General features: G+C 54.5%; 40 protein-coding genes across 40 annotated transcripts; 19 read left to right on the top strand and 21 right to left on the bottom strand.

The window, feature by feature from the left end:
• Nucleotides 1–3,420: 3,420 nt before the first annotated feature.
• On the top strand, nt 3,421–4,869 carry BROUX77_005455 (uncharacterized protein; the record flags this gene model as incomplete). Its single annotated transcript, XM_073750330.1, has 1 exon — nt 3,421–4,869. The coding sequence occupies one exon, from the start codon at nt 3,421–3,423 to the stop codon at nt 4,867–4,869; it is 1,449 nt and encodes a 482-aa protein (XP_073604341.1).
• Nucleotides 4,870–9,559: 4,690 nt separating this feature from the next.
• BROUX77_005456 (uncharacterized protein) lies at nt 9,560–10,009 on the bottom strand (the record flags this gene model as incomplete). The annotated part of the gene is made up of 1 exon (XM_073750331.1): nt 9,560–10,009. The coding sequence occupies one exon, from the start codon at nt 10,007–10,009 to the stop codon at nt 9,560–9,562; it is 450 nt and encodes a 149-aa protein (XP_073604342.1).
• Nucleotides 10,010–12,456: 2,447 nt separating this feature from the next.
• Nucleotides 12,457–12,987, top strand: BROUX77_005457 (uncharacterized protein; the record flags this gene model as incomplete). Its single annotated transcript, XM_073750333.1, has 1 exon — nt 12,457–12,987. One exon carries the CDS (start codon nt 12,457–12,459, stop codon nt 12,985–12,987), a length of 531 nt encoding a protein of 176 aa, XP_073604343.1.
• A 227-nt stretch (nt 12,988–13,214) lies between these two features.
• BROUX77_005458 (uncharacterized protein) lies at nt 13,215–16,682 on the top strand (the record flags this gene model as incomplete). Its single annotated transcript, XM_073750334.1, has 1 exon — nt 13,215–16,682. One exon carries the CDS (start codon nt 13,215–13,217, stop codon nt 16,680–16,682), a length of 3,468 nt encoding a protein of 1,155 aa, XP_073604344.1.
• A 1,987-nt stretch (nt 16,683–18,669) lies between these two features.
• BROUX77_005459 (uncharacterized protein) lies at nt 18,670–20,327 on the top strand (the record flags this gene model as incomplete). Its single annotated transcript, XM_073750335.1, has 2 exons — nt 18,670–19,283; nt 19,409–20,327. The coding sequence occupies 2 exons, from the start codon at nt 18,670–18,672 to the stop codon at nt 20,325–20,327; spliced, it is 1,533 nt and encodes a 510-aa protein (XP_073604345.1).
• Nucleotides 20,328–20,738: 411 nt separating this feature from the next.
• BROUX77_005460 (uncharacterized protein) lies at nt 20,739–24,194 on the top strand (the record flags this gene model as incomplete). Its single annotated transcript, XM_073750336.1, has 1 exon — nt 20,739–24,194. The coding sequence occupies one exon, from the start codon at nt 20,739–20,741 to the stop codon at nt 24,192–24,194; it is 3,456 nt and encodes a 1,151-aa protein (XP_073604346.1).
• A 5,718-nt stretch (nt 24,195–29,912) lies between these two features.
• Nucleotides 29,913–33,872, bottom strand: BROUX77_005461 (uncharacterized protein; the record flags this gene model as incomplete). The annotated part of the gene is made up of 2 exons (XM_073750337.1): nt 29,913–33,683; nt 33,753–33,872. 2 exons carry the CDS (start codon nt 33,870–33,872, stop codon nt 29,913–29,915), a joined length of 3,891 nt encoding a protein of 1,296 aa, XP_073604347.1.
• A 1,082-nt stretch (nt 33,873–34,954) lies between these two features.
• Nucleotides 34,955–36,169, bottom strand: BROUX77_005462 (uncharacterized protein; the record flags this gene model as incomplete). The annotated part of the gene is made up of 1 exon (XM_073750338.1): nt 34,955–36,169. One exon carries the CDS (start codon nt 36,167–36,169, stop codon nt 34,955–34,957), a length of 1,215 nt encoding a protein of 404 aa, XP_073604348.1.
• A 1,175-nt stretch (nt 36,170–37,344) lies between these two features.
• Nucleotides 37,345–39,359, top strand: BROUX77_005463 (uncharacterized protein; the record flags this gene model as incomplete). Its single annotated transcript, XM_073750339.1, has 2 exons — nt 37,345–37,563; nt 37,638–39,359. The coding sequence occupies 2 exons, from the start codon at nt 37,345–37,347 to the stop codon at nt 39,357–39,359; spliced, it is 1,941 nt and encodes a 646-aa protein (XP_073604349.1).
• A 143-nt stretch (nt 39,360–39,502) lies between these two features.
• BROUX77_005464 (uncharacterized protein) lies at nt 39,503–40,513 on the bottom strand (the record flags this gene model as incomplete). The annotated part of the gene is made up of 6 exons (XM_073750340.1): nt 39,503–39,529; nt 39,598–39,839; nt 39,934–40,007; nt 40,072–40,113; nt 40,207–40,264; nt 40,348–40,513. 6 exons carry the CDS (start codon nt 40,511–40,513, stop codon nt 39,503–39,505), a joined length of 609 nt encoding a protein of 202 aa, XP_073604350.1.
• Nucleotides 40,514–40,960: 447 nt separating this feature from the next.
• Nucleotides 40,961–41,325, bottom strand: BROUX77_005465 (uncharacterized protein; the record flags this gene model as incomplete). Its single annotated transcript, XM_073750341.1, has 2 exons — nt 40,961–41,142; nt 41,205–41,325. The coding sequence occupies 2 exons, from the start codon at nt 41,323–41,325 to the stop codon at nt 40,961–40,963; spliced, it is 303 nt and encodes a 100-aa protein (XP_073604351.1).
• Nucleotides 41,326–42,966: 1,641 nt separating this feature from the next.
• On the top strand, nt 42,967–43,553 carry BROUX77_005466 (uncharacterized protein; the record flags this gene model as incomplete). Its single annotated transcript, XM_073750342.1, has 2 exons — nt 42,967–43,048; nt 43,117–43,553. 2 exons carry the CDS (start codon nt 42,967–42,969, stop codon nt 43,551–43,553), a joined length of 519 nt encoding a protein of 172 aa, XP_073604352.1.
• A 1,392-nt stretch (nt 43,554–44,945) lies between these two features.
• On the top strand, nt 44,946–46,214 carry BROUX77_005467 (uncharacterized protein; the record flags this gene model as incomplete). Its single annotated transcript, XM_073750344.1, has 1 exon — nt 44,946–46,214. The coding sequence occupies one exon, from the start codon at nt 44,946–44,948 to the stop codon at nt 46,212–46,214; it is 1,269 nt and encodes a 422-aa protein (XP_073604353.1).
• Nucleotides 46,215–46,410: 196 nt separating this feature from the next.
• On the bottom strand, nt 46,411–47,706 carry BROUX77_005468 (uncharacterized protein; the record flags this gene model as incomplete). The annotated part of the gene is made up of 3 exons (XM_073750345.1): nt 46,411–46,617; nt 46,720–46,960; nt 47,042–47,706. The coding sequence occupies 3 exons, from the start codon at nt 47,704–47,706 to the stop codon at nt 46,411–46,413; spliced, it is 1,113 nt and encodes a 370-aa protein (XP_073604354.1).
• Nucleotides 47,707–49,344: 1,638 nt separating this feature from the next.
• On the top strand, nt 49,345–50,708 carry BROUX77_005469 (uncharacterized protein; the record flags this gene model as incomplete). Its single annotated transcript, XM_073750346.1, has 2 exons — nt 49,345–49,436; nt 49,634–50,708. 2 exons carry the CDS (start codon nt 49,345–49,347, stop codon nt 50,706–50,708), a joined length of 1,167 nt encoding a protein of 388 aa, XP_073604355.1.
• A 1,702-nt stretch (nt 50,709–52,410) lies between these two features.
• BROUX77_005470 (uncharacterized protein) lies at nt 52,411–54,552 on the top strand (the record flags this gene model as incomplete). The annotated part of the gene is made up of 4 exons (XM_073750347.1): nt 52,411–52,898; nt 52,983–53,068; nt 53,133–53,446; nt 53,638–54,552. 4 exons carry the CDS (start codon nt 52,411–52,413, stop codon nt 54,550–54,552), a joined length of 1,803 nt encoding a protein of 600 aa, XP_073604356.1.
• A 990-nt stretch (nt 54,553–55,542) lies between these two features.
• On the top strand, nt 55,543–56,865 carry BROUX77_005471 (uncharacterized protein; the record flags this gene model as incomplete). The annotated part of the gene is made up of 1 exon (XM_073750348.1): nt 55,543–56,865. The coding sequence occupies one exon, from the start codon at nt 55,543–55,545 to the stop codon at nt 56,863–56,865; it is 1,323 nt and encodes a 440-aa protein (XP_073604357.1).
• A 533-nt stretch (nt 56,866–57,398) lies between these two features.
• On the bottom strand, nt 57,399–60,918 carry BROUX77_005472 (uncharacterized protein; the record flags this gene model as incomplete). Its single annotated transcript, XM_073750349.1, has 3 exons — nt 57,399–57,578; nt 57,649–58,122; nt 58,186–60,918. The coding sequence occupies 3 exons, from the start codon at nt 60,916–60,918 to the stop codon at nt 57,399–57,401; spliced, it is 3,387 nt and encodes a 1,128-aa protein (XP_073604358.1).
• Nucleotides 60,919–63,347: 2,429 nt separating this feature from the next.
• On the top strand, nt 63,348–66,914 carry BROUX77_005473 (uncharacterized protein; the record flags this gene model as incomplete). The annotated part of the gene is made up of 2 exons (XM_073750350.1): nt 63,348–63,499; nt 63,605–66,914. 2 exons carry the CDS (start codon nt 63,348–63,350, stop codon nt 66,912–66,914), a joined length of 3,462 nt encoding a protein of 1,153 aa, XP_073604359.1.
• Nucleotides 66,915–67,223: 309 nt separating this feature from the next.
• On the bottom strand, nt 67,224–69,140 carry BROUX77_005474 (uncharacterized protein; the record flags this gene model as incomplete). The annotated part of the gene is made up of 1 exon (XM_073750351.1): nt 67,224–69,140. The coding sequence occupies one exon, from the start codon at nt 69,138–69,140 to the stop codon at nt 67,224–67,226; it is 1,917 nt and encodes a 638-aa protein (XP_073604360.1).
• A 1,029-nt stretch (nt 69,141–70,169) lies between these two features.
• BROUX77_005475 (uncharacterized protein) lies at nt 70,170–71,114 on the bottom strand (the record flags this gene model as incomplete). Its single annotated transcript, XM_073750352.1, has 1 exon — nt 70,170–71,114. One exon carries the CDS (start codon nt 71,112–71,114, stop codon nt 70,170–70,172), a length of 945 nt encoding a protein of 314 aa, XP_073604361.1.
• A 1,103-nt stretch (nt 71,115–72,217) lies between these two features.
• BROUX77_005476 (uncharacterized protein) lies at nt 72,218–74,384 on the bottom strand (the record flags this gene model as incomplete). The annotated part of the gene is made up of 3 exons (XM_073750353.1): nt 72,218–73,354; nt 73,538–74,283; nt 74,378–74,384. The coding sequence occupies 3 exons, from the start codon at nt 74,382–74,384 to the stop codon at nt 72,218–72,220; spliced, it is 1,890 nt and encodes a 629-aa protein (XP_073604362.1).
• Nucleotides 74,385–75,978: 1,594 nt separating this feature from the next.
• On the top strand, nt 75,979–77,667 carry BROUX77_005477 (uncharacterized protein; the record flags this gene model as incomplete). Its single annotated transcript, XM_073750355.1, has 2 exons — nt 75,979–76,191; nt 76,291–77,667. 2 exons carry the CDS (start codon nt 75,979–75,981, stop codon nt 77,665–77,667), a joined length of 1,590 nt encoding a protein of 529 aa, XP_073604363.1.
• A 259-nt stretch (nt 77,668–77,926) lies between these two features.
• Nucleotides 77,927–80,602, bottom strand: BROUX77_005478 (uncharacterized protein; the record flags this gene model as incomplete). The annotated part of the gene is made up of 2 exons (XM_073750356.1): nt 77,927–80,499; nt 80,563–80,602. The coding sequence occupies 2 exons, from the start codon at nt 80,600–80,602 to the stop codon at nt 77,927–77,929; spliced, it is 2,613 nt and encodes an 870-aa protein (XP_073604364.1).
• Nucleotides 80,603–81,619: 1,017 nt separating this feature from the next.
• BROUX77_005479 (uncharacterized protein) lies at nt 81,620–83,079 on the bottom strand (the record flags this gene model as incomplete). Its single annotated transcript, XM_073750357.1, has 3 exons — nt 81,620–82,104; nt 82,534–82,787; nt 82,895–83,079. 3 exons carry the CDS (start codon nt 83,077–83,079, stop codon nt 81,620–81,622), a joined length of 924 nt encoding a protein of 307 aa, XP_073604365.1.
• A 4,350-nt stretch (nt 83,080–87,429) lies between these two features.
• On the bottom strand, nt 87,430–90,918 carry BROUX77_005480 (uncharacterized protein; the record flags this gene model as incomplete). Its single annotated transcript, XM_073750358.1, has 1 exon — nt 87,430–90,918. One exon carries the CDS (start codon nt 90,916–90,918, stop codon nt 87,430–87,432), a length of 3,489 nt encoding a protein of 1,162 aa, XP_073604366.1.
• Nucleotides 90,919–93,139: 2,221 nt separating this feature from the next.
• BROUX77_005481 (uncharacterized protein) lies at nt 93,140–94,036 on the bottom strand (the record flags this gene model as incomplete). The annotated part of the gene is made up of 3 exons (XM_073750359.1): nt 93,140–93,476; nt 93,545–93,868; nt 94,032–94,036. 3 exons carry the CDS (start codon nt 94,034–94,036, stop codon nt 93,140–93,142), a joined length of 666 nt encoding a protein of 221 aa, XP_073604367.1.
• A 1,859-nt stretch (nt 94,037–95,895) lies between these two features.
• On the top strand, nt 95,896–96,971 carry BROUX77_005482 (uncharacterized protein; the record flags this gene model as incomplete). The annotated part of the gene is made up of 4 exons (XM_073750360.1): nt 95,896–95,985; nt 96,053–96,226; nt 96,294–96,576; nt 96,628–96,971. The coding sequence occupies 4 exons, from the start codon at nt 95,896–95,898 to the stop codon at nt 96,969–96,971; spliced, it is 891 nt and encodes a 296-aa protein (XP_073604368.1).
• Nucleotides 96,972–97,791: 820 nt separating this feature from the next.
• Nucleotides 97,792–98,472, bottom strand: BROUX77_005483 (uncharacterized protein; the record flags this gene model as incomplete). Its single annotated transcript, XM_073750361.1, has 2 exons — nt 97,792–98,379; nt 98,449–98,472. 2 exons carry the CDS (start codon nt 98,470–98,472, stop codon nt 97,792–97,794), a joined length of 612 nt encoding a protein of 203 aa, XP_073604369.1.
• A 1,473-nt stretch (nt 98,473–99,945) lies between these two features.
• BROUX77_005484 (uncharacterized protein) lies at nt 99,946–101,349 on the bottom strand (the record flags this gene model as incomplete). The annotated part of the gene is made up of 1 exon (XM_073750362.1): nt 99,946–101,349. One exon carries the CDS (start codon nt 101,347–101,349, stop codon nt 99,946–99,948), a length of 1,404 nt encoding a protein of 467 aa, XP_073604370.1.
• A 1,584-nt stretch (nt 101,350–102,933) lies between these two features.
• Nucleotides 102,934–104,574, bottom strand: BROUX77_005485 (uncharacterized protein; the record flags this gene model as incomplete). The annotated part of the gene is made up of 3 exons (XM_073750363.1): nt 102,934–104,182; nt 104,256–104,347; nt 104,422–104,574. 3 exons carry the CDS (start codon nt 104,572–104,574, stop codon nt 102,934–102,936), a joined length of 1,494 nt encoding a protein of 497 aa, XP_073604371.1.
• Nucleotides 104,575–106,588: 2,014 nt separating this feature from the next.
• On the bottom strand, nt 106,589–108,269 carry BROUX77_005486 (uncharacterized protein; the record flags this gene model as incomplete). The annotated part of the gene is made up of 3 exons (XM_073750364.1): nt 106,589–107,820; nt 107,885–108,051; nt 108,232–108,269. The coding sequence occupies 3 exons, from the start codon at nt 108,267–108,269 to the stop codon at nt 106,589–106,591; spliced, it is 1,437 nt and encodes a 478-aa protein (XP_073604372.1).
• A 776-nt stretch (nt 108,270–109,045) lies between these two features.
• On the top strand, nt 109,046–109,531 carry BROUX77_005487 (uncharacterized protein; the record flags this gene model as incomplete). The annotated part of the gene is made up of 1 exon (XM_073750366.1): nt 109,046–109,531. The coding sequence occupies one exon, from the start codon at nt 109,046–109,048 to the stop codon at nt 109,529–109,531; it is 486 nt and encodes a 161-aa protein (XP_073604373.1).
• Nucleotides 109,532–110,189: 658 nt separating this feature from the next.
• On the bottom strand, nt 110,190–112,016 carry BROUX77_005488 (uncharacterized protein; the record flags this gene model as incomplete). Its single annotated transcript, XM_073750367.1, has 2 exons — nt 110,190–111,847; nt 111,926–112,016. The coding sequence occupies 2 exons, from the start codon at nt 112,014–112,016 to the stop codon at nt 110,190–110,192; spliced, it is 1,749 nt and encodes a 582-aa protein (XP_073604374.1).
• Nucleotides 112,017–113,873: 1,857 nt separating this feature from the next.
• BROUX77_005489 (uncharacterized protein) lies at nt 113,874–115,035 on the top strand (the record flags this gene model as incomplete). Its single annotated transcript, XM_073750368.1, has 2 exons — nt 113,874–113,910; nt 113,984–115,035. The coding sequence occupies 2 exons, from the start codon at nt 113,874–113,876 to the stop codon at nt 115,033–115,035; spliced, it is 1,089 nt and encodes a 362-aa protein (XP_073604375.1).
• Nucleotides 115,036–115,610: 575 nt separating this feature from the next.
• BROUX77_005490 (uncharacterized protein) lies at nt 115,611–118,246 on the bottom strand (the record flags this gene model as incomplete). The annotated part of the gene is made up of 4 exons (XM_073750369.1): nt 115,611–115,668; nt 115,746–117,769; nt 117,837–117,948; nt 118,035–118,246. The coding sequence occupies 4 exons, from the start codon at nt 118,244–118,246 to the stop codon at nt 115,611–115,613; spliced, it is 2,406 nt and encodes an 801-aa protein (XP_073604376.1).
• A 479-nt stretch (nt 118,247–118,725) lies between these two features.
• BROUX77_005491 (uncharacterized protein) lies at nt 118,726–120,297 on the top strand (the record flags this gene model as incomplete). Its single annotated transcript, XM_073750370.1, has 1 exon — nt 118,726–120,297. One exon carries the CDS (start codon nt 118,726–118,728, stop codon nt 120,295–120,297), a length of 1,572 nt encoding a protein of 523 aa, XP_073604377.1.
• Nucleotides 120,298–120,752: 455 nt separating this feature from the next.
• On the bottom strand, nt 120,753–121,957 carry BROUX77_005492 (uncharacterized protein; the record flags this gene model as incomplete). Its single annotated transcript, XM_073750371.1, has 2 exons — nt 120,753–121,280; nt 121,364–121,957. The coding sequence occupies 2 exons, from the start codon at nt 121,955–121,957 to the stop codon at nt 120,753–120,755; spliced, it is 1,122 nt and encodes a 373-aa protein (XP_073604378.1).
• A 3,957-nt stretch (nt 121,958–125,914) lies between these two features.
• On the top strand, nt 125,915–127,469 carry BROUX77_005493 (uncharacterized protein; the record flags this gene model as incomplete). The annotated part of the gene is made up of 2 exons (XM_073750372.1): nt 125,915–126,583; nt 126,663–127,469. 2 exons carry the CDS (start codon nt 125,915–125,917, stop codon nt 127,467–127,469), a joined length of 1,476 nt encoding a protein of 491 aa, XP_073604379.1.
• A 3,487-nt stretch (nt 127,470–130,956) lies between these two features.
• Nucleotides 130,957–132,126, top strand: BROUX77_005494 (uncharacterized protein; the record flags this gene model as incomplete). The annotated part of the gene is made up of 1 exon (XM_073750373.1): nt 130,957–132,126. The coding sequence occupies one exon, from the start codon at nt 130,957–130,959 to the stop codon at nt 132,124–132,126; it is 1,170 nt and encodes a 389-aa protein (XP_073604380.1).
• Nucleotides 132,127–132,493: the final 367 nt, after the last annotated feature.

Here is a 132,493-nt window from a genome sequence, read left to right on the forward strand (position 1 = left end):
GTCAGAGCAAATGACACCGGGTACCTGATGGTCTTTTTGCTACGGCTGCTAAGCTTGGAGCTTTGCCTGGCGACAAAGGTGCCGGCCGCGGGCGGGAGTTGGGCCTGGGGGGATATTTGGTACCTGTAACTATATGTAGCTGTGCAGCTACATACATGTGAATGAATAGGAAAGCATGCATGTGTGTCTGTCCATATTTGTTCTAGAACACTGTGTTGTAGTAGAACGGCACAAGTCCAAGTACAAATACACGTATAACCAACACAGGCTTGAGAGAGAGAACACATTTCCAAACATCCACACCCACTTTCCGACGGCTATCTGCATTGAGAATACAGCCAAGCACACACCCTACTCACAGACAAGACAAGACGCCTGGAGACAAGAATGGACGTACGGAGAGACATTGGTGCCAAGGAGTGAGTGTTAGGCAGCTGGCCGACTTACTCAAGTATAGCGATGTCCAAGGGAATACATGCAGGACGTGTGGATAAAGCACCCGAAGCAAAAAAGCAACAATGGATAGTACTTGGCCGCTCATGCTCGTTATCAAGGGGGAACAGTTGAGGCAGCGGGAAAAGGAACAAAAAAACAAGCCCACCCACCAATCAGTCCATCTGAGAACACCGGCTCGACTTGACAGGATAGCAAAAATCGATTAAAGCAACGGCGTTTCAGCTTCCCTTGCCTTGCTTGCATCCCCTGCTCTTCTCTCTTCTCCAGATATGATTTCCTGTATTGCTGCGAACCCCATTTTCTGTGTTTTCGTTCCTCTTCTCCTAGACCGACTGATCTGGCTGCTGGCCTGTTCCAGAGGTTAGGAAAAATGGAAGCATAACCATGCACTTGAATGTATGCACTGTATACCGTTTGCCCCCCCCCCCCCCCCCCATCTCTTGGTATAGCGTGAGGCGTCGGGGCGGGCGGGCATCTCTTGTTTGCATATCCCTCGTCTTCCCCCCGTTCCCCTTTTTTCCCATCCAAAGCCATGTGTTGCTCTGTCCGGCTCCTGGTCGGTCTCCGCCTCGCCCCTTTGTTCTTTGTTCTCCTGTGTCTGTGTCTAAGCGCCGCACAGTCATGAGCAGGAAAGGAGAGGAGACCGCCGTTTGCGACAGAGATATACCCACCCATATCCAAAGCGAAATAGCACGCGTGAAGTGAGCAAGGTGTCGTATATGCAGCGAAACCACAGGCGTGGAAAGACCCCATCTGCAGGCCACCGCCTCTACCTGTGCTACTGGTAGTAGCTTTGCGCTCGCTCGTTATCTCCTGATTCAAACGCCATGCCATCGGCTGGGGCATTGATGTGGCGGCAGAATGTGGATGCAGGGGAGCACAAAAAGGCGGAGAAGTCAGACACAGGGCCAGACGCAACAAAGCCACCATGGACACAGCAGCATAGAAGCTGGGCTGCTGCCAGAATGCTGAGCCCAGGCCAGCCCAGCGAAGCCAGGACCAGGCCAAGCAGAAGCTGGTTTTGCAGAGCTGGCAGGGCTTCCTGGGGCTAAATGGCCAGCATTTCCGTTCCGTTGCCTTCCGTTGCGTTGCGTTGTGTTGCGTGGTTTGCCTCTTTGCCTTGTCTCGTACGACTCTTGTTTGTACTGCTGTAGTCAACTGATCAGTCAACTGGCCGACCCCGATCGCGTTCTGTTAGGCGGGGGATGTTTGCAAAGAGAGCTCCGTTGGCCCAAGGCGATGCCGTGCCCCTTTCTTTGGAGAACGAGACAGCCGCTCAGGTCCATGGGGCCCTCGATGGGCCATCAGGAATAGTCGCGTCGATGAATGGCGGTAGAGATGTGTATAAATAAGTGAATACTTTGATACGGCTTCTTATGCGCTGATTTTCAGCCTGAAGCATTCCATTATCTTTGCTCTGTAGTTACTTGTGCAACTGCCGCTGCGTCTTTTCGTTCCCGCCTGCTCCGCTTCTCAAGATGGCAAGTGCAAGTGCAATTGCAAGTAACTAGCTAAAAGCTTATAAGAGTCGTTTGCTTTTGTATCATCTCTTTCCTCCCGAAAGCAACAGAAAGGACTAACGAAAGAGCAGGAGGGGGGAACTTGCCTGCATATCTACTTTTGTTCTACTTTTACTCTACTTTTATATTACAGTCTCGCACTCTTCTCGGTGTTGCTCCCGTGGTTGTGGTGGGTGGTCCTGGGCCACGCCGTTCTCATACTTGTTTTCTACTCTGCTCTGTATATATAGCTGGAGCTCCCACTTGCAATCACACACAGGGAAGCCTCGCACGCGCCCCCTCCACGAAGCCGACAAGTCATAGCCAGGTTAGAGAGCCGAAGACAGAAGGCAGGGCCGGTACTCGGTTTGTTGGTGTTGGTTTCGCGTTTGCACTCTCCTGTTCTTGTTCTTGCTCCTGCCTGGACCTCTTGGCCCCCCCCTCTTGCCTTTTTTGGAAGGCGTAGTGGTGGTGCCTCTTTTTTGTTCTCCTTGCTGTCCACAAGGGTACGAGGTCAGAGATATGTGCAAGATGTATAAAGTTGGACCCATCTGTACGATGGCCTGCAACGACTGCAATTACCTACCAACACACATCAATAGGTTCATTTATGAATGGTGCTTTCCCCTGACGGGCTTTAAAATACAGACTTTTTCGTTCATGCTTCTTTTTTCCTTTGGACATAAAACCAGTCCGCCCTCGTTGCTTGGTGTCTTCCTGGTGAACTGAGAGGTGGATGTTCTCGCCGAGACTGGTCAATTCAGACTTTGATGTTATGCCTAAAAAGTTTTTTTTCTCATCTTTAAAAGAAAAGAATAAAAAGGCTTTGAGCTTGTAAACCTCCCCACGTTCACCCACAAAACCCCTTGTGTATACGCCCCCACCTTTTGATTGGCAGGCCGATGGTCGGGGTTTCCCCTTCTTTCTATCGCTTGTTCTCTCTAGTCACGCCTCCCCCTGCTAGCCCACACAGGCTAACCCACTGATAGGGCGGGGGAGGGCGTGTGTTTAAGCGACGACGTTAAACTGCATCATTTTATCGGTATCTGCCTTTTTCTTTTTTTTCTTTCCCTTCCTTTGGTGCTTGCATTGCGTTTTTCTACAAGCCGACTTCCTTCCTAGAGATTGTTCACCCAAACTTTTATCTGGGGCTCGCAGCTTCTTATAAAACCAGTTGCCCCGTCCTCCGCCGGGTCTCTTCATTTCTTGTCCTATCATCGCCCAACTTTTACGCACACTGCCGTATTTCTGCATTCAAAAACCTTCGACAACCTCAGCTTCGCCTCAGCAACTCTTCCACCATATACCAAATATACTCGCCTAATACGAAGCTCGGCTCTATCAACCACCTCTCGCCGCCCTCTGCTCGCCAGCGCTTCATCTCTCTCTTCGACTTGAAAGCGTGTCGTCATCGGTCTTGCCGGGCCCCAACCATATCCAGCTCTTCACACTACCAGCAGACCACATGAAACGCAACTCTTCGGCAGTAGATTTCTCCAATCTACTGCACCCCACCAACTCCGGCCCTTCCTCTTCCGCCTCTTCCACCAACAACTCTGGAGCTTCCACGCCTCTCTCTGACATGTCCTCCAACTCCCCCATCTCAGCTCTGCTGAAACCCAACGGTCCTCTGGCCGAGGTTGCCAATGCCGCCCACAACACCGACGTGAACTCTGCCCCTACTGCTGCCCCTGCCACTACCGAACTTCCCCGGCCCTACAAGTGCACCATGTGTGACAAGGCCTTCCACCGCCTGGAGCATCAGACCCGCCATATCCGCACACACACCGGCGAGAAGCCCCATGCCTGCACGCATCCCGGCTGCAGCAAGCGCTTCTCCCGCTCTGATGAGCTCACCCGCCACACCAGAATCCACAGCAACCCCAACTCCAGAAGGGGAACCAAGGCCGCTCAACAGCAGCAACAGCAGCAGCAGCAACAACAACAACAGCAGCAGCAGCAGCAACAGTCACAAATGGGAGTCGATGGCATGATGCCTCCCCCTGCGCCGCGGGCCATTAGATCAGCCCCAGGCTCGGCCATTGTGTCCCCCAATGTGTCCCCTCCCCACAACGTCTCCATCCTTGCCCAGTACTCCTCACCACTAAACCCCTACACCCGTGGTGGCATCACCTCTTCCGCTTCCCATCTTGATATTTCCATGCTGGCTCGGGCAGCCAACCAGGTCGAGCGGGATGCGCCCATCCAGACCAGCAGCTCAACAAGCAACCTCTACGGCATGCTGAATGGCAACAGCGCCACTCGCAACACCTTTTTCGCACACAATAGCAACCTATCCAGCCGGTCAAACTTTGGTCACAGCCATTTCGGCAGCAGCTCAGGGCTATCCAACATTGGCTTAGCCCCCTACCACATGTCTCGGTCACATTCACATGATGACCACAACGACGACCACTATGGGCGCCATGCTTACCGCCAACCCAAGCGCTCGCGCCCCAACTCCCCCAACAGCACTGCGCCCTCCTCACCCACCTTCTCACATGACTCGCTGTCGCCCACGCCTGACCACACGCCCATTGCGACCCCGGCGCAGTCGCCGCGCATGCGTTCGTATCAGATGATGGATCCGCAGGCCAACCAGCTGCCTGCCATCCGTAGCCTGTCGCTGAACCAGCCGACGCCGGCCCTGCCGCCGCTAGAGCCCGCACAGGACGCCATGGGATCAACAGCACCGGGCAACGCACACAACCATGGCGTGCAACTGCCGTCGCGCAAGTCGGGCGTCTCCTTGGCCGACATCATCAACCGCTCTGATGCGTCGCAGCGCAAGCTGCCCGTGCCGTCGACGCCGCACACGGGCTTAATTCCCGTGCGCGAGCTTCTGGCAGAGAACTCGTCGACCGCCTTTCCCCAAACGCCCCGGCCCAACAGCCAGTGGTCGTCTGAGGCCTAAGCAATGCCGTTGCCGCTTCCGCCGCCGCCGCGGCTGCTCCTTGTCAGGTACAACCTCCTAAACATGGCTGCATAGACACAGCCCACCCTTTGACCCCCTCCTCTCCTCTCATTGTTCATTTTTACTCTTTTTTTTTTTCATGCTTCGATTGCATGCGCCTCCTTTTTTTTTATTTTCTTCCCCTCCTATTTTATTCATGAATCAATTGTTTTTTCTGCCTTTGCTTGTCATGATGGAGATGATACGAAATCATTATTTACGGTTTTATTAGAGCGCGTTGGTCCTTTTCTTGAGGTTCTTTTCTTGGACACATTTCTTTTCTTTTTGGTCTTCTCGGGATATGTAGCCATCCACCCGTTGTTTGGTGCGAGTGTTTCTTGGGCTACAGCAAGCTACTTCTTTTTTGTTTCTGGCGGTTATCTTGTTTTTTTTTTCTTGGGTGGCGTCAAGGTTTTCCATTATTCACTTTCTACCCATTTTTAACACCTGTTTCGTCACGTCCTCTCCAGGCGTTGATTTCACCTCATTTATAAGCACTCTCTTGAAACTCCTCTCAAGTTTTGATGATACTGTACGACTTTGTTTTTCTTTTCATAATTCTTTTCCTTTACTTAGACTTTCCTTACATATTGGGGCCTTCATTAATCGTATGACTTCTTCATCCCCCCCTTTTGGCACACAACACAACACTTCCTTGTTATCATTCTTTTTTTTTCTCTTGGCATTTATCCTCTTTTCCTTTTCTGTGGACTATATCGCTTGCCTCCCCCTCTCGTTGTCTGTCATGATCCTCCCCCCTCCCCTCCCCTTCCCCCTTGCCCTCCCTAGCCCTAACGGGGCCGGAGAGAAACGAAAAAAAAAAGAGCACAAGGAGAGGGGAAGAAGAAGATGGGCTAGACTCCATGGGGGGCACATCTCGCCAGTTCTAGGCAAGGGGAACATGTTCGATGCGGCCCTTCTCCACGAGCATGAGAGGAACTGGGGAACAAGGAAAAAAAAAAAAGAAAATCCTCTCCCCTCCTCCCTCCCTCCCTCCAAAAAAAAACTCTGACCCCAGTTGGGTGTCGATGTGCCTGGATGGCCTCCCGCTGCGCTTCTGGCTTTTTTTTTGTTTTCCTGAGAGCCCTGTTTTCTCTTTTCCTAGAATATCTAACTAGCTTTGTATAAAACACAAGAGTCCCAAAAAGAATGTGCAAATTAACTTGTTTACAAGCACAATCTACGGCGTTCTCCAAAGCCTATACGGGAATATCATGAGTTGTTTTCTTTTGAGTGTCTTTGGGGGGTGCAGGCTGTACATGTGTGGAGAGGCTTTTCTTTTTTTCTTTTTCACTAGTTACGACAATATAGTATAAACTCGTCCTCCTTTTTGCTGGTTGCTTAACAAGGTTACCTTCGGGTGCCTAAAAGCATTGAAAGACACTGGAACTGGAGAACATGGTGCCATCTACTCGGCAAATGACGCTGTGGGAGGGGAGGGGTGGCCCCCGGAGAGATGCAATGAAACCACCAGCCGGGGAACAAGGGCAGCCCACACGGCACGGGGCTGGTTGGCTCGACAGCCGCAGGGTGAGAATGTGTGGTGTGTGGACACGTATAAGTATCTCCACGGGATGCCGGGGGCCCAAGCCAGAGTCAGTCGTGGTGTTGGGTTGGGCTCGCTGGGGCAGCGATAGTTGGATGTAGACACACGAGCTTCGTGGGCTCAGCTGCCCCTCACGATGACATCATTTGGAGGTTCCTGGCAGGTCATGTGGGAAGTAGAATTTTTCGTGTGGTGAAGCTGTGTGTGAGTGTGGGCTTGAGAGTTGGTTGAGTGCAGGGGAAGACGGGAGGGCTTGTGTGGATGTATGACCAACAGCAGTTTTGTTTTTCTTTCTTTTTTTTTTTTTTTTTACAAAGAGAGCAACCACGCGAACCAATACACAAGCCGTGAGAGACACAGCATAAACAAATAATAATAAAAAAAACAGACGCCAATCCGACGCTATTCAGGCGGGCCTGAGCAGCCTCTCGCTGAAGCTCTGCGCTAGGGCGAGCTGTGTGTTTCTTCAAAGAGACCCAATGTCAAGCCGCCCGAGAGGGCCGTGATGAGATTGGGGGAGGGAGAGGGGGAGGGGGGCGTCCATACAGAGTTGGAAAAGAAAGCGAGGGCACAGACTTTGAGTTTGAAAGCCGCGACCAGCAAGACATGCAGGCCAGATGCACCCCACCCTGCACAGCTATTTACGTGCCTAGTTGTTGTATTTGTACACGAGTACTACTTGCTCGAGGAACACGACGCAAGCAGCATGTGTTCATATGTGCGTGTTGAGAATCGGCGGGAGAGAGAGAGGGGGGGGTACAGCCAGAGATGATTATCACGGCGGGGACTTGGGGCTGGTTATCATCAAACAAGAACGGCCAGTTTATACAAGTAGACGCACCCCGCGGACAGATATGCAGTAGCTATGTAGCTAGATATAATGTGAGCAAGGGAGAAAAGTGAGACACTGCCGACCAGCGGATTCTGTAGACACAGATATACACACATAGCTACATGCAAGATACAAGACAGCGTCCGGGTAAAAGGAACAGGCAGGGCGCAGCCGGAACCCGCAGAAGAGAAGGGACCAAGGCTATCTCAAGTGCCGGGGCACCCACTGGCAACGAGAGAGCAGCCACCAGGTGTGTATTGTGTATCTGTGGAGGTACATATGGTTACAGAGATAAGGTGTTTTTGGCTTACAAGAACAACGGCGTGGGGGGGGGGGGGGGGGGAGCCCCGGATCGTTAAACAAACATGCTCTCATGCTTTTTCCTTGAACGGCTGTAACTATAGCCGCCTGCCAGCAACCCGCTTCTGTGGGGCTGCTTGATTGGCCGAGTGCCGAGTCCAGAACGCGGGTCTTGAAACCACGATTTGTGCGTGGGTGGTGAGAACAGGAGTGCAAGATCTGATTACGGCGGAGGTGGAGAAAAGAAAAACGGAAAAGGAGTCAGATACTTAGACCCCTCAGCTGTTTCTCGCCCTCTTTGCGTAGCTGCCTGCACATTTTGCCGCGTCTGGGGTTTTTTTTTTTTTTTTTTTGGGGGGGGGGGGGGGGGGGGTGCTTTCGCAGGCGCCGTCGGAGCTCTCGGTGTCAAAGACAAGAACAAGAACAAGAAAGAAAAAGAAGCCAAGGTTGTGTTTTCAAACTCCAAAAGCTTTGTGAGCTTGAGCTTGAGCTTGAGCTTGAGCTTGAGCTTCAACTTGAAAGCGTCCAAGCGCAGAGACAATAAATTCAACCCACGGAATCAAAGGAAGGATTCCATTGTGGGGAAGGAAAAGGGCATGCATGCCCCTCTTTTCTTCTCCGCCTCCTTCTCTGACAAACACAAACAAAACTGTTTGCACCGGGAAGAAAAGAATTTCTAGGGTTGCGCTGGTCACACAGAAAAGGGACGCAGGAGCCAGACAGGCAAGGGTCCAGACCCTAACGCAAGGGAAGACGGGCTCTGCTTCTTTTTTTGTGGTACAGAGGGATCGCGAAGAGGAGAGGTCGAACCACGATCGCACCATATGCCGTGATATAGAAGCTTATACAAGGATACGCCACTTTGAGATTACGCCGTGGGGGACACTTCGAAAGAAAAAGAAAACGGCTGTGTAGTGGGCGGCTGCACTGGTCTTAGTCGCTGCCCATCGAGTGCAAAGTACTGTCATGTTTGGCCGTTGCCACTTTCATAACGTCTGATGTGAGTGAAGCCAGCCAATCCTCTTCAGCCACTGTCACACTAACTGGTCTTGTCGTACTGCTATAGAACAGCCGACAAGTCCCTGTAAAGGCGTAGAACCTATGTCTTGACCAGTGGTGCTGAAGCACCAGCCTGCGTTGCAGGTGATGCCAAATGCTCACGCTGTCATTCCCACAGGCAATCAAAAAGAACATGCCGACGGGGCGGCTGTCTAAAATAAACAGCGAATCGCAAGAGTCAAATGACATTCTTGGCACGTTTAGCCTCCGAGTCCGTGGGCAACTCAATGCAGCAGCTGACTTACACGGAAATAACATGCACCGCACAGCGACTCTGCCGCGTCGGGCGGTCGACCGCGAATATTCAGCAGTAGCAGAGTCACTCAGATCCAAGAAATATTGCTTCATGGATTGGGCGAGCGAGTTTGGAACTGCCAAGCGAGCGGCTGGGCTTGCTTGGCCTGTCAGGCGCCAATCTGCCACTGTAGTCGGGCGGGGCTTGCACTTGTTTATATACGGGCTTGTCACATGCCACTATCACATACGACCATAGCTTGTAGAAAGCACGGGATCCCGTCCGCTCTCCCTTAGTTAACCTACAGAGCGCCGGACTAGTACTACGGTGGGTGACCACGTGGGAATCCCCGGTGTTGTATGTCTCTTTTGTTCTTTCTATTTCTTTTTTTTTCTTTATGGCTTGGTGCTTTGTGCTACCGTCATGTTTAGCACTAGAGACCACATGGGACTTGGAACTGGGACGTGTATTAAGAAGCATGCAACTAACTAGTCAATTCAACAACACATTCTACAAATCTTTGTAACTAATGCCTTATTACCCTAATCCATCAAGCAAAAAACAAAACAAAGCCAGAAGGGTTAGCATAGAGGGAGAGTACAAGCCGAAAATCAAACAAAAGAGGTACCCAATCAGCAACTTCATCTATAACTATCCTTTATATCGATTTGTCGCTAAATTAGACGTCGGTTGGCCGTGGAGTCTTGGTTCTGTAGTCGAATCGTGTGCGGCCAAGAGTGTTCCAGACAAACTTGTACTTGAGGCTCTGGGGGGTCTCGGTCTCCTCAGTTGCGCCGGAATCAGTGACGGAGCCTGATGCGCCCAGAGCTGCGGTACCGGTTTGGAGCGGGATGTCCACAGCGGTGGTGGTGCTGGACTCCGCGAGCTCCTCGGAGGTAGTGATCTTGACGACAGTGACTAGAGTAGTAGAAATAGTGGGAATAGTAGAGGCAGTAGCAGCAGTGAGAATAGCGAAAGCCGTAGGCGTAGTGTAGGCCGGGGTTTGCAAAGAGATAGTGGCAGGCTCATCGTCGGCTCCAAAGCAGCCGAATCCCTTGGCGCAAAAGTGGTGCCAGAAACCAGCAGAGGCGGTAGAAGCACCGGCAAGGAGGAAGATGGAGAACTTCATTGTGGCTTGAGTAAAGAAGAGAAGAAAAGAGGCGAGAAGAGAATGTGTTGCTGAAAGCTTGAGGCTGGGAATGATGGTGAAGAGGTGAGTGAAGAAGAGAGAAGAGAATCTCAAATCAGAAAGCCGAACCATCACGGTCTTTTTATGCAGCGAGATGGCCAGAGCGAGATATAGGTGGAACTATTCATCCACCTCGTGTATATCATCTACATCATCTCATTTCGCGAGGAGGCAACGAGTTCCCGAGTCAAGCTGGTGAGAAGATATCAAAAGTGCCACAGCATATGCCAAACACAAACGCAGCATCTCGCCGCGAGACTACGGAAACAAGATCAGAGATAGCAAGAGGCAAACAAACACTCTACTCACTACGCAATCTAGAAGCAAAAAAAAACGAAGAACAGAAAAGAAAATCACACACAAAACAAACGGCGACAAAGGGGCCAAACGCCGGGCCCAGGCCGTGGCGCGTGCTTGCTTTTCCTGACTTGGATTCCAACACAACGCAAACCGTCTCGGTACACCACAGCCTGGCGTAATTGGCGGCTGACTATCGCCGGAAATAGATTACGGAGCACGGCATAACATTGCCCCTTGACTCTGGTTCAGCCTTGACTGGGAGGTCAATGGTGAGGTTTTTTTTTTTTTTTTTTTTTTATCAAGTGTTGCGAGTGCACGACAGCCTTATTAATGTGTGTGTGTTTGCTTGACGCCATGTTTGGTGTAAACGCTGTGTAACTTTGTGCCTTTACGCGCAAATCACGCTGTGGATGGGGGCTGGTGGTCTAACCTCTGATATAATTACGGGAAATCTATAATATTGTTTTGTCTCTTGGAACTGCCCCCGTACTTGATACTGTGCCCAGCGACGGGTTTTAACTTTGCGAGCTCTACTCACTGTGATTGTCAACGAGAGAATAAAATGTAAGTGTATCACGTTTTCTAGTGCGCGCCATTTTTTCCAAAGCTGCCAGGTTGGTATGTAAAAAAAATAAAAAAAACGCCATGTTAATCTGTTGGTGATAATCGGCGCGTTCTCATCCTTAACATAGACTGTAGGATGTGCTATAGATCTAATGTACTGGTTGTCGACTGGAACTGGCAGTACATCTATCGATTCAGAGAATAGATACGAGTGAGCAGCCGAGAAGATGTGATCTGAGTGGTCAAGACATGGCATCTAGGATTCAATTCATAGTCATCAACCTAACCTTGACTTCAACACTCGTGCAAATTTCAGTGAAAAACCCTTAGATTGAAGGTGTCTATAAAACTCTAGTATATCCCCTTCAAATATGACCATCATCTATTGCCAAACTTGAATGCAATCTTCTGATCGAGACTAGTTCCGTCCCCCAAGAATAAATCCAAACCGCCTATTCAGTTTCGACTAAGCTTGGGTACGATGCCAAAGCCCCGTCGATGGATTTTGGTCGTCATATGCTGATTGATACTCGCGTGCTCGATGCTATGCCATTGTCCTGGTCGCTTGCCCCATTTCACTTGATCTCTCCGCCCTTTTGTTTTCCTGCCGGCATTGTCTTTTATCGACCATCAAACGGTCACGGGCAAGACTGACCCAGTCGCCAGACTGGTGGCAACTGGAGCAGTAGAAAATACAGCCCAGGGAACAAAAGGGCTCGAAGCAGTGTGTTTTCCATACTTTCGTCAATTCCACAGTTTGACATTGCAATAGTGGCACCAGCCCGAATTCGTCTTAGTTACACAATGAACCCGGCGCATTTGGAAGGCAAAGGGTAACATTGGGCCCCACTACATATGCAACCATATATAGTGAGCAAGGCCAAAGTACATAGCACGACTCGGCCTTCTTCTCGGCCTATGTCCAGTTGGTGAGCTGTTACCTACTCGAGCCTCTCTGTTCCATCTTCTTGACAACATTGGCCAATATTGTTGCGTCCTACGCCGCCCTCTAGAGATCTTGTCCCCATGACCTGCTTTACCTCTTTTGTAGACCTTTTTACGTCTAGACATGTGGATCGTCCTTCTCGACTCCGTGTCTCTTGCAGCTCGGCGGCGTGTCGTGCCCCAAGCCGATGTCTCAATGCCTAATAATCTATGGTACCAAAACTAGCTTCCACATACGACCATAGCTTGTAGAAAGCACGGGATCCCGTCCGCTCTCCCTTAGTTAACCTACAAAGCGCTGGACTAGTACTACGGTGGGTGACCACGTGGGAATCCCCAGTGTTGTATGTCTTTTTTTTTTTGATATCGTCAGTCTGCTTACTGTGGGGTTGAGTTTTTGCTCTCGCCTGATTTGATTTGATTTTATTCTTTTACGTCTACCTACTGTTATTTCGCAGCAATACGACGGCATATTCCGGACGGAAGCAGTCGGATGATGTCATCTTCCGAGCACCGAGACCGGCAACAACAAGAAGAAGAACAACAAGAACGGCAAGGCCAAGAGCAAGCCTCCCACGATGGACGCCCGAGTCTTCGTGCGCCTTCAGGAGTCTTCAAACCTCCGCGCCATCCACCCTCTCTCCCTGGCGGAACAGATTAACAGACTCCTGCCCGACAACTGCGGAGTCAGTGAGGTCAAGCATGTCCGCTCCGGGCTGGCCCTCACTCCTGTCTCGGGCAAGGACTCGATCGTCCAGGCCTCCAGCACGCTATCCCAGCTGTTCGGAGATGCCAAGATCGAATCGGCCGCCAATTGGGTCTCAGTGATTGTCGCTGACGTGCCCAAGAAAGTCAAGTCTCTCACGTCCAGTGAAGGAAAATACTCGGACGTTGAGGTCGAACTAACCGACGACCTCTATAAGACTCATGCCAGAGAGGCTTTCGGCGCCAACCCCACCATGGTAAACTGGAGAGAGGTTTCCGAAGGGTCAAACACGGGCACCCTGAAGCTTTGCTTCCTCGAGGAGCACATTGCCGCAAGGACGAAGACGATAGTCTTCATGGGCAACCGCCACAAAATACGGTTCCCGACCCCCAAACGGCTATGAAAGTCTCTCAGGGGACTGGGTGCCAGATCAAAATTGCACACCTTAACACCCATAGATCTAGCACCGTGCACGCAGCCTGCCTTCAACTAGCTGTAACGTAGAAGATCGACATCGTCTGCATTCAGGAGCCGTGGATCTCCTCTGATCTCCTCAGACAAAAGACGCAGAGACACCCTGCATACACCACTTTCGCCCCATTGCAGAAGTGGACCGCCCGCCCCCGAGTGATGACCTACGTCCGTACGGAAATTCTCGCGCACTCGACCGACTATTTCGGCGCCCACACCGACATCCTGTGCATTCAGGTTCGACTACGGGACCGACCTCTAGACATCGTCAATGTATACAACAGTGGCACAGGCAGCCATCAAACCAACGAAGCTGCCGAACTGCTAATCAATGCCACGCTGTCCCCGACATACTTGGTAGTCGGAGATTTCAACTTACACCACCCCAGATGGGATGCCAGGGTGCTCCAGTCGACCCGTAATGCCGAAATGCTTGCAGACTGGCTCTTGGACTCGAACTCGGTCCTCCTTACGGACCCCAACATCCCCACCCATGATGCAGGAGGAGTGCTGGATCTTTCCATCATCTCCCACAACATCCCACCAACGTTCCACGCCCAGGCAATACTCGACGAAGCCCTCACATGCGGCAGCGATCACTCCGCCGTGGTGGTCACAATCAGTCGATGCGAAGTCGCACGCAGACGGCCTACGAACAAAGTTAATATGAAATCCCTAGACCAGAAAGAATTCGAACGAGAGTGCAGCTCCCTTGCCGCGCACCTCCAGGCAACTTACCCAAATCTTTCTGCCCTACCTACTGAACAACAACATCTAGAGCTTGACAACCTGGCGGCCCAACTGCAACAGGGCATCTCCGACGTCTTGACAAAATCCACAACTAAGTCCTCTGACAAAGGCCGCGGCAACCCCTGGTGGAACTCCTCGTGCAAAGAGGCCGCGATACAACACCGCAAAGTGAGAAAGCGCTGGAAAAAACGAAGAGAAGATCCAGTCCGCCGTAACGCTTTAAAACGTGCAAAAAAACGCCTGAGGAAGGCGGTCCGTAACGCCAAAAGGAAGTTCTTTAAGTCTCTCATCGCCGAGCTTAAGGATGCCAAGGACCTCTTCCGAGCAGTTAAGTGGGCGCACAAACCGCTGCCACTAACAAGCCCACCGCTCAAGGCACCCGACGGGCGCGAAATCACAGCTCCGACTGACAAAATTCAGCTCCTCCGTGACACTCACGTGCCGGAGCAGGCTGTCAGCGATGACCACCCCCTGCCCTTTGTCCGCGCGACAGACCCCCTGGACAGCTTCACAGAGAAAGAGATTAGGGACGCGATGTGGAAACCAAAAAACACCGCCCCTGGGGTCGACAACATCCCGAATGCAGCGCTCAAACTCACGTGGCCGTTCCTCAAAGACATCTACGTGAAGTTCTTTCGCGGCTGCATCCGCTGGGGCCACCATCCCGCATCATTCAAGCACTCCGCGATGGTGGTCCTCCCGAAACCCGGAGACAGGGACATGTCTAGCCCGCGCTCCTATCGACTAATTTCTCTGCTACCCACACTAGGCAAAGCACTAGAGCGTCTCATCGCCAAAAGACTCTCATATGTTGCTGTGGAAAGAAGCATCATCCCTCCGCGCTACACAAGCGCACTGCCCAAAAGATCGGTTACCGACCTCATCCTCTCCCTGTATGACGAGCTTGAGGAAGCCAAGAACCAAGGCCGATCGACATCTATATTTACCTTCGACATCAAGGGAGCCTTTGACTCCGTCACACCCAACCGCATGGTGAACCGGCTTATCTCACAAGGATGGCCCGCTTCAATATGCCGCTGGACAGCCTCCTTTTTGTCAGGTCGCACCTCCACTATCTCCTTGGATGGGTTCCACGACCAACCAACCCCCCTCGGTGGAAGCCTGCCCCAAGGCTCACCAATCTCACCCATACTCTTTCTCCTCTTCATGGCCCCGCTATACGAAAGAGTCCCCACAGCATTAGGCTATGCAGACGATGGGTGTCTCGTAGCCAAATCCTTAACACTCAGAGAGAATGCTGCTCTCCTCAAGATGGACCTCGAGGTGGCTCAGTCCTGGTGCTCCGGAAACGGGCTCTCCTTAGATTGGGCTAAATCCGGGTATATTCACATTACCCACAAGCGAAACATGGGGAACCCCGAGGTCATCCTCCCCAATGGACAATCCCTCGCTCCAGTCGGCGTCAACGAACCCCTACGCTGGCTAGGCATCCTCCTCCACAGAAAGCAGTCTCCGCGCCCCCAGGTCGCTCTGGCCGTGAGGAAAGCCCAAAAGGCTATCAGTGGAATCAGGATGCTCTCCGGAGTCTACAAAGGGGCACCAACAGAGTCCCTGATACATGCAGTGCGTGCGTGTGTCATACCAATTCTAACGTTTGCTGCGGTCGCATGGTGGCCTTTACGGACGCGCAGGCGGCAGATTGTACATCTAGAGTCTCAACTGGGAAAGACATTACGGGCAGCCCTCCGGGCGGCCCTCCCGGTGTACTGCACGACCTCGACCGCCCTGCTCCATCACGCAGCCAAAATCCCCACGATGGAACTCATCCTAGACGACCTCCATCACCGAGAAGCCATCCGGCTAGCAACCCTTGACCCCAATCACATGCTAGTCCGGGACAAGAGAGACGCGCGAGTTTACGCACTCCGCAGGCTTCTACCAAAATCAATCCCACAGGCCAGCTACCTGTATGACAAAACAGCTATATCACCATACCCTGGATCTCTGCCCTTCGCCGACAAGGAGGAAGAGGTGCAGAGACACGCCGAACGGCGGAGCAGGTGTCCTGACGACATATGGGCGTACTCGGACGGTTCCATGCTGGCTTCTGGTTTCACCGGAGCAGGCTGGGTCGTAGGGTACCCGGAGGACACGCTCGCAGGGTCCATACCAACGGGTAAATGGAATGAAGTCGCAGATGCCGAAGCCATCGCAGCCCTTCATGCACTTGAGTGTGCTGAAGTGGAATACGCGGGTCAAAGCAAAACTCTACACCTCTGCCTGGACAACAGGAGTGTCGTCGACCGCATCCTCAACCCAACAACAAAGATCGGAACGTCCCAAAACCAGATCGATAGCGTCAAGTCAAAGCTTCGCAATTGGCACATCCACAGGCCCGGCTGTACCGCCTACGTACACTGGGTCCCTGGTCACATGGGGGTACAGGGAAACGAAGCGGCTGACGAACGCGCAAAAGGAGGCGCTGCCAGGGACCACACAGAGACAGAGTTTATGTCGCTTGCCCGGGCCCAGCGGTGGCGCAAAACATGGCTCCAGGAAGGCTCTGACAAGTGGTGGAACACCCAGAAGAAGCCCTCCCACCTGACGCACCAGTTAGATGCGCCCAAACTCTGGAAGCACGAGTATAAAAGCTTCGGACGACAGACGGTTGGTCGTGTGCTGAGTGCGAGATCCGCTCATGGGGACTTCGCCCAGTACCACCGCCGCTTTGCTCACGAAGACGCCGAACTACTCTGCCCAGACTGCAACGAGGAGAAGTCTGCCTTTCACGCATGGACCTGCGCCCATGTCGCTAGACCTTTCCAAGAAAGATTCATTCAGAAGCTGATCGTCTCCGAGAAGGGCTTCCGCGCTCTCGCAAAGAAGTTGATGCCCAGCGCCACGCAGGCTGAATAAATCCACACCACCTTCTCACATATTTCCTTTGTCTGCGGCTAACCCACAACGAAGGGGAAAAGTTCGTCTTTGGGCGAGGGGGCGGCATCTTGAACTCAAAGGTACCCCCCCGAGGGTTGTAGGAGGGAAGGGTTTTTGCTCTCGCCTGATTTGATTTGATTTTGATTTTATTCTTTTACGTCTACCTACTGTTATTTCGCAGCAATACGACGGCATATTCCGGACGGAAGCAGTCGGATAATGTCATCTTCCAAACTACACCCGGGCGGTCAGCAATTGCAGGTGCGCGTAGACTTTAAGCATCTCCTGTGACTTTTTAGGGTCCGGCGTAGAAGCCAGGAGGACTTTCCGTCCAGCGCGGCCCGAGGGCACACCTACCTTTCCAGGGTTTGGTTACCTGGTATTTTTGGTTTGCAACAAACCGCGTGAAGTCTAGTCTAAAAGGCCACCGGCTCTCGGCACGGGGGTTTGTCCCCGGCGGATTACGCGTGGTTTTGTCCTTTTGCGGGCATGGCCGTTGCTGCAACTTTTGTCATTTTCCTCCTCTTGTAGCCGGCGCAAGGGAACAGGACTCCGCAAACTCTCCTCCTCTTGGAATCCTCCTCGACATCACCTTGTCCTCCAGATACCACCTCCCCGTTGAACAAAGGAAAACTTCCACAAAAACGCACCCCAAAAAGTGGACTCACGACAACAAAGCCCTGTGTGGAGCTACCATCCCCACCAACATTCGTTCGCCGGGAAAAACCGGCGTGTTCAGGGGGGCCTAAAAAGCCAAACCGAGATCAAGCGAGCCTCCAAAAGGGCTGGCGATCGAGTGTCCGAAAGAAAGAAAAAGTTGGACGTAATCGCGGCGTGTGTTATGGATGGAGCACAGCGTCGAGATCCCCGCGCCGCGGGTCGGACATCCGGAACCTTCAAAAGAGGCTGCCCATCGAGTGTGAGTATGGCTCCCCGAGTTGAGTGATGGGAGCTCGAGAGACCGGCGATCGAGAAGTGTTGCGAGAGGGGCGGTCGTCGGCAAGATCATCCCTCGAGAGGGGAAAAAGGCGGGCTCAGGGCCTCACGACTCGATTCATCGAGAATGACCGAAATCAGACAGGACGGAAAAGAAAGGACAGCAGCATTGGGAATATGTGCTGGTCGCTCTTCTAACCCACAACGAAGGGGAAAGTTCGTCTTTGGGCGAGGGGGCGGCATCTTGAACTCAAAGGTACCCCCCGAGGGTTGTAGGAGGGAAGGTTGTTTTGCTCTCGCCCAATTTCCCGTTTTCCTCATAGACAGTTTCTTGACAACTATCTTCCACATACGACCATAGCCTGCGGAAAATACGGGGTCCCGTCTGCTCCCCCTTAGTCAAGCCACAGAGCGCCGAACCAGTAGTATGGTGGGTGACCACATGCGAATCCTCGGTGTTGTATGTCTTTCCTTTTTCCTCTATAGGATTTCATGGTTACACAAAGATTATCATCACGAATCTTGTCGCTACCCATGGGTGACTTTTTGCTCGCAAGGAGGTTAGTTGTCGCACTTTTTGCGTTCACCTTCGACATTTTGACCAAGCTAACAGCTACCATTCCGGGGCAGCTTAGCCTCTGGGGCCCAATCTTTTTTCGCGCAACCGCGCCGCCAATCCCCCTTTTTTTTTTCTTATTTTGCACAAATCTTTTTATCACTACATTGGCGGTGAGGCCAGGACTCTGGGTCTTGTTTGGGGCCACGCGAACGAAGGACAGCCTCTGCGCTGGGCAGGTGGGAGACCTCCTGTCATTATACTTTGGATTGTGGGGTTTCTGTATGCATGGTTTTAGATTTTGGTTTTTGCTTCTGTTATGTATTTTTCCTGGTACTAGAAATAGTCCCCTGTCGTATGTCGAGAATCCCTCGCGAGTAGACAGGTTAATAAAGACTTTCATCAACAACAGCTACCATTATTGCAAACTACTTTACTTTATTTTCGCCCCCGACAGGTCCTGTCATCCCTAAGATGACCGCGTCCGCGCCTCCGTCATTGACGTACGCGCAGGCCACCTCGCCCGCCAGCGACCCCTCCCCCGTGCCCACCACTGTCCCCTCCTCCGCGTCGTTCTCGCCGAACCTCACCGGCCAGGCCCCTCAGGGGCTCCCCTTTTCCGTCGCGCGCGTCGCGACAGGCGCAAAACGCGTCAGGAGCGAAGACGCGCCCCTCCCCCAAGAGGCTCACTACGCTCCCATCTCGCTCCCGGTCGGTCGCTTCCAGGCCCTGGCCGACAAGATCCGCACCAAGCAGGATGCGGAAGCGGCCGCGAGAGATCGCTTGGCCAGCATCTTCTTGACAATGGCCGACAACTGCCTGGCCTCCATGGCCCCCCACGCGGAGGCCTTCGCGTCTACCCGCCAGATCGTTAACGACCTAGCCTCAATCCTAGAGAACGGCCTGGTGGCCGTGATGACAGGTTCACCCCACGCGCCCCCCACGGGCGCTGCCACAAACACCTCTCTCCCCCCGGCCGCACAGCCCGTGCCACCCGCCCCTAACACGGCCCCGGCCCCGGCCCCGGCTCCATCAAAGGCCCAGCCTGCACACCACCCCTCTGCTGCCGCTCCTGCAGCGCCCACCGAGTCACCGGACAAGGAATCCTGGAGCACAGTCGCCCGCAAGGGCAAAAAAGCATCCAAGACCACCCAACCCGCCGTCCCCTCGACCGGGGCCCCGGGGCCCCAAAGGCCAAACAGGGCAATCCCAGGTCAGCCCCCAAGGCCGCCCCCACCGACAACCGCCTTTTCGTGGTTGTGCCAACCGACTCCCCCCTCCGGAAGCTTTCGCCGGCCTACATCGTAACGAAGGCCAACGCGGGCATCCCCCGCGGTGAGGGCGCAGGCACCGCCACTGCCACCAAAACGGGCTTTGCCCTGACAGCCGTCCGTGACGTCGGCAAATTCCTCAGCCACGCTGAGCGCATCCGCGCCAACCTCACTGCGGAGAAGGTCCACAAGAGGGACGCTTGGTCCAAGTACATCGTACACAGACTGCCCACCTCGATCACGGTCGAGGACCCCAAGACCCCTGGCGCCGTGATGCTCCACCGGGTCACCCTAGATGATGTCCGTCAGGATATCGAACAGGCCTTTGGTGTCGTCTCCGCAAGCGCCACGCTGTCAAAGTACGTTGGCAAGGCGGGCGTGCCCACCTTCCGCGCCCACATCGCCTTCCACGAAGGCCTTGTGTCCCCGTCCGCGGTTCCCCGCCGCGTAGCGACACTTGGAGAGCTGCACATGGTCTCCGCAGACAACACCCTGGAGCGCTTCCCGTTCTGCACACGCTGCCGGGTCCGCCACTTTGACCGCAAATGCCCGGCCGATACCGAGACGCAGTCGTCTACCCCGGCAGCCGCCGCCCAGGGAGACAAGGCCCCGTCCCCAGTGCCCTCCCAGGCGCCTTCCACGGCCGTCACCTCCGCCCCCCCGGCCCGGCCGTCGTCACAGACGAAGAGCCCTTCAAGCTCCCAGGCTTCCCCCTCCCCTGCCTCCTCGGCGCCCAGCCAGCCATCGACCGCCCCATCACAGGCCGCCCAGCTGCAACCCTCCCCCCTGCCCACCTCCAGCGAGTCCCCTGAAACACGGGATTCAATGCAGGTAGACGACAATGACGAGGAACTTCTGTAAATGTTAGGACACCCTAACGACACAGTATTGCAAATGATTTCTGCGAATGTGCAAAGGTCCTGGACCCGTGCACAGTCGTTGCTACATAAGGCGCATGAAGACCAGGTGGATGTGGTCTGCCTCCAAGAGGCCCCGTCAAGCGCAGACCCGGGGAACAGAACGTTCCCTAGGCACCCCTCCTATCAGGTAATAGTCCCGGAGGGTAACTGGCGCTCGAAACCCCGAGTAGCCACATACATTTCGACAAAAAGACACGGGCTTCGCTTCCAAAAGGCCTACATGAGAGAGGAACACCAGGATGTCATCATTGTGGAGGTCCTAATCGGGGGGCGCACATACAGCATCGTAAACCTTTACAATGCCGGGACAGGTTCGGCTAGGACAGGGGAGGCGCTACGTCTCCTGACCAGCATGCAGCCAGGGCCGCGGTCGGTGGTAGTGGGCGACTTCAATCTCCACCACAGCGCCTGGGACCCCCGGAGCGACACCGACGACAACGACGCAGAGCTTCTGCTAGCCTGGATGGAAGAGCGAGCCCTCCTCCTTGGCAACGCGGAGGGTGAGCAAACCCACGAGTCCGGAAGCGTCATCGACCTCGCATTGCTGTCTTCGGCACTTTTTGTCACGGGCGCGAGCGTCGACCTCCGAGAGGAACTCACCTGCGGCAGCGACCATTTCCCGCTCCTGGTGACCCTTCCTCTGCACGGCCACGCGCCGGCCCTGGCTCCACTTGGCAGGTTTCTTATGGATAAGCTAGACAAGGAGAGGTTCGATGCCGCGTGCAAGGCCGGCGCGACCCGCCTAGACTCCCTTGTCGCGGAGTACCGCAGGGCAGGAAGCCAAGTCCCACAGGACAGGCACATAGACGAGTTTGCGCGACTCCTGCAAAACGTCATTCTGGACGCGCTAATTGCCTCGACCCCAAGGTCCGAAGGAAAAGCCAAAAGCTTTCCCTGGTGGAACGACGAATGTCGGGAAGCCAGCGCCGACCAGAGGGCAGCTCGGGCCCGCGTGAAGCACGCCGGCTCGCCCACGGAGGAACAGGAGGCTAGGGCCGTCCGCCGCGAAGCCAAAAAACGCCTGAGGTCTGCTCTCAGGAGTGCAGCCCGGGCCTTCTACGACGACCTCCTCGCCAACGTCGCGCGGTCCCGAGACATCTTCCGGATGGTCAATTGGAGGACGAAAGCGCCGAACCGGCACTCCCCTGCCCTGGCCCCGTCCGAAGGCGCGGAAGCCACAGTGCAGGACACCACGGAGAAGATCGCCCTCCTTCGCAGGGTGCACATGCCCTCCGACCGCCCAGGCGACGTCGACCCGCCACACATCGCTCTAGATGAGCAAAGACGGACCCGCATCACCGGCGGGGAGTTGGAGGCTGCGCTCCGAAGCCCGCGCAACACCGCACCGGGCCCAGACGGCCTGACCAACAACGTCTTGAAACTCGCGTGGCCTGTTTTACAGAGGCAGATCATGCATCTGTTCAACGCGAGCCTTTCCTGGGGCCACCACGCCGCCTCTTTCAAAGAAGCCAAGGTGATCGCCCTCGCCAAACCGAATAAGAAGGTCCGTTCTTCGCCGCGGGCCTACCGACTGATCTCCCTCCTCCCGACTCTGGCCAAGTGCCTAGAGAGGATCATCGCCCGCCGGCTCTCTCACTGGGCGCTGGAAGCTGGTCACATTGAGGAGAACTACGCTGGCGCGGTCCCCGGACGCAGCGCGGAAGACATGTGCCTGCGTCTGGCACACTCTCTAGAGTTCTACGCCGACGGCAAGTCAGAATCCTCAGTGCTCACCTTTGACATAAAGGGGGCGTTCGATGCGGTTCAGCCCAACCGGATGGTGAAGAGATTGGTGGAGCTTGGTTGTCCCGCCGAGACTTGCCGCTGGGTGGCATCCTTCTTGTCCGGGCGCACGGCGTCGCTATCTCTCAACGGCGTGGCCGACCCTCTCCAGCCTACAGGCGGCAGCCTGCCCCAGGGCTCGCCCATATCCCCCATCCTGTTCATGCTGTATATGGCTCCGCTGTTCAGGATGAATCTCCCCAGCTCTCTCCGCGGATACGCCGACGATGGCTGCTTGGTCCACTCTAGCTTGTCCTTGGAGGAGAATTGCACCGCCCTTTCTCGCTCGTTGGAACTGGTGAACAGTTGGTGCACAGAGAACGGCATGGCGCTAGACCTCGCCAAGTCTGACCTCCTGCACGTGACGCGCAAGCGCCACGGCCTAAACCCGAGCGCGCGTCTCCCGGACGGTTCCACACTCCAACCGGTGGACCCTCGCGGGACTCTGCGCTGGCTGGGCGTGTTGTGGTCCCGCAACCTGTCGTTCCTGCCGCACATCCGCGACGTAGCCCAGAGGACGGCGCCCGTGATCCGAGGCATCCAGATCCTGTCCGGTTGTTGGAAGGGCGCGCCGATTAGGGGGGCTCTCACGGCCGTCCGCGCCTGCGTGGTCACGAAACTGACATACGCGGCGGCCACGTGGTGGCGCCCTGGCCCCTCGCCAACCAAGCCTTCCCGGGGCCTTCTCGGGGCTGCCCACATCCTGGACCGCACGGTCAGGAGGGGACTACGTGCAGCGCAGCCCTTATATTGCACGACGCCATGTGCGATCTTCAACCTGGCATCGGGGTTCCCCCCCATGAGCTGCGTCCTCGACCACCTCCTGGCCTCGGCCGGCATCAGGGCATCTCTAGCCCCGGCAAACCACCCCTTAGGGTTCGGAGACACCGATGGTGGCAAGCTGGGTACGCTCAAGAGGCTACTCCCGCACAGGATCGCCACGGGCCTCCCTGCTAGGTGCAAGGGAGTGCTCCCGACAACCCGCCCCCCGCTGCAAGGCGACAAGGAGGCCGCAGCCGCGGCCCACCAGCTACTAGTCCGCTCCTCGGACCCCTCAGATCTCTGGATCTATACGGATGGATCCAAGTTGAGAGATGACAAGGTCGGCGCCGGCTGGGTGGTCATCCAGGACGGCAGGACCCTGTCCACGGGCAACTGCCCTGCCCCGTTCCACGCCGAAGTCCATGACGCCAAGGTGCTGGCCATCGCCAAGGCCCTGGCAGAGGTCGACTCATGGGAGAAGCCACAGTGCCGCAAGGTCTGGGTCTGCTCCGACAATCTCGCCGCAGTGAACCGGCTCACGTCTCGCTACGCCAAGCCGGGCACCTCCGAGCAGTATCTGAGGCGCGCCCAGATGATCTGCGCAAGCTGGATCAGACCGCACCCAGAGCGGCCGCGACCAAGGCCCTGGCCCGACGGCCCACCCGAGGTAGAGGCTATTTGGGTCCCGGGCCACTCCGACATCGCGGGCAATGAGCTCGCAGATGAGCAAGCAAAGCTAGGGGCCAGGACAAACACCTGGCTGGACGGCATGTCGCTCTCCTGGGCCCGCCACTATTTCCGCTCCCGTCTCGACTCTGCTTTCCGCGCCTGGTGGGCAGAGGAGGGGCGCGCCATCAGACCCCATCTGCACCGCCCAGTTGAACCCCCCAAGAAGGCTTGGTCAAGTCTCCTTGACGAGACCGATCGCAAGCTCGCCCGCGCAGTGCTGACTGCTCTGTCCGGCCATGGCGACTTTGCGGCCTACCATCGCCGCTTCGAACATGTGGACGCCGTGCTCTCCTGCCCCCAGAACCCACAGCGGGTGTCCCGCAGCTTCTTCCAGAAGTTGATAGGCACCAAGCGCGGGGCCACCTGGCTGGCCGCCAAGGCAGCTAAAGCACCCACTGTGCTGCTCGCCCACCGCCGTGCGAGGACTGAGGCGCACCCACAGGCCGCCGACCCTCCCGCTCGCTCCCCGTCGAGCCTATCACCGCCCGCCCCTCCACCTCCCAGTGCGGGGGCTCCCCCGGGCCTCTCGGCTTAGCGCGCGCGCTGCCACTCTCGTCTGTTTGCTCGTTCTCCCTTTCTCTCTCTACTTCCTGTCTTTCCTTTGTTACTTTTCTTTTGTCATGTTCTATCTTTCTTTTGGGTTTGGTCTTCTACAGGGTAAAGGCCGAGGCTTGGGGTCTTGATTGGGGCCTTACAAGCGAAGGACAGCCATTGCGCTGGGCGGCTGGGGGACCCTTTGTCATTATACTTCGTGCTGTGGGGATTTTCTGTATGCATGATTTTGGGTTTTTGGTTCTTTAGCTTCTGTATGTATTTCTTGGTACTAGTTTTAGTCCCCTGTCGTATGTCGAGAATACCTCGCGAGTAGACAGGTAAAATAAAGACAATCAAATCAAATCAAGCACTTTTTGCGTTGTGCTACAGCGCTGGGCCAGGATTCCGGGTATGTTTGGGGCCACACAAGTGAAGGCCAGCCTCTGTGCTGGGCGGGTGGACACACTTTAGTCATTACACTTTGTTCGTGGGGTTTCTGTATGCATGGTTTGGATTTTGGTTTTGGGTTCTGTATGTACTCTTTCTGGTACTACATGTAGTCCCCTGTAGTATGCTGAGAATACCTCGCGAGTAGACAGGTAAATAAAGAATGAATCAATCAATCAAGCTAGTTGTCGCAGGTATGTTCGACTGTCGTATGTCGATAGGTGTGTTAGAACCCAGAATTTACAATCTGATTCTTGACCCTGCGTTTCATGGTCTTCGAGTTCATTCTACAGAGACTGGAAACCCCAAGGCCTTGCAGGGTCCCTACAAATTTGACAATTTTGCGACTGGTTATCCATTTTGGTTGAATGGCTTGGCCGGTACGGGAAAATCTACCATCTCTCGGACCATTTGCCACGACTTTGTAAAGCGTGGCCAGCTTGGTGCAAGCCTCTTCTTCAAAAGAGGCGAGGGTGATCGTGGAAATCTTACAAGATTCGTCACGACGCTTGCCACTCAGCTTACCCAGGAGTACCCGGACTTCGCCCAAAGCATCTAGACTGCCATCGATTATGATAACAGTATTGTGAGAGAGGGGCTAAGAGATCAGTTCGAAAAGCTCATTAAAGAACCACTAGCCAGTATTTTGCCTAGGTCCTCTAAAGGATCCCTCCTAGTGTTGGTAGTTGATACTCTTGACGAGTGTGACAATGACGAAGATATAAAGCTCATCATTGATCTGTTCTCCTCCTGTTAAAAGATTGCGAACCCAAACATGAAGCTTAAGTGTTTCATCACTAGTCGACCTGACCTACCCGTCCGCCTTGGCTTCAACTCTCTAATAGGAGAATTTCAGAATTTGGTCCTACATGAGATATCGCCTAGCGTTATTGAGCGTGAGCTTCAGAAAATTAAGATAGAGTACAACGGTTTAGCGGACTCCAAAAGCAAACTATCTTCTGACTGGCCTGGAAAAGACAGCATCCAGACTCTTGTGAGAATGGCCAACCCACTTTTCATTTTTGCAGCTACAACTTGCCGGTTCCTTGGTGATTAGAGATGTGGCGATGCAGGGATACGACTTGATGAAATATTACGCCTGAATAAGAGTCAAGTGTTACGTCTAGATGCGACCTACTTGCCCGCCTTAAATAGATTACTGGAGTTCTGCCTGATAGAGGACAGAAGGCGGTCACAGAAAGATTTCGGCAGATCGTTGGTCCTATTATTTTAGCTGCGAGCCCCCTTACAGCTAGTGCACTAGGACGGCTTCTCGACATGCCGAACAAGGTAATTAAAAGCCAGCTTGATTAATTGTACTCACTACTCAGTATTCTATCCTCGGATCAACAGCCAGTGAGGCTGTTTTATCTCTCGTTCCGCGACTTTCTAGTCGATACAGACAAGCGTGAGAAAAGCCCGTTTTGAGTAGATGAAAAAGAAATCCACAGGAACTTGGCCAAAAACTGTCTGCGTGTCATGAACAAACACTTAGTTCAGGACATATGTCAATTTGTAATACCAGGCAAAAGTGATCTGATATCAAGAGCCGAATCATTCAAACTTGTCTTCTTCCAGAAGTGCAATATGCCTGTCCTTACTGGGTTAGCCACATGCAAGATGGTGAAATACTTCTCGATGACCACAGCGAAGTTCTTCAGTTCCTGCGGAAACATGTTCTCCATTGGTTGGAAGCCATGAGTCTAATGGGAAGAGCTCCGGAAAGCCCCGAAATTCTGAGGACTCTGCAAACAATTCTCGAAGTGAGTGCTCTTCATGGGCTAGATGCGGTCGATGATCGAACAGTTTATAGAGAAAAGAAAGCCATGATATGCAAGCCCTCTTGCAAGACATTTTATAGGTCGTGGGGGCCAATTTGAAAACAATGACCGATACACCACTTCAGATTTATTCATCCTTTCTTGTCTTCTCCCCAAAAAGAAGCCTGGTTCGACAAGTCTTTGGGCAAGATGTTCCAAAGTGGATATCACTCAAGTCACAAACAAATAATGAATGGGACCAATACAGCCAGGTCTTAGAGGGCCACAATCGCTCAGTATATTCAGTGGCATTTTCACCTGATAGCAGGCTTTTCGCTTCAGCCTCAAAGGATAAAACTGCCCGGCTTTGGCAAACTGATGATGGCACCTGTGTTCAAAAGCTAAAGGAGGAGTACACTACAACTCTTAAATTTGATTCCTTGGGGGAATTTCTTATCACCGACCACGGTGCTACGGCTATTTCCAACGAGCCCTCAATCAACCAACCAACTTTTCAGACTTCCGTTGAGCGCTTCAACAACATTAGTATCAGTTTAGACGGGTGTTAGACCTTGTGGGAGAAATTTCCAATCTTGTAGATTCCTGCTTCATTCCGTAGCGGTTCATTTTTGGATGGATTCACTGTCGTGCTTATCAGTGCTTCTGGGAGCATCACTATCATGAGATTTGAGAATCTTGAGTTCATGAGACCGGCTATGCAGCGTGCACTTTTACAGTAAGATGCATAGTCAAAAGCAAAATACCTCTTTCTTTCAATAGACTAGTGTCCGTACATTTCACTGATGCATGAATGATTGTCAGTTCAAAGCTTGACTTCTCCCCATTAACTAGTCAACTTTAGTTGGTTAACCCTAGGTAGTGACAGCAACAAATAATCCTTTCTTTCGTTCGCGCCAAACTTTTGATCTCCAACAAACGTTGCAGTTCGCGTAGAATTCTCGTGCATCCCGTAAAACTCTCGCCCAAAAAGAATCTCGGGACAAAATGCTGAGTGACCCATCCCTTCCGGGGTAGCTTGTGATGTAGGAATCATGGGTTTCTTGAATCAGACCCATGCGCCAAGGCTCCCAATCAGGTATGATCAACCTGTACATCAGAGCACTTCGTTCGCCAAAGTCTCACTCCACAATGGATACCGTCATCTTTTTGCTGATGTGAAAGGAAAACTTCTCTCGCCTGTCGCCAGGGCCTGGTACATCGCTGGAATATCTGTGTCGTTATCTTTTAGTCCCACAATTCCTGGAAGTATTGTTGTACAAAGAGCCAAGGTACCGAGTCTAAACTTTGAGGCATGTCGCTAGCTGCTACAGAGATCATTGCTTGAAAAGAATTTCGGGGTCCCTGGCCAACTTTATAACACCGAACTTCAAGTGGTCGTCGTCCTGTCCTTGAGAAATTTCCTACTCACGTCAGCTGGGGGCACTGGGCTCCCCTCTTTTGCTACCAGACCAAAATTCCAGCCTAAAGTTGTATTCCAAGAGCATCTGAGACCACCGTACTTGTTGTTCTAAGAGTTTGCCGGCGGTTGGGCGGGGCTATAAATGGGGCACCTGAACGAACGGTGGCCTGTTTGGAGGCAGCGAAAACAAGCCTGTCTTTCCCGCGCTTGATCGATGTCTTCTTGGGATCTCCAGGGGGCACGGGGCTTTGCAGGTTGGGCGGGCGTTTGACGAGCCGCTAGGGCATTCGCTCCAGACGCTACTTTGTCTGCTTTGCCATTCACACGGGGAGGAGTACGGTACTTTGTACTAGTTTTAACCGATGTCTTGGGGTACGCGGCCCGAGTCGGGTAGGCGTTCTTGGACTTGTACGTGGGCAGGGCTTCGACACGTCCTGCCACACCAGCCACGACTTCTACGTATCTCTTGTAGTTGTTGTCAGAAAGGCTCCGCGGTACCAAGTGAAACAACAGTGTTTCGTTCAGGCACCTGTGCAAAAAAATGATCTTTGCACGGTCGGGCCAGGAGTGTCCCTCGACGACACCCAGTTGGGTTTCGTAGTCTGCGAGGAAGGACGCAAATGATTGACTAGCCCCCATCTTCATATTGATCAAGATTTCTCCCCCCTTGAAAATCGCATTCTCGTCTCGGAATCGGCTGTATATGTGCTGTAGAAATTTGTGCCAATCCCAGTTATTGGCCTGTCCATTGTGGAACCAGGCCTCGATGCATGCTTGTTGACCATTGGGAATAGTCATGTATATGCCCAAGCATATGCGACGTCCCGAGCCAATGGCTTCATGGTCTCTTTTGACCTTGGCCTCCAGTTGTTTAAAAAACAATTCGAACGTCTGTTCCTTGCCATCCCATTTGGGCCAAGAGAGGCCGTGAGACGAGTCATTAGCTTCGTCGGAATTGGTCTTCGCCGTTAGCAACTGCTGAATGAAGCGCAATTGTTCGGGGGTGAAACTCTCGGTAGCCAGGGCATCTTGTCTTGGGGAGCCCTCTTGAGACCCAGAGAGGTGAAGGCTAGTGCCTGTCATGGGTTGGTCGGCCATTGTCGTGAGGTGTGGGTTAACAATGCCGTTGTCTTGAGAAGCGGGAAAAAATAGCGGCGAAGGTGAGCTGGGCAAGCCCTGAGTGTCTAAACTTGCTTGGATTCCAAGCTTCGTTTGTTGTTAATTCGAAACTTGTTCGCTGGGATATCTGGTAAAGCTCTGTGAAGTTCACAAAAGAACGTAAAAAAAAAATGAAAAAAAAACAACAACGTCAATGTCAAAATATACTGGTATACACGCAGGGTTACTTTCACGTGAGAAGATTCCGGTGCTAACCCTGATGCCACCCCACTTTGGACCTGTATATGGCTATCACGATGGATGGATTAAGATTGGAGAAGGGGAAGAATAGAAACCAGAACTAAACTAACTGATCTCTTGGCCAAGCAGCTGCCGGTGTCGTAGCCCCGTCTTGTCCCAGTCTAGTTTGAGTCCGTTTTCTTTGCACTATCTATCGACCCTGAACATGATGCAGAGGATATTTGACCTTCCCATGACTTGACTTGACTATATTTATCGTCTACCAAAATCACCAAGATCACACGACGCTGTCTTTCCCATGTTGTTGTTGTTGTTTATTTTTACGCCGTGTGCCAGGGTTCACTGGTCGAATGGGCGTCACAGGCGGCTATTCCACCTGTGAGAAGAGTATAACTATGAAAAGAGCAGGTCTACACCTGAACGAAGAGAAAAAACAACTGGAACACGGAGGCTCGCAGCCTCCAGAGCGACCCTAAAGTCACCCCGATGGTCCCAGGAAAAACACAAAACAGAAATCAAAACGAGACAACAAGAAAAAAAAAAAAAGAAAAAACATTTTCCCCAGATAAACCCTAACCCCCACAAGAAGTTGACCATCCCACCTGATAGCCGGAGGCTGTTCTTTTTATTGGTATCTCTCAATCTATCTTGGTGAAAGAAGAGGAACAGCAGCATGCCGGAAGATACAAACACAAAATAAGTGGGCCATGTGGGTTATGTCACGTGACCCAACTCAACACCCCCCCTGCTTCTCAAGCAATTTTGGTACGGTCAGAGCCATCATGTCGATGAAGTTTCCATGCTTCTCGCGCGTGAGGGCTTTCGTCAATCCGTCAGCAAGCATGCGGTCGGTAGGGATATATGTGGTCTTGATGTGACCGTTCTCAATAGCCTCGCGCAAGTATGTTTCGCGCAGGATATAATGGCGTGAGCGCTTTGTAGGACGTGTGCGTTCAGAAGCAGCGATCGCGGCTTTGCTGTCTATCTCAAGAATGAGTGGTGCATATGGTACGTCGAAAATTTCCCTGTAAAGGGCGCCAATATAAATGGCTTCACGGGTGGCTTCGACTGCGGAGATGTATTCCGCTTCGCAAGTGCTGAGCGCCACCATTGTCTGCTTCTTGGCACACCACGAGACTGGGGTCCCGTTGACTGCAAACAAGTAGCCTGACACACTGTGTGGGTCGTTTTCACGGGCCCATGAGGTGTCGGATGCCAGGCGTAGTCCGGAGTCATCATGTTGGGCGAAGAAGGTCAACTGTCGTTCCTTGGTGGTCCACAAGTAGCGGATGAGGTTCGTGAGTGCAATGCGGTGGCCTTCAGTGGGCTTCTGGACCTTTTGGGCGAGGCGGTTGACTGCATATGCGATATCTGGCCGAGTATAGACCGATATATGTAGGAGCAAACCGACTGCGGAGCGGTATTTGTGGTGTTCACTAGAGTCCAGGTCGGGGCGAGTCTTGCCATCGTTCAGCTCGGACAGTAGACTATCGTCGGGGACAGGGACATAAGCGGATCTGCAACCAACCAGATTGTACATTGCCGCGACGGTGCGAATTTTATCGGTTTGGGACATGTTTAAATTGCCATGGGCGTCTTTGGCGATGCTCATGCCCCAGTAGACTCTGATTTTGCCCATGTCTTTGAGGCGAAAGTCGTTGTTCAATTCTTCGATGGTGTGGTGAAGGTCGTCTTCGTTTGGTCCAATAAGCTTGAAGTCATCGACGTATACGGATATGAAAGCTTCGTCTTTGCGATACACGTTAGGGTCAGCTTTCAATGGTGCATATCCACGTGCAGTGAGTGCGGCTTTGAGGTGCTCTTGCCAACGGCGTCCAGATGTACGGAGTCCATAGAGGGCCTTTTTCAGTCTACACACGTAGTTGGCGTCGGATCCGAGTTGCGTTGGGGCTTCGGCATATAGCTCCTTGCCAATATCAGCGTTGAGATAAGCAGAGACTGCATCGGCTTGGATCACGGCATATCCCTTGTGCGCAGTATATGCGAGAAGTATGCGCATGGTATTGGCGTGGATCACACCAGCATAAGCGTCTTCATCATCGACGTCTGGTTCTTGGAAACCTTTGAGTACCCACCTGGCCCTGAAGGAACCGTCGGCTTTGCGAGTTAGGACCCAGCGTCCCTTGATGATTTTCTTGTCTTTTGGAACGCTTGATTTGGGCACTGAGTCATAGACATCGTACGAGAGAAGTCTCACTTCTTCCTCGCGCATAGCAGCCAACCAGAAATGAGCATCTTGACCAGCTAGTGCTTCTTTCAGAAGTACTTCACCGGCGCGCCCAGAGTTGGCAACGAAAGTGTCCATGACTTCTTTGAGTTCTTGCGGTGAAGGAACTATTCCGCCGGCCGCAACAGCCATGGCCTTTAATGAGTCTTCTTTGGGAGCTGGCCAAGTCGGGAACTCATGCTCGCGGAATGTCAAGTCGGCACGTCTGAGCATCTGGCCGGTCTCAATATCGATTACCTTGTAGCATTTGCTGCCGTCGTAGCCAACGAGGGCACATTCGCGGAGGTTGGGTTCAAGCTTTGGATCAACTGAGGGTTCGTGAACGAAACACCGGGAGCCGAAAACGCGGAGAAATAAAAGATCGGGGGCTTTACCAGTCGCCACTTGGTACGGTGATGTGTTCACTCGGCTGTTCGGTATCCGGTTCTGGATGTAGATAGCCGTTTGAAGAGCTTGTGGCCAATGACGATGTGGTAATTCGGAGTGTAACAGTAGTGTTCGCGTCTGTTCAATGAGTGTACGAATCTGACGCTCTGCCATTCCGTTCTGCTGTGGCTTCTGGGCAGCGACTGGATCCCAGTCTGTGCCATGCTTTCGAATCGTGTCCAAGAACTTCTTGCTGTCAAACTCACGACCACCGTCACTGCGAATCCATTTGGGGACAGCATTGTAATGACCTTTGCAGAAATGTAGGAAGGTATCGACGGTGCCAGCAACTTCTGTTTTCTTGTCAATGGGGAAGGCCCAATAGTACCGAGAGAAATCGTCGACGATGATCAGAAAGCGCTTTACCAGTTGGCGTTTGGGGCCAATGTAATCAATTCCGACAGGCAATGCGTCTTGGCCACCTGCAAGGTCCATATGAACTTTTTCCAAGAACTTGGTGGCACGAGTTACCTTTTGATTCGATGGTTGGGCGTGTATCTTGCCCATTTGGCAACTGATGCACGGTTCCAGAGTTCCAGAGAGTTGCGTTCCAGAGTTGGCCATGGCTTTCTTGACATAGTCACAGTTTACATGCCCAAGGCGTTCATGCCAGAGTTTGAGACTAGCTGCCGCAGTGTATGCCTTGAAAGCAGCGACTATTTTAGGGTCGGGCTTACGAAGCTCGAAATTGTCAGTACGATCAAATTTCATGATCACGGTCTGGGTTTTGGGGTCTATGACGTCGACCGGGTCAGGACCGACATTAGAACGGACAATCAATCCTGCTTTCTCCAACGCACGCCATGAGATCAGGTTGGCGGAGTTTGGGACATGCAGTACGTTGGTCAAGGTGATGTAACGGCTCTCATCGATGAGGATATCTACATCTCCTCGGCCGGTGGCCATGGTGGTACCGCCTACTACGTCAAGCATGATGGGCTCATTGACATAGTTCTTTATCTGATTTTTATTGGACCACGTATGTACAGTAGCTCCAGAATCCAGTAGTACCTTAGTGTCAACACTCAATCCAAAGGCAGAGCTTTCGCCATCCTCGGCATCGCCAGCTGTTGTTACGGCAGAAACATGTTCTTGTTTGATCTTGACTGGCCGCCAGTCCTTCTTCATGGCCGCGTTTTTACTGCCTGCCTGGGGAGAGTTCTTCTTTTGCCCAGCGTCTTGCTGTACCTTGAGCCCAGTCTTGACTGGCGCTTTTGACCGAATCTTCTGTTTGACAGCTTCTTCCCATTGCTTAGGAGAAGACAGGCCAAGACGTCGGTCGAGCATGCCGAGCTCGCTAGGAGACATGACTTTAGAGCAAACGATTCGGCATAAAAAGGCTTGCAGACTCTCGGACGTGTTGACCACGCTGCGGAAGGACTTGACTCGTTCGTCGAACTCAGCTTCGAACCTCACATCGTCAAAGAATTTGTTCGGGTCCAATGACATGATGCCGCGAGGACCGAAGACGGCCTTGATATCAGTCTTCTCGGCACGGACGACAATGTTGTCGTACAAGAAGCGCAGCATGTGGTCCGGACGTTTCGTCACAGCAGGTTCCCGCAAGTTGGGGGGCCAGTACCGTTTCTGAATTATACTGATCCACTGTTGTATAATAATTTGGTGTAGTTGTTTAGACTTGGAGTGCAGGTTTCCGAAGTTTGAGACGTAGTCCATGGCGTCTTCTGAGAAAATGTATTCGGTGTGCGTTGTCTCAACAGCCACACAGAAACGCAGCAACCAGGCCTCAAAATTTTCGCTGTCCACAGCAGACAATGTCAGGTCAAGGGTCGAGTCCTGCGGGAAGGCTTGATCGAAACGCTTGTCGACCTGTTTGAGGCGGGCGGTAACTTTTTCCTCAGTTTTGTCACCGAAAATTAGCTAGAAAGAGCTATTTACTTTGTCGGCAGTGGCCAAGACATAGTCGCCGCAAGTGGCACCCGTGAAGTAGGGGATGTCATCCGTCACCTCTGACTTTTCGAAGGGGTTGGGACTGGGGGTTTCGGTATAGTCAGACATTGTGACTAGTTGTTTGGTGAGTCGTCAAACCGCGCCGTGGTGAACGAAGTCCGGTATGACAAATTCGCAGTAGAAGTGCGAGGGCTCATAACCTGATAGCCGGAGGCTGTTCTTTTTATTGGTATCTCTCAATCTATCTTGGTGAAAGAAGAGGAACAGCAGCATGCCGGAAGATACAAACACAAAATAAGTGGGCCATGTGGGTTATGTCACGTGACCCAACTCAACACCACCAACATTCGTTCGACCGAGAAACGTGGCCAGACACAAGGTCGACCATCACAACCAGCGTGGCATGGAAAAACCCGAGTCGTTGAGCGGGTGAAAAACCATACCAGGTGAGCCTCCGGAGGCTAGGAGCGTATCCTTCCGCTTTTCGAAGTGGCCGCTGCGCCGAACCATGGCTGAGGCCCGATGCAGTCCCCGAGTGCCACAGCAGGACAAAGGAAAGACAAAAGAAGAAAAAAAGACGAAGGTGGACTGTCTGAACCTTCAAAGGGACAGTCCCGAGTTGCGAAGATGGATCCACAAGTTTTTGTGTGTGGCGGCGATGAAGGGCCGGCGATCGCGAGGAGGGTGTCGTGAAAAGGGGGCGAGTCGACGGCGAGGAAATCCCTCAAAGTTGGGAGAAAGCGGACTCTGGCTTCGCAGCTCGTTGTCTTGTTGAAGAGACGAGAATGGCAGCAGCATTGGGATCGTGTTGCTGTCCTCATGAGACCCTCAGCATAGGCTCGAGGGGGGGGGGAGGCCGACCTCAAAGGTACCCCCCCGAGGGTTGTAGGAGGGAAGGTTGTGTCTTTCCCATGTTGTTGTTGTTGTTGTTGTTTATTTTTACGCCGTGTGCCAGGGTTCACTGGTCGAATGGGCGTCACAGGCAGCTAGTCCACCTGTGAAAAGAGTATAACTATGAAAAGAGCAGGTCTGCACCTGAACGAAGAGAACAAACAGCTGGAACACGGAGGCTCGCAGCCTCCAGAGCGACCCTAACGTCACCCCAAAGGTCCCAGTAAAACAAATAACGAAATACAAAGAACTAGACAAAGGAAAAAAAAATTAGAAAATGGCTCGGTCTTTTTGCCGGCCTATGCTTGGTTGATGAGGCGTTGCCGCCCGGGGCCCCTCTGTGCCAGTTTGTCGACTCTCTCGGCCAACGTCTTTGCCCCTCGTGCCGTCTTTAATAGACACTCTACCCATGACCTGCTGTATCTTTTCTGTAGGCCTTTGCATGTCCAAACGTGTGAGCCGTCTTTCTCGGCCCCGCATCTCTCGCACCCTAACGGCGTGTTGTGCTCGAAGCGGACGTGGTACTTGTCTAAGTCTCCATGCCCCGACCTAGCCGCGAGGACTCTGCCGACGCTGACTCGGTTGTGCTTTCCGGCCGTAGCCTTCCATGCCACCGGTGCTTCCAGATTTCGCCCGGTGCTTTTCCACCATCGATCTGTCGCTGCTTGGAACTCCCGCTTGCGCCATCGTTTCAGTGCAGCCAAAGTCCACAATGGGTTGGGCTGGGCTGTTTCCTCTGTAGTGGCCTCTTTCGCCAGCTGGTCCGCTCGCTCGTTTCCCGGGATGCTTCTGTGGCCTGGAACCCACCTAACTTCCCAGCTTCGGCCTGGGTGTCCGTCTTTCCACTTGCGCATAAGGTCCCTTGTTTCGTCTATAGCTTCCTGCGAGGTGCCCCAAACTGGGAGCCTGGCGTTCAGCCTATCCACCACGCTGCGGTTATCTAGGCAGATGACGATTTTGATGTTCGCTGTGTTTGCAGTGGCATTGACTGCTTCGGCTGCAGCGTGTCTCGCCGCGATCGCCTCCGCATCCGCAACCTCTGCCCCGATCCCCAGATGCAGTTTGCCTGTGGCCAGTTCTTGCCCTTGCTTGATCAAAGCCCATCCTGAGCCGGCGTAACCTTTGGAGTCCTTGGACCCATCTGAGTACGCCCACAGAATTGGTGAGCTTTCGTCTGTGATCTCCTGGGTGTGTCTTTCTGCTTCCTCCAGCTTCGAGCCGTAGGCCGTCCTTCTTTCCTCAGGGGCGGGAGCACCGCCATATCTGGCCCAGCAGTTGAGCTTCGTGTATCTATTCGGTAGTGTGCCCAATATCCAATCCGTCCATCCGTCGAAAGCGTCAGGGATATGCACTCCGTGCTTGTACTTGGCTCTCCTGATAGCCTCAGCTCTGATAGTGTCGTCAAGGATCACCGTGATCGGCGGGGCCCCGACGGCGTGGTGTACCAGGTCCGCTGGCGTTGTCCTGTAGGCGGGCGCGGCTGCTCGGTATGCGGCCCTAGCTACCACGTCCATTTTCCCGGTGATGGTCTTCATGCGCTTGTCATCTGACATGTTTCCTCGAGGGGCTGGCCACCAAGTGGCTGCCGCGTAAGTCAGGTTTGAGATCACGCATGCTCTTGTCGCGTTCACCATCGCCTGGACTTCTGCTCCCTTGTAGCACCCTGCCAAAATCCGCATCGCATCAGCGGCCTTGCGAGCTTTCCTCATCATCACTTCCGTGTGCCCTTTGAACGTGAGTTTCTTGTCGAAGTGTACCCCCAGCCATCGTAGGGCGTCCCCATTCGGCGTGGGTATGACTTGGGATCCGTCTGCCATCTTTGCTGCTGGCCCTTCTGTTCCCTTCTTGTGGAAGTGTATCAGTGCCGTCTTTCCCTGGTCCAGACTAAGTCCGTTCGCTTGGCACCAATTCTCCACACCCTGTAGATCCCGCTCCAAGGTTCTGGTAGTCTCCTGCAGGTTCCGGCCCGTCGCCAACAGACACCCGTCATCTGCATATCCTCTGATCATCTGAATGCGGTATAGGGGACACATGAAAAGCATGAAGAGCACCGGTGAGACTGGCGATCCCTGAGGCAGAGTCCCTGGGAGCATCTCTGCTGGCGACACCTCATCGTCTATCCTCATCCTCGCTGTCCTGTTTTCCAAAAATGATTTGACCCATCCACAGTAAATTGCTGGCCACTTCTGTTCCACAAGCCTTTTCACCATTCTGTTTGGCGTGACCGCATCGAACGCTCCCTTGACGTCAAACGTGAGCATCGATGCCACCTGTTTCTGTTTCCATGCGTGTCTAACCTCCGTCACCAAGGATAGGGTCAGGTCCGCCGCCGCCCGTTGTGTCTTTCCCATGGCTTTTGTTTTTCCCTATATAGTGCCTAAACTAAGGTGCTCTTCCATCAATGAGTACTACCTTCCTCTGTGGCGCAATTGGCTAGCGCGTCTGACTGTTACGCACAACATCTGTGCAGCAATCAGGAGGTTGACAGTTCAAGCCTGTCCGGAGGAGTGCCATTCTAGAAGGAACTCGGGCTCCGGTCCGTGTTAGCTTTGATTTTTTTTCTCTCAATTCTGGGAGAGCTGACAGCTGCTAACAGCTGCTGGCAGATGCAGTCTCAGCACGTGACCTCGCGATATACACGAGATCTGCGCGTCGCGTCTTCGAAAGTCAACTCGATTGTCCAGGCTCCATGTCCAGCATCATGACGACCGCCACTGCAGCCACTGCCAATGAGACAGACCCAAGCAACTGCACAACCCTAGAAGGGTCTGCTGACAATGAGGTCGCCAATACGGACAAGACTGCTCGGCAGGCTGAAGAAAACAAAGACGACGCACACAAGTCACTCAAGTATCATCTTTTGGGGCAGAGTGCAACAAAGGCGGGGTTGGCTCGTGATCAGGCCAAGGTACGCATGCATGCCCACGGGGGCTGTAGGCACATGGCATGGTAGTACACGCTGCTGACGTGTTGTGTTGACAGATTTCCGAAATCATCTACGAAGCGTCCAAGGGCTCCAAGTTTTTCCAGCGGGAGGAGCAAAAGGACAAGGAGCTTTCAGGGAAGATTGAGAAGCTCAAGGCCAAGGCGCAGAGTCTCCCAGAGGGCGTGCTTGTCCGGGCTCAGCGCGAAGCCGATGAACTGCTTCTTGACCTTGAAGCCACGCGGGACCTGAGCCAGACCATTGTGCACGTTGACTGCGACGCCTTCTTTGCTGCCGTAGAGGAACTCGACCGACCAGAGCTCAAGCACGTCCCGTTTGCTGTCGGCAAGGGCGTGTTGACGACGGCCAACTACCACGCGCGCAAGTTTGGCTGCCGCTCGGGCATGGCGTCCTTTGTGGCCAAGAAGCTGTGCCCGCAGCTGGTTCTGCTCCCTATCAATCCTACTAAGTACAAAGCTAAGGCCGAAGAGATCCGCGCGGTGCTGGCCGACTACGACCCGCGCTTTGAGAGCGCCAGCATCGACGAGGCCTACGTCAACATCACGGCCTACTGCGCTGCCAACCAGCTGGAGCCCGCAGCCGCCGTGGACAAAATGCGCGCAGAGGTCCACGCCAAGACCCAGGTTACTGTCTCGGCTGGCATCGCTGCCAATGCGCGCATCGCGAAAATCTGCTCCAATGTCAACAAGCCCAACGGCCAGTTTGTCGTGCCCTCTGAGCGCACGTCCATCATGGGCTTCATCGGGGCTCTGCCGACTCGCAAAGTCAACGGCATCGGCCGCGTGCTAGAGCGCGAGCTCCAAGGCGCTCTAGACGTGCATACATGCGCAGATTTATATAGGCAACGACAGTTTCTTGCGCCGCTGTTTGGCGACAAGACGTTCCATTTCCTCATGCGCGTGTATCTCGGTCTCGGGCGCACAAGCGTGCGGCCAGCCGAGGAGTATGAGCGCAAGAGCGTCGGCACGGAAAGCACGTTTAGCGAGCTCTCGGGCACGCAGGCGCTGCAGGATAAGCTGCAGGCAATAGCCGAGGCGCTGGAAAAGGACCTGGCCAAGCACAGCGTCAAGGGGCGGACGCTGGTGCTCAAAGTCAAGCTGCACACGTTTGAAATCCTGACGCGGCAGGTCATCTCGCCCAAGCCACTGGCCCACGCCGACGAGCTGTTTACGCACGCACTGCCGATGCTCGTCAAGCTGCAGGCGGAGAACAAAAACATGACGCTAAGGCTGATGGGTCTGCGGTGCACGAATCTCACGAGCGCGAAAAAGGCAGATGCCGCGGCGTTTTTTGGCGTGCGCAATCAGCCTGCCGATAGCAAGGCGGACGTCTCTGGGCCAGGGCTGGCATGTGCTGCCGACAATGAGTGGGAGAAGTGGCCGGACGAAGAGCTGGGTGACGCGCTACATGCGGCTGACGCTGCAATACGAGAAGAGGGCGACGTGGATCAAGATGACGCGCGAATAGCCCAGACCGACGCTGCCCTTTGTAACACAATACGGCAAGACTCGGTGGAGCAAGATCTCTGGGAATGTCCCATATGCTCGCATCCGCAGCGGCCTGATGAGCGTTCCTTTAATGAGCACATTGATTTATGTCTATCCAGGCAGACGATCCGAGACGCAGTTGAAGAGAGTTCATGGCTAGAAGCTTCACGAGAGAGTTCGATTCAGACTCAAAAGAACAAGAGCTTGGATAAGAAGCGAGGGCGGTCATCCAAAACTCGAGATCCGAAACAGAAGAAGCTATGTTTTGGATGATGTGGAATCAGATGATTACAAAAGAAAAAAAAAACAGCATTTTGTAATTCATAGACGTCCAAATGCTTTCATATTCACATGACGGGCTCGCATGTCCGTTTATTACAGATTGCGTATTGTATTCCTGGATATTTACAAGTAATTTACAGCTCCTCCTTGGTCTCGGCATCCTAGTTTTTGTTTTGTTAGCACACGGTCGGGGTTCCTTGTATGGATGAGGTCTGTGGAGTTGACTTACAGTGCTGTCATCGACAACGGGGGTCTCGGTAGCGGGAGCCTCGGTGGGGGTGGCGGACTCCTCAACCTTCTCCTCGGCCTTGTCCTCAGCCTTATCCTCGGCCTTGTCCTCAACCTTCTCCTCGGTCTTCTCTTCGGTCTTCTCCTCCTCGGCGGCAGGGGTCTCGGTGGTGGTCTTGACCTTGGGAACCAGGGGCTCGGGCTTCTCGACGCCCTTGATGCCAATCAGCTCGGTGGTGAAGACTGGTGGGTAAGGGTGTTAGTGAGGCGTCACGATGCGAGTCGGAATAGACACTGGCAGAGATCAGGGCCAGTGATGGGATAGTGAGAGTCGTACCAAGAGTCGAGCCAGCAGGGATGGGGCCGACGTCACGCTTGCCGTAGCCCATTTCGGGGGGGATAGTCAGGGTACTGCAGTCAGTGAATATTGTTAGCGTGGGCGGCTGTGATGTGTCCACATTGGGGCTGATCATACCGCTTGTCACCAATGCACATCTTTAGGAGACCTTCGTCCCAGCTGTGCCAGAGTTAGGATGTCAGCAGTTGTTTCGTGTTAGGACTCAGGTAGCCGAATGGCTTTGGGTCTAGAGCCCAGAAGGAGGTCACAAACCCCTTGATAACCTGGCCAGCGCCAACCTTGAAGGCCAAGGGAGTGCCGCGGTCCAGACCTGGAGAGAAGGTGAAACAGTCAGTACGGTATAGTCAAGCAGCGTCTGTCTCTCTTGCGAACAAGACATGCATGGGCACATACTCGAGTCGAATTGGGTGCCGTCGGCCAGCTTGCCGGTGTAGTGCACCTGGATCATATCGTTGGGCTGAGTCGGTCTGTCGCACTCGTACTCTTCATCGGCGACGATGCCGAGCTCAGAAGCGGCCGCGAGGGCAGCAAAGGCGGCGAAAAGAACGGAGGTCTTCATGATGGGTGGATGTGGGCGGTGGGTTTTTTTTGTTGGTGGTGTTGTAAGGAAGAAGAAAACCGGATCAGGCTGCAGTCTCGGCGGGCGGGTTTTACTTGGAAGGACAAATCACCATATTCTGGTCTGTCCTATTGTCACCAAAAAAAGACCGCTGACGTTGAGCGCCAAGCTTGGGCTTAGCTCAGGGGCCAGGACAGGGTGAGGCCAGGAAGTGGGGCAGCTCTTCATTGTAAGCGGGTTAGGGTTTGTCGTTTACCTTCACGAGCTCTTCGATTACATCACGAGATGCGCATCACGTTCGGAACAAGGAACAAAAAGTAGATATTTGAGTGGGGTAGGCTAACGACTGGTACATTGAGAAAAAAAAAACACCCCCCCTATCTGATCTGTCATCAGAGCACGTCCGCCATGGACGGCTTGGTTGGCAATCTTGTCACACGCCGGCTTTCAAGCCTCGTCGTCCGAGGGGACCCGCGGGTCATTGGCCAGCACGCCGGACTGCAGGAGCTCGTCGGGGCTGGGTCTGTGCGAGATCTTCTCGTTGAGTGTGTCGGCACGCATGCTCTTCTGGAGCTCCATCTGATGGGCCTGGATTGCCGGGGCGGCCGTGGACGGAGGCAGAATGTTCTCTGCGGGCGGTGGGTTAGCCAAGATGGAGATCGGCACATGGTTATAGCTTCTTTTGTCTTACTGTTGATCAGGTTGTCGCGCGTGGGGCGGTGCTGGAGGTAGTTTTCCAGACTGTTCTTGCGCTCGGGGCTGGCAACAATGTGCGAGTTGTCAATGGTGGAAATGGGAGTGGTGGCGTCCATGATGACGAATAAGGGCAAGGCTAAAGTAAAGAGGCGATGTTTGAATAGAGTTGAGCAAGGAGCAGGGAGCACGCGGTAAAGGGAGATGGGTAGATGTAGCCAAGTATAGAGTAGCGAAATGGGCAAAGAGAGACTGAGAAAAGAGGCCGTGGATGTGGATGGTGAGAGAAAATAATCAAGCCACCAAAGAGGAGCGACCAGCTACAGATTATATAGCCAACTCCAGATTCTTATTCTCAGGCGACCTTCAGGCACGTGGTGCTTTATCCGCCTTTCCAGTTTCCTGTTGCGGTGGGCTTACTCCTGGCGCAGAGGTAAAACGAACCTATAACACGGCACTGGGGAAAAATATACTATAAAAACATGCATCTTGGGCCGCCATTCGACGATAAGCCTTGAGTTGATCATCTATGACATGCAGGTGCTTGGTTTTGGCCCCTGTAACCCTATCCTTCATCAACAAGGGTATAGCAGACAGGAGATCGTCCGGGACCTAGTCTCCCCACCTTTTCATGCTCATGCCATAATGTTGCTCCACCTCGGCTACCCCCAACAGCGTTGCACGATGTTTCGGGATTCATCTTTGGAGACATCAGCGCCTAACCCTAGCCTGCAGCCACTCGTCTCCAACGACAGCCGCTCTCTGCTCTTTCCTGATGCGGACACACATAGCTTAGGGTTACGATAGACACAGTCTCGATGCGACTCTCATGCACAGTACTGAGAAAAGACGCTAGTCCCAAAAGAGACAATGTAAACAACAACGGGACAACGGCCCTGGGCAACGTGTTTGCTGCATAAGACTCGGTCCATCAAAGCCCTGCAAGGCGGGCGGGGGTCTTGACTTGTTAGTGGTCCATTTGATAGAGCTGGTAGGCAGCCAGAAACTTGCCTCTGGCCTGGTCTGGTTGCAAGGAGCAACAACACAACAACACGGCGGCTCAGAGCCAGAGAGCGGATTTCGAGAGGCAGAATAGACGCCCTGTGTGACGGAGCTACGCACTGATGCCAGGCCCGGAGAGGAGAGATGGAGGGGTAGACCCATCCATACTGGTTTGTACCTGTACTTGCTTGTGCTGGCAGAATGGCGGGCATGAATGGCATTCGGGCCAACCGGTTGCTGGATCTTCAGACAGCCGCCATGTATAGAGACAAGGAAGGAGAGCAGAGCCCGCCAGCCGCCTTCTAGTGAGCTCTGTTGTTGTTTTGTTGTGTTGACTGGTCAGTTGCTCTTGTTTTATAAGTCTGTATATTCCGGATGACTTTGCCTGCTTTTTTCCCCTTCATTTTTTCTGCCTCTCGGCCCAGGCTATTGCAAAGGCTTCTTCTTTATTGCTGTGAATATTTTTTCTTCTGATATCTATCTGCCGTCACTCGGTTGGCCATTGCATTCTATTACATACAATCAACATCAACATCCATACATGTTTGTCTTGTGCTCCATGACCTATCCTTTGGCCCCCAAACTGTTGACTAACAACCGAGTACACAAGCAGTGTTTCCAGTATCTACATACGCACATTATCAACTACCACAAAGCACTCTGCATACAGTGTCTGTCGGTGACTCGGTGTCTTCATTCTCGTGCCGTTCATCCGCCCAAACTCATAGACAAGTTATTTCACCTTGCGTCTCGCCGTCATGATCGAGGTCACACGGTTTAAGCTGTTCATGTGTGGCCTCACACTCTGTCTCATCATCGAGCTTGGGCTATCGTGGGGCTGTAAGTAGCGAGCGAGCGCCCGTCTATTGCGCAGATTGGCCTGCAGCCGTTGCTAATAGCCTGTGCAGTGATTAGCATCCTGGGCCCCGGAGCCAACACCCCCAACTTCATGCTTTTCAGCACGGTCTGGACCATGGTCCTCTTGCTGTACGTTTATCTTTCCCAGAAGTTTGTTCCCGAGATCTACAAGAGGCGCTTTGCCTTTTATACCCTCGCCATCACGGTGATATTCTGGTTTTCTGGCTCTACTGCCCTGGCGGCATGGGTTGGCGTGCCTGATACCACCAACAACATGGAGCGTGTTGCTCAAGCCACTACGGCCTTTGGCTACTTTATCTGGGGCATGTTGTGCATCATGCTGTGGATGGATTGGCGGGCCTTGCTCAATACCAAGGTCACCCACAACTATAGCTCCAAGGAGAGTTCTCTGGGCACGGCCATCTCATCGTCCGACTACACGTACACGCAGCAATCTTACTCGGAGGTGGCATCTAGTGTAGCCTAGAGTAGAGGCCCGGATATAGATGGGAGGATGAGGCCGGGTGTAGAGGGAATAGAGCGCACGGGAACTTGCCCTCTGCTCATGATAAACGACGAAACGGATTTTGATTTCAAGCAGCGCATGAGACGGGGACGGAGATGGACGTATCGGATGGTTCAATGGTCAAGCTGAGGAGTTCCCCTGCTACCACGAGCCATGCCTTATGAGAAATAGTTGCCTTTGCTTTGCTAGAGAAGCATACACGGATGTACACAAGAGAATAGACGACGGCGTTTCCTGGCTTTGTACGTACGCACCACTTGGATACTGACTGCAAGGAAACTCCACCAGCAACCGTGCATCTGTGCCGGGTGACCCGTGGTTTTCCTTCACTGGCTAGGATCTGTAGGCTTTTCCCAGGCATCTTGGTCTTTTCACATGCAACGGAACCATCCATGGCCGGTCAGTATCTACAGTGCCAAGCTGATAGCTAGCTCCGAGCCCGGTTGTTGGATAGACGCACTGGCCAGCCAAGGACCCGACGCGACCAGGACAGAAAGAGCACAGAGACGCCCGGCGCATGAGTTATGAGTGTGTATATGCGATGGGGCAGCATATAGAGGCCGCGATTGGAAATGCAGCGTGGATTGGGGGTTGGGACAAGAGCCGGAGAGAGTGCCGAGCTTGTCGGTCGTCAAAGGCGACAGACAAAGCGCGGCCTGGAGTTTGGGCTGGCCGAATCCACCGGCAAAGAGACACGGCAGACTGCCTTCTCGAGCAGCGGGTTGGTCTCGGGGTTTGGATCACGGGGGCTTGATTCAATGTGTTGCTGTTGAGAAGCCAAGAAAAAAAAAAAGAAAAAAAAATAGCCAGGCCTGCCAAAGCATTGCTCAACAGCGTCCCAGTGGCAGCCCTAGTCTCCGTCGGCCCCACTTAAAAGCATCCACTCCGCCATGATTCCGGGGCCTGGAGCCAAGAAGGTCAAAAGCCAAAAAGATAGTGTCACATGTCAATCCGTCCCAGTCCCAGTCCCAGTCCCAAAGCATCGACGGCCCCACTGGCCAGCACGGATAAATGCCACCAAAAACGCAAGCCCCTTGTCCAGGTCCGGCGCTGGCCGCACCGACTGCCAGCTGCCGTTTGCCACGGTGGATGTGGGGACCTGATCGGATTCCTGCTCAACACCTCCGAAACGGCCGTATTTCTGTTTCTGTCTTGTGCCCTGGGGCTTTGCGCTTCGGAGCTTGCGTATAAGTAGCCGCGCTGTTGTGCTTTTTGGTCTTTGTGCTTTGCTTCCTCTCCTGCTACACTTCCATTCTGCTCCGGGTTGGCCGTGTCTCTTGTCTTTGGCCCCTCACATTATACAGGCCCCTTCTTTTCTCGTCATTCATTTCTATTCACATCTTCCTGCCCACCATGAAGTCTACTACCGCCGCCATCATCCTGGCTTTCACTGCCTCCTCCTCGGTTTCTGCCGTGCCTGTCACCAGCCCGGGAGAAGATGTCGACATGGCCCCCAAATATAGCCCTATTGGCAACGTCCAGGTCGACGTTCGCCCGTACTGGCTGGTTGAGCAGATGGAGGACGGCCCTCTCAAGACGGAGCTTTCCGAGTGCGCCGCGTGGACCGACAGCTTCAGCACCAGCAAGTGGAGCATCGGCCACCGCGGCGGAGGCACTCTGCAGATGCCCGAGCACAGCTTGGAATCCAACCTGGCCGGTGCCCGCATGGGCGCTGGCTTCCTCGAGTGCGATGTTGCATTCACCAAGGACCGCGAGCTGGTTTGCCGCCACTCGCACTGCGATCTGCACGAGACCACCAACATTGTCACCATCCCCGAGCTCAATGCCAAGTGCCAGACGCCTTTTGTTCCCAGCGACGGCGCCAAGCCCGCACAGGCCAAGTGCTGCACTCAGGACATCACTTTGGCCGAGTTCAAGACCCTTTGCGCCAAGATGGAGGGGTCCAACCCCCAGGCGACTACGCCTGAGGAGTACATCCAGGGCACTCCCGGCTGGAGAACTGACCTGTACTCCACCTGCGGCACTCCCATGTCTCTCAAGGAGCACATTAGAATGGTGGAAGACCACGGTCTGCGCCATATCCCTGAGCTCAAGGTTCCCGACCTCGGCATGCCTTGGGAGGGCTACACGCAGGAGGACTTTGCTTCCCAGATGCTGTGGACATACGACCAGGCCGAAGTCAGCCCCAGCTCTGTCTACCCCCAGTCGTTCTCGCACGATGACATCATGTACTGGATGAAGAACCACCCCAATTATGCCAAGAACCTCGTGTTCCTGGAGGAAGAGTTTGGCGATGCCTTCCCGGACGTCATGGAGGGCGCTACTAACGACCTCGTGGAGTATGCCAAGGAGAACATCAAGATCATTGCCCCGCCCATGCACTGGCTGGTGGAGTCCCAAGACGGCAAGATGGTTCCCAGCAAGTATGCCCGCGCGGCCAATAATCTGAACCTGAACATCATCGCCTGGACTGCCGAGCGCTCCGGCTTCCTGGCTGGCTCTGACCGCGGCGGCTACTACTACCAGAGTGTCCAGAACGCTCTTCACAACGAGGGCGACGTCTTTGAAATGTTGAACGTCCTGCGCGATATTGGCGTCATCGGTGTGTTTTCTGACTGGGCTGGCACCACCACCTTCTTTGACAACTGCATGAACAGCTAGAGCAGAGAAAAGGCCATTGGTGGGCGTCTTGGTAGATCAGCCAGAGGGTCGACCGGTCTGAAAATCACGCATCATTAGCATCATGTAACATTAATCCATAATATAATATATACTATACCTACCACACGTGGCCTGTGTATGTGCCGTAGTCCTGTCACTCACTTGAGGCTTTGGTTTGATCCTTGGTCTTCGGGCTTCATATTGGCTTTTGTCCGATGTACACCTGAATGTTGATGTAGGCATGTCGTCTGTGGTCGTCCAAGCCTGCAATAGCGGACTCCGTCAGGTCGTCCAGCTCTTTCTGAGATAGCCCCAGCTTCAGAAGGGCGCGTGACTTTGCAGATTCGAATAGCTGAGATAGAACCTCAACCATGTACATGCCGAGATATCGCTGCTGGGGCGCCTGTTGATGTCGAGGAAGATGCGGTTTAGTGTGTGAAACATGAGGGAGAAGCACGTTATTTGACTTTTTAGCCAATGTGATGCGGGATCCTGAATAACGCACCTTGGCCCATTTTCCAATGGCAACGGGATATGTCCGTTTCTCGACGTTGACAAAGCCAGCCTGTTTGAGGAGCGGTTCCAGATGGGGTCCGATGTGGAAGTTGATGCCAACGCCTTTGAGGCTTTTTGCGACAAGCTCCAAGAACACCTTTGGCGCGTGGTCGTCCGGCATAGTCCCGTCGTTGCACATCAGAAAGCCGTCAAATTCGGTGCATTCGATCCAGCCGCCCGGGGCAATGTTGCTAGCAGAAACGGGCACGTGTCAGAGATGATATCAACTTGGGGGGGGGGGGGGGGGGGGTGCTGAGCGAGCAGAGACTCACTCAAAGCTGTTCTTCATGACGGTTTCGGGGCTTCGAATCAGCGCCATGACGTGTCTGATGTACACCAGGTCAAAGTTGCTGCCGTGCAGCCACTCCTCGTCCTCAATGTCGTCGACCATGAACCGCACGTTGGGCGGCAGCCACTCGGGCATGATGGGGCTCAGGTCAATGCCAATGACTTCGGCAGCGGGGAAGGCCTCGCCGACGTCAATTGTCCAGCGGCCTGTGCCACAGCCAAGGTCGATGATGCGCTGCGGGTCGGGGGCGCCGTGCTGGCCCAGCGGGGCATGGAACAGCTGGCCATTGGTGAGCTCGAGGAGCAGCATGTGTTTGAGGGCATCGCGCTCCTGCTCGGGGTCGTCGTTGGGCAGGGGGTAGCGGCCGTTGCGAAACTGGTGGAAGCGGCGGCCGTTTTGGTATTCGTGGCGCATGACCACCGACGAAAGTTCCATCTCGTGGTTGTCCATGTCAAAGTTTAGCGAGTCCATGTCGTCGGAGTCGGCCGCTTCCAGTTCCATGGAGAAGTCATCGTGGGCCTGCATTTTGGGCGATGGGCCCGCGGTCTGGTGGACGGCCACGGATGTTGGCTGTGTGCACAGGTTTTGCACTTGCGGAGGCGTTGAAGGCGGCAAGGGGGAGAAGCCTGTCGAATTTGCAGCGGCCATGGTGCGTGATGTATCGAGTGCAGAGAGAATCGCGGGTGACGAGTAATATAACTAGAACAAGAAAGGGGCACAAGCTTATAACAAAGTACAAGAAGTGACCAAGAAGAGAAAGCGGGACAGTTGGCAGGAGGGCGCAAGGAACAAGAGCCTCCCTTGATATAGAATCTAGAAGCACGAGAGACAGAGACAGAGACAGAGACAGAGACAGAGACACAGGTGCGCCAGGGCCCGTCTGATAAGTCCCGAGCAGCAGGTCATGAGTTCCTAGGTCCTGGTTTGGCATGAAAACGACACCACTCTAAACCCCGCGGGAATCCTACGGGAGTCAGGACAGGGGCATGGTCGCTTGGACTACAACGCCCGACGTGCGGTCAAGGCATGGGCTTGCAAAGAAAGAGCGGGCAGAGGAGGAGAGGCGGGGAGAGGGCCCAAGATTGCTGATACGAGCAAAGGACAGATGCAAAGACAGAGGAGGCCCGAGGCTCATGCAAGCCGGATTGTCAGTGCCTGATGGATGGGCCAGTTCCGTTGTTTCTGGTGCGGTAGCTAGCTATACTTGCACGTACTCATGTTATATTGCACATCCCTCTTCTGGCTGGCACTTGGGCACCAAGACAAAAGCCCTCTATCCCTTGAACCCTGTGTGTTCTTAGCTTTCTTAGCACATCCATCCCATCCCATCCCATCCTGTCTCTTCCCCCTCTTCCCTCCTCCCAGCGGCCTCTACAGCCAGGTTTGTCAGCTGCTCGTTGAGAAGACTGAGACTGGCAGCCACTGACACATAGAAAGGAACCGTTCGTCGCAAAAGGTTCCAGACCTGCGGTTCCAGCGTTTCGGTTCAGTTCAACGCCAGGCGTGTGCCGCTCAAGGAACAAGAAAAACGAGAAAGAAAAAAAGAAAAGAAAAGAGCCTAAACATAGCGCCTCTTCTAGCCCAGCGCCGACCCGGCCGTATGGTTCTTTGTTGCGTTTCTTTGGAGCCCTGGAAGCTTGGTTGCTTTTTCTTTCTGCGTGCCTCGTCTCCACGAGTCCCTCGCACTTCTCCCGTGTCATCTCAACCAAGTCTTTGGTGCGCACTGGTGACGCCAGAAGCTACATGCAGGCCGTTTTTCTTCATGGCCTTTCTGCATGTCTCTCCTCCAACCTGACGTAACCCTTCTTCTTCTCCCCCAGGTCTCCTAACCCTAGCCCCCACCACCGCCGTCATCCATTGCGCTAGTTGCGACTGCAAGAGTGGGGCCGCCCCCTTTTCCTCTTCATTGTAGTGCCAAGCTCGTCATAGTCTCTCCTATCTCACTAACCGATTATCTTACTCAATCCGTGATTCAATTCGCCACAGGTAAGTGCAACTTGGAGCGGAAGCACTTTTGACGCCGCCAGCTACCTTGAAGCCTTTTTGTTCCTGTTGGTCTGTATGTTGTCTTTCAAATATAGGGTTTGTACTATGCTACTAACCCTACGGCGTTAAACCCTAGCTACCCACTTATTTCCGCCATGATCAAAACTACGCCGTGAACTGGTGGTACGGGCTCTCGAAATTCACAGTGAGCTTTAATGTTACCCTCGATAATCTGGAACTCACCGCTGTTTCTCGATAACTTCATAGTCCGCGACATACGACACTGCAATTTCACTCACCATGGTTCGAGCTTCATTTGCATGGTTAGCTCTGCCGCTTGGCTGCCTGGCTGCAGCTTCTGAGCCGTTCAAATGCATCATGTATCTGACTGGGTGAGTTACCATTGAGCAATTTATGTCTCCTTGGGCAAGCCGGATATCCCCGTGTTATGGCCATAGGGCTGTGAGGCTGAAGGGGGGCGGCTCATCACCAAAATAGCAACCTCTTGTTCCGTTCGCTGTGGCCTGGTGAATGCCAAATACTGAATGCTGGGTTTCCCAAACTGCAAACAGCTAAACTCTCCTCAAAGCCAGCATCCGATTACGCCTCCACGCGAAGCAGTGCGCCACGTCACCCATGTTGAGATGGCCTTCCTGCCCAGCGATCTCTTCAACAGACCGCCTCCGGACGAATACCCGCTATTCATGTCTGTATCCGAGGCCCGAACCCACTTCCGCCCGGGCACCCAAATCATGGTCGCCATTGGCGGCTGGGGAGACACTCTCGGCTTTGAAAAGGCTGCGAGCACAGCCCAGACTCGGAAGCTGTGGTCCGGGAATGTTGCGGCGATGGTGGAGACGACTGGCGCCGACGGCGTGGATCTGGATTGGGAGTATCCTGGAGGCAACGGCGAGCACTACAAGGTCGACCCGAACTCTGGAAGGGCGTGGGAGATTGAAGCCTATCCACTTTTAATTCAGGCCCTCAGAGATGCTCTTGGACCGAGGAAACTTATTTCTGCTGCGGTGCCGGGCCTGGAACGCGATATGATTGCTTTTACGGGTGCCACTGTGCCGCAGATTTCGCAGAATCTCGACTTCATCAATGTTATGACCTACGATCTTATGAACCGCCGTGACAATGCGACCAAGCATCATACGGGTGTTGAGGCGTCTCGTGAGTCTCTCAAGGCATACATTGACCGAGGGGCTCCGGCTGCGAAACTCAATTTAGGGTTTGCCTTTTACGTCAAGTGGTTCTTGACCGAAGAGTGCGACCCGACCGATCCGGTTGGATGCCGTACAGGGCTGATGGAAGACCGCAAGACGGGGGCAGATTTAGGAAAGACTGGCGGGTTTAGCTGGCACGATTCAACGCCCGAAGACGTCAAGGCCTCGTTCAGCAGGGCGTTGGAGTTGGGGGAATTCACGACTAGCGGCGGCGGAGGATACTCGTACTGGGACGCGGCCGAGCAGCGATGGTGGACGTTTGATACGCCAGAGGTAGTGCCGCTCAAGTTCCAGTCGCTTGTTGACGGCTCTGGCATCGGCGGCGTGTTTGCGTGGGGACTTGGCGAAGACGGACCCCGGTTTGCCATGCTGGGTGCTGTGAACGCAGAGCTAGATAAGAGGGCTCGGACTGAAGGCCAACGCGACGAGCTGTAGAATCGCTCAGTGGCAGAGTGCAGTAAGCGTATGCGGGACAAGGGAAACAGCGGAGGGATGGGAGGCTGGGCGAGTTGAAAAGGGGGGGGGGGGTACTTGTATCTTGTATATACAGTCTACAGTCTGGCTGCGGGCTGATATTCATGATTGACGCAAGTCGGAACCCGCCGCCGTGAGGCATGGCTAACGGATCCCAAAAGCTAGGAACAGGAGGGCCACGGTCTCTCTGGCGGATCAAGATACAGAGGCTCGGATAGTCGGAAGCCTCTAGGCTTGGGGGGCAATCCCTTGGAACCAGCGTGCATGCGAGTACAGGCAGAGCAGGCGGGCGAGCTCTGGCGCGGACCAATTGCATGACACTAATTTGTTTATCCTTGCTGTGCGACAATGCCCGTTTCTCGCAGCAGCGATAAGGACGCAGCAAAGAGCAGCAAGGGGGGGAGGGGAGAAGTACAGCTACAAGCACAAGTAGTTGGTACTTGGATGCGTTGATAGTCGGCGTCGTAGTAGCTGTAGCTGTGGTTGTCTGTCTGTATTGCACCCGTTTCAGCTTCTTCTTATCTTGGGTCTCTATTAGGATAAGGCCGGGCTAGGCTATGCTAAGTCGAGGCGAACCCCACGCGGGCCAGTCGTAAGTCGCATGGTATCATGGCCACGGAAGACGGCAGCGGAGAGTCGATGGATATGGATATGATGTATGCAGAGAAGCACAACATTCCAGATATCGGCACACCCCGTCGGACCCCCCCATCCCCCTCCACGTTTTTTCTTTTTACCAACTGAACATAGAAAGCCCAGCTGACGCAACGTCGGCGTCTTGGCCGGCGTGGAGGACGGAACCCGCCCGTGGCCGGAGGAGCGGGGTGGTGAGATGCAGCATAGTAGCATGCGGATTGGGAAAAGCCCGTGTGGTGAGAAGCCCGTGTGATGGTCAGGTACACTGGTTACTTGGCTGGTGTTGTTTACTGGAAGCAAAGTCGAGCTCTCCAGAGGCCCCAGCCTGTCTGCGTCTACAGACCCTCCAGCCCATTCACATCTCCATGCTAGCATACAACGGGCAATTCTTGCGGCTCCTCCAGGCGTAACCTTGTTCTTTATCTCTGCCCTCCTCTCTGACTGACACGCCATCCGATAAGTAAGTCTCCACTCGCCTGCTTATACACGCACGGCTTGGCACGCCCAGTATCTCTATCAGAGCCACGGGCAATGGCTAGTTATCACTTACCCCCCTGCTAGTTCTTGTTCTTGGGCTCGTTAGCCGATAGACAACGGCACGGAAGAAACTATGGCTGGTGCGTCTCCCAGCGTAGCTTCGGCCTTTATCAAATCCTTCACCAGGAGCCTCTCTTTTTTTCTCTCTCGTTGCAAAGGCCCTCAAACCAAAAGTAGCACAAGCCGCTGCTGGGCTGGCTTGCTCTGATTCCTCCCGTAGACTTGTGCTCGTCACACTAGACTGGCACCACGCCCTCTCAGCGCAGAAGCCAGGCCAGGTGTTTGTCCTATCGTCGTCCGTGTTTATATAGTTGCCACTCCGTCCTGCTCTTCTGTTTCCCTGCTTAACCTGGTTCTACTGTCCAGGCTCAGAAAACCAACACTCCGCGTCCTCGGGTCCCAATCACCACCGCCCACTGCCTCTGCACTCTCTCCCGTTCTCTTTCCTCGCTTTGCCCTCCCCCCTCTCGTCTGTACACAGCCCGTCACCATGGACGAGGATCAGGGACCTTCCAACATTGCCCGTCCCGAGGACACCGACCGCAACTGGTCCGTCGCCAACTTCATTTCCGGCTCCAAGCGCATGTTCTTGACGCGCGACGGCCTGATTGGCGACTACAACTATGGCCACCTGTTCCGGCCCAACCTGCCGTTCATGAAGAAGAGCGACCATGTGGCGCCCTTCTTTGGGCTCAACGACCGCATGCCCGTCGTGCTGGCCGTTCTCCTGGGCCTGCAGCACGCGCTGGCCATGCTCGCTGGTGTTATTACGCCGCCGCTAATCATGTCGGGCGCCACGGGCGTCAATCTCTCGACGACCGAGCAGCAGTATCTCGTCTCGACGGCGCTGATTGTCTCGGGTACGCTGTCGCTGATCCAGATCACCCGTTTCCGCATCCTTAACACGCCGTATTACCTTGGAACTGGCCTGCTCTCTGTGGTGGGCATCTCGTTTGCTATTATCCCCGTTGCGTCTGGGTAAGTTAGCTTGGAAGCTAAAAAAAAAGCCGCTGCCACCTCAGATTGTTAACTCTTTTTTCTTCGCTCGCTTGTCTCTTTTAGTGCCTTTACGCAAATGTACGCTGATGGCTACTGCGAGCTAGACTCGGAAGGGAATCGGCTGCCCTGTCCCAAGGCCTATGGCGCTGGTAAGATTTGTAACACCGCGGACCATCGACCCTAAACAGCGCTAACCTAGACACCACCACACAGTCCTCGGTACCGCTGCGCTCTGTGCCCTGATTGAAGTGTGCATGGCATTTGTGCCGCCGCGCATGCTGCTCAAGGTGTTCCCACCCATCGTCACCGGGCCCACGGTCACGCTGATTGGCGTCTCGCTGATCGAGACCGGCTTCAGCAACTGGGCCGGTGGCTCGGGAGCCTGCATGGACCGTCCCGAGACCGGCTTCTTCTCCATGTGCCCCAACACCGCCGCACCGCACCCGCTGCCATGGGGCTCAGCCGAGTTCCTGGGCCTGGGCTTCAGTGTGTTTGCGACGATCCTGCTCTGCGAGCGCTTCGGCTCTGTAAGTACCTGCACTATTCAAGCACGCTTGCTATCTTGTTGTTTTTGCCTCTCCTCGGTTATCTTTTCCCGCCCATGCCTCCCGACCAACATGATTGGCTGGAGGCAGGGGGAGGGGAGCGACATGGATTAAGCTCCCACTGCGCAACGAGGATAATGACCCGCAAGCTAACACGCCTCGGCCCTGATTAGCCCATCATGAAAAGCACCAGCGTTATCTGCGGCCTGCTGGTCGGCTGCATCATCGCCGCAGCCTGCAACTACTTTGACCGCAGCGGCATCGACAGCGCGCCGGCCATCTCGTATACGTGGGTGCACACGTTCCCGCTGTCGCTGTACGGGCCGCTGGTGCTGCCGTGTCTGACGGTGTACATCATCTGCGCGTGCGAGGCCATTGGCGACATCACGGCCACGTGCGACGTGTCGCGGCTCGAGGTCACGGGCGCCACGTACGAGAGCCGCATCCAGGGCGGCGTGCTGGCCGACGGCATCAACGGCGCGCTCGCGGCGCTCATGACCATTACGCCCGTGACCACGTTTGCCCAGAACAACGGCGTGATTGCGCTGACGCGCTGCGCCAACCGCACGGCCGGCTACTTTTGCTGCTTCTTCCTCATTGTCATGGGCGTCTTTGCCAAGTTTGCCGCCGCCCTCGTCGCCATCCCGTCGGCTGTTCTCGGCGGCATGACAACCTTTTTGTTCGCCTCGGTCGCCGTCTCCGGCCTGGCCATTGTCGCGCGCAGCGTGCCGTTTAACCGCCGCAACCGCTTCATCCTCACGGCCGGCTTTGCGCTGGGCTACGGTGCCACGCTCAAGTCGGACTACTTTAGCTACTTCTTCACGTACGACGGGCCCAACAAGTCGCTCAAGGGCTTTCTCAACGCCATCGACATCATCATGGAGTCTGGCTTTGTCGTAACTGCCTTTGTCTGCACCTTCTTGAACCTGGTTCTGCCCGAGGAGGACGAGCCAACCCTAGCGCAAGAGGTCACCCGCACGGCGACTCCCGTTGCCGCGTCTTCCTCCTCGGCCGCGGCAGATGGCTTCAGTGGAAAGCCGGTCGGCCTTGAAAGCGGGGCCCATGCTGTTGGCCCAGAGAAGCTGTAGAGGCTTCACTGCACGGCGAGAGATGTGTTGGTTCTGTTGATAATCTTTATATGCCATGTTGTTCTTCTAGCGTAGTAAAAAGGCGGCGCTCTTTTTGTTTTCATGTCTCTAATATTAAGCAAAGTACGTTCAAACTGAGGCTGAATTGGCTTGCGTGACTGTGGCTTGGGTACTTGCCAAAAAGGGTCTTTGTGAAATATTTGTTACGTAAATGATTTGTTTGACAGCTCTGGCCGGCGTTTCTTCACCGAGAAGGGCCAAGCCAGCCAGGGGCCGTTCACCGAGACCAAAAGGCAGGCACGCACACGACCTGATATCGCAATTCGACATGCTTTTTTTCTTTTTTTTTTTTTTTTTTTCGCATGTGTCTGACTTTGCTTCTTTGGGTTTTTATTACTCGATGGAAACTGCCAACCACCGCGGGCTCTAGCAATCATCCAGCCCATCCTTTGTGATTAGATAAGAGCCAGCCAGGAATATGGAAGCTAAGCAGCTGCTGAGCACATTGTGCACTTGGGAGCATATCAAACTCTTGGTGCACCCCCAGGCACACATATCCAGCAATGCTCCCGCCCGTACACCACCTGCATTGGCGTTTTCTTCTTCTTCTTCTTCCATTTGGCAAACTCCTCGTGAAGCTCAATTGCCTCTTCGAGATGCTGCATTGTCGACCATGTAGTCATGCAGTGTGACGCACTGAAACTAACCCTAGAACTACCCATCGCTAAGGGTCATACTACTAACATGATTCATGCTCCACTTAAAAGTTCCTTGGCCCTTTTTTTTCCTTGTATCGCGTCTGTGATAATTTGTTCAAGTCGCAGCCGGATTCCAAGTTGTGTGTGCATATTTATCTCCTGCCAATTGTTTTTATTTTTCTGCACTACGAAAATCAACGTCGCGACTAAAACACTCGGGCTATTCTAGTCTATTCCAGTGTTTCTCCTCCCAGATATTCTCCCCCCCCCACACTTGTCCGCGCCGCCTACAATGTTCGAAAGCACAGGCGCGCTCCCGACCTCGTCGGACCTGTTCTGCCTGGTCCTCCACCCCTCGAAGCCCCTGCTGACCGTCGGCATGGCCAGCGGCCACGTCGAGACCTTTGAGCTGCCTGCGCCGGCCGGCGAGACCGACGCGATCAGCGCCACCAAGACCAAGAAGATCGCCTTTATCCGGTCTCTGTGGCGCACCAAGAGGCACCAGGGCAGCTGCCGTGCGCTGGCGTACCAGGCCGACGGGTCGCGGCTGTTTTCGGCTGGCACCGACAGCCTGGTCAAGGGCTTCGACCCGGAGACGGGGCGCGCGTCGGTCAAGTTCGCCATCCGGCCGACTGACGTCGGCCCGCGCGACGACCCGTCGACGCTGCTCATGCTGAACCCGACGACGCTTGTCGTCGGCATGGACTCAGCTTGGGTCCAGCTGTACGATCTGGCGAACCCCGACAAGAAACTTGAGAGCCTGCAGCCGCACGGCGACTTTGTCACGGCCATGGTGCCGCTGCCGCCGTCCAAGACCAGCACCAGCGGCGTGCCCAAGCAGTGGGCGTCAACGGGCCAGATGACCGTGTCCATCTCGGATATGCGCAAGGGCGTCAGCGACGAGTCGGGCGAGCAGGACGAGATGCTGATTTCCATGTGCTACGTGGCCAACATGCGCGCGCGCAAGGCCAGCAAGGCCTCTGGCCTCCTGGTTACCGGAAGCGACCACGGCGTGCTCAAGACCTGGGACCCGGCGAACCTGGAAAAGCCCGTGCACAAGATCAAGGTCAAGGAGGGCGAGTCGCTCGAGTGCATGGTGCCGCTGCCCGCGGCGCTCGGTATGGGCGACAAGGTCGCCTGCGGCTTTGGAGACGGCGTCATCCGTGTCGTGGACCTGCGCACGCGAAAGGTCGTTGAGGACATGACCATGTCTCACGACGCCTTGTCGGGCGAACCTGTCATTGCCCTGGCGGTCGACTGCTACGGCCGCTTGATCAGCGGCGGCGGCCAGATTGTCAAGGTCTGGGAAGACTTGGCCGAGCTGCAAGCCAACGGAGATGAGGAGAGCGAAGAGGATGAAGATGACGACGAGGACGACGAGGAAAACGACAGCGAAGACGACCAAACAGAGCCCAAGACCAACGGCAAGCGGACACGCGAGGACTCCGACTCCGACGCGGAAGAAGACGAGGAAGACGAGAGTGAAGACGACTCGGGCGATGATTCTGACGACGGCGAGCGCGCGAGAAGGTTAGAGCAAAAGGAGGCGGCCAAGAAGCGCAAGCTGGGCCCGATGGGCGCCCACGGCATTTTGAAATTCGACGGCCTCGATTAAAAACTAGACTGTAGCAAGGGATGGAGGCCACAAGCTAGAGCCGCATCACAAGTCCTAGAAGACGGCGGCGTTGATTACAGTAATAGAAATGAGTACATAACCGGCGGGCAAAGAGACACCTCAACACCGATAGTTTGAAAAACGAAAAGAAAAACAGATTAAATGATCCAAAATGACTTTGAATAATGATACCAGGCTCGAAAAAAAAAAGACTTCCAACGCCTATTTAAAAGACCTTGATGCTCAAACGCTGCCTTTTGAAAACCCCAAGCCAAAAACAACATTGATGATGAGAAAAGAATAAGAAATGTGGCAGGGCCATCCACTTGGCCATCGCCTGATATGAAATAACTCTAACAATGAAAAAGAAAAAGTGAAATGAAATGAAAAGAGAAACAAACGGAACAACAAAGAGTACGCGCCTAGCCAACCGAGAATCAACAGGACAATGTGGGTAAAAGAGCAAAGAAGAGGGATAGATGAAAGCAAATATGCAACGATCAGATGATGTTCGTAACTGGAGAAATCTCCCATTAGCGCCTTTGGCTTTCTACAGGCCAACGGGCCAGCATCCTGATGTTGTCCAGGAAGCCTTCAATGAGCTCAGGATAACTGTGAGGTTGGTTGTCGAAGATACGGCGGCCCTGTTCGAGAATGGCTTCTGACGAGAGCTCGATTTCAAGCTCATGGTCCTTTTCGGGCTGGCGGGTTCCCTGGACAAGGTGTTAGAATGGGCAATGAACAGCTTTGGCATCTAGATCAGCGAGGAAGACTTTGACTTACCAGGGTAGAAGTGACCTGGGTTAAATCGATTTGATAGGGGCCTTGAGAGTAGCTGAGGCGGTCTTTGGAGCGCTGCATATTATTACCAGAAGCGTTGGAAATTGCAGTCTCCAGCTCGTCCATTGGGCCATCCCAGTTTACTTCGAGATTGATGCTTATACGGCAGTCCAACGGCCCACAGGGGAAATAAAGCGACTTGTCTGCCACCCGGATTTTGACAATCTTGGACAAAACTTTGCTTTGGTCGTTTTGGTCGAGTGTGATGCGAATCTTGGGAGGAAGCTTTTGGTTGGAAAGTATAGTACGAGCAACTGGGGGTAGGTAGGCTGCTAGGGCAGGCGTCAGAGGGAAGTATTTGTCGACTTCACGAAGGTGTTGGTAGTCAATCGGGATACGAGGAGGACCGCGGCCTCGCGGAGCACGGGCTTTTCGAGTGAGGTCGTTGAGGAAATTATTGAAGCTTTGGTGTTGTCCCTAATAATTGAATGGTTAGCAAGTGCACTTCGTGTCAAGTATTAGAAACATCACGAAACCCACCTCTGTCATTGCACTGCGAAACGTTATGCGCGGGTTATCTTGAAGAAGACATTCCGTTGCAACAAAAGGCTGGACTCGCTCATTGGTATCCTTGTCAATGAGAACGCCTAGCTTGGCTTCAACCTCAATGGAGCCGCCATTACGAACAGCTTCCTGTCCCTCGGTGGATTGAATGACGTTGAGGAAGATCCAGTCCGCCACGGCTCGTGGCATTTCTGCCAAGGGCTTTTGGCCAGTCATGCATGGTTCCCATCCTTTTATGAATACCGCTGGTGCGGACGGAGCTGGGGCTGTGGCGGCGGCGGCTGTACTCTGGGGTTGGGAGGTGGTTGATGGTGGGTTACGGGCATTGTCGGGGGAAGCGTGGCGGCCAGTAGCAGCGGCGGGATTCGAAGAATTAGACACTAACGAGCCGGTTGGCTTGGGATGCTTCCGAAGTTGGAAATTGATATGCTTTATGGTTGTATCCTTGCCGCTAACCTTTCGGGCCCACACAGGAGGATGGTCGTGTCTTGTTTTGCGCTTTTTGATCATAATTGGCGAGTTAATGGATGATATGGAGTCGCCCCGCGCAGTCTTGCGGGGATTTGTTCCATTGACCGAGGTGCGACGATCGGGCGTGGGCTTGGTATCGCGGCGCTTGATAGTGTCGAGTTCTGTCATGTTGTCGTCTGATTTGCGCTTGGCAGGGACAACGGCGTTTTCAATAATGGGAGTTTTCGAGTCTTTGGACACCGAGCGACGGGAGACCACGGGCTCCCTTTTGGGGGAGGTGGACGGGAGGCTAGAAACGACAGGAGATTGGGATTCGGATGCAGTGGTAGTGTTGGGAGCGGAGGCGGGGAGAGGAAGAGGAAGAGGTATGGAAGAAGATCGAGATGGAGGCTGGGGATTGACAAGATTGGCTTTTGGTTTGACGTCAGGTCGTTTGGGCGATTCTTCCAATTGCTTTTTTTCTTCGCGGTCTGTTGCTTGTGAGTGGGAACGGCGGTGAGCATGAGCCTGTGGGTCAGCAACATTCACAGAGGGATCGTGGGTACGCGACGGGGTCAACTCAGGAAGACAGCCTTGCCCAGGCTCGCTCTGCAGCGAATTTTGTGCTTGGTTATGCACTTGAGCCTGGAGTGGAGCTTGTTGCTGGGGTGCCATTTTCTGCTTAGGCTCAGAATCCCTGGGGAGCTGGTCCTGCGGAGGCCTTGGTGGGGAGCCTTGTTGACGAGGCAAAACAGGCAACATGGGCTGCGACGGGTGGCGAGAATCTTGTTCAGGCACGCTTTTGTCGGGGCGCAAATTTTGCTGGTGATACTTGTCCTGTTGTGACTGTTTTTTTTGCGGCTGCGACTGCGGCTGCGGCTGCGACTGCGACTGTGGTGGTGGTGGTGGCTGCGGTTGGTCATGTCCCTGGGGTAGCGGCGACTGCGACGTCTGAGAGGTCTGCGAGAGGCGCTTCTGGGGCACAGGCGTTGGCTGTTGGTGCGGAGGCTGTACCGGAGACTGGGAATGTGGTTTTTGCGGATGACTGTGTGCTTGCTGCAGCGAAGGCGGCGGCACATTTCCGTAGCCCGACAGAGAACTGGGGCCCGGTGCATGTCCAGGTGTAGGTACTGGGCCGCCTGGAGGCGGCATCCGGCCAATATGCGGACTGTTATGCTGAGAAAAGGATGCAGAGCGTGGATCATGTGGGGGAGGACCATTCTGTGACACGGTGGGTTGTGACATGGTCCGTGGATATCCGGCAGGCGGCGGTGGCGGACCAGGGTTCGGGGTGGCTACCGGACTGCCGTGTTGCGGGAAGCCGTAATGCGGGGGGTGCTGGCTGTGGGCTGAAGTGGGAGTGCCAGCTTGGGAATGATTCGACTGCGAACGATGGTGTTGTGGATAGTGAGCCTGGGACGGCGGCGGACCTCCATGAGGGCCGGCACTTGAGGGGGTGTGGGGTCCTAGGCCGGGCGAGCGTTGGGCATACTGGGGATGAGCGGCACCAGCAGGAATAGCAACCGGTGGCCCCGGTGGGTTGGGATAGCTTCCCTGTCGATAGCCAGGCCCATGCGGCGGCGGCGGTTGCTGTTGCGACTGTTGATGATGGAGAAGATGCGGGTGCTGGGGATGTTGCTGGTGGTGTGGTGGCGGCGGCGGCTGCTGCTGCTGACCAGGCGGCTGCGAGTGCTGGTGGACTGGAGGTTGCTGTGCTGGCGTGGGTTGCTGCTGCGGGGGATAATGGCCAGGGCCAGGAGGGCCCGGCTGAGTCGGGAAGTAGTTGTCCATGGGCCCGGGCTGTGAGGCTGACCGATAGTGAGCCGGAGGCGCAGCCGGGCGCGCATCGTACTGGGGAGTAGCATGCATTGGCAGTGAAGGCGGCCGGGCATTGTACGGAGATGAGGGGTAATGCGGCTGCTGCGGCTGCTGCTGCGGCGCATATGCTGGTTGATGGCGGGATTGGTACTCTTGGGGCGGCATGTGGCCGACGGGGGATTGGTGCGGCGGGCCATACTCGGCATAGTGAGGGGGCTTTGCTTGAGAGGGGGTCAAGGGCGTCTGAGACTGGGGGTATCCGAAGCCAGGTCGAGCAACGGGTCCGGCGTGGGGGTCGACGGGCGGCGGTGGCGGTCTCTGGGGTCCATTCGGTCCCGGAGCCATCTGCTGCTGGGCCGACGGAGGTTGGCTTGGGGGAGCAGGCTGGCGTGCGCTGGAACGGTCGCCGCCGTTATCGTTGAGCATACCGCGGAGATCCATAGCAACCGTGGGGGATGGGCGAAGAGGAGATGAAGATGACGATGGAGCAGTTCCTAGGGCATAGCTTTGCAACGAGGGGACCGGCTTTTGGCAGAGGCGCGTGGAGGCGAGGGATTGGCAAAGGGCGCGAGGTTGAAATGAATTTTCGCGGGCAGACGCGGGGGTTGGAAAGGCAGCAGAGTCGTCGGAGTGGTGAATTTCGAAGCAGGGCGAAAATGGCACAAGGCGAGATTGGGCTGGCGATGCAGAATAAGAATGATTGCGAGGGCAGGCGACCAAGGCCAACGGGCGATTTCTGATTGTCAGTCCGTTTGGGCTGGCGTCGAAATTGGCAAACTACAAGGCGCGCAAACAGGGCGATAATCGCAGGGTGGATGGGTGGTGGAAGCGGGCACACGTCGCGTTTGGCTGGACGAGGATCGGAAGATCGGGAAGCGTTGTCGTGTAGTCAATTGAGTATGTGTTTAAGGCGAAGGGCAGAGATAGCGGCTTTTAATCGGCCAGATTGTGTGCTCGAGGTAGCGCAGGCCGGCAGCTCTTCATGCCGTGAAAGGATAACGAGTGAGCGCAAGAGAAGAAATCAAAAAAAAACTCTTTTTTTTGGCTGACAAGGCGGCGACGATGATGGAGCGTTGGAACAAAGACGCGCAGACAAAAAATATATACGGGAGAAAGAAAGAATGAAGAGAAAATAAAAAGGAAAAAAAGAGTTTGTTGGTAGTCAGACGCGATGCAGCCGAAAAGGCAGTTGCCGTTGCGCAGATATTGATGACGACAAAGGAAAATAAAGGATAGTGCTCAAAGGCCAAAGGAAGGAGGGAGTCAGCGGGCGAGCAAGTGCAAAATGCAGAGTGCAAAATGCAAAATGCAAATGCCAAATGAAGACGATGAGGTTGCAGATTGAAACGCGGGCAAACAAACGAGCAGCAGGGACGAGCCTGAACAGGTGAGGAAGGAAGGGCATGAGTACAGGCAGGTAGGTACGTAGAGACGTACATATGTATGTACATATGTACATACATACAAAGGTACATGCGAATGTACATTGTACGTAGTTAGTCACAAGAGTACAGTCAACTAACACCAACTAGTTATCTGTGTCTTCGTCAACGCGGTAGGGCCAGGGCCAGGCGAGCCGTGCACAGCCAGCCCAGCCAGCCCAGCAAGCCCACTTACCCCGAAGCACTGGAGACACAGCCAGGCTGTCCAAAGTCTGTTCTGGCGGTTGGGTGCCATGGAAGGAAGGAGCTAGGGATAGGGGAGCATCGCAACCAGGAATGGGAAGGCAAGCACAGCTGCAGCTTCCAGGTTGGGATTTATGGGTCTGTTTCACAACTTGTGCGATTTTTTTGATTTTTTTTTTTTTTTCTTTCAAGTGAGCACTCAACTGACACTGAGCTCTGAGCTCCAGGGCCTGAAATGAGTAGTAAGCAGCAAGTAATATGGAGCAAGTGATAAGGGCCTGCAGACTTTTCCCGTCGTTCTTTTTTTCAGCTGTGAATCTGTCGTGCGTGACGAGCATCTCGCCTCGCTTGCTCGCAACCTACAGCTGTGTGTCTCTCGCAGCCGCAGGTTCTGATTCTCAGCGCGCATCAAGGAAGATGGACGGCTCCTACGGCCATGCGGTGCGGGATGGGGACAACATCGATAGAGAAGCAGAAGTGGGCGATATCTTGTGCAGTGGAGACTGCGTGTGCCGGCATCCCATGCGTGTCCACAAAAGGAGGGCCACACCCACGGTCAGAATCTGGCTTGCACGACAGTCTCCAGCCCGTGTGGAGATATGCACATGTACAAAACTACATAGACTTCATTTGTTGTATCAGCCCTCCCACCACAACCACTTCTCTTCCCCTTGGCACTTATATCTTACACCCGCCCAGTTTAGTGCGCCCAGTAGCGCGTCCACTTGGGCCACTGTTGTTCCATTGTTGGCCTGTTCCTTTGGCGCTGGCGTTTTCCTTCTGGTTGCGTCCTCATCCTGTTGTCCACATTCTTATAATGCTGACCAAGCTCTATGCCCTGCCAGCTGGCGGCGGCTGTCAGTAATGGGCCTGCCACCTGTAGGGCCAAGTGGGGCAAAACAGCTTGCTCAAGCTGGCTGGTTTGCTAGGCACGCTTTGCCTGACGTGGACCTTCCGTAGTTGGAATTGGCGGTTTCCTTGCTGAGAGCTCTCGATCTTGGGCCGTGAGCCTTGACAAATCTTCTTGTTCCCATTCTTTCCGCCTCATTCACCATCCATCGCCGAGTGGACGCCACTCTAGATCCGTTTATTCCTGCTTCACTGCCAGTTTCTTTTTCTCTTCTTCATTCCATTTCGCTCTCGTCCTGCCCATTGGCTCCTGCCACGAGACCTCGCCACGTCTCGCGATAAAAGATAGCTCACTCACTGCACCACCAAACCAAACCACCATCTCACATCGCCTCCATGCTGGCCACCATGACCTCATCCTCGGCTGCAAAGGGCATCCTGGGCTTCCTCCACGATGAGGAGCCCGCTCTGCGAGTGTTTGCTCTCCAGACCCTCAACGATGATATCAACACCGTCTGGACCGAGGTTGCAGGCGCTGTTGACCAGATGTATGCTCTTCTCTTCTATTCGCTTGAACCAACCATCTCTCCCATCTGCCGCCGCTGATCAATGCCCCGACCCCCGCTTGCTAACCCCCCATCTCTTTTCTACAGCGAGACTCTCTACGAAGACGAATCCTTTCCCGAGCGCGAATTGGCCGCCCTAGTGCTCGCCAAGGTCTACTACCATCTCCAGGCCTACAACCAGAGCATGAACTTTGCCTTGGTCGCTGGCGATCTGTTCAAGCTCAACTCCCCCGGCGAGTTCGAGGAAACCATCATCTCCAAGTGCATTGATTTGTGGATTGCCGTTTCCGCACACGAGCATTCTGCCACCAAAGAGTCCAAGTCGGCCAAGGCCCCGTCAAGCTTCGCCTTCACCGACGGTGCCCTGACCTCGCCCACCACTCCCTTTTCGCATTCAAACTTGCCTTCCAAGTCGCTCTTGTCTCGCACGTCCACCGAAAACGCCCTTCTGGATCCTTCGTTCAAACTTGCCGAGGTTGGCCCCGATGGAACTGTGTCCATGGTCCAGATGCCCGACCTAAACACCCGCCGCGCTCTACAGACTGTCATTGAGCGCTTGTTCGAAGTTTGCCTCAGACAGGGAAAGTACCGCCAGGTTGTTGGCATTGCCATGGAGGCCAAGCGTCTGGACGTCCTGGGCTCCGTCATCAGACGTGCTGGCAAGGATCAGAGCCAACCCAAGGGCAAGACTGTCAGTGATACCACCCACCCCGCCGAGGACCTGATCGAGTACGCCCTTGGCATCTGTCTAGATGTCGTTCAGGAACGCAGCCTGCGTACTGAGCTGCTCCGTCTCATTCTTGATCTTCTCAACGATATCCCGTCTCCCGACTTCTTTGCCATTGCCAAGTGCGTCGTCTACCTTGACGCCGACGAGGAAGCAACAATGATGCTGCGACACCTTGTCGAGAAGGGCGACCGTGAAGCTGTAGCCAGTGCCTACCAGATTGCCTTTGATCTGTATGACAATAGCACTCAAGAGTTCTTGGGCAAGGTGCTCAAGTCCCTTCCCTCCGCTGAGCACAAAAAGGTCAAGGATGAAAAGGACGAGAAGGATGCCAAGGAATCCGACGCGCTTTTGGAGAATGACGCCCAGGATGACGAGGAGGATATCCCCGAAGAGCAATCCAAGGTCTACCGCAACATCCGCTCCATTCTTGATGGTAGCAAGACCATCAAGCTCAACCTGGAATTCCTGTACCGCAATAACAAGTCCGACTCCAATATTCTCAACAAGGTTCGGGACAGTCTTGAGAGTCGCAACTCCATCTTCCACACTGCCCTTACCTTCTGCAATGCCTTCATGAACCACGGCACCACCAACGACAAGTTCTTCCGGGATAATCTCGACTGGCTCGGCAAGGCTGTCAACTGGAGCAAATTCACTGCAACCGCTGCCCTGGGTGTTATCCATCGTGGCAACCTTTCACAGTCGCGCAAGCTTCTAGAGCCCTATCTCCCCCGTGGAGGCCCCAATGGCTCCATCTATAGCCAAGGTGGTGCTTTGTATGCCTATGGTTTAATCCATGCCAACCACGGCGCAGGTGCTCTCGAGTATCTCACTACCCAGTTTGTTGATGCCGAGGAGGAGGTCATTCAGCATGGTGGAGCCTTGGGTCTGGGTATTGCCGGTATGGCTACTGGCTCAGACGACATTCTTGAAAAGCTAAAGAGTGTTCTCTACGCCGATTCCGCTCTCAACGGTGAGGCCGTTGGTCTTGCCATGGGCTTGATCATGTTGGGTACTGGCAACGAGCGTGTCATTGAGGACATGATTGCCTACTCTCATGAGACTAGCCATGAAAAGACTGTCCGCGGTCTGGCTATCGGCATGGCCCTCATCATGTATGGTCGCCAAGAAGGTGCTGACATGGTCATTGAGGGTCTCTTGGCCGACCCTGACCCGATCCTGCGTTACGGTGGTATTCTTGCAGTGGCCATGGCTTATTGCGGTACTGGTAGCAACAAGGCTGTTCGCAAGCTCCTTCACACTGCTGTCAGCGATGTCAACGACGATGTCCGTCGTGTGGCTGTCATGAGTTTGGGTTTCATCCTCTTCCGCAAGCCCAGCAGTGTTCCCCGCATGGTCGAACTTCTTTCCGAGTCTTACAACCCTCACGTGCGCTATGGTTCTGCCATGGCTTTGGGTATTAGCTGCGCTGGTACCGGACTTGACGAGGCTATCGATCTGCTGGAGCCTATGCTCAAAGACCCCTCTGACTTTGTTCGCCAGGGTGCGCTGATTGCTCTTTCCATGATCATGGTTCAGCAAAACGAAGCCATGAACCCCAAGGCTGCCACTATCCGCAAAGCTTTTAAGAAGGTTGTGAGTGACCGCCACGAGGATGCCATGACGAAGTTTGGTGCCGCTCTGGCCCTGGGTATTATCGATGCCGGTGGCCGCAACTGCACAATTGGCCTTCAAACCCAAACCGGTAACCTAAACATGGCTGGCATCGTTGGCATGGCTGTCTTTACGCAATATTGGTACTGGTTCCCCTTCACTCACTTCCTTTCCCTGAGCTTCTCTCCCACTTCCATCATTGGTCTGGACCACGAACTTGAAATTCCTTCCTTCAAATTCCACTGCTCTGCCCGCCCTAGTTTGTTTGACTACCCGCCTGAGCAGGAAGTCAAGGCCGAAGAAGGCCCTGCTCTGGTAGCTACCGCCATTCTGTCCACCACCGCACAGGCCAAGCGTCGTGCGCAAAAGAAGGAAAAGGCCCAGCGTAGCGAATCCATGGATATTGACCCTGCGCCTGCAGCCAAGACCCCCGGCGGCGATGCCGATGACAAGATGGATATCGACGACAACAAGGACGAGAAGAAGCCTGCCGAAGACGAAGCCACCTCCAGTGAAAAGAAGGACGAAAAGAAGGACACTGATGCTGCAACTGGCTCTGCCGCCACTGACGGCAAGAAGCGCAGTGAAAAGGAAAAGGCCGGCTTCGATATGGACAACATGTCTCGTATTCTTCCTGGTCAACTCAAGTACATTAGCTTCCCCACTGGTCGCTACCAGCCTGTCAAGAAGCCTACTGGCGGTCCCATGCTTCTGATTGACACCACTCCCGACCAGCCCAAGACACTGCTGGAGGAGAAGCTCAAGAAGGTTGCGACCGAGAAGGCGCCGGTGGCCCCGTCTAGAACCACGGGTGGCGGTGCTTCTATTAGCACTCGGCCCGGTGCCAACACCGATCAGGAAGATCCTACTTTCCAAGAGCTGCAGGATCTTCTCCGTGGGGCCGTCACCACTGCCGGTACGGTCTCTGAAGCTCACAGAGGCCAGCTTGTCCTGCTGGCTGATGGCAACGACCAGGAAGAGGCGCCCCTGCCAGAGCCTTTTGACTACTTTACCGACAACGAAGAGGATGAGGCCGAGGGGGAGTCCAAGTAAGGCTTGGAGGTTACTACGCACCATGCATTTTCTATTTTTCTTAGTGTTACCTTGTAATGTGTACATTCTTCTTTAGTTTCTTCCCTCTGCATGAATTTAACAGCGTGTTCTATGAAGCCCAAAGTATTTATTAACTATTCCAATATCCCAAACTATATACAATTCTATGATGCTATAACTACTACCAGTGCACATACAAACGGAGTTGCTGTGCTGTTTTCTCCTTTGTTTGTACACGAACAATCCCAGCCCCTAAAACGGGCCAGGCGACTTTCACCGTCTCCACGCACGCATATGCTATGCTGTACCTCATTTTGAGTTTTGCGAGTGCGAGTCAACGGGCTTGCACCGCTCACACGCCCGAACCCTATGCCACGCAGTGGCCAGGTTACCTCGGGCGTTGTAGATGGAGGACTGAGCCTGGGGCTGGGTGTTGTACGTCTCGTCGGTAGCCTTGACGACGATATCAGGCGAGCAGCGGAAGGGCGCGTCAGCGGCGGCGTCGGCGGCGTCGGCGCCGCGGGGGAAGCTGAGCGAGGTCGACGGCTCGGTCGACGCGGCAGGCGCCAGCGGCACGGAGCCCGTGTACGTCCAGCGCTTCCACGCCCACGTGCGGCCGCTGCCGGTGTGGTTCTGCTTGGTGTTGTTGCAGCGGTCGTCGTCGAGCAGGTCAGCCTGGGCCCAGGTGGCGCCGCCGTCGAGGCTGATGTCGACGCGGGTAATGGCCTTGCCGCCGCCTGAGTACGCCCAGCCGCTGACAGCGACCTGTCTGGCGTCTGGTGTGGCGCCGGCATCGGCCAGCACGGCGGACGTGATGGCGCTGGTCACGGGCATTTCCTGGATCGACGGGGCGCTCTCCCAGTCGGGCTTCTTTCCGACGTTAGGGCCAAAGCACTTGTAGTCCTTGCGCTGCCACTGCGAGTAGCTTTCCTCGTCGGACAGGACGATCTTGTTGAGCCACTTGACGGAGCGCGCGGCCACGTGGCCGGGCACGAGCGCGCGCAGCGGATAGCCGTGGTCGCGCGGGATCGGCTCGCCGTTCATTTCGTAGGCGAGCAGCACGTCGCCGCGCGGGTCAATCGCCACAGACATGGGAATCGAGGCGCCGTAGGCCTCGAGCGCGGCAAAGTGCACGTGGCGGGCGTCGTCGGGCGGGTCGATGGTACCGCTGCGCACGCTGGCCACGGGGTACCCGGCGTCGGCGAGCACGTCGGCCAGGCGCACGCCGGTCCAGGTGGCCGAGGAGATGCCGCCGGTGGTCCACTGCAGGCCGTTGGTGGGGCCGGCCTCCTTGGTCATGTGGTTGCGGCGGTTGCCAGAGCACTGCAGCGTGGCGTCGATGGTGAGCGGGCGGAACTTTTGCTTGAGCTCGGCCAGCGTGTACGTGACGGTTTCGCCGTCGGCCAGCTCAATGGTCAGGCTGTGCTCGTCGGGCTTGTCGATGACGGGCACCCAGAAGTGGTTGCGCACGTAGAAGAGGTCATTGGGCGTGTGGAAGGACTCGGTGAGCGCGTAGGCCGGGCTCTCGGCGTTGCGCGGCTTGGCCGTCAGCGTGCGCAGGTCGGCGTGGCGTGCGGGGTCGGAGCTGAAGGGGTCCTCGACCGACTCTTGGGGGATTTTGCCGTCGATGAGATCGCCAGAGTGCACGTAGCCAATGAGGTACTGCTCGAGGATCTCGTAGACGTGTTCGGACTTGTGGATAGTGAAGATGTTCCAGTACGGCTCGACGCTCCCGCCAGCCGCGCGCAGAATCACATCGCCGCCGGGATGGCCAATGATCCAGTCGGTGATGTCGTAGACCTTGTCCTTGTATGTGATCCAGGGCTGGCCCGAACCGCCATCGTGCTTGCGTACCTCGGAGAGATGTATCCGCGGCAGGTCCAGCGGCTCACGGGCGTCGTCGTTTACGAGGGCGGGACTGCTGCTCGCCAGGTGCTCGTCGGGCTCGGATAAGGTAAAGCTCACGCCGGCTGCGACCAGACCGCCCGATGCCAGTAGGGTTAGGGTTCGGACAGCCCCACCGGCGCGAGGTCTCTGGGGATCGCTTCCCGCAGGCTTCTGGTTTGATGAGGGCGAAGAGGCGACGACGGGATTATTTAACAGGCGCGGCAAGCTGGAGCTCAAGAGGCGTCGTCGGCAGTTGGTTGGCCCAGGTCTCACAAAAGACAGCACAGGGCTGGGGCGCGGAGCCAGGCGGCCAAATCGAGACAAGAGCGATGTTGCCATAGTTGCTAAAATGTCGTGCTGGAGACAGGCGATGTCGCAATCGACTAAAAGATAGGCATATGATGGGGCTGGGCCGCGGAGGATGCAGTTAGCCAGACAGCGCAATATAAAAAAGAACAGAGGGCGGAAACGAAGAAAATGGGCGTGCTGCGAGTTGGTTGGTCTCTGAAGAGAAAAAAAAAAAAGGCAGTCCGTGAGATGAGTCTTGACGGCAGACAAAAGCAAGATTTTGCGCGGAGAAATAGACGGCAGGCGGCCCCCCTCTCCATCTCCCCCATCCCCCATTATTTGGGCCTGCTCTTTGGGAGCGCGCCAGATAAGGCCGGCGGAGGCACAAGAAACAGCGGCATGGAGACTCTGCGGCATAACTGGCGGATGCAGTGTTGATGCAGCGGGCGGCGGTATCTCCAGGTACCCGTGCACTGCGGCGCTGGGCGAGGGGTACCTGGGAGTACCTGGACTTGACAGAGACGCACACGCATAATGCTTGCTGTACATATGTACGTCTCTCGCGCGTTGGAGACGAGCTCTCTCATTTCCCATTATGCTCACATGATGCCCTGATTTTGAAGCCCGTCTCCAACGCTCTGGGCCATCCATGGGCAACTATCGATGTGCTAGTTACTGCTGCCACCAGCCGTCTCACTCTCTGCCGGCCAGTCCAGGCCGCCCGCCTCCAACCTGCAGATCATGGAGATGAAATCTGCATTTCAGTTTATGCCGGCTTGCTTACGAGCGGCCGCGGATAAGTGACGAGCAGTGAAAATTCTGTCTGGTGGTGGTGGCTTCTTATCTCTGCACAAGCATGTACATTATGCTTGTACATATATCAACATCATTATTGGCCCCTTGCCGACCAATGCCGCGCACAAGCGAAAGCCACAAGAACCACAGCTCAACACAAAATTATTCAGGGCACAAGTCTATTTATACCTGAGGGCGGGTTTCCTTTGCATCGAGTTTCACTGGTATTCTTGGCTGTCTAAACCCAACTCTATAACCCTAGACCCATCCCTGTAACCCCAATTCTCACAGGTGGCCCCGCTCCGACTCCCCATATCCGACAAACCGCTTCTTCTCCCCTGCCACCGTGGCCGGCGCGTGAACCAATTTCAACCAAATGCCGTCTGTCGAATAGTTCTGCCGCAGGAACTCCTCCGAGTGGTAGGCCGCGTTAGTCTTGTTGACATAAACCGGGATTTGCCCGCCCGAGTTGTTGCAGTCCAGCAGGACCGGAGTCTTCTGGCGGACTGCGGCTGCGTCTTTGCCGCGAGCCCGCGGAGTCCAGCTGCCCCAGTCGCCGGCAATGCCGTCCAGCGAAAAGGCAATGTCGTCGTAGAGAACGCTGGCGTTGCGCGCCCCGCCCAGCCGCGCTAGAAGCATCACCGTGCCGCGCGTGATTACCGTCCACTCGAGACACTGGTCGGCGGCGGCAGCAGGCGGCTCCGAGACGGTGGGCACGGCGGTGCGGATGGTCATGGGGGCGGTGCGGATGGTGTTGGTATTGATGCTAGATAGGACGGCCTGTGTGGTAGTCAGGTTCAGGAACGGCGCGGTCCCATTGACGTCAGCCGGAGCACTGTTGTTGATGGGAGCGGTAGTGTTTCCTACGGTGTTGCTGCTGCTGCTGACGGTGCTGTTACTAGTGCTCGTAGTATTTCTGTCAGCGGCGTCGTTGATAGCAGGAGGAGCCCCGCTACCCCCGGGTGTCAGATTGGCCAGAGACGTGTCATTCAGCGGCACAGAAGTGGTGGTTTCATTCTCTGTGGTGTACATGGTCCAGAACAGCGGATTGCCTTCAGCGTGCGAGTACCAGCGCAGATACCACGCAATGGTTTGGATATCGCCAACCTCGAGATTCTGCGTGACCGCGCCAGGGTAGTCGTAGCAAATCAGCTTCTCGGGCTCAGAGGCACACTGGCCCGCTGCAAGCCCCGGCAGGCAAAGCAAGAGTGGCAAAAGATGAGACTTCATGGTCATGGAGGTTACACACAACGCACGTCAAAGGGGAAGAGGCAGATGAGTGTCGGCGATGCGATGATGGAAGACTGACGAGGCAAAGCAAAGAAATTGCCATGACATGGAAGATGACGAGTGATGAGTCAGGCCACACCACGAGAAGGCTCATGTCTTTATAGTACACGGCCGAGTGGGATATCATCTCTTCTCAGCATCCAGCCAGGCGGAAGCTGTTCTTCTCTTCCCATCTCTGGAATCATCGAGGAGGTGTGTCACTCTAGAGACACAAGCAAACGCTCTTCTCTGGGAGGAAAGCTGGATCAAATGTATGAGCCCCTAAACCAACTACAGCCCTGGGCTCCGGTTTCATGATACATGACATGGCGGCTGTCATGTATCCGGATAGCGAGCCTCTTTGTACGACCTTGTCCTAGAGCATGAAGCGAAAGGGGTGTCACTTGGGAGCAAGTGGCCAACAAAATACCGATACAGACGACTCAGTAGAGTATGAGACCATGACGCCCAGGGAGCATTCAGCAGGTGCGTATCGCGGGACACATGGGCTTGGCGGGTTTCTCATTGAAAGCCAACGGCTTTCAGTGTTTAATGAAAGTGCTACCGACGGGAGCGGCGCCTCGCGTTAAAGTCCGAACAAACACGGCTATGAGGGCAACAGGCGGCAGCAGCCAATGATGAAAAAAAAGAGAGAAGATATCACGGGGGAAATAATGGCTGGCTGGCTGGCTTGCTACATGTATCTGTGCTGATTGCTTAGACAAAGAGACCACAAGACAAACCTCTCTCGTCAGCTGGACAAGAGTAAAGACACAAGACGGAAATACACAGAAGACGAGAGAAGCTGCTGAGGCGGCCTGATACTCTATCTGATCTGATCATCATAACCAGCCACCAAGAGAAGCAATATTGTCTCAACTTGTACTAGGCCCTGGGCCCACGACTACTTGTCCGTCTTCTTACACATAAGGCCCTGTTTTTTTTCATCTCTTCTTTCTTTGCATCGATTTATACATGATCTTCTATTCTAAATAAAGTTTCCTCTTTGCTTGCCAGTCATTGTCCATCTATAAACTACCAGTCACTTCAGAGCCATGCGCCTTCTACAGCTTCACTCCTCCACTAACCATTATCGTCCAGTCGGTTTCAGTAAACGGGACGTACGTATCACCCTTGAGCCAGTACATTGTTCCGGAGTCGACCTTTTCAGGATCAACCCCCTGGGTGCGGAGGCCGTGCTTGAGCTGCTTAAAAGTGCTTGTAGCCTCCATCTCGGGCATGACGCGCAGGAAAATAGGCCGGGCATACTTTGGCAGCGTGGCATTGACGTGGTCTGCCAGGCTCTTGAGCGCCTCGGCTGACGGCTGGCCCTGTACATCGGCGGTGAATACAATGGCAGCACAGCCGCAGCGGCCATCGTGGTGCGGCAGTTCCACGCCGTATACGTTGGCCTCGTGGACAAGCGGGTGCTGGCCCACAAGCTGGCCAACCTCGGCTGTCGAGACGTTTTCGCTCTTCCACCTGAACGTGTCGCCGATGCGGTCCGAGAAGAAGACGCGGCCCTCGTCATCCCAAACCACCATGTCGCCTGTGCGGAACCACGCATCGCCCTTGCTAAAGACGTTGCGCAGGATTTTGGAGTTGGTGGCATTCTCGTTGCCATAGTATCCCTGGAACCGCGATTCCACGTCGTCGGACGGCAGGCGGAACATGAGCTCGCCTGGCATGCCCGCCTTGACCTTTCGACAGAGGCCGCTCTTGGGGTGGCGCCACGGCTGGTCGGCCAGGGGGTCGACTTCCACGACCTGCACATTCATGGACATGAGCATATTGTACAACCAGCCGTTGCGGCCAATGGCGCCCTGGGTAAAGTTGTTGCGTGACAAGTTCCAGATAGCGAATGGGCCTTCAGTAGAGGCATACCACTCGGCAATACAATCAATGCCAAAGCGCTGTTTGAACTTGTTCCACACGTCTGGCCGCAGGCCGTTGCCAAAGGCCGTGTGAACCTTGTGGGTTTGGTCCAGAGATTTGCCCGTCTCAGGGTCGATCTGTGGAGGTGCAGCCAGCAGATAGCGACAGGTTTCTCCGACATAATGGATCACTGTAGCATCGGCTTGCCGCACTTCGTCCCAAAACGTCTTTGTGGAGAATTTGCGCGAGAGAGCAATGGTTGAGCCGGCTTCTAGAACATTGAGGAAACCTAAAAGTGAAGCAGAGCTGTGGTACATGGGCATTGCCTGAGACAAGGATTAGCATTAGCAGCGTGGCGGGCGGCGATATCACGGAGAGGGGAGAGGGGAGAGGGGAGAGGGGAGAGGGGAGAGGGGAGAGGGGAGAGGGGGCTATTCCGGGCTTGGAAAGAGGAGGGGACGGCGAGTGACGTCACAGGCGGACAGCCGACAGAGCAGCACAGCACATACCGTGAAGAACACGTCCTTTTCGGTCAGCCGCAGCAACCGGGCACAAAAGTTGCTGGACACGGTGGCCTTGCCCCAGGAAATAATTGCCGGTTTGGGCAGGCCTGTGGTACCCGAGGTGTAGATGAGCATAGCAATGTTCTTGATGTCGTCCTCGTTGCGCAGCTGGTCGGGGTAGCGCTTGGCTGGCATCTGGCGGATCTGTGCGTCAAGATCTGGCGTGACGATGACCAGCTCGACGCCGGGAATCGATAGCATGACGGACTCGGTAAAGCTGGCCTGGATGTGCGGGTCGGCCAGGACGAGCCTGGTTTTGCAGGCGCGCACGCAGTGGGCGAGCGGCTTGTCGACCAGGTTGTAGTTGATGAAGGCGGGCTTTGCGCCAATGGCCCACAGGCCGAACCAGAGGAAGACAAAGGTCTCGCTGTTTTGGAAGTCAATGGCCACAATGTCGCCCGGCTTGACGCCCTTGGTTTCGCGGAGCCACGAGCCGTAGGCGAGCGCGGCGGCATAGGTCTGCGCGTAGGTGTAGGAGCGGCCGTCGAATTTGACCAGCGGCAGAGACGCGCGCGAAGAAGATTGCGCCCATCGCTCCAGCGTGTAGAATTGGTTCAGGCCGTTGGTCTTGGAGCGGATAAAGGAGCGCAGCGCTGATGGTATCACAGACTTGACCAGATGGTAGTCATACCAGAGACTGGCGCGGGCGTTGATGTAGGCGGCCGTGCCGACCAGCCCGGCAGCAGCAAGGGCTAGACGGAGGAGATGGTGTTAGTGGACGGGGAGGGGAGAGGGGAGAGAGAGAGACAGAGGTATAGAGCATGGGAGTGTGTGCATGAGGCTTACCAGACATGGCGATACCGTTCTACTCAAGCTACTTGCTGTGATTCTCAACGTGATAGTGAGAAAGCCCAATTAATATAGCAGCAGGACGCTTTTGGGCGAGGGAGATCAAGGCGAAAACAGGCTGTCCACGCGTTATTCGTCTTCTTTTACTGGAGCGCGGGCCGAGACCAAGTAAAGAAAGCCCCGGCTTGACAGGTCTTGCGACGTTGCACTGGTCCAAGCAGGAAGAAGAGAACGAGGAAAAGAACAAGATAGTTACCAACACCAAGAGAAGACCCGACGAGATAACAAGAGCCAAGAAGAAGAAGAAGAAACAAAAAGAAAACAAGACGCACGCCCCGCGCAAATGTTTCCGTTGAGTATGCGCCGGCGACCGGAAGTCCAAGGCGAGTTTCTTTAGCAAGTCAACACTGTTTTGATAGTTGCAACGGGTCTGATCCAGGAGAAGCGAACGGAGTGATACTAAGGCTAATCTAGGGGGACTCGGGAATTGCGCGTTGCTGCTGGCGAGGGTAGGCGATGCGATGGAGGGCAGAGAAGATGGAGAGAGCAAGTATTAGGTGGGCGACAGTGTAAGAGGGACAAAGAACAAGACAGAAACGAGAGACCACAAAAACAAAGCCGCCATGGACCGGCTCGCGGCTGCTGCAGGACGACGAGCGAACGAATCACGGGCAGAAATAAAAATAAGATGGCCAGACCAGCCCATGGGTGGGCGTGAACGCCATGTCCAGGGCCAGCCGGGCTGGTGTGTTTTTTTTTCTTTTTTTTTCTTTTCTTTTCTTTCACACGGCTACAGCCAGCTTTGGCAGACCTGAAGCCTGAAAGCCTCTCCCCGCGGCCCGCTGGAACGTGGTCCTCAGGGGCTGTGCACAGAGAGGAGGTCCCCTGTGCCTGTGTCACTGTTACGCTGTGGCTTTGAAGCTCAAGTCGTGTCGTGTCGTGCTGGTTGGTGCAGGATGGCCCGGCCCAATGAAGCAAACGAGCAGAGCTGGCTGGCTGGCGGCGTGTACCTTTGTACATCTTAGTGCTGCGCTCGCTGTGCCTGTTTCCTGTGCCTCGGTGACATCATGGCCTGGCCGAGCCTGGGCGTTGTTGGCCTGAGACTTATCGAGCCTTTGGCCCGTGGGCTGTATATAAAGGATGTGGCGCTACGCTTATTTCTAGATATCCGGCGGGCCGCTCTTGTGCCCATGGAGCAGGCGCAGAGAAATGGAAGACTCGGCAGGGCGCGCATCCGCGAAGCTGAGAAGCACGATTGATTCATTTCATAGCATCCAAGTCCGTCCATTGATTAGCCAGTCGCTGATGTCATGTAGCTCCAGGTACCGGTGTACTTGTGTCGCTGCTTACACGTCATCCCCTATTACATAAGCAGAGCCTCCTTCGTAAGCGCCACTTACATCTGTGGCGTTCTGATAACGCTATCGCATCGTGGCCATCCTTAGCTCCAGCTTCTCGCCGGGCGTCCAGGAGAGCTCCGCACGCAGGTTTCCATGTGACTTGCCCGCAACCCGCGCTGTTGTTTTTTATTTGCTGCTGCTGCGATTCCCGACAGCCCATTCACTCGCTTCCCCGGCCAATTGTTTCTCCGCACCGCCATGTCCGTGGCAGACGCGCCAGGGCGCCCCGCCGCCCCGGCCAAAAAGGACCCGCCGCCCCAGTCGCTGGCCGACCAGCGCCGGCGCATGATGGTCGTGCTTTCGTTCTGGGCCGTGGTGCTGTTTCTCGGCGTCCCGATCTGGTGGAGGCTGACGGCGATCTACCGCGCTGCGCTGCCGCTGGACCAGATGCAGCAGTGGTCCGATGGCAGGGTATGTCTTCTATTCTATCCCCCGGGTTCCGGGCCCTCCTAGACTACAGGTCTATGTATCCCGCCCTGGACGTCCGCTCTTTTCTAACACCCCGCCTAGGCTTGCCGGTCCGTCTTCCCGCTTCAGATCTCCGTGCGCGCCAACTCCATTCCCAACTCGGACGCTGAAACGCTGGTCCGCCTGACCCAACACGCCATCGACGACCTCAATGACTTTTCCGGCCACCATCTGCGCCTCCAACTGGACTCGCCAAGCTCGTCGCTGGCCGACCCTCGATCGTCTCCAGCCCTGATCCTTGATCTTAAGCCCGGCGACAGCATCGGCGCCAACCTCGACCCCCACGCGCCCGTTCTCGCCGTGACCTACCCGCCAAGCGCCGTGCCATCGCACTCTGCCGCCTCGTCTCCGCTGGCCAGCTACATTGCGTCCGAGTTGCAGGCTACCTTCACTGAAGAGCGTGCTATTCTGCTGTACCTGACATCCGGAACCCCGGCTTCTGGCTCTCGTAGCCAGGGCCTGTCGCCTCAGCTAACAGAGGTCTTGGATAAGCGATCAACGCGTCTGATACAATATGCGCCGGCATATCACCTCACATTTTCCCTGTTTACCGCTGGCGCCACGCCCAACGGGTGGGATGTTGAGGCCGCCATTCAGGAGTATATCCAGCCCATGCTGGAGGTCCTCAAGCCAATCCACAACTTTACGATTGATACCCAGGTGCAGCTATACTCGCCTCCTGGCGTCCATTCGCCTGTTCTGGGCAAGGAGGATCTGTCTTCATTCATTAATGGTGCCGAGTGGTCTCTGCCGCCTGCTATCGGCGAGGCACCGACAATCAACTTCATTCTCTTCGTTGGAAACCAAACCATACAAATGGCCCAGTCCGAAGCCAACTCGGGCGTTTCTCAATCCTGGCTTATCCCCAAATGGGGGTCCGTCTACCTCTTGCCTCTCCCCACAGACGTCGACCATGTCCCCGCCGACACTCTCAAGGACCCCATGCTGACCTTTACCGGTCATCTCCTCTCGCTCCTGGGCACGCCCCAGAGCGGATCTCTCCCACTCCGCCTATCAACCCTATCACGTATCCGGTCTGCCGACCTGCTCAAGCACGCCTCATCGAGTCTGGGCTCTCTAGCGCGCCTCTCACAGGCTCTCACGTCCATCTCAATCCCACAGAGCGTTGCAAACGGTGTTTCCAAGAGTCTCTTTCACCTGGAAAAAGCTTGCTCGACCCTGGGCTCAGCCGAGGCGCTGGAACACGCCCGCATCGCTGACGCCGAGGCTGAGCGCGCCTTCTTTGAGAAGAGCATGGTCGGCCAGCTGTACTTTCCCGACGAGCACAAGATTGCCGTGTATCTGCCGCTCTTGGGCCCGGTTGGCACGGCCCTGGTCATGGGCCTGATTTCCGAGCTTAAGGCGTGGAAGAAGCGGCGCCAGGAAAAGAGCAAGACCAAGGCCCAAAAGTCTCAGTAGACTCGGAGACGGCTTGGCTTGCTTTATGTTTCTTTTATGTCTGTTTGTCGTTTGGGAGTTTTGGTTACATGTCTTCATGTCGTTGATTTTTGGTAGTCAAGCTGCTGTCTTTACTTGTCCTTTTCTTTTTGTACTCGTAATATCACAGAATCAAGCATAAATTTGGGTTAAACGTGTTCAATGAAAGCAGAAAAGCAAAAACAAAAAATCAAATCTATCTCGGTTTGTTCGACATCTTGTCTGGTCCATTCCACCAACTTCAAACCCTGCGCTCAACATCCTCTTCCTCCTCGTCGCTATCAGCAGTGGGACGGTAGGTGGCGTCCTTGATCTTCCGATGTCTGATGCTCCTGGTCTTGGCCTTCTGCTCAGCAGCAATAGCCCGCCTAGGCCTGGTAGATCCCGGAGAACCAGCCTCCCCGTCCGCCTCAGTATTGTCCTCTCCCGCACCCACCGAGCTTGCCACTGACATGTTCTCGTCAGCTTCACTGCCACTCGCAGCTCCGCCATCTTCACGCTCAGCATCATCCTCAGCATCTCCAACAGCGCTATTGACATCGTCTTCATCTTCACTCAGGTCCTCGGCATCTACACGGCCGTTGTCACACTTGGCGGTGCTATGCGGGATCGGCCCGTCGCCCTTGTACGGCGGCCACGGCAGCAGCCAGTTGTTCTTCCACTTTTCATTGTTCGGGTCGTTATCCCACACCGCCTGGCGGTTGTTGCTGCCGTCGGCCGGGAACATGGTGTGCGTGTAGAGCGGATAGTCGCGGAGGAACTGCGCGCGCACGGCGGTAATCATCAGCTTCTTGCCCCCGTATCTCTTGGAGAAGTCGATCCAGCCGCTGTGGTTCGGCAGCCCGACGCCGTCGACGTCCGGGTCGCCCAGCCGGTGCGGGATTCCGCAGCCGGACCGCGGGTCTTCGTGTGCCGCCAGCTGGTCGGCGGCGCACGGCTCGTTCTTGCGCGTGATTTTGAGTGGCGCGCAGCGCAGGCAGCGCGAGCAGTACATGGTCTTGGTAACGAAAAAGTCTCTGTCGTCTTCAGCCCATGTTGGAGACTCGGCGCGCCAGTTGCTGTCGGTAGTTTTGCTGGTGCGGAGACCCTTGAAGGCGAAAGCGGTTGTCTGAGAGTCTGGTTCAGGCAAAGGGGAAGCGTACCGCGCGGCGCTAGTCTCTTTGGCACGGGCTCTGCGCTTGGATATTGAGCTGGGGATAGTTTCCGCGTCAGAACCATGTCCTTGCTGGCTCTTAGTGGCCCGGGTAGGCTGACGCCTGGTGGGACTAGCCGTGTTCCGGGGCGTGGGAAGAGGACCGGTTCTGTTAGTCACGGGAGTTTGACAGACGTATTTCGTGACGGCTGTTTCTCCGGAGGCTTCATTGTCTTGAACAACCTTGTTCATGTCCTTGTTGTTCTCCTCCAAATATGTATTATCGCCAACAGCGTCCTTCTGGCTCGAAGATGGCTTCTTGACATGGTTGCCGGTGCGTGCACGCTTGGAAGTCCCTTTGCCAATGCTCATGTTTTCATCTTCAGCTTCACTTCCATCTTCAGCTTCGTCTTCATTCTCATCCGCGCGGCCACGGCGCTTGCGGCTGGGAATCAGCTCGGGGTACAAGTCAAAAGGAGTCAGAGCGGGCTTGACAGTAGGCCGATCGCCACAAATAGTGATATGGCCACAGCGAGTCTGGAGGCTCCAGCCCGACAAAAACTCGCAGCAGCAGTACGGGCAATACCTGCCCAAGGTCCCCGAGTAGCCACGGCATTCCCGGGCGTGCAGCGCAACATTCTCATTCTTGCCGCTGTCCTGACAAAAGCCACACAGCGCGCAGGTGACCACCGCCTCATCGGCATCGGCGCACTGGTGCGGGAAGATGCCGCCCAGGAGCGAAGCCGTCTCGGCATCGGGCAAATCAAGCTCGCCGCACGTGGCGCACCACACACGGTCGTCCGGGACGCCGGGCCGGCACGTCAGATCGTGGTGGTTGCGGTCCGCGCTGTCGTCCAGGATCCGGTGGTCGCGGCCGCAGCGGTCGCAGAACGAGTATGCAATTTCATCCACGTGTGCGACATTGGGTTCCTGGCTCTGCGAGGCGGAACGGTCTATGGCAGGGCCATGCGCCCTCTTGCTAGCCAGGGCGTATCGGCCTGGGCCGTGGGCCGTGGGCTTGGTCTTGAGAGCGGGTTCGTCGTCAAAGATGCTGGTCAAGTCCGAAGTTGGGGAACGACTGTCGGCGTCGAGGGCCGGCTCGCGCTGCTGCTCCTTCATTGCCCTCTGGCATCTTCCCTTTGCCGCCGCGCGTAAAGGCATGACTCTGATGCTAGGATGCGTCTCCATTAGGTGCTCGTCCCGCTGCTTGATATCCATCACGCTGAATTTGGGATCGTGGCAGATCGGACACGGGTCTACTGGATGGACCTCGTCAAAGTGTCTTGCGAGAGTAGAAGGCTTGGTGGAAGCACTGATGAATCCGCAATCTACGTAGGGACACTCAGTGAACTGCTCGCCAACACGTGAGGCAGCGTTCGGATCGACCGTGTACTTCTTGGAGTCTGTTTTCCGCCTGACAAGCGGGGATATGGTGTCTCGCGACGTGCGCCAGCGCTCGTAGCAAGGTTGGAGTCTGCCGGTATTGCGGTCAAATGTCGAGCTCAGGTCCACAGGCTTGGCGGCCCCGGTGTACTCAAACGCTGGAACAAAGACTTCGTCTTGGTCGATACAGGCTCCAGGCGGTTCGGGCAGAGGATCCGGTGTGGTACTTTCAAACACGAACTGGAACCCGCGTGCAGACGTTTCACTGCTGATACTGTGGGATTGCTTCTTCGAAGAGGCTGGTGTTTGTTAGTATGAATGCTCAACAGACTTTGGCGATAGCGGGGGAGTGAGTGGCTTACAATCCGGGTTGTAGAATTGGAATTCTCTGTAGATGGTCATGGTGGAACAGAGTCTGAATTCTGGCGAGACGTTTGTTGGTGGGGTTATATATAGAAAGTAAATGAGGCGCAAAACAATAGTAAGAATGCCGTGGACAGTAAATGAATCACGGGGAATAGTTTCTCAAGTCATGACTCGAAGCATGGCGAAGCTTCTGGCTTTTATTGTCATGATGTAAAGGGCGCTATGATTTAGCAAGATTGAATTGAATGGCTTTGACAACATCTCGTTTCTTCGACGTCGACCTGGCTTTCTTGAGAATACCAATGGGATCTTTTGATACTATCCTCTTGATGCTTTTCCAGAGTCATTGTCTTTGATAGCAACTTTTGTCTTTGGCACATGCCAACACTCTCAGTTTCTTTATTAACGCGGAGTCGCGCTTCCTTGAAACACGTTCTTCCTTTCTTGGAGCATCCAGAATATTCTTTACGCATACATGTACTAGTTAGTTCATGCTTAAAGATAAAGAATACCCTCGGACTAGGAGAATATCTTTCACTGTGTCAAGCCGCCAAGACACCACCTTTAAAGACCAACAAAGAACGCATGGTCATAACCAACTACCCCAGACTTCCGCCTGTCGCGCAGGTAGCACTTGTGAAGACCCTGGTCTCTTTCCTTTCCCCCTCCCCCTCTCCACTGATTCTTTAGCAGAGACTCAGCTGGCGGTCCACATGCATGCAAACCCAACAAAGACATGACCCGGCTGCAGGACCCCAGAAGGGCGGATACAAGCATGTTGGTATGTACAGCCTTTTGTTTCTACTCGTTCCAAGCAATCAGGACCTTCAGCTACTAGAGTTTGGTTATCGTAAATTCCCCCAGAAAGTCAGGAGAGTCCACCGCGTTCGACATGGCTCCAGCCCACGCCGTAGATTTACACCGCAACGTTCAAGATGGCTTTAGCAAGGGAAAAAAAAAAGGGAAAAGTGTGCAATTACTGCATAACTAGGCATTAAAAAGACAAAAGCTCCCATCCATCCTCCCTCCCACACACCCGGCCCATGGTTCCGGCTAGCCCCAGGCTGGAGGTTCAAAATCGCTCATTTCCGGCATATTGCGTCCCAGATGGGCATTTTGAGCAACGGCCACAGAATTCATAGGGTATAGAGGGGTAGTCTGAAGAACATCGGCAGGCGAAGTGTTCATTGGTCTACTATTCATCCACAAGGAAAAGCCAGGGTCAGCCACATGGGACACTGGATTCCCGGGGGAAACGCTATGTAAAGACTGATGTTGTCGTTGTTGCTCATGCAGCTCAGGGTTCTCCAGGTGCTGAAACGCCTCCGCCTCCATATTCAGCGCAGACACGTAATGGCTGCTCGCCGAAGCCAGGATATTGTTCACAATGAGCGGCATGCGTCGGCTGAGCTGGTCGCGCGTCCCCTGATCCAGATCCGGGAAGTTATACTCAATGGCCTGCGGAAGTTGGTCCAGGGTAACACGCTCCAGATAGGCCTGATAGTTACGAATTCCATCATCAACTGCGGTGCTGTAGTCTGGAAAAAGGAAAGAAAATAGGCGCAAGCAAGGAATGACGTTAGTTTTTTCGGTGACACAAGCCAAACACGGCAGGAGAAATAAAAGAGGGAAAAAAAAGGGGAGGAAAGAACGCAGCAAAGACCAATACCGCAGAAGGAAGGGGGGTGGCAGGCGGGGGAAAGAACGGCAACATCAGACGAAATCTTATCAATCAGTGGAAATTGATAATCAAGTACAAAGTGCCGGCTAGTAAGTTACACTAGTAGACTCGCCACGCCAGGGCAGAAGACAATGGGAAGAGGGGGCTTTTTTTTATAAAAAAAAGAAAAAGGGCAGAAGTGGCAGATGAGATAAAAAAACCGGTTTGGAGCGATAGTGGCAAAAAAAACGAGGAATGGGAAACGGAACAAGGAGCTACCATGTTCGAGTTAGTTGATGCTGCTTACACGGAGAAGGAATAGTCGATAGCTCGTCTGTTGGGAAAAGAATCTGGTAGATGTCCTGCCACTGCATGTTGCGCTTCTTTGCCCGCAGCTTCTTTTCGACGGCCTGGCCAAAGCCCAGCTCTACATCTATTTGCACGGGCACCTGTTCGCAGCGTGGTTGTCTGTCTTGGTGGTCAGCCAGCTGTGGCCGCCGCTCGAATTCAAGGCCGCAGCGTTCGCAGATGAAGTACATGTGGCGGCGGTACAAATGCTCTCTGGGAACCGGGCGGGTGGTGCAGGTTGTGGTGTGTTAGCCGTGTTGATTCCAGCCAGTGTTTTCAAGATATGCGGCACCCAGTGAAAGAAAAGAAATGTCACTCACTTGAGGCGGGGAATCGTGGGAAATCCCGGCCCGGCGCAGGACCGTTCTAATCGGGGCCCGTTCCTGTTCCTCTGGAAGTAGGGGCAGGCAAGTTTTAGCCCCGACTCGTAGGAATCGGCGACAAAGGCCGGAAGCAATGCGGTTACTGAGGCCGAAGCCGAGCCGGACTGTTCTTCAGGCTCCATGGGCTGTGTGTTGTTGTATTTGCGGTTTTATTCGTCCGTCTCTCTTGATGGTTTGTCGTGGTCTGGTCCGTAGTTCCGTGATCTTCTTTCTCGTGTCGGGGGCTCAAGGGTTTGGAAAAGTCTCGAAGATGGTCGGCCTTCGGGGGCTCGTCGAATGGGATGTTGCGTCTTATCTGTTGCTGAGATTGCAATTTGTTTTCGTATGTAGCGAATAATGGCACTAGCCTGATGGTCGTAGTGTCGAGATGTAGGTGGGGCTTGTCGGTCATGTGGCTGTTGTTGTTGTCACTGTGTGGTCGCTCATGCTGCAAGTGTTGCCATCCCAGGCTGAGATACTCGAGAACTGGGCCCTATTGCCGCCGGGTGTTCCTTGGTGACGTTGCAGCCGAGCAGTTGGACCCTGTATCCGCCGGGTTTTCTTGTGCTCAGCCCGGCGCCACTAACTGCAGATGCACTACGACAGTCGCTTTTGTGATGGCCTAGAGAAGAAGGGAGGGGGGAGGGGGGTCTAGTCAGGATCTGAGATCAAGTCATGAAAGGGAAATCCCTGCTGATATCGTACCGTCGCCTGCGTCTAGGACAAGAAGCGGAGATAGAATGCAGACTCAAGCTGCAGAGCGGTGTAGATTTATTACTTGGCGCCGTTGAGAGGTGTTTCGTTGAGAGGGCCGGATACTCCCGCCATATATGTATGTGTGTGTATATAACCCGAGACAAAGACAGCCACTATGACACATCAAAGCCCCGTGCTCAGTCTGGATACCTAACTGTTAGCTGTGAAGGCTATCAGCACATCATCGTTCGAGTCCTGTAAGAAGTGTGCAGTGTCGATAAATCGGCGGGTGGAACTGGCGGCGATGTAGTCTTGTTTTGATATCACTACACGGACAGAGGTACCTACTCAAGATCACGGGAGGGCGCAGCAGTGGCAGAATCAGCAACGTGATACCAGATGTTATGGGCAACTAACTAGTCAGTTATTCCTAGCAAGGAAAGTTCTTCGTCCGGCCTGAAACTATCAGGTCCAAGTCGGCTGTGGACCAACCAATCGGCTGCTGCAGCTAGATGCCAAAGCTGCCAGGTAAGATACATGGGCTGTGGGAAGGGAGACAGCGCAAAATGGAAGTGGGAGGGCAGAATTGGGAGTCCCGGTCTGGATTTGGGTCGGTATACCTGTACACTAGCCGTATACAAGTAGACGGCCCCCAGAGAGAACGACAGGAGAAGCAGGTGGGAGTCCGGGGAAGGGATAGCAGGGCGCGGGTAGTTCTTTGGGTTCAGTGCACATACAGCATATACTGGCAGTGGGGGTGGGAGTAGGAGTGGCATAGCAGCATAGACAGCGGAGTCTTGGCCGGGCATGGACGACCCGCCTGAGGCACAACTCGCTTGAAGTCTTTGGGCTTCTAGGCCTGTGTCAAGGCGGCCAGAGGAAACGCCAGAGTGGGAGTGAGAATAGCCAAGCAAGATGTGTTGGGATGGGCCATACGGGACGTGGAAAGGCGAGCAAGCGTACTCACAGGATGGTTACATGTCCAAGCAGATAGCAGTTAGTCGACATCGGGCCAAGATGAGGTTGCGACATTCTGGCCCAGAGCGCGGCACGGGCGGCGACGGCCGCAGCGCAACGGGCTTGTGAGCAAGTCTGCTGCCAACCCATCTGTAGCAGTATGCGTTTGTCTCTGTGGATTTGTGTCTGGGCGCGATTGGCATCACATCACATCTCATCACATACATGCATCATACATGATTACATACGTGTGTGAGGGGAGCAGAGGAGGGGTAGGAGGAAGAAGGGATAGGGGGGGGGGGGATTAGACGAGCCACGTACAGATATACTGGATTGTGGAATATCTTCAGCAACTCCACACCTCTCTCTTTTGACGTGGCATGACGCCCGATATGAGCAAGAACAGACCCAGGTCCAGGCCTTGGTCCAGATCAGACTTTGTAGAGAGATATACATATGGAGGCTTACAAACACACTCGGGCCAAGCTGCGGCGATATAGTGACGATATTGGATCCAAGCAAGTTTCTCCGCCATCAAAATGTGCTAGCCACCCACGGCACGCCACTAGCCGCTGCGGGAGCGTCTTTAGCTTTGACTTTCGCACCACTGCATTCCGGTGTGTTTCCAGGGCTAGCAAATCGCACATCAGCAGGAGGAGCGGCCATGTGTGTCTTCCTGTTTCGTTTCCCTCTCTCTCTCTCTCTCCTCTCTTCCAGCTATCTGTATCTCTTTTTCCTATCTCTCTCTGTCTGCCTCCCTGATGGTCCATTCATGCACTCCGGCTGCGGGAAAGGTCTAGGAGCGGGCGGGGCTGAAGAAAATGAAACATAGCAAGACGGGTGTTTGCATGGAAGCCAGAGCCATGAAAAGCACCCCCGTGAGCCCGCAGGCAGCCTGGTCTTCAGCTGGTACTAGGACCTGTGCTTGCTTGTGCCTCTTGTGCTTCTTGTGCTTGTGCTTCTTGTGCTTGTGCTTGTGCTTGCGCTCTTGCGTCTGCCTGTGCCCCGTCTCCAGTGTCGCCCTCGGCCCTTTCGTCACCCACGCCTGGCCTGGCCTGGCCTTGGAACTGCGGCACTTTCTCGCCGATTCCGCCCATAGGCCCAAGAAAATTGTGCCAGTCTACCTGTCCGGGTCCCTTTGTTGCTAGGGCACTGTTGCCACCCATGCTGGGTGCTTCCGTTCCTGAAAAATTTGGTTGTGTGCGTTCTCTTCACTGGTTATGCATTCCTCCATTGCGCAACAGCGCATTTAGATAGAGTCCTGCCCCCCCTCCCCTCCTCCCACTCGCCTAGTTCGTCTGGTCCGTCTCTCCTGTCTCTCGGATTGGATTCAGGGTTTTCTTGTGCTTCGATCCGTTCCTGCTAGCCCGCAATAGGCCGTTTGATGTGCTTCTAGTGCCATAAGCAACACTCTTTAAGCCGCTGGCCTGGCGGCTTCCCTTGAGAACTTGTCCACATGTCGTCAACTGGCTTGACACCCCCCTGGAGATTCGCACAGTGCAAATCCATAACCAAGAACCCTGCTGGTGGCGTCTAGAAGTATTGGATGGTACCGTGCCGGCGGCCGTCTGTGCCTCGGAGTTCAGCTACCTGGAGTTGTACTTGTACAGAAGCATTCCGCGCTGTTGGTTCTCCAGTCTCTGTGTGTGATGTAGCCGGCTGTCTGTGTGTCCCATACTACGATACTTGTGTATAAGTAGCTAGTTCGTTAGTTGACTAACTAACAACATCATGCAACCAAGTACTGCCACATTTGCCGTGAACCCTTAGCTAGTAAATGATCTGCTGCTGCTCATTCTGCCAGCTTGCTCCAGGGGTCATCCCTGGCCATGCCCTGAAGCCCTGAGCATGAGAGGGAGCTGAAAGGAACACTGCTTAAATCAGCATAAAAAAAGTCGGGATGCACGGCTGCTGGTTGTTAGGGTTAGGCCCGCAGCAGGGCTCGCCATACACGTGCTGTCTTATCTTATCTCGTCGTTACATTATTACTGACCATGATGTGTCTTACAAGGTGAAGATCGCCAGCAAACGAACTGGACGGTTCTCCCTATTATCTCCAAGGGATCGGATCGTCGAGGGCCGCTCCCTCTACCGCGTAGTTTTTGTACACGGATACTCTTGGGCTTGAATTCCTGAAATCCAACGGAAAAAAAACAAAAAACCTGTTGGGCAGCCTCCCTTGCTTTTCTTTTTAGGGGAAGGGGATTGGGCCTCAGAGCCTATGAACGAAACACCACACCACACACAGGGTCACTCATTCATTACAGACTCCTCATTACACAAGCCTCTGCTATCCGCTGTTCTACGCGCAGGGAGCAGAGAAGCGTCTGTGCAGGATGATTCCAAAGCAGTCAAGGACGTGTGTAACCAAAATGTTATACACATACATACCGGCCGGCCGGCACTGTCTTTAGCCAATCACAATCGTGCGGGCGAGTTGATTATGCACTGCGAACAAGTATTGTCCTGTGAGTTATTCCGTGTCGTTGGCTCAAACAACTTGCCGTTAACTCGTGTGACTATATGGCAAGCATGGTTCAATTTCCTGTATACTTGTGATAGTTGTAGCATAAAAGCAAAACACCCCCCCCCCCCGCTCCTCCCTCCCCTCGCTCCATCCATGTCCTCTCGTGACAAGGTCCAGTCTATAGTTGCTATTATGTGGCGAGAAAGATCAAGAAAGCAAAAATACAAGAAGAATATGAAGCCAGCTAAAAAAACAGCAGAGACATGCAAAGGACGACAGCCGCTACCAACAAACCCGCTCCTCGAATCTTTCCAATCATGCACCATCGTCAAACTGGCTCGTTACATGGGGCCCTTCTTTGTCATCGCCTCACTCATTGCCCTGCAATACCCAGGCCCACACGCGACTGCTGCTGTAGATACAGCCCGCCATTGCTCGCGCTCATGCTGCCATTGGTGCCCGTGCGCTCGCGCATGCGCCGGCCTTCCATCAGGCCGCGCAGGCCTCTCTTCTGCAGGCCAATGACGCTGCTAAGCTCGCCCGTCCACATGTCGTTGGTGGGGCCGGGTGTCTTGGCGGTGGTAGGCGGCTCGCTTTCGCCCATCTCCGAGCTCCATTCCGAGCCGGAAACACTGGTGGACGCGCTGAGGCTTTCTTGGCTGGGTCTGTGGGACGGCCCGGGGTGTGAGACAGACGTGTTGATGCGGAGGGCCGCTGTTCGTGTAGCTTCCTGCGACTGTGCTGCAATATCGGCAGCCGACGAGCCCAGCGCCATGTGGTCCATCAAGTGGTCCAAACTGGCGAGACCACCCGCAGTAATCGTCTCGGCGTCGGAGCCGGTGTAGTTGGGGTTCAGCGTGCCGTCAATTCCGCGACCACCACCAGCTGCCATGGCTGTGGCATTGAATACAGCCGCGGCATTGCGCGAGTCTAGCACCATGTGCAGCCGCTCAACAACCGCTTCTAACAGGCCGTCGACCTTGTACGGCCGTGCTATTTGGAGAAGCGAACAAAGGATTTGTGGTGTGCAGATGGTCGATGTGGGCGGGGGCAAAGAAGACGTGTATAAAAAGTGAACAAGGGCCTGGGCCGTAAGGTATGTGTGTGGGAGATAGAGACACCGGGGTCGTGAGGTGGGGCTGAGGGTTTTGGGAGTCGGAGAACTGTGGGCGTTGGCATTTTCAGCGCCAAAGGTTGTGCTACCGTTGGATACGCTGGATGCTGAGGTACTGGGCGGTTGGCCGGTCGATGACGCAGAGCCAAAGGTAGCCTCCGAGGCTGTGCTACGGGAAGAGTTGACAGCAGGGCTTCTCACCGTTGTGCCAGACATTCCAGAACGCAGGGTCAATGCATCGCTCGTATCCTGGGTTGTCGTTCCCTCACGTAAAAGCTGATTGAAGTAGGGACCCCAGCGCCTGGAGACGATTCGCGAATTGATTGGGATCCGCTCGCCCTCGATGCACAGAATGTCCATGTCGCAAATCTCGCGCATGCCGAGTAGCTTTTCGCCAAGCTCGTCGGCTGCTCTGGAGTTTTGGCGGCCTCCAGCTGTGCAGCCGGCTTTGCGTGCGAGGCTGAGGCTAGGTGCAGTGTAGGGACTGCTAGCAGAAACGAAGCCTGATAGCGGCGATATGTGGCGCGGATTATCGTAAAAGCCAAAGGCCTCCAGCTCAACCATGCAAACATTGCTAAAGTTGATGCGGCGGTGGTTGTAGTCCTCTACAAGACTTCTCTTGCGATTTCCGAGAATGACAAATGTGTTGCGGCGGTTCCAGAGAATTCCCTTGTTCCAGCTCCCATGGCTGAACACACTACCACCGGCATCGATCCGATTCCAAGTCAAGGTCTTGAGGTCCAAAGCCCATAACGCGTACTCTTGTTTGGACGAGGTCAGGTAGGTGCCGCTGACCACAAAGTGCGTATCAATAACACTGCCACTGGGGAAGCGTAGACCAGGAGGTGTGTGGGATCCAGACATGGTCTTTTCTGTGAGTGTGCCGTCCGGAGCGCGGATCTGTAGCTCTAGTTTAACATCAAGAAAGTTATAGTTTGAGTAGATGAGCATAGAAGATGCCACGTCCTTGGGCGGGGCATCGGGTCTTTGTGAGTTGTGTTGTCGGCCGATTTTCGAAGCAACAGTTGGCGACACGGCTGCCACAACACTGCGATAGGCACCACAGCTTTTGCCTAGCGATTGTGTCGACGTCCACTTTAGACTTCTCAAGTTGAATACGCTGATCTCTTCGATGTAGTGATTCTCGACGTCTTGGCCACCGAGGATAACCATCTCGGCACCTCCAGTTCCGTCAATGTTGATGCCGATGCGACCCTCGTTGGGGTTCGTGGCAGACGCAGGATTATGTTGCAGGGCCGATAGGGGAGCCCTGTGTGAAGTAAAAGAAGCGGAGGAATCAAGCACAGTGGCGCAATGGGCATAGCGTCCCTGGGGGGCGTCGAGCACGGGAATAAACGACCATCGTTTTGTGGGGATGTCGAAGATGTAAACGTCGGAAACAACTGTCGGGGGGTCTTCGCCATTTCCAGTGACGGCAGCCATACCGCCATAGCAAACCATTTTGGTGTCTCCCAAGGCACACATGGAGTGGAAGTACCGCGGCGTGGGAATCTCGCCTGTGGTGGTAAGCTTGGTCCAGTGCCTGCTGATCAGATCTAGTTCATACATGGCAGAAGTCAGGGGACCTTGTCTGTTTCTCGACACGTGGCGACCGCCAAAGATGTAGAGCTTGTCGCCAACAATGGTGGTGGTGACACCAACGAGGGGATGGGGTTCACGGCCGGTGGTCTTGTGCACATTGCACATGAGGCCCGAGAGATGGGCTGAAGTGGTATTTGGAGCATGGGCGTCGCTGGTAGAGGCAGGCGTGGAGGCGGAGGCGGAGGCGGAGGCAGAGACGGACGCAGGGGTTGAGGCCGAGGTCGAAGCGGTCGCGGGGGTTGTTGCCGCTGCAGAATTGGGCGTCCGAGGTTGCTGGTTCAGCGAGGGCGACAGGCCGGTGGAGTTGTGGCGGCGGTCGATGTCGAGATTTGTTTGTGAGTGCGAATGTGAGTGGGAGTATGGATTGGAGCTGGAGTTGGAGTGTGAATGCGAATGTGAGTGTGAGTGCGAGTGCGAGTGCGATTGGCTGGGCTCGGCATGGGAGCCATCGTGGCCGTAGACGCCGCTCGACGAGGGCATGTTTGCGTCCATTGTGTACGAACGGCGGCGCCCTTCAGCGTTGTTGACGGAGATGGAATCGCGGGGCAGCTGGAGATCGGGCGACGGCGTTGGGTTTGAGCGGTCGGAGAAGACAGAGTCGAGCAATGTCTGGGTCTGGTGGATAGGGGGCAGGGGCGCGAAGGACGAGAAGAGCGGCGGTTCGGGTAGCGGTTTTTCGAGGCTCTCCTGAAGACTGAAGCCACGCCGGTGCAGCTGGGAGGTCTGGGACTGGAGCGAGGAGGCCGAGTTGGGCGGGAGGGGGAGGGGCGGGGTAGAGGCGGAGGCGGAGGCGGTGGTGGGCTCGGACTCGGGCGGCGAGACGGAGGGAGCAGGCGTGGTGATGGTAGGAGTTGTAGAACCAGTAGCAGATTCTTGCAGATGCAGGAGGCTGGGCTTCTTGTCGGGAAAACGCTGGGACTTTGCGGGGTCTTCGCGGCTGTTGGCGTTTAGCTTGGACTTGAAGCCGCGGTACACGCCAGAAAACAGGTCGCCGGGCGATTTGGACGGGCTGGGGAACGAAGGCTGAGGCAGAGGCTGTGGTTGTGGTTCTGGCTGCAATTGGGGCGGATTGTCAGAGTCTGGCTTGGCGAAAATAGAGAGATCGTCATCGGTGCTTGGCTTGGTGGATGGTCCGCGGGGAGACATTGTGATGAGCCTCCTGAGGCGGCGGAATTTTGGGGGACAGGCGTGGCTGTTTTATAGTGGCGTAGGCGCTGTGTGTGTTTTTTTTTCTGTGCCAGTGATTGTCGGCTGGGCAGATGGCGCTGAAACGGGGAGAGGTCGATGTTGTGGTCTATGGTCTATGGTACGGCTTTAGCAGCGCTTTCAGCGGAGGGACTAGAACATAGAACAAGAATAGCAGTGATTTTGGGGGGGAGAGGAGCTATCGGGACAGAAATGGCTGGCTGCTGATCAGCGGAGGGAGAGAAGGAGAGAGCAGAGCAGATGGAGAGCTCCCAAGAAAAAGCGAGATTTTTTTCTAGTTTTTTTTTTTTTCTTTTTTTTTTCTCTTCTTCTTTTCGCCAGCCGGAGAAGAGCAAAGAACAGGCTGGCCACGCGGGCAAGTTGGTGCAAAGGCTAGCTCGGACTTTAAAGCAGGTCAGACAGACAGGCAGACAGACAGACAGTTTTGTATGTACATAGTTACTCCTGTATCTTGTATCTTATATCTTAGGATGAGATTGATTCTGCTGCCAAAACCAGGGGCTTAGTGGACTAGTTAGGCCAGGGACAAAAGCACCGATATTGCCTGCTGTGAGTTTTCTTTTCCTTGTTGCCGTCTTTTTCCCATGGCGTGCGGCTGTTTGCTGTTTTTCCGTGGACGGACAAGGCTGGATTTGGATGCCTGGATGCCTGGATCTCTAGATAGTCATCTCGGCTTCAAGCTCCATCTCCTCCACCACCAACGTGATGCCCAGAACCCACGCCCGCCTTCTGAGCCCCAATGGCAAAGTCTCTGCAATACTTTCTTATAGGCCGCCCAACCAGTCCGTCCGTCCCCAGGACTCGCTGTTTCAAGCCCTGTTCTCGCTGCGCGGGCGGGCGGGCGTCGATGCCACTAATATAGACGGTTACAGGCATCGGGATAGGGATCGAGGTCATAGCAACCACGCGTCAGGGAACCAGCAGAACCAGTCGGAGAACACCTGGACCCAGGCACTAGTGGCCATCTAGAAGATTTTGTTCTTTGTCGGGGTCAGGGGCTGGTCACAAAGCACACAGAAAAGCACACAGCAAAGCGAGGCGGCCGGCCCTCGTCTCGTCTCGTCTCTCGTCTCGTTTCGTTTCGTCTCGGGGCTGGCTACAGACAGACAAACAGACAGCCAAGATACTTTGCTGGTCCCTGCCCCCCTTTGTCAGGCGTCGTGACCAAGTCCCCAGGCTGGCCCTGAATCACGGAGAAATCAAAGCTAATATTGCTGAGCCCTGTGCCATGTATGCACACAGCCGCAGGGAGCACCGCATACATCCATTCACACAGATACATACATACATACCGCCCCAGTGTGGCCTGTCAAGACATCGTAAAACCAAGTCCCAGCAACTACGTCAAGGCGACTGGCTGGCTGTGCTACGTTCTCTGTCCATGCGCAAGTAAGCCTTGACCTTTAGTTTGTGCACATCATGTCCACGCGATCTTCATGAGGCAAGCAAGGAGATGCTAGAACCACCACGCAAACATCCAGACACATATCCCATCCGTTCGGCTCACATCATGTCCGCCTTAATATCACGTGTTACCAAATCTGTTTCCCTCTGCGCTGTCACTCAAACCCAACTTCGTCCCATCACAGGCAAACTAGGTAGGGAAACAAGAAACAGAAACAAAACCACCGATCTTGGTGATCCTGCAAACTAGAAACTTTTCACCGCTTCGCCCACGTGCAGCCAAGCCCAGCTTTGGTCCAGAAACATGGCAAGTGTTTTCAGTAAAGACTCGGCTCGTTTCATGGGCTGAGAGTGAGTATTGTAGCTGGCACACACTTTACAGCACAGGACATATTGTTATAGATATCGACAACAGCATTCTCACAGCACAGTTAGAATCACGCATCTTTACAGCTTGACCGTCGAGTTTCCCCGATAATTGGAAATATGTTATTCGCTATTTTCAACACAAAAGAGTTTAAACAAGATATAGTTATCCATCCAGGTGGAATATTTGCCAGGCTGCTGGCGGTTTCGGTTTTCATGGCGAGAGATCCACTGCAGCTCTCCCCCACGCAGATAAAAAAAAAGAAAAGAGAGTGAAAAGAAAATAAAGGGTGGTATCAAGAATGACGGGACCATGTCCACAGGCTGGCCTTGATAGATCAGCATCCGCCCGCCTGCTCCGTGCTTTTAAACAAGCCTGACATCAACACATCTAAGCATTGACCTTCTCCTTGGGCAGGGGAGTAAAGCGGAGGTAGGGCTTGACGATGCGGAACTCGGGGAACAGAGTCTTGGCCTCCTCATTCTTGACGCCGGGGTGGACAATGACATCATCACCGGGCACCCAGTTGATGGGCGTGGTGATGCGGTACTTGTCGCCGGTCTGCAGCGAGTCGACGATGCGCAGGACCTCGGTGCTGTTGCGGCCGGTCGAGGCGGGGTAGGAGAGGATGGTACGGATGGTCTTCTTGGGGTCGATGATGAAGACGGAGCGGATGGTGAAGGCAACGCCCTTCTCATCGACGTTGGTGGCATCCTGCTGGTCGATCCTGGACAGCAGCGTTAGCAGTGTGGCTCGGCGGTCGCTTCAGACCGGCTGTTGCGTGGTGTGACTTACATGTCGTAGAGCAGGGCAACCTTGCGCTCCTTGTCGGCAATGATGGGGAAGGTCAGGTTGGCACCAGTGACCTCGTTGATGTCCTTGATCCAGCCCTCATGGCTGCCCAGGGTGTTGGCCGACAGGCCAATCAGCTTGACGCCGCGCTTGGCAAACTCAGGCTCGAGCTTGGCAAAGGCGCCCAGCTCGGTGGTGCAGACGGGCGTGTAATCCTCGGGATGCGAGAACAGCACAACCCACTTGTCACCAACAAAGTCGTGGAACTTGATGGGGCCGGCGGTGGTGTCGGCCTCAAAGTTGGGGGCGGTGTTACCAAGACGGAGACTGGAAGTGAAAGGCGGGTTAGCGAGAAAGACAATGGAATGCCGCGGCTGGCTGGCTGGCTGGCTGGCTGGCTGGCTGGCTGGCCGGCTCAAAGGGGGGAGACTCTGATCAAACGCTTGGCCAAACAGGCCACGGGCGATTGAGGCGATATGGCGCAACTTACGACATGGTGACGGATGATTATGGATGTAAAGCAAAGAAATATATTAGGAATAGGAAAAAAGGGAAGTAAGCAGCTGGTATAACAGAAAACGATGATGTAGAAAAAAAAAAAAAAAAAAAAAGGTATTTCTTCTGGCGGCACAAGAACGAGGGGAACAGCACGTCTTTATAGCCACAGATCAGATCTGCTTTTATATGTATTCTGGTACTAGCAGCATCAGCGCTTAGAAATTGTAAGCCAGCGCCTTGTTGACGACAGCTCTTCCCGAAGGCGTGCTTTGCCTTTCCCGTCCAGACAGCTACGCTCCACCCGAAGCGGCCATGTACCTCTTTGCCGCGAGCCGCATACAAAAGGTACCCGCGCCCCAGGGATCTGGGGGGACTCCCATAGTCGTTTTCTTCCCTTTCCTTGCTAACGGCCATTGCGTGCTCGGAACTTGGCCTGATTTTGTTAGACATTCCGTATCGATTAGCTGTATGGTCCGCTTTTAACCTTTCTCGCTCTCGCTGAGTTCCGTGGAAGCTTGGACCTTGGCGAATGGCGTCAGTCCACCATGTCGATGTTGCCACTTTCTACAAGTACCAGTCGCCCATTGAACGCCGGAGGTGAGGCTGGGGCAACGGAGGACATCCAACTATGCATAGGTCGTTCCCTCTCTCCAAGCCTCCCGAGGCATCTATTGAAAAGACTCCCAAGAGCCTTCACCACTGAGTTATTTTCACACACAGGTAGCTAACCCGTCGCGTACTATGACCACGCAAAAGAATGTCTTAGCTCTGATGTATACAAGCATAGCTGTAAGCCTCAGGTGGTCCGTCCACTCACCCACTCAGTGCCCCTCTCTCTCTGTCTGCCCCTCACTTGCACAATTCTATCCACTTCACACAACACCCGTCGCCCTGCCAATCGAGCTCCACCTTGGCCTTTGCTGGTCGCCGTCCTGAAGCTAAAGACCGGCCCGCCGTTGATCAATGGCCAATGGAATGGGTCCAGGTCCGAGTCATACACATTGTTCCTGGTGATTGCGTGCTGTAGCAGAGCTGTGATTGGCTGGGGAGGGGGCTTCTCGGCTGGGTTAGACTTGCGGCTGTTTTTCTTAGTCAGCACGGTCGTGTCATCCGCCACGAGCTTTGCGCCAGGCGAGTTCGGGATGGAAGTACACAAGTTACATGCTTGGCTGGATTGACTTGAGCCAACTAGTTGTAACCAATTAGCCCATTCAAAAGAAGACAGAGGGGTTAGACGACACGCCAAATCACGCCTGCTGACGATGTTGAGAATCCTAGGGTCCTGGTCCAGGTCCCAGGTCCAGGTACCCACAATATTTCGTGGCTGATGTGGCTGCTCCAAAAAAAGCCCCCAGTTAAAGCTTGTGTTACCTTGAAAACAACAACAACACCATCATCACCACAAGAGTCGTTCATAGTAAATTTACATTCAACCATAAACAATACATTCTCCCTCACATTCCAGTATTTGTACTCATCTCTCAAGCCTTAGTTTACTGCCGTGATCATGATTATCCACATCCCACATGGTACAATACTCTGGTCTGTACCCTTACCCTAACAGCCAACCTCCCCTCCCCCAAGCCAACGTCGACTCGAGGTAGCAACCATTTCCGCGAGCTGGTTGTCCTCCTGCCTGCCCGAAAGAGCCCACAACGTTGAAACAAACCGAACAATCTTCAGCCTGGTCTGCGTTCTATTTCGTATTTCTTCTCTGGCCTAGGCGACCACACTTCTTTTCAACTTTCCCCTCCTGCAACCATCCTCTCAACAAGTTTGAGACACAGACTCTTGAGGGCAAAGTTGAACTCGCTTGCTTTCTTCTCATTTGTATTCGACTCCCAAGTATACCTGCCATGGAATCCGAAGATCTTCTATTCGCAGCCAATACCGACGCGGGCGAGTCTTGCCCAACAAAAGAAATGAACACACAGGTCGTGATGGCTGTAGGTTCCTATCCCAGCCCCTCATCCCCTTCTGCGAAGATTCAAACTGACAGGCGCAATCTTCCAGACCGACATCAACTGCCTGGGCTTCCCCGAGGCTAGTGCCCACCGGCTGCTTGAGCTTGACGGGCCCATATCGGCAGACTCCTTCGACAGTATCGACGACCACAACGGCACTGGCAATATGGAACACGTCAACATGTGGATCCCCACGCCCAGCTTGTTCAACATGCAACACGTGGTAATCTATGCCTCAAAGTTGATTTGGTCCTACGTACACACACAAACTCTAATGCCTTAAACACTAGGCTACATCATACCAGAGAGCCTTCCAGCTGTCGCCACCCGAACAGACCTTCATCCCTCCCCACAACCTCCATTACCCCGGCATTGTCTTTGACCGACCGCACGAGCTGCTAGACAAAAGCCTCGGTAGACTTCTCTATTGCCAGCCCGGCCACCCGCTAGAAATCCACCCACAAATTCGCAAGCGCCATCCTGGGCTCGACGCCGCCGACCCCAACTATTGCCTCGGCGCCAGTTTGGACATCAAGTGCGAAGATGTCTATGAGCCTACCCCAGGCAGCACCAGTAAGAGCACTTCCATGAATGGCCCTCCAATTACTTGCTAATCTTCTACAGCGACACGCCCTTTCAGCGAGGGGGAGCTAGTTGGTATCAGGCACATAATCGCGTACATCGACTCACTGGACTGGACTTTCGAGGCCACTACACTCGTTCTAGACACTCTTCTTAAATATCTTCCCTTGCCGCGGTTCTACAGCGAGTTTGAGCCCGTTCAAAAGTATAAATGGAAGATCATGAACACGGGAGTTTTGGCGGCCGCTGATATTGCAGACATGACTACTCCCGAGTTTTTGTGCATGGTTGCCTTCTCGCGTCTTCCATCATGGAACATCATGACGGTTCTAGTAGAAGATCTCCCGCTCGCTGATCGTCTTTCCACCATGCTGGAGTCTGCTTAGTTTGCACGGCGCATGGCTGTCCAGAGGGATTCGTACTATACTTACCCTCATGTATACCTAGGCTCGTTTTTGTACAGATGTGCCCGAGTCACGAGCGTCCTGTCCGCGGAGCCCACTCGCAATGTCATTGAGGCTGAGGCTATTGCTCAGGCCGAGAAGCGTTTTCCCATGGGTGGCCAGATTGTCTTGCTTTCTACACCCGTGCCTTACACGAGCCCATTGACAACCCCGCTGTCTGGATTTGCCAGTTGGGATGAGAGCGGGTACTTTGGAAACCAGTTGGACGACCAGTTCGAGATGGGCACCATGAAATTTGACCTAGACGTGGATGTGGAAATGGTGTAAGCTTGATCGCAATGAGCGACAGCTTAGAATGAACTCCAATGGAATCCTACGTACAAATACCAGCTCACAAGGTTGCAGGGTGACTTGAAGAGGACAAAGGAGAAGTAGCTAGCAAATGGAATATCCAATGATTCTATATAGTTATTCCGTAATGTCGTATTATCCATTTTCATTTCTATTCACGGAAAAGACTCCGGCAGCTAAACTTGAGCAAAGATTCCAGAATCAAGCACACAGTAGGGTCAGGGAGACTTCTTCAGAATAACGTTATCTATTTATAATAGTAATAAGTTGTCCAATATAAACTCGGCTCCTGCGTCCTGCTTCTTTACATGATTTCACACTTCTTCGGCAAACCACAAGGCCCAGCATCAGGGTTCTGACTCAGGTCCGGCGCTCTCTTTTCGGGGATTTGTGATTTAGCCTTAGGAGTGGTTGAAGCGGTAGCCGCAGGCTTACCCTGGCTGCCATGCAGTCAACCAAAGTGCTTGGCGACGGTAGCACCAAACGACTCGCCCTGGATCTCGGCAATCTCGAGCTCGAGAGCCGACGGCTGGCGCGAGCCATCCGACGAAGCAAACGTGCCGGCGCCCCAGGGCGAGCCGCCGTGGACCTCGTCGAGCGAGGTCAGCTGGGCAAAGGTCTTGGAGTAGCCGAGCGGCACGTAGATCATGCCGTGGTGGGCCAGCGTCGACATGGCCGCCAGGCACGTCGATTCCTGGCCGCCGCCCTGGCCGGCCGTCGAGACGAACAGGCCGGCCATCTTGCCGGCGAGCGCGCCCGAAGCCCACTGGCCGCCGGTGCGGTCGATGAAGGTCTTCCACTGGGCCGGGAAGTTGCCGAAGCGCGTGGGGATGCCGAACAGGTAGGCGTCGTAGCCCTCGAGGACCTTGGGGTCCGAGAGCACGGGGATGGAGGAGTCCTTGGGCCCCGCGTACATCTTGGCGAGCACCTCGTCGGGCAGAGTCTCCTGGACCTGGTAGATGTCGACGGTCACGCCGGACTTCTCCACGCCCTTTTTCTCGGCGGCGGCCAGCTTGCCAATGTGGCCGTACATGGAGTACTAGGAGAGAAGGTGTGAGTATGGTTTAGGTGAAGGAGGGCGGACAGAAAAAGGGGAGTGAGTACGTACGTAGACAATAGCGATCTTGGCCATTTTGAATGTGTTGTGAAAGCGATGTAGGAGTTTGTTGAAGGTAAGAAAAGAGAATGAGGGATGTCGAGAGCAGAAACCACCACTCCAAAGGGAGGGGGACTTGCATGCATTATATACGACGCTACGGAGACAAGTAATGTACCAAGCTTTCCACTAACCAGCCAACTACGCAATGTATGCATGTCTGCAACTAAGCTCATGCGTCTTGTCCGCCTGCGAGAGTAGCCACCGGAACATCCCTCTTGTTCGACTTGGAGCTAGTTGCTACCACCAGGCTTACACCCCCCGGAGATGGATAGTAACAACGGTTCTGCCAGCTACGGGCAAAAGCACAAGACCCAGCCCAGAACACCCAAGAACCCTGCGTGTTTTCTTGGTCATATTTTATAAGACATTTGCAATCAGGGCGCGGGAGTGTGTCTCGATACGGCCCATCAAGCTGGGGAGACATGCTGCCGCCGTCTCTTTTGGGACGTGGCCGTTGCTTGACCGCTGTGCTATAAAGTGTGTGGGCAGGGGACAACTCGACAGCTGGTGAGCAAAAAAGGGCAATCCTTTCTTTTCCTGGGGCTGTCTCCAGCAGATTCGCATTGTGTCCGGCTCGCCACATTGCATGACTTGCCTTGAACTCTGTTGATTTCCAGATGCTGAGTAAGTGCTGACGAGCAAATGAAAAGAAGAAGCTTTCAGGTCGTACGTGAGGATTACCCCCCACAAAAAAAACAGCTAAGCCGGGATGGTACAAGGTACATAGCTACATAGATACATAACCTACCCCTCCCTCGTCTTTTGTTGAATAATACGTCTGCGTGTACGAGGCCCTCACACGCCTTCTTCTCCCGCGCGCGCGCCTTTCGAGTCAGTCATGTCGAGATATCGAGCGGCGGCTTTCCTCGCGCGCGCTGGCGAGTAGCCTGGCCAAACTGCTGACTGATCTTTAGTGAGTCCGTGATGCAGCATTATCTAAGCCGCCGGTAGTCGTTTGCCAACATCAAGTTTTTTTCTTTTGCCTGCCCTTCTGGGGTACATCAGTCCAAGTCTAAACCAAAGTTCTTGTCACCCATAAGCCGGGAAATATAGAAACGTAACATCTTTGACTAATCAGAAACATTGGAGCCAGGCTCAGGGAGATACAACAATGAATCCCTGGATGACGTCAATGCTTGGCTTCCTTTCTAGACTAGTTGGCCACTTCTTGGAACTGGTTTGCCGAGTCCCTTGAGGTAATTCGAGGTGAAGCAGCTGGTTACACAGGCTAGAAATCAAGAACAACCACTTTGTAGAATCGGAGAGGAGGTTTGGTCAGGACAGTGGTCAGAAAGATGTGTCGGACGTGTGTGCAATTAGTAAGCGTGAAAGATTAACCTTTAGTCTATAGTGATGCAGCTAACCCTAATCCAAACAAAGTGAAACCAGCACCAACAAACACTTTTATGCGTGAAACAAAACGAACGACCACACTACCCAGCTCTCTCAGATACACGCCGTCTTATACCGGCGATAATGCAGCACGCGCGCAAGAACAAGAAGCAGCCAGCCCAGCGCAAGACCGCCACCTGCCCATGAAATCCCAGCCTTCCAGTTCCGCGTGTCACTATCGCCAATCAAGGCGCCAGCAACCGGCGGCCCGACTAGCGTGAACAGACCAGCAAACGTGAACAGGAAGCCGATGCGCGTGCCGACGACACCCATGTCGGGCGCCATGGCAATGACGACAGAAGAGGTGCCGCTGACAACTCCCCCCGAGGCCATGCCATAGAAGATGCAAAAGACTATCATGCCGCCGAGCGAGGTGATGGACATCCAGGCAAACGCCAGCACAAAGCTCATGAGCACCATGAACAGCATGACGTTGAGCGGGCCGGCCTTGTCGCCAATATAGCTAGGTATCACGCGGCCCGGAATACTGCCGGCGCTGACAAGAGTGATCAGGTACGGCGAAAAGTCCTTGGTGGTGATGCCCTTGTTGATGGCATAGGTCTGGATGTAAAAGTACGGCACATACATGGTCATAAAGGCAAATGCTAGACCAAACGCGCTGAACAGAAAAGGCACGTCCTTGAAGATGCTCGTGAGAGCCGACCCTCCAAACTTTCTCTGCACAGGCGTGACCCGCGTGCGCATAAACACCACCGGCACCACAGACAAGGCCGTCAGCAAAAAGGCAATGGCCCTCGTCGCCCACGCAAAGCCGATTCTGGGCTCCAGCTGGGCAAACATGATGGGCAGGACGATGCCGGCGACCGGCGACCCGGTGGCGCTGATGCCAATGGCCAGGCCCAGGCGCTTCTTGAAGTACTGGCTGAGAATGGCCGTGGACGGGAGAAAGGTCAGGCCGCAGCCGAGGCCGATGCAGAGCCCCTGCGCCAGCATCACCTGCCAGTACGTCGAGCACAGCGAGACCATGAACAGGCCAAACAGAATCAGGAACACGCCAGCCAGCATCATGGCGCGGAAGTGGCCGGCGTCGTACAGCGGGCCGACCACGCTGCCGATGATGAGCAGCAGCGCGGATTGCAGCGAGCCTATCCAGGCCAGGTCGGCCGGCGATCGGTCGAATAGCGTCCCGCGCGCGTAAAAGGTTTGGTAGACGCCGTAGCAGTTGATGACGCCCCATGTGTCGGCAAGGAGAACCCACGAGGCAAAGACTTGGAACCATGCCTCGGCGCCGCCGTCGGGAATGTCGTTCTTGAGCGCGTCTGCAGATTCTAGGTGGTGGTCGCCGGTGGTGGAATCAAAGGGCTGGTCGATTGTGGTATCGCTTTTGGGTATTGCGGGCGCTGGTGGCGTGAAGGAACTCTTGTCGTTGTGGCCGGTGAGTGTCTCGTTGTCACTTGAGCTGCCATATTGGCCTTTCTCAGCCATATCTGGGTTCATGATGATGTGAGGATATTGAAGAATGTATGCGGAGGGAGTAGTGACAGACAAGGACAAGGAATGATTAAGTATAAAGATTAAGTATAATGCAGAAGACTGCTGGATGAAGCATCTAACAAGCCGTAGTATAGCAAAACAAGAATAGAAGAGAAATGCACAAAAGACCAAGTCAATAGATTTCTAGCTTCGGTCCGTACAGTTCCTTTTATACTTCCATTGCCCAGGATAACCGGCTCTAGCAGCCGAGTCACCGCTCTTACAAGTCCAATATCAGACTGGGAAAAACTCAGTTGCCGAACCAACACCCACCCAAGCAAAGCCGAGGAAGAAGAAGAACAAGATGCAAAAAAAAAAAAAGCTTGGGCTAGCCAGCATTCTATGCTACGGACGGGGGGGGGGGGGGGGGGGGCACAAGACCCAAGAAGCGGGTTTTGGGTGACAGCTGCTAGTCGTCTTGCGGCTCAAGGCCTGTCACTCCCACTGTATTTCGTCCCTTTTTCTCGGCCCAGAGACTCGAAGACAGGGGGACGCTCGATTTGCCGTGATCCAAGTGCCGGTCGTGTCTTGGGTCCAGGCTCAGTAGAAGGAATGGAAGCCAAGGAAACAAGAGGGCTAGGCCAATATGGGAATTTTTGACAGGCTAGCGATGTCCTGGATGTATGGACACACACATAGTTATGCTTGACGCTGCTTCATCTTCTCGCAGGCCGTGGCGCTTGTCTTGTCCGTGATTTGAGGCCTGGGCGAGCGTGACGTGATAATCCGCGTAGTGCAACCGACGCCTCGCTGTGTGGAACGTGCAAGTCGGTTGTGTTCTTGACAAGCACCGGGAAGTCCTGTTGCCGAGAACTCGTCCCGTGGTCCCGTGGTGTCTTGCAGCTGGACGAGACACTTCTGGGGATCTCTTGTGTACGGCTTTGGCGTGGTGTGTTAGTGCGACCTTGTGTGGCCATGGTGTAGTGACTGAAGCCTGCGGCCATTTTACTGTCTGGAACTATCGAGAAGAATAGGTTGTTCAGGTTCTTTAACTGTTGTCACAGTATTAGTCGTCTTGCGCAGTAAATTTTGGCTGTTGTTGTATCTTAAGTCGTCGGATCGTCAGGATCCGTTCGTGCGGCTCTGCGGGAGCCTCCATCATTTTGGGTCTTTTTCTTTTTCTTTTTCTTTTTTTTTTTTTCCAACTGGCACATCTACACATGCCCCAAAATGATCTACATTCACTACACTCGATATCCAATCATGTAAAAAACGAGAACAATTTTTTCATGTCATCAAAGCTTCATATAGTACAATAATAATAAAAAAAAAGGAAGAAAAAAAAGACCAAGTCAACAATATAACCCAATAAACTGCCTGCAAGTAGTATGATGTATGATGCGAGAGAAGATACATGACGCTTAGACTTCGTAGCCTGTATCGACATGACAAGATTCGCGGGTACCAAATTTACCCGGAGTATATAGGCTCAGAAGAGAGCTGCGAAAGCGAGAAATAAGGAAAAAAAAAAGTCATGGCTCCTATTTGAGCGTTCGTCAAGAGTTTTTCTTTTTTCTAGTGCGCCACCTGCACCGAGAAAGAGAAATCCTAAGAGTTGTCCGTGGTATCCAAGGACCTTTGGTTGGAAGGCACCTCTGGTGTTGCAGAGCTTTCGAGGCCTGCAAGTGTTCTTTGTGTTGACATGCGGGGCATGGCTCCCAGGTTGAGACTTGGGAGTCGGAATGGCAGAGCGCCAGATTGCGAGGTGTTTGTAGACGCTGTTTCTACGTCTGCGTAGGGCGTAGCCGATGTGGGTTCTTGGACTAAAGCGGAATTCGAAGCAGTCGGGGAGGAGGATGCGCTGGCTACAGAGGCAGGCCCCTGGGGCTGCGCGCCCGGAGACGACGTGCGGGACGTATTGGAGCTCGGGATTCTAGATCCCTCGTAGGTAGGTGGCGGTTCGGTGGGGATAACAGACGCTGTAGTGTTGACCGAATGAGTCGTGATGGTTGTTGTGAGTGGAATATCTTCATATTCCGGTGGCGAAGGGTCGCTGCTGGAGGGTTCAGCAGCAGTGTGGCTGGTTGTTGGGCTGAGACTAGTACGGGGCGAGTTAGACCCGTTGGTTTCCTGGGAGAACAGGACCTGAGAGGTCAGCGCCGAGTCAGCGCGTGGCCGGCCCATAAGCCCAACTGTGTCGCTATCGACGCTGAGGGCAGAGCCGCTGCGGTCGCGCGTGCGTCTTGGTGACAGAACTGAAGCAGAGATGCTAGCTGCATCAGAGAGTAGGCCAACCCTTTCACTTTCCATGCTTGTGCCTCTAACACGGGTGCCGTCGTGTCTTGCAATGCCAACATCGGCATAGGCGACGCTGGGCGCAGCTCTTTGTCGTTGGGCCTTGAGACGATCGTGCTCTTCGCGAAGAGCTGCGACGAGGTCGCGCTCATTGGCGGCTTGGCGTTGCTGTCGCAGATTCCGGAGAGCAACGGGGTCATTGTTACTGCGAGCTTCACGTCGCAGACGCCGTCTTTCTTCTCGTTCCTGGATTTCGAGGCGCCGTGCTAGCCGGATTTGATACAAGGATTCCATCTCGTTTTCGCGCATATTCTCAAGCTCGGCCTCGGTTGGAAGCTCTAGGATGACGTCAACTCCATCACGCTCGCCCGCGACGCCCAAAACCCTCTCATTTTCGGAAGCATGTGGCTGGTAGGCGGGCAGAGTCAGGATGGACCGGATAGACGTTGCGCGGTTGACAACTGTGGATGTCGGAGGCACAGATGTGCCCAAAGAATTGAACACGGATGATGTGTTGGGCCGACGGGTATCAGAGGGATCAGACAAAGGCGCCTGCTGGTATCTACGGGAAACGACAAAGATTAGTAATAGGTTTGAGTGGCAGGGCGGGCGGTACATTGCCGTGATCCACATACTTTGTCTTGTCCCTTGCTTTTCTCTTGCGGTTACGCATGAAGCAAAACAATGAGACAGCAATCATCACGAACGCCACAACTGAAAACCCAACCTAGAAACGGCAAGTTAGCAACAGAGACAGCACGAAGCAAAGATTCGGAGAAATGGCGCACGGCAATGACGTACGATCATAGAGATGTTGTTGCCGCTGCTTGGCGTGGTCGTCTGCTGGCGAGGCCATAGACTCTTAGTGTGGGGTTGAGCGTGGGTTTGAGCATCTGATCGCCGGATTAGGTGTCGGGTGTTAAGCCCGCCCTGGCGGGAACTGCAGGGAGCCATGACGGAAAAGCCAGAACTGTGGCGGATGGATGAAGCGGAGGAGGTGAGATGGCAAGGCAACGCCTTAAGCGCAAGTCGAACGAGCCCAGCGGCTGGCAAGTCTCTGGCGAAAGCAAGCACCAGGCGGTAGTCGTGCGGTGGAGGGTCGTGCAATGGGCCGATGGCGAATAGCGGACGGCCAAAGCTAAGCAGGCTGGTGGAGAGGGGAACCAGCGAGCGTCGTCATTGATGGGCCACGGCTGAGGCTGGCTGGAGGGGCGGCAGCAAGTCGAGCGTGAGGGCGACTGAGAAGAGGCGAAGGGAGGAGGAGGTTGAAGAGCCGGCAGCAGCCCGGGAGGAAGGGCGGTGCTCTTGGGGTGTTTCGCAGGCTTTCGGGCGTTTGTTTTGTTTCCCAGGGCGATCGTGCGGCGTAGGACGATGGATTTGCGGCGCTGGCGGATGGGCTCTGGGCTGGCGAGAAAAGAAAAAAGAAAAAGAAAAGTCGAAATCAAAAATGCTTAGATGTGAAAGAAAAATTTGGAGAGGAGACGCAATGCGTGCGGCTGGTGATGATGGCAGGTGCCTGTTCTGTTTCCCCAGAACTCAAGAGGCAGCTACCGATTGACTGATTGGAGCTAGGCCCGGTCCTTTCCTTTCTTTCCTTTGCCTTGAGGATCGAAGAAGTATGTATGTACATACGTATACTTCTGTGCTCCTGTATTCCTGTACTTGGATATGGATCTAAGCATCCGTCCTCTGCATACGAGAAAGCCTGCGCCTCTCGTCTTATGTGCACTAACAATGCAATGAGCTTTGGCGGGTTATTCGTGGCTGGTGCCTATTTCGGGATATATTGATTTCTTGGGCGCTGGCTCCTTTGACCTCTCGCCGCTTGCTTGTATAGTCGCAGTACAGGCTTCTAATTAGCCGGCCGCGGGCGTCTGCGCTTCTGCTCTCTAAAAAAGCCCTGTGATTCTGATTATCCCAGTGCAATTTCTACCGATCATGCTTGCTTTGCTGCACGGGTGCCCGGCAAAAAAAAAAGAAAAGCCAAGCTGAGGAACTCGCTCGTACCCTGCCACATGCCAGCCAGGAGGGACAAGCAGATAACGGGGATAACGAGGGGACGAGGGGAGGGCATGTAACGAGGCCATTCTCAAAACGCCCTGTCTCACCAAGAGAACAGAACAGAACACGCATTCATCCAGCACGCGACAGGGGCCCAAACCCGCTGATTGAGAGCGATAAACAGGGCGGGGCGGGGGCGGGGGCGGTTTTAATGCGTGGAAACGCCGAGCATCGTGAACATGATTGAATATGCTTCTTTGGCCCCATCCCATTCAAGGAGTCCTGCTGGCCGTTGTGGGTTATGGTGCACTCATTATCACAAAACTAGCACAGAACAGGATACTCGTATATCACTAAATAAGAGATCCTCTCACTAGGGTCCAGCCTCTTTGTTCCAAGCCACCCGGCTCCTTAGGCTCCACTTTAAACTGTGGCTGGAAAAGCCCAAGAAAAGGCAGGGACAGGGGCCACGACCAAGGGCCTGTGGCAAAAGGCACCAATGGCGTGCAAGATACAAAGAGCAAAAAGGTACGTACTCCATTTGTGTGTAAGCCCAATGCATGTGTGCATTGTAACCAACGACACAATGGCTGACCATAGTTGATATCTCCCTATTTTCCATCATTCCGTCACTGTGCCACACCGCTAGACTCAAGTACTAGTCGTGCTATAGCGGCCGGGGACTGCCACAGGGCTTTCTCCAAAGTGCCAAGCTGCCGGTGGTAGCCAAAAGGGATCCCATTCCGCTCACTCTGCGCCACACTCATTGGCGGACTTCAAGCCAATGCTAGTTCTTAGCGGCCAAGGAACACGCATCACCTATCCGGCTGGTCTGTTGCTATTTATATTCGACAAACATCCAGTAGTCAATAAACGCGGTTAATCTGATTATGTATGGCTAGTTAGCTACAACTACATGCCCCATTGAAACATCCCCATGTGCTCGACCCTCCGCAACACGGTTGCTTTATCCAAACTTCTTCTCAAACTTCCGCAGCATTCCCGTGACGCCCTTTTCTAGCCGAGCCGTCTTCCCCTCCAGACTGAGTTTTCCTCCGCCCAGAACACCAGGCTTGCTTTGCGGTTGCGGTTGCGGTTGCGGCTGTGGCTGCGGCTGTGGCTGGACTGGGTGCGGAGTGGCAGTTGGTTGATAGGGCTGTTGCTGCTGATGTGCCATATAATCGGCGGTAAGAGGAGGAGACGCAAGCGGAGCCGGAGCCGGGACTGAAGTCGAGGCCGGCACAAAGGCTGGCGTTGGGCCTGGTGCAGCAGCCGGTTGCACCACATTGCCATTTTGTTCTCCCGAACTGGGGAAGTTTTGCGGGAGGACAGATGGGTTGTAAGACGCAGACATCGTGGTTGAGACAGGTGCCACTTGGGGTGCTGGGGCGGAGGGCGGCGGCGGAGGGGGAGGGGGCGGAACCGAGATGTACGGACTCGACGACACCGTGCCTGGGCGGGTCATCCCGCTTTGCGGCGGAGGAGCAAAGCCCATCATGCCGACAGGCGCAAACCCGGGGCTTGCCACGCCGTTGGCAGCCGGGTGGTTAGCAGGCAGACGGAAGCCAGGCGTGAACGGACTTTGCTGATAGTCAACCGCCATCGCCGCGGCCAGGGGATTCGCGACGCCATCATCCTCCGGCGGCGGCGGCGTCTTTTCGCGAGTCATGTGTTGTTCCGGGGCTGCGGGTGCGGCAGGATTGTACGCCATGGGTACGAACACCGGCGCCGGCGCAGCGGCCGAGCCAGTAGACAGGGTGGAGGTGGCGGCGCCTGAGCCAACCACAAAGGATTCGGCGGACACCACCGATAACGGCGACACGGCCGAGCTCACGGCTGAAGGCCCCCCCGGCGGCGGCCCGGGAATCGAAATCGGCGCGACGTAGGCGGTCTCTGCTATGACGGTGTTTTCCAGCTTTTGCACGATTGGGCTGATGGCGGCTGAAGGAGGGCCTGGCTCGTCTTGCACATCAATCTGTGAACTAGGAAGAATGCGCCGCAGATTATTAAGGAACTGCAAGGCATCGTTTTGCGTCCAAAAGTAAATATCAAGCGAGTGAAGCTTGTAGTGATACTTGTTCTGGTTCTGGGGGTCATAGGTTGGCAAATGCCATTCCTGGGTGCCGGCTATGTCCCCGACTGTGAGCGTGACCACGCAGGAGCGGCGATATGAATAGGCCACATGAGTAAGATCCAGAACTGAGACAACATCGAGGGTTATTCATCAAAAGCCAGCCAACATACAAGAGATGGGAAAACTTACAGCCCTCAAACGCATCTTGATCCTCGGTGCCTACATGATTGGCTATTTCAATACGTGCCCGGCGAGACGACGCATTCTCAAAAAGGTACACATAAGACGCTTTGTCAAACCGATGATGGCGGGGCACGACAGAGGGATCGCCATAAAAGTAGTGGACATCGCCAAAGCTAGAACGAAAGGCGCAGTGTAAGTGAGTGAGCCACCTCTTGGCGGCGCTGATATTGCAGGTTGCCTATGGCCATAGACCATGGCCGCTGTAACAAGAAGCGGCCTGGAAGAACGGCTACCGCTGCAAAGATGCAGGTGGACGTCATGAGCAGAGAGACATGGACAAGGAGAAGACTTACAGCGTTGCCACGTTCTCTTCGCCTGGATTGGCCGCCATGGTTGTGAGGTTGGCGATGTTTTCCAAACGTGGAGCTGGGCTGGAAGAAAGTATGCAGCGAGCAAGTTCCACCGGCAATGCGACCTGGAGCGAGTCAAGACAGCCCTGTGAATCTATCTGCAAGCTCTATTTATATAGATGCGGCCGTGCATAGAAGGTGTTGGAGGTGAAGAGGGGGAGGAAGTCGAGGCGAGAAAATGAGTTGTGGAAATTCCTCAACGCTCAGCAGACGCAAAGAAAAAAAAGGATTCTGCCCCCTTCCCCTCTCTTTTCCCCCGGCCACCGCTTCACTGTGACGCCTTCCCGTCCATTGGCTTTGCGGCTGTCTGCAGCTCCTCGAATCTGTCGTTCATCGTTGTTAGTGATCATGGGCCCGGCGCTTAAACCAAGCTCGCCACTGGCCAATCACAGCGCGTGAGGCTTACCCCACCAAACCGGCTTAGTCATCGACAACACCTAGAAAAATTTGGGTGTAACTTGGCACTGAGGTATCACGACGACCAACGACGAGGCAAAGCAGATCCCAGCCGACTGTTTTTTGGGTTTCACGCTGTTTCGAGCAGGAATTGCATTGCCAGGCGCGCTCCAAAGGCCTCTCAAACTAATTTTCCAGCCGCATTATCCAGTGTGTGCCGCCCACTGGTGAATTGCCCTTGCTTTTCAGCAACCAGCCTTGCCTATCTGCACCGCAGGCCGACTCCGATCCTCCGACCGCCCACGCCAACAACCTCCTCTGAAAAAAAAAAGACGGGTGACCACTCGCACCGACCGTGAAAATGGGTATCCCTTCGATCCCGAAAATGTGCTCGCACCTGCAGAACGCGTGTCGGGCACGCCTGGCCATGACCTCGATCCCCAACACCAAGTACAACCTCAAACTGGCACTCGCGCTGCACCGCCACGGCTTCATCCGCTCGGTGACGCGCGGCGGCATGAAGCCGCCGAGTCCCGAGGCCATCACCACCGAGGCGCCCGAGCCCGTCACACACTTCAACGTCGCCACGCGCCGGCTCTGGCTGGGCCTCAAGTACCTCGACGACAACGCCGTCATGAGCAATCTGACGTCGCTTAGCACATCCAAGCGCTGGATGACGGTGTCGCTCGGCGAGCTGCACAGATTGACCCGCGGTCTGCCCGCCAACCAGATCCCCGGCCTCAACATTGGCGAATCCCTCTTCCTGACGACCGACATTGGTGTGCTGGAGAGTCGCGAGGCGATTGAAATGCGCAGAGGGGGTCTCTTGCTTTGCCGAGTATCATGAGCCACGTGACTCGGCTGAGTTCTTTGTGGATATCTGGAGGATATACCGTCTATCTTGCCGGAGCTTTGCTTTTTCATGACCATAAAACTCCAAACTCGCTGAGCCATGTCGTTACTACATCGACATCCGCGGTCCGTCCAGCAGGAATTGAAGGAAGGAGAAGGGAGGGGAGAAAATGACACATGAGCAGGATAGACATGAAGTCGTGGCTGCTCTCGGTCTCGACACGTTTTGGCTTTGTGAAATTTTATATTGTACAATACAACCAGTTATGTTTCTACTAGATCAACAAGTTCAAGCACACATTTTTTTGCTTCTCATCGACTGTGGCTAGTAGTTAGTACGTAGATGATACAGAAACACGGGAAAATAAGCCAAAAAAAAAAAGAAATGCAAATACCAAGTATTAATGAAGAACAAGGCATGTTATCTAACTACTAGCTAAGGGCAGGACCAAAACGTCAGGAAACACAAGCTGAGCAAACAAAAAATAAATCACAACATGGTACAGGATAATGACAGATGCTGAGCCCCTTGTATACGCCACGCTACTAAGACAAAACAAAATGAATCGGGTGAGGAGAAAAAGAAAGATTGGGGAGGCCAACTCATGAGATGGCGCCCAACTGGTAAAGCACAGCAAGCAGCAAGACGCCGTCTAGTAGGTTTCAAAATCTTGCAGCTCAATGGGCTTGGTGGGCACGCCAAAAACGTCGCCATCGGCAGCAGTGCTCTCCTGCTTCTCGAGTCCAAGGTTAGTCTTGACGTCTTGGAGCGCAGCAGTAGTGCTATCCAGCAAGTGCTCAATGGGCTCCTGCGAGTGCAAAGGTTCCATGGCCTCGTGCGGCGTGACAGTGCTTGCTTCCAGGGAAGGTAGGGCCTCTGGTGTTTTGGGAATATCGGCGTCAGAGACAGCTCCGTCCGAGCCTCCGTGGGCGTGGGCGCAGTCGTTTTGGTTGGACTCGCTTGTAGACACGGGGGAAGGCTCTGAGTCGGAAATCACTGTCGCCTTAAGCTCTACCGTCATCTTTTCAACTTCGGGGTAGTCAATGGGGCCAGTGGTTGGGCCAGAGCTAAGATCGTCAATCTTGAAAGTCGGACTGACAATTGGCGGCGTGCGGTTCAGGCAAGCTGGGCTCGCCATACGCGAAAGGGGGCGTGGTACTCTTTGTGCGCTAGGCGTACTACGGTCCCGGCGAGTGCCGCTCCGAGTGGCAGGTCGGCGCGGGGTGGTGTTGTTCTTGCGCGGGGGAGTCACGGGGGCCTTTTCTGTAACCTTGGACTGAGAGCTCTGGGTCGGCCGCATCATGCGAGCAAGGAAGCCTTCGTCGACGTCCTTGGGTGGTTGGCGCACACTGGAGTCCTTCTTCTTGGGAGGGAGTCCGAGACTCGGGCGCTGATTCTTGACGTCTAGGCTAGAAGGCAAACGACGGAGGGTTGGCGCAACAGACCTCGCCCGACTGGCTGATCGCTCGTCTGTTTTAGTGGCCGATGATCTAGCAGCAGTTCGCAGGTCGCTGAAGCTTGCCTTGCCTGTGCGTGAGATGGAGGAAGCTGGCTCGGCAACAAGTTTCGAGGTGGTGGTTTGCCGAGTTGGTGATCTCGATGCAGGGGCAGGTCTGGAAGAGTGTTTGGCGTGGGCCGAGGGCGGCTTTCGACTCTGAGACGGGGCACTCTGTGACTGAGCAGGAGGCTGCGTCTTTGGCGCCGGTGTTTTGGATCTGGGCGGATGGGCAGCGGTTCTTTTCACGGGTTCCCGAGCTTCTCTTACTGCAGATTTCTTTGGCGGGTTAAGAACCGTGGGCGACTTTGAAGTCTTGGCTGCACTAGTCGACGAGGTCTTGACAGTCAAATTGGCGCCCTCTTTGGAAGGCTTGGCCGAGGTCTCCTTTGCAGCCGCATGCTTGGCCGTGGCCTGCTTAGCATTCTTGGGGTTTTCCTTTTTAGAGGACGCTTGCTTGGGGGCTGGACCCGGCTTGTGGCCTTCGGCAGCGGTCGTGTCCTTGACCAAAATCGGCGGAGGGCTGGATTGTTTGTCCACGGCTGCTGGCAGTTTGGAGACAGTTGGCTCGGATGCTTTGGCCGGCTCCGGCTTTTGTTGTGGCGTAGCAATTTTCTTGGGCTCTGGCTGCTTATCAAGAACAGGCGTAGTTGGGGCGGCAATGGCGGCAGGAGGCGGAGCGGCAGAGGAGGATGTGGAGGTCTTTGTTGACTCAATGCTGGATTCCCGTTGAAGGCCGATTCTACCGTCCTTTTCCACGGCAATAAAGTTGGTTCGGATTTTCGACAAAGGTCTCGGGGACTCGCTGGTCAGGGCTATGATCCGCAGATGTATCCAGTTAGTCGTTGGCTAGCCGTGTTTTCTTGGTCCTAGGGTCCGGGAGGAGGACTTACGCAGTGCCAGAACAGGAGATCTCCCTCGATCAGGCGAGCCGGAGTCGCCCTTGCTCTCGAACATGGCACGGAGATTCTTGACTTGACTCATGTTTGCGGATGACGGAGCTCGATGGGGCCTGGCAGGCGGGAGACGGACGGCTGCTCGATGGCGGTGCACAATAGGGCGGGAGGGTTTTGAGGCGAGAGGTTGTTTGCGTAGGATCGAGGTCGAGGCCGAAGCCTAGTCGCATAGGAGATGCAGCCGCCAAGAAAGTGAGAGACGCTGGTGCTGGCAGATAGGAGAGTAGCGATGATTGGAAGGTTGTCGATATCAGATGGTCGATGGCGCTCTCGGCGGGAGCTTGTGGGCGCAACAGGAGAGCGGAGGGCAGAGAAGATGGCAAGATAATAGAATAACAATAGCAATGCCAGCACAGAGAAGAAGCGGTCAGACTGCAGCAGTGCGTCGTTCCAGGAAAAAAAAATCTGCTTGACAGGTAAGAATAAAGTAAAAGTAGACACGCCGTCCGGGTTGAAAATAGCAGCGAGCAAAGGGAGGAAATTGGAGGAGCTGTCTCTGTCTCTCGCTGCAAGATGCGCGCTGGGCTGGTCTGTGATAAAAATAAATAAAGCCAGAGAGCACGGGCGTCGCCGTGGGCTGTTTAGGGTCTTGAAGGTCTTTTGGGGGGGAGGGGGGATGTTTGATCGCTAAAGAGGGTGGGATGGGGGTGTTCGGGGCGGGTTCCAGAAGGCAGCGCTGGGGCTTAGGGGGAGTTTGTAGAGGGAGGACAGAGGGTTCTGAGGTCTTGGGGGACGCTAGAAGGCAGCACTAGACCTTAGGGGCAGCCTGTAGAACAACGACAGAGGGTTCCAAAATCTCACCTATAGAACCCCCAAATCAAAGACACGGCAAAACTCAAAGAAATAAACGACAGGCTCACGATACACGGCAGAAGGAGATGGAAATGAAGGGAAGCGGAAAAAAGGAGTGGCTCGCTCTGCACACAAATCAAATCCAAACAACAACAGCTTCCAGGCACAAAGAAGCAAAGAAGAGCGCCCGGTTGCCATGGAGCAAGTCTCAAGTGCGCCAGAAGCGAAAACGAACCGAACCCAGATGCCGGCTTAAACAGAGACGATGCACAGAGCGCATATTGCTGGGGATAAATTACAGCTGCAGTCTGGAGGCACATAACGACACATATCTACAGACATAAACAAGCACAAGGCCTGCACAAATGGCCGCGCGAAATGAAGACCGGCCGGGGATCTCATAACTCTCCCCTCTCATCCTCCTCACAAAGGAACCCAGGCTAATGCAACCAAGTGGATGATGTAATTAATATCCAGGGACAACTGCTCTTGGTCTTGGTGCCCCTGGCCTGCCGGCACAGGGATGCCGCAGTCCCAGGCCAGGGCTTGTTGCCTCGCACTTTAGACTGGCGACCTTAGACCTCTTAGAGTGAGTGCACAAAAACTGCCAGCTTGCAGATCTTGAGCACTGGCACGTTCCAAAGGGCAGGCCACGACTCGATTGGCGATTCTGCAAGTATGGTCTACTTATAGTTGGTCACATATAACTGGAAGTAGTTGGCATGTCTCGTCACAACGAGAGCGAACCAAAGTCAATCTGCCGCATCGCCACGGCACGACACCTCATCGGCAACACTTCGTCAAGCCCTCGCTAAAGGCCGTCCGCCAATGGGTGGCCCATAACCCGTTTCACACACAGCTGAAACCCGACGTTGGCTCACTTTCATAACCCTACTGACCCTAGATCCCCACCGATTAACCCCCGACTCGTTAACCCTCGTCCCAGATTTATGGGTCCGGGACCGGAGAGCCTTGACTAGGAGAGCTTCCTGAAGCTTTTTTTTTTGCTTTTGCATGTGTCTTGGCTGCTCGCTTGGATTCCCGACTCAGCCCGATTCACCCACTCACCGACCATTGACCCAAGGCATTCAAAATGGCTGCCCGTGCTGCTTCTCGTACCCTCAGAATTGGTGAGTTGAGTTGCGGCCCCGGTGTCTGGACAATGTGACACTCGCCCACTAACTGCTCGGCCCTTTGTTATAGGCCTGATCCCCGGCGACGGCATCGGCCGTGAGGTCATCCCCGCCGGCCGCCGCATCCTGGAGGCCCTCCCCGCGTCGCTGGGTCTCAAGTTCGACTTTGTCAACCTGGAGGCTGGCTGGGAGACTTTCCAGAAGACCGGCGTGGCTCTGCCTGACAAGACCGTCGAGGTGCTCAAGGCCGAGTGTGACGGTGCGCTTTTTGGCGCCGTCAGCTCGCCCACCACTGCCGTCAAGGGCTACTCGTCGCCCATTGTCGCTCTGCGCAAGAAGCTGGACCTCTACGCCAACGTGCGCCCCGTCAAGTCCGTCAAGTCCGACGCCAAGCACATCGACATGGTCATTGTCCGCGAGAACACCGAGGACCTGTACGTCAAGGACGAGCGCACCTTTGACGGCCCCAACGGCCAGGGCAAGGTTGCCGAGGCCATCAAGCGCATCTCCGAAAAGGCCTCGTTCCGCATTGCTGCCATGGCCGGCGAGATTGCCCTGCGCCGCCAGAAGATCCGCGACACCGGTGCCGCCAGCATCCACCAGAGTTCTCTGGTGACCGTCACCCACAAGTCCAACGTCCTGTCGCAGACCGACGGCCTGTTCCGCACCACCGCCCGCTCTGCTCTCGCCGACCCCAAGTTCGCCAGCGTTGCTGTCGAGGAGCAGATAGTCGACTCCATGGTTTACAAGCTGTTCCGCCAGCCCGAGGCCTACGACGTCATCGTCGCTCCCAATCTGTACGGCGACATTCTGTCTGACGGCGCTGCGGCTCTTGTCGGCTCGCTGGGCCTGGTTCCCAGTGCCAACGTCGGCGAGAACTTTGCCATTGGCGAGCCTTGCCACGGCTCTGCTCCCGACATCATGGGCCAGGGAATCGCTAACCCTATCGCTACCCTGCGCTCTGCCGCTGTCATGCTGGAGTTCCTGAACGAGGAGGCCGCCGCTGCCAAGATTTACGCTGCTGTCGATGCTAACCTTGAGGAGGGCAAGCTTCTGTCCCCTGATCTAGGTGGCTCGGCCTCTACCGAGGAGGTCGTCGCTGATGTCCTGAGACGTCTGTAATTCTGTGAAAATAGCATCTACGGTGGAACTGTTATGAATTATACTGTGTAACAACATTTGTACTACCACGTACTGACACTGATTCCAAGAAAAAAAAAACATCACTATACTTGATCTGTGATTTAAATTGGAGTTTCAAACTCTTCTTTCACCTTGTAGAAAAAAACAACATGAAAGAAATTGGAGTGAAAGACATGCTTTTATAGTGTACACAGTAGACACTACGATCTGATCTGATCTGATCTGTGTACAAACTGGCTAATCAAAAGTCAAAAGGAGAAACATGAAATCCCCAGCGCTGGAAGATGGGAGCTTACGCCTTGCTGTAAATGCAGTAAAAGAGAGCGGCTTCTATATTCGAAGGAAACTCGGATCAATATCGTGACAATATGGTACATGCGAGGCCGTGTATCAGTACATCAGCTCGGAATTATGACGTAGGGCGCAGGGAGGGAAAGAGAGAGAGAGAGAGAAAAAAAGGCTCTACAAGAAACGAGCCCAGCCAATGTAAAAGTGGTTTCAAGGTGCGCAACCAAAAAAGAAGAAAGTGTAAAAACAAAAAGCACGAAGCTGCTTTATTTCTGATTACGCTTGGCTTCGAGCTCTTTCTGGTATTTGAGCATGAGTTCCTTTCTATAGAATCAGTTAGTATAAGCGACAAGACGGATACGGTATACGGCAATGATGACAATGATGGTGGTAGTACGTACTGGAGGTGAGGGGGAGCGGCAGCGTAGTGGCTGAACTCCATGTTGAATTCACCCTTGCCCTGTGTAGCAGCACGCAGTTGAGTGCTGAAGCCAAACATGGAATTAAGAGAGCAGTCGGCAATGATGGTGAAATCCTCGGTGCCAATCTCAGTGTCGTTGATGGTCGCGTTGCGCTTGTTGAGGAGCATGAGAACATTACCCTGGAACTCGTTGGGCGCAGTGATGGTGGTCTTCATCAGAGGCTCCAGAACCTGGCCGCCCGACTCCTTGAAGGCCTTTTCAAAGGCAAACTGAGTGGCCTGGCTAAAGGCGTAATCCGACGAATCGGTCACGTGGGTAGCACCATCGTTGACGACCATCTTGACACCCAGCACCTTGTGGCCTAGCAGGGGACCCTTTTCACAGGACAGTTCGAAGCCCTTGCCGCAAGCACTAATGAACTTTTCGGGGATGGCTCCACCAACGACCTGCTGGTCAAAGACATTCTCGTCCGACTCGGCCGGCTCGATCCAGCCGGCAACGCGGGCAAAGTCACCAGGGCCACCGCTCTGGCGCTTGAGGAGGTAGTCAAAGTCGGCCTTGCCGGAAATAGTCTCACGGTAGGCAACACGAGGCTGTCCAGTGACGCAGTCGACCTTGTACTCACGGCGAAGACGCTCAACGTAAATCTCCAGGTGAAGTTCTCCCATGCCCGAAATAATGGTCTCTTCACTCTCAGGATCAACGTGAAGGCGGAAAGTGGGATCCTCACGCTGGAAACGGTTCATGGCCTTGGAGAAGCTGTCGGCATCGCTGCTCTTCTTGGGCTTGATTGACAAGGACATGACAGCGTCAGGAACAAACATGGAGGTCATGGTGTAGGGGAGGTTTCCATCGGTGAAAGTGTCACCAGAGGCACAGTCAACACCAAAGACGGCGCAAATCTCACCGGCTCCAATCTCATTGACATCCTCCATTTCATTGGAGTGCATGCGGACAATGCGAGGAATGCGGACCTTTTTGTTGGTGCGCGAGTTGAACAGGTAGCTAGACTTGCGAAGCTTGCCCTGGTAAACACGCATGTAGGTCAGCTGGCCGTAATTGTTCTCCTCAAGCTTGAAGGCCAATCCAACAAAGGGCAGCGAGTTGTAGGGAACCAGGCCAACTTCCTTTTCGCCCTGCGAGCGATCAAGGGCAAGGTTAGGAACTTCGGAGGGGTTGGGAAGGTAGTCGCAGGCAGCATCAAGAACGGGTTGGATGCCCTTGTCAGCCAGAGCAGAGCCCATGAGAACGGGAGAGAACTTGAGGTTGATGGTTGAGCGGCGGATGGCAGCCTGAATTTGCTCCTTGGTAGGTTCCTGCTCCTCAAGGAACAGCTCGGCCATCTCGTCGTCAACATCAGCCAGCTTCTCAATCAGCTCCTGGCGCTTCTGGGTGGCCAGTTCAACTAGCGCAGGGGGGATGGTAGCTGAGCGGCGGACCTTGGTACCACGGGGGCCCTCGAAGTAGATGGACTCCATTTCAATCAAGTCGACGACACCCTGGAACTCATCCTCGGCGCCAATGGGGATTTGGATAGCAGCGGCGGGAATCTTGAGCTTGCTGTTGATCTGCTCAACGGCCTTCCAGGGGTTGGCACCCATGCGGTCCATCTTGTTGACAAAGCTGATACGGGGGACGTTGTAGCGCTTCATCTGGCGATCGACAGTGATGGTCTGGGACTGCACGCCGCTGACAGCGCAGAGAATCATGACGGCTCCATCCAGAACACGCAGCGCACGCTCAACCTCGATGGTAAAGTCAATGTGGCCAGGGGTATCAATCAGGTTGACGTGGTACTGCTGCTCCTCGCCGTCCTCAACCTTGGCCCAGTCGGCAAAGGTAGCAGCCGACTGGATGGTGATGCCCTTTTCACGCTCGAGATCCATGGAGTCCATCTTGGCACCAACACTGTCACGGCCACGGACTTCGTGAATAGCCTTGATTCTTCCAGTGTAGAACAGAACTCGCTCGGTAACGGTAGTCTTGCCACTGTCGATGTGGGCCTATCAACGTAGACAAGTGGTTAGTAGGGGCTTGGGAGAGAGGAGCGGAACAGAGAGCAATACATACAGCAATACCAATGTTGCGCACGCGAGACAGGCGTTTGGCCTCTTCGGGGCTCATCTTGGCTGCGACAGCCTCAGGGGTGAGGTTGGCGGAGTCGGCCTGAGCCATGCGCAGACTACATTGGGAGCAGAAGACGTGTTAGTGCTGGTTTTTAACAGAGTCATTGGCTGCTCGTAGCAATTCAGAGGGCGCAAAGCATACGCTTCCTGGGCCGCTATGGAGCCCAGCACTCTGGTGGTGCTGAGCATGCGACGGCCGGGGCTGTCGGAAAGCCGGGTGTTGGCCGGGGCCGACTGAGGGCCGGGGAGGGCGCGGGCGGCCGACAACAGGCGGGCCGGCTGGTTCCGCAAGGGACTGAATGACGAGGCAGGGCCGGAGGCCTGCAGCGCCCGCGAGATGCGAAGAACCCGCATTGTGGCAGAAGTGAACAAGAGCGGGTTGGTTAAGGGTCAAGAGCAAATTGTAGAGGTGACGCCGAAAATCAAAAATCGAAAATACACAAAAAAAAAATTCATGTGCCTGCAAGTGGTGCTTGGATTCGCCGCCGCTCTGGTTGGGTGCAGCCAGCGTCTAAATGCAGAAGGCGCGAAAGCCTGTGGGTTCAGCCGAGATTTAGCCGAATGACCCCCATCGCCGGCTTTCTCCAAAGTTTTCAACGACGGCCCCGGCACGCAGACGAGCCGCCTGCCATTGCTTCCACCACTCACGCAAATCTTGTGCTGCGCGGGCTGCACCTTTGGCCTGCCGAGTCTCCGATCTTGCTCACCGCCCCGCCGCGCTCCTCCGCCCTCTCGCGCCACTCCGGGCTGACAGCGATGCCGTTCTTTTGAGCCTGCTCGCCCGCGATTCTTACTCATCAACCCACCGACATGCATCGCTTATGCCGTCCATCATGACCCTTTCTCTGAAACTGGCTGCCCCGTGCCGACGCCCAGCCATGTTCACCAGAGTTGCTGTTCTGTCCTCCCGCGCCACCGCCGTCTCGCGTCCAGCCGCCGGTCTCGCACGCCACACCCCGGTCCGCCTGCTGTCCCGCAGCGCCACACGCAGCTCCGGCTTCTCAGCTGCCATGACAGCGGCGCCTGGCCGGCTTGATTCGTCCTTCTTCAATACCAGCAGCGTGCGCTTGCTTGTGCCCAATGCCTTTGCTCTCCCGTCCCGCTGTGTCGGGGCCAAGCTTCAGACTCGGCCGCTCACACAGACGCCAACACCGCTCCTCGATTCAAACAAAGACGTACACCATCAATCACAGCCCTCCGACCTCTTACCACACCGCCGGCGACAACTAGAACGCCGAAAGGCCGCCGCTGCAGCTGCCGCCGCCAACATCAACGCCGACGCTGATTCTGGAGTTGCCCCTTCGCATATGCCTCCTGATGCCTCGTCTCTACTGACTACCACAGCATCCAAGCAGCCCCAATCGTCGGCTCGACGACTTTTCTCTCTCTTCATGGCTCTATCAAAGCCGCGACTTACTGTACTTGTCGTGCTCACGGCCATGGTCCCATATGCACTGTACCCGGTGCCCGCTTTTCTAAGCCCTACCATGACCGATACCCCCTCATTAAGCACATTAACCCTTTTGTTCTTGACGACGGGCACCTTTCTCTGCTCTGCCTCAGCAAACACACTCAACATGCTGTACGAGCCCAAGACTGACGCTTTAATGACGCGCACTCGCAACCGGCCCCTTGTTCGCCGTCTCCTGTCGACGCGGGCTGCTGTGGCATTTGCCGTCGTCTCGGCTCTGACGGGAAGTGGTCTGCTCTACTATGGCGTGAACCCCACCGTCGCCTTCCTCGGCGCATCCAACATTGCCATCTATGCCGGGATTTACACGCCGTTCAAGGCTCTTACTGCTGCGAATACTTGGGTGGGCGCCATTGTCGGCGGTATCCCCCCTCTAATGGGATGGGCCGCCGCTGCCGGCGAAAGCGCTACAGGCGATGGCTCCTGGAAGGAACTTTTATTTGCCAACGACGGAAGCTCTGTTGGCGGGTGGCTCTTGGCCAGTCTTTTATTCGCTTGGCAATTCCCTCACTTCATGGCCCTGTCGTGGTCCATCCGTGAGGAATACAAGGCCGCCGGCCTTCGCATGCTAAGCTGGACGAACCCTGCTCGCAATGGCAGAGTAGCTCTGCGCTACAGCTTGATCTTCTTCCCCATCTGCTGGGGTCTGTGTGCAGCCGGTGTGACGGACTGGAGCTACGCCGTGACCAGCACCCCCATCAACGGCTGGCTGGCGTGGCAGGCCTTCCGCTTCTGGAGAGAGCAGGGCTACAAGGGCACTGCCCGTGGTCTATTCTGGGCCAGTGTATGGCATCTCCCAGGTGTTCTTGTTTTGGCGCTTGCGCAGAAAAAGGGCATGTGGTCTCGTATCTGGAAGAGTATTGTGGGAGAGGCGGATGATGACGAGTGGGAAGACGAAGTGCTCGACTCGCCTGTCCCGGAACAAAAGCGCTAAGAAGCTCGGCTTCTGCCGTGTGTCAGTTCCGGCATAGCCGTTAGTGCATGGCATGTGTATTACAGCCATGTGTGTATCATAACTTGAAAAGTGACCTACGCCCGAAACAACCCATGGCATGCATCACTCATCTACTGTACCTATAACTACATAAATCAAAGTTTCAAAGATGCAGCCATTGTATATTTCTGCGTGATGCTCAAGCGCCTGTAAGAGAACCCGAGAGCTGTTCTGTACCTGCAAAAGTTCAATTCCCAAACTCCTTAATTCAAAGTATCACTCAGCAGTAACGCCAGCCCTTCCCAAAGCACAGCCCATACCCCCCTAAGGCCTCACTAAGTAACTATAACTACATAAAGAGAGATCCAGCTCATCAAGCCTCTTGAGCCACCACGAGGCACAGCATCGTTCACTTAAAAAAAAAAGACTGCCCATCCCCCAATCAGACCAGCGCATCACATGTTGCCCGGTGGTCGGTTCACCAACGCGTCAATCCCCATGTCTGATGCTGTCGGGAGTCTTTGACTATCAAAGTCCGCGTCGTTGACTCCAGAGTGTTCCAGGTACGAGCTTCCCATGTGCTTGGGCCCCATCATCTCCTGGGCATAGGCCTGGCTTTGGGCTTGGGCCTGGGCGTGATGCATGGCCGGTCTATAATGGGGCTGCTGCTGGTTCTGGCTTTGATGTAGGCCGGGCGGGTAAAATCCTGCCGACGAGAGCCCTGGCATGGCATAGCCCGTCGGCTGCGACATCATCGCCACGGCAGAGGGGTTGTAGCTGGTGGCCGGCTCCGAGACTAGCAGTGACTGCATGTGGCTAGTTGATGATTGCGGCTGAGAATATACCGGAGCTATGGCCATGGGCATCGTGCCGTCTATCAGAGACACGTGGGCAGCAGAGTGAGGGACAGACGCTTCTGTCAGGGGCTTGGAAGTGGCGTCTCTCCATCGCTTGCGGATTTCATTCTCTCCCATTTCAAAGCACTGTCATCCAAGTTAGTATCTTTGAGCAACCCAGCCAGCACCTTGGCACAACACCCAGCCAATCGACCCGCGGTGAAACTTACCATTCTCTCCAGTTTTTCCCACTTGACTCCCGGCATCCGGCTTTCGAGAATCTTCCACATTTCCTCGCGGACCTCCCAGTATGCAACTGCGACGTGGGTCTTGTCTAATGCCGCGTTCCTCTCGGATGCGACCTTGCGCTGCTGGATCCTCTCGTAGCGCTTGCGACAGGCATTGGCCGACTTTCCCTTGAACTTCTTGGATACCTCGCTCCAGCGGCCGCGCCGTCTCCGGAGTTCCTCTAGGAGCAGGTCCTCAGCAGAACTCCACTTGACGCCTTTTCCGCGGCGCTTGGGCTCCTCCTGGTCATCAGAGTCGATCTCTTCTTCTTCGTCGTCGTCTTCTGGAAATCTGGCGTTAACTCCGTCTGCTGCTGTGTCGCGTTTGGTAGAGGGTTCCATTTCATAGTAGTCACAGTTCTGTGAATAGGCCCGTGGGGTCCGACCTTCGCTCACTGGAGGAGAATAGTATGGTCCTCTGGTGGCGGTCTGTGTGTAAGTCGTACTGTTCTTACTTGCAGCCACAGAAGTCCTGTTGATCGGCAAAGGGTTATACCGTTGGCTGGTGCTGTATGCAGGGCCGGACGAGTGAGACATGATAGCTCACCGGCTACAAAAGACGAGGTGCCCGCGTGTGTGGGCGTTGGGCAAGTTGGGTGGGGGTGGCAGTCGTACGGTACGTTTTATAGGAGAAGGGTAGAAGAGAACAGTTAAGTATATAAAAGAAAATGGAGAATGACGGATAGCGTTGATGTGCTGTGGAAAAGAGCAAGTGAAGAACGCAATAGATTATACTGAGGTTCAGTTAAATCGTGAAAAAATATGTGGCCAGAGGTCTGGGGAGTGGCCGGGTTAATAAACATGTAAGTCGATCTGGTTTCCAGAACAAAGCCAACGCTAAACACCACAGAGTTCGGGTCTTAAGCGACGTGGAGGTACTCTGCAGATGCGATAAGTTTCAGGCTATGCGACAACATGTCAACATGAATGGCGTCCAGACGTGCAGTATGCCAAAAACAGAAGAGGACGCTTAGGAAATGTTTACATGCTGTAGCTAGCTAACTCCCCATGCTGCGTTTCCCGTGTCTTGACGCAGCATGGCGACAAGGGCAAGATGCTCCTTCAGCGCATTTCTACGTCTACTTGAAACAAGAATCCAGTGTCGAGAGCGTAGATTATACCGTAAAACTAGTCTTCATATTGGCCAGTGGAATCTGTATAACGCTGGGCCAAAGAACTGTGGGCGGCTACACCATGCCCACGCGAAGCATTTTTGGCATAGGCGGTTAGCACGTCAAGGGGATTAAAGAAACGGGGGAGCAAGGGTAGTGCTTGGCCAAGGGCGGCAAATTCATGTGAAGCCCGGCCAAGTTTTTTTTTGGGGGTGTTTTTTGCTTTTCCCCTGCAGATGCCGAGTTAAAAATAAACCTGTCAAAAAGGCAGCAGACGGTGCTAACATGGCGGCTCTCTTGACCTCATGGCACATGTGTGGCAGTCGTGCCTGTTCTAGAGCGATTCTTTTGTTTTCCTTGTCGCGATGCTGACTTTGTCAGCTTGTGTGGCGGCTCCTGATGGCCAGGGGCAGCTTGCCAAAGACAGACCATGTGTTTGATCAAGCGCATAGCAGCCCATGCTAGCTGTAATTAGTACATGAACTGGTGAAGATCACGAGAAGTCATGTGCACGGTCTGAATAAGAAGAATGGTGCGGCCAAACCAAAGTTTTTATTCTGGAAGCCACAGACCTGTGTCTTTGACCTGAGCAACGAGCAGCACTTCCCAATCGCCGAGATACAAAATCGAAGAATATTCCAGTATCAAAACAGCCCTGCTACATCAACCCCCAGCGGCCCCCCGTGCGGTATTCCCGTGAATATATTTTTATTCATGAGTCTCGCACAGCGCTACAGAGATGCTACCTCGAATGCACTCTCTAGTTTTCCCCGCAACAAAATGCGGATTTTCTGCTTGGCGCCTGTTCGGCATCAATTTCTCTTCTTCTCTTTGGATGACGTTGCATGTGACGCGCTTATTTGGACTCGGGAATCTTCACCTAAAGTGTTCTATTTTTAGCACTCGGGTTGGTTAGTTGTAGTTACCGAGTCGGCGTTGTTAGGGTTAGGAAACTGATAGGGTTATTTGTCTAATTCACATTGCCGGGGTCGCTGTCTCTAGTACACCAACAGGACCCCCTGATTTCATGTTTCCTTGAGTCTTGGCGTAGCTTCAAGCCATGACGCTTTGGCACGTGAAATCCAGGCGTTTAGCGTGTAGCCAGAAGACAAACAATATTGATCAGATGCGTTGCATTGGAGTCAAGTCTCGAACACACCAAGTGTCTAGCTTTTGAGGCAACAGAAAGCATGGATTAAGCTCGGACGACGGCATGACGGAAGAGCCAAGGACAAAAGCATATACATGCTACCTGTGCCGAATATACTGCTCGAAAATGCTTATTCCAGGGGGGATATCAACGTGTAGACACCGCCTGCCGCTAGACTTGAACCAGAAGGTGAGCTCCTTTGAGCGGGTATGATATTGGCCTTGGAAATTAAAGTAGTTAGACCATCCCCTATTCAAAAACGTGAAAAAGGGCACAAGTTACAGTAACTAGGGTGGCGGGATCCCGCTTACACCCAGACATGGGGGACATGGGACGGAGAATCTGCGCTATTGATACAAGACATGTCGAAAGCCGCACACCGAAACGTGGATACATACATGCGTGTGTAAGCTTGTGGACATGACAACCTACAGAACATGTGATATCTGATGTCACGTTGGTATGGGCGTTGTTCCTCCGTCATTACAGTTTCTAAGCATGTATGGAAGTGCTTGTAAAGAAGGCAAGGCCGGCATATCCATTCGGAGACCAACAGCATGCTGACGGCTGCGAGGGTAGCAAGGAGGCGCGAGATTACATTGAGATAAGACGAACAGCAGGTCCCCAACGCGGAGTTTGCTAGTGCACGGAGAAAGGGTTCACGGATGGGGAAGTCTAGGCGTTTTGGGGGCTTGCTCTCCGCGGCGGTGCTAGGCTCGAGGCAGGCCGCTCGGGTAGGCTGGAAGCGAGCGGACATGAGAGAGCGAGGGATTTGCATGCTTTGCAACTTCTGATACAGCGGCGCTTCTTTCTTGACATGTTCTCTGGTTGAGACTATTGGCTTGTTACGGGACAGATCTTTTCACAACGGACGAACTTGGAGGGCCACGAGACGCTGCTTTGACCTGATCTACAGGTGCAATTGATCTTCAGTCTACAACTATACAGGTCTCTGGAAAAGAAAACAAGCTTTTATTCGGACGAGGTTCTCGATGGATGCCAAGCCCAGGTACCGACCTGCTGACAAGGATATGTCCCCTGACCAACCTGAAACAGGTCCGCCGCTATCCCTACGCGACAGTGGCATTCCTTTCTCCGGCGTGAATGTGAATACAGCTAGTCAACTATACCTGAATGTTTTCGCTCTATGGGACGTGTGTCGATGGTCCCGGCTTGGCATCGAAACTTTCCCAAAGCTTGGCCGTGACGCGGTTCTTGGCTGTAGAACGTGAGAATTGCCATTCCGGGAAGTCTAACGCCATGTATGAGCCCCGGTCTCACGGGTCCCTATCGTCCTATCCGCGCTGTGTCTTGTCCGGAGTTGCTGTCTTTTTATTTGACCTTCCAAGTCACATGGTGGTGGACTGAAACCCCGTGGACTCAGGAACAGGACCCCCGCCCCATGGATGGATCGAGGCTTCACTGAATAACTCCAAAGCTGTGCCTTGGTCAGGGACGCAGAAGAAACTGCAAGTGAAATGCCTGATGGTAACCTGATCTTCAGGACCGACGGAGCATAACCCTGCACAACTATCCCAAATGGGATTACGAGAAAACAAGACGCGGAATAACTAGTTAACTATCCAAGAACCAAGGCCAACATGAGCGCAGCCGTGTAAAAGTAGACTGACTGCATGAGAATCCCAGACAAGATCAAACCTAGTCTGAAACCATGCAGTAGAAGCTCTAATAACATGACTTGATTTCGGAAGATTTGCGGCTGGTAAGTGGGCTTACACCCCTCTATATTTGCTCATAGCTACTTACACGCTTCTGTATACTATAGTTGACGACAGAGACAGCCCTTGGTTGAGCAAAGGAGCCTAGGCCCTATTGGCGGTCTGGAAATTGACTCGCGAGGATCTTGGCCCTGGAGTAGGCAGGGTGGGAAGGGGTCGATCGAGAGCGGCTTGGGGCATCGTGGTTGCGGATTTATAAAGGCATATAAAGCAGCGTTCTCCCTCATGGCGATGTCTTCTTCTGTCTCTCTATATTCACTCAACCCAAGAAATCATAGGCCTGGCTGCCGTCTTCCCACACTCCTTGTTTTTTTTTTGTTTACTCTTCACCACTCGTTCAGACACTTGTGTCATTCCACTCCTTTATCAAAAAGTTTGTTGTACAAATCTTCTTCCTTTCTTTCTCTTGTCTCCTCCAGCTAGGACCATTCTTTGTTAGTATCCGGCACTGTTCCGATCGATTTCTTGATAGTTATATCACCCCACGCTCAAAATGAAGACTACCGCTTTCGTTGCGAGTGCCCTCCTCGGCGTGGCCTCTGCCCAGAACAACGCCTATGCGCAGTGTGGCGGCAAGAGCTGGACCGGGTCCAAGGACTGTGTTGCCGGCTACACGTGCACTGTCATGAATGACTACTACTCTCAGTGCATTGCTGGCTCTGGCTCCGGCTCCGGCCCGGCCTCTTCGGCCAAGAGCTCTGCCGCTGTCACTGTTGCGGATGCCGGTGCTACTGCTACCCACAAGTCCTGCACCATCGAGACTGATGAGCCAGTTGCCGCCCCTGCTAAGGTGAAGGCACCCAAGTCAAAGGCTAGCGCCCCGGCCGCTAGTGCTAGCACTCCGGCTACCGGTGCCTACAACACTCCGGCTGCCGACACTTACAACACGCCTTCTGGATTCTCAACCTCGGTCACGTCGACTTCGACTCCCGCCGCCGCCGCTCCTGTCAATGCCAAGGCCACCTCGTCGTCGACTACGACGTCTGCCGCTGCGGCTGCTACCTCGGCCGGTTCTGGTTCCTCCAGCACTCCTGCTACCGCCGGCTCTGGAAAGGGCCTGAAGATGATGGGTGCCAGTGTGTCTGGAGCCGAGTTCGGAGCCGGTTCCCTTCCCGGTGTGTACGGCAAGGACTTTACTTTTGCCAACACTACTGCGATTGACGTAAGTGAAGGAGCTTCTCCATCCTGTGATGATGATGTTATCGCTGTGCTTGCCCAACTAACAATGTTGATTGTAATAGTCGCTTCTGTCTCAGGGATACAACACTATCCGCCTGCCTTTCCTGATGGAGCGTCTATCTCCCTCGTCTCTGGGCGGTGATCTCGATGCCACATACCTGAAGAACTACACCGAGGCTGTCGACTTTGTCACCGGAAAGGGCGGATACGCCGTGCTCGACCCGCACAACTACGGTCGCTATAACGGTGCCATTGTCACCGACTACACCGCCTTCGAGACGTTCTGGAAGAACGTTGCCACGGCCTTTAAGAGCAACGACAAGGTCATCTTTGACACCAACAACGAGTACCACGACACCACGGCCGACAACGTGCTCAAGCTCAACCAGGCGGCCGTTGATGGCATCCGCGGCGCCGGTGCTACGGCGCAGTACATTTTCGTCGAGGGCAACTCGTACACGGGCGCCTGGACATGGAACACGACCAACACCAATCTCGCGGCGCTGACGGACCCCAGCGACAAGATCATCTACGAGATGCACCAGTACCTCGACTCTGACGGCTCGGGCACGTCCGAGACCTGCGTCTCGACCGAGATTGGCGCGCAGCGCGTTGCCGGCGCCACCGAGTGGCTCAAGGCCAACAACAAGATTGGCATCATTGGCGAGTTTGCCGGCGGCGCCAACGAGCAGTGCATGGAGGCCGTCAAGGGCCTTCTGGACCATCTCAAGGAGAACAGCGACGTGTGGTCGGGTGCTCTGTGGTGGGGTGCCGGCCCGTGGTGGGGCGACTACCTCTACTCGTTCGAGCCGCCGAGTGGCAAGGGTTACCTGTACTACAACTCGCTGTTGCTGAACTACCTGGCTTGAAGGGTCGGACTGGACCGGCGTTGCTGAGCTCTGTTTTTCCTGTTTAATATTCTTCTTTTTCTTGTGGTTGGGTTGGCTCGGCAGCAGCCCATGATGGAATGTGGCTGTCTGGCCCAGAGCGAGACTCGCGTTTTTCTTCCCTTTCTTTCTATTCCCTGCACATATGTTAATATCGTAGATATACTCTATTTTGTTTGGTTCACTGGCCCTCGTGGCGATTTTCTCATGTGACGGTAATTGGTGTTTTCAAGTTTGTAGTTAGTTGACTATTGAAACTCTCGTTTGATCATCAGTGTGGCGTTGGGCAAGCAAACAAGGCGAGTGGTTGGGAAAAGGGCCCGCTTAATTGTGTGGCTGCAGGGCGCCGAGCCAATAGAAACGCGTGTGGCGGACCAGAGGTGTAACTAGTTGGCATAGTCGTACATATTTGTATTACACAGTTACATAGCTACACAACTACTTACATAGCCAACTCACAGCTATTGTGTATGCACAAGAATGCTCATGCATGCACGCGGCATAGCAGAACATCAAATTGCTTCTTCCAAGACAGGCATCGTCCAACATGGCCCTGGCACTGGCACTGGCACTAGCCCCGGCCCTGGCTCCTCTATGCGTGGATGTGTGTATAAGTTGGATAAACAAGCAGGCGACAGTGCACAAGATTGCGGGTGGCTTGGAGGATTCGGAAGCTTGTATAAAGAAGGCAGAAAGAATAATCTGCGTGGCAATTCATGGCCTTGACGACGGAGCAAAGGCGGGGGGAGGGGGCTACTGACTGGGATCTTTCTTTACGTTGCTGTCGGCTTTCTGCAGGTTGAAATTTCCAGTGTCAAAGCTCACAGGAAAATAGTCACGGGTGCCAAGCCTAGCCAAAAAAAAGGCAAAAAACTGGCTGCCGAGCGGAGGGTCTAACTTTGTGTGCAACAGAGTATGCAGGCAAAGGGGCAGGGCACTGGCGCTCGGTTTGGCGACGTTTGTGCTGTGCATGCGTTCATACACTCTCATGCGTGGTTGCATATAGTTAGTGGCAGTTTATACGTGCTGCGACGGCGCAAATAGTCGTTGCATGCTTGTGCTGCTCTGATATGTTTCGGTGAGCTGTCTGAGGCCATCTTGGTTCGATCCGACGCGTCTTGCAGGACTTTGGCGTAGCACTGGGCAAGAGATTGCATTGCGTGTAGTGTGCGTGCGGGCCTTGTTGCATACAAGTATCTGTGTATGTATGTACGTATGTACGTTTGTACGTTTGTACGTTTGTACGTTTGTACGTTTGTACGTACTTGTGTAGAATGGAAAATGCAGCCTACCGCTTCTGTATCCTATCTTTGGAAGAGTAGCAGTCCCGGGCCCGGGTCTTGGGGACTTGGACTTTGCAAACAAGGAGACTTGCCCCCCTCAGATGGTGCATCCAAGGCAAAAGTGATCGGCAATATTGATTTACCAAAGGGATAAGGATAACGGGCTTGCCGTAGGAACAGCACTTTTTGGTTACCTGACAAGGGTCGTATAGTATGGGCTCCTGTGAATAGTTTTGGTTCAAGCTTTTCCCGGCTTGGGTTTTAAGTGGCAGAGACATGGACAGACATGAGGTAAGTAGGGAACTTGACAGAATGGGGGATTGGTGGTCTTTGAAAAGGGTCGGCACACATGGAGAGGGGAGGAGGAGGGAGGCTGTTTTTTTTTTTTTTTTTACTGACAGAGAAGAGAACGCCCAACAAAAAGGCATCCAGGAGAAAGAGAAATAGAGAGAGCAAGAGACTCACAGATAGACAGAGACAACAAGAAGCCCACATGCAAATGAGCGGCGCACAGACAGCAGAACAGGTAGTCCGCCCAATAGAGAGCCCGGCAGCACAGCACAGCATACATAACGAGAGCATCGCATCCCAGGCCAAGCGGAAACGAGATTGGCGGGAGATGCATAAAATGTGCCGGCGAGACTGTGCTCAGGCCGGGATTCGACTCACCCCATAGTTACTACAGATTTCTGGTCTGTAGGGGCCGGCGCCGAGGGCCCTTCTTCTTCCTTGCTCTGGCCCCTCGCTGCACTAGTGGTTGGTGCTGGCCTGACTTGTTCTTATAGCAGAAGGGGGCAGACGAGGAGGGCTGCAGGCTCACTCGCTTATGTGCGTTGAGGGAAAGACAATAGCAACACACGAGATCCATCTGCAGGTTAGACGCAGTGCATACATGGATGCGGTGCATATGGCTATATGGTGCACATCCCAAAGCGTACAAGTGCCAGTGGCGGCCCAGCATGGACGAACAAATGGGATGGCCAGGAGGGGAGAGCACGGCGAGTGTAGCTATCCTTAGAAGCCCGCCACGCAGGAATATAAAACGCGCTGGACTTGGAGATGCAATGCAAGCTGCACTGCAACATGGCGAGAGAGAGAGTCATGAGAGAGGAGTGTGAGAGGGGCCCCAGAGTCTGCGGCCTCCTGGAATGCCCGCGGCCCCTCGTCCCTCCCCCGCCCGTGCTTCTCTTGCGTCTTCTGTGGCCGGCCGTCTTAGACACAGGAGTGTCAGTGGTGCATATTTTCAGCCCTCACACGACGCATTCGGGCTCCCTTGGGATCGCTAGTTGCGAGCTCCCTTTTTTGCACGTAGGCCCCTCCGAGCGTGCGCTCACAGGGACGCTACAGCGCCTGGGGCCGTGAACGCTGCCCTGAAGCTGGCTCGGGTGCGCTGTAGTTCAGGCGCCGCAGTGCCCTAGAGCCCCAAAGTGCCCCCTCCCTTCGTGTTCTCCTCTTTCGTGCAGCTCTGCGGCATCCTTTGCCTGTTTTTGGCCTGGATCTGTTTCTGTTTCCTCTTGGATATTATTTCCTTTTTTTTGTCCATTCTTCATTCTCTTTTTGTGCTTCGATTTCTCTCTCGATTTTGCATAACTACAAGCGGCATCCCATCTCGACAGTGCCTGCGCAACATTTCTATTTTGCTTTTTTTTGTTTCTTTTTCTTCTTCTTCTTCCTTTCCCCGACCCTCGTTCTTCTCTACCATTTCCACTTTATTTTTTCTTTTTTATTTCTTTTTTTAACTTCTCTCTCTCATATCATCCATCTCTCCTTCTTGTTGGTCATCACCACCGTTTTCTTTTCGCTTCACTTCACTCATTTTCTATTTCTCGTCGCTCCTTATCTCGGAATCTGCTGCTTCGCCTGATACTCCATCCATTGTCTTTTTCTTTTCGTCTGCCATTTTCGCCATCTCCGATTCCGCATCTTCTTGCCGCTCATACTATCATCACCACCATCTCGCCTTGCCTCGCCATCTTGCATTCTGGTCGCCTGCCTTCGTTTCACCTCGCGTCCTGTCTACCCAAACTACACTACATATTTCTTTTGTCTTCTGGCCTTTCCTAATATCGCCTAATATCTCTCTCGCCAGCTCCCAGCCCACGACCCTGGCACCATTACTCACTCACTGGACAACCCCGCCCGCAGCATCTACATCGCCCTCTGCCTCTCCCCCCGCCTTGCCCGCCATGGCCACCACCAAGGCGTATCTCTCCGATATCCTCTCCTACTCCGAGTGCTCCAATGAACCCGACCGAGCCCCGCCCAAGACGCTGCCGTACTCGGACAGTCCCTCCTCGGCCATCGCATCTGGAAGCCCACCCGAACTCGCCTCAACCCTCGCCACCACCGGGCCATCTTCACAGTCTCCCGCGTCGCCCACCATCCTGAGCCCCAAAACCAGCCCCGCATCTCTCTCACTAGCCGGCGCGCGCGTCCCGACGCCTCTGTCCCCCAAGCGCCGCCGCCCCGACAGCCGCGATGGCGACGACTCGCCCGTGTCCTCTCCCAAGCGGCGCCGCGTCGTCTCGGCCCGTCTGCCGACGCCAACCGTCTCGCGCCGCAGCTCCCTCAACTTTGCCTCCACCAGCGCCACCTCGACGTCCTTGTCCACCATCCCGCGATCCTTTGCCGACATCGAAGCCGCTCTTGCGCCGCTGACACACGCCGCGTCGCCCATGGCTCTAGCCCGCGCGCCCGTCGCATTCGACAAGCTGCCGCGCGAACTCAACGACATGATCTTTTCCCTGCTCGACTACAAGTCTCTTATTTCCTTGTCGCAGGTCAATACGTCTCTCAATCGCATAGTCGACCCCCAGGTGGCGCCCGCCGCAGACAAGTTCGCCTTTGTCATGGCCGCCGAAAACTACTTTCCGCGCCACTGGCCCAAGTTCACCGACGACGAAGAGCATCCTGGCAACTTTGCCTGCTATTCCTGCTTCCGCGTGCGGGGGCCCGAGCATTTCGAAGAGACAGAGCTTGACTTGGACGAGGACAACGAGGAGGAGATTGACAGTCCCAGTGAAGACGGCTCAGAACACACCGAGATCCGTGATCGACGGCTCGACGCGGACCCCACATCCCAGTCTCCCGACCTCGCGCCCACCAAAGAATCCGTGTCTACCCCATCACCAAGCACTGCCCACGAGTCCGGTACCGACACTCTTCGCCGCTATTGCATCGACTGCGGGACGCACCAAGGCCTGCACAGGCCCGGCCTTCACCTGACCACCAAGGCCAACCAGAAGCTGTGGATCTGCAGCTGCCGCCGGATATGCCAGACAGCATCCGAGGCCTCGTGCCCAGAATGCCACCAAGCATGCCCTGCCCCGCCCAAAGGGACGCTCAGCAGGCAATGATTGGCGCCTCGCCAGTTGCCGATCCTTGGTCAAAGGGGGTTCTTTGACCTAGCGTGTTTCTAGGTGTTTGTTATTTTTTCGCTTTTTTTTCTGTTTCCTCATTAGAAGCACATAACCATATGCGTGTGCCACCTCGGAGCCAGCTCCGGTCAGCACAGCGGCTCTTTCTCTTTGTTTTCTTTTTTTTCATTTTTGTTCTTTTTTGTATTCTGTCTGCGCCGTGCGCCTTCTTTTTTCTTTCTTTTGTATGCATTCATTGGCCATTTCCCTCCTTTTTTTTTCTTTTCTTTTTTGATTCCATATTCCTGACTCACCAAGTTCGCTTGCATCGAGAAAATACCTGGCATAGTTATCCCAGCTTATAGGA

The sequence above is a fragment of the Berkeleyomyces rouxiae genome, assembly GCF_048999995.1.
Source record: "Berkeleyomyces rouxiae strain 22BRR77 chromosome Unknown BrBRR77_ptg000005l, whole genome shotgun sequence".
In the NCBI taxonomy this organism is placed as follows: domain Eukaryota; kingdom Fungi; phylum Ascomycota; class Sordariomycetes; order Microascales; family Ceratocystidaceae; genus Berkeleyomyces; species Berkeleyomyces rouxiae.